Source organism: Choristoneura fumiferana, chromosome 23 (genome assembly GCF_025370935.1).
Source record: "Choristoneura fumiferana chromosome 23, NRCan_CFum_1, whole genome shotgun sequence".
Taxonomy (NCBI): Eukaryota; Metazoa; Arthropoda; class Insecta; order Lepidoptera; family Tortricidae; genus Choristoneura; species Choristoneura fumiferana.
Window position 1 is genome coordinate 4627795 of NC_133494.1, and position 105781 is coordinate 4733575.

General features: G+C 37.6%; 7 protein-coding genes across 9 annotated transcripts; 4 read left to right on the forward strand and 3 right to left on the reverse strand.

Annotated features, from left to right (window-relative positions):
* Positions 1-1980: 1980 nt before the first annotated feature.
* LOC141441031 (low density lipoprotein receptor adapter protein 1-like) lies at positions 1981-20091 on the forward strand. Its single transcript, XM_074105651.1, has 6 exons — positions 1981-2219; positions 12986-13168; positions 13618-13723; positions 15578-15737; positions 16621-16680; positions 18742-20091. Exons 1-6 carry the CDS (start codon positions 2171-2173, stop codon positions 18829-18831), a joined length of 648 nt encoding a protein of 215 aa, XP_073961752.1. The 5' UTR covers positions 1981-2170; the 3' UTR covers positions 18832-20091.
* On the reverse strand, positions 19290-41766 carry LOC141441033 (lysozyme-like). Of its 3 annotated transcripts, none has more exons than XM_074105654.1 (6): positions 32906-33239; positions 29928-30078; positions 23899-28423; positions 22884-23060; positions 21142-21215; positions 19290-20895 (listed from the first exon to the last, which is right to left on the reverse strand). In XM_074105654.1, the coding sequence occupies exons 3-6, from the start codon at positions 23960-23962 to the stop codon at positions 20755-20757; spliced, it is 456 nt and encodes a 151-aa protein (XP_073961755.1). In that variant the 5' UTR covers positions 23963-28423; positions 29928-30078; positions 32906-33239; the 3' UTR covers positions 19290-20754. The 3 variants fall into 3 exon arrangements, 2 of the variants coding, with proteins under 2 accessions (XP_073961755.1, XP_073961754.1); XR_012452770.1 differs by lacking the exons at positions 19290-20895; positions 21142-21215; positions 22884-23060 and adding exons at positions 35663-35736; positions 36893-37075; positions 41597-41766 and having other exon boundaries at positions 26592-28423; positions 32906-34393; XM_074105653.1 differs by lacking the exons at positions 21142-21215; positions 22884-23060; positions 23899-28423; positions 29928-30078; positions 32906-33239 and adding exons at positions 35663-35736; positions 36893-37075; positions 41597-41766.
* A 2543-nt stretch (positions 41767-44309) lies between these two features.
* On the reverse strand, positions 44310-56847 carry LOC141441032 (lysozyme-like). Its single transcript, XM_074105652.1, has 4 exons — positions 56686-56847; positions 49185-49379; positions 47524-47597; positions 44310-45280 (listed from the first exon to the last, which is right to left on the reverse strand). The coding sequence occupies exons 1-4, from the start codon at positions 56750-56752 to the stop codon at positions 45134-45136; spliced, it is 483 nt and encodes a 160-aa protein (XP_073961753.1). The 5' UTR covers positions 56753-56847; the 3' UTR covers positions 44310-45133.
* A 12127-nt stretch (positions 56848-68974) lies between these two features.
* Positions 68975-80594, forward strand: LOC141440794 (PAT complex subunit CCDC47). Its single transcript, XM_074105339.1, has 11 exons — positions 68975-69116; positions 70154-70317; positions 70725-70828; positions 72323-72427; positions 73587-73761; positions 74328-74461; positions 75728-75886; positions 76375-76565; positions 77173-77326; positions 78135-78269; positions 79396-80594. Exons 2-11 carry the CDS (start codon positions 70161-70163, stop codon positions 79498-79500), a joined length of 1419 nt encoding a protein of 472 aa, XP_073961440.1. The 5' UTR covers positions 68975-69116; positions 70154-70160; the 3' UTR covers positions 79501-80594.
* Positions 80595-82116: 1522 nt separating this feature from the next.
* Positions 82117-84025, reverse strand: LOC141440760 (uncharacterized). Its single transcript, XM_074105308.1, has one exon. It carries the CDS (start codon positions 83768-83770, stop codon positions 83309-83311), a length of 462 nt encoding a protein of 153 aa, XP_073961409.1. The 5' UTR covers positions 83771-84025; the 3' UTR covers positions 82117-83308.
* A 315-nt stretch (positions 84026-84340) lies between these two features.
* On the forward strand, positions 84341-90477 carry LOC141440964 (sperm flagellar protein 2-like). Its single transcript, XM_074105559.1, has 2 exons — positions 84341-87703; positions 87790-90477. Exons 1-2 carry the CDS (start codon positions 84408-84410, stop codon positions 89846-89848), a joined length of 5355 nt encoding a protein of 1784 aa, XP_073961660.1. The 5' UTR covers positions 84341-84407; the 3' UTR covers positions 89849-90477.
* Positions 90478-100013: 9536 nt separating this feature from the next.
* Positions 100014-104737, forward strand: LOC141441289 (beta-1,4-N-acetylgalactosaminyltransferase bre-4-like). Its single transcript, XM_074105965.1, has 6 exons — positions 100014-100143; positions 100819-100916; positions 101937-102120; positions 102828-102947; positions 103825-103935; positions 104484-104737. Exons 1-6 carry the CDS (start codon positions 100046-100048, stop codon positions 104650-104652), a joined length of 780 nt encoding a protein of 259 aa, XP_073962066.1. The 5' UTR covers positions 100014-100045; the 3' UTR covers positions 104653-104737.
* The last annotated feature ends 1044 nt before the right edge of the window (positions 104738-105781 follow it).

Here is a 105781-nt window from a genome sequence, read left to right on the forward strand (position 1 = left end):
GTAATTGCTTACTCGGATGCAAAATATGCACGACTTGCAAGAGAGAGGGGAGGGGGGTTCCTCGAGAAACCTGATTTGAGCGCGGGAGCTCCGAAATTGCATCAGACACGAATATGATAGATAATTGACAGGACTTGCGTCAGACAGCACGTGCTAAGTAAGAACATTTGTCTGTACTCTTTACGTACCGAGACTTTTTGACTCTACTGCATTCTAGTGGCTTCACCCTGGTAAATGGCACTACCTACCTATTCGATTAACTAAATAATGGAAGAGGCCCTATATAACTTTGTATCTTGCCGTCCTGCTGACGCTAATAATTATTTAATACGAGAGTGCGAGGGACGGTAACATACGAACTTCGAATTTCGCAGTAGTCCCACACACAGGCTAGAAACATTCAAATGTGATGGCGTGAAATTCGTTTTGTTCTCTTTTTCCTTATTATTTGAAAAATTTCGAGTGTAAGAATATGAGAAATACTTTGAGAAATACATATAAGTATACTTGTAATTATGTTTCCTGATAAAAAATATCGAAGTAGGTAATCAAACGAGTAAAAACATCACAGCGCGAGTGTCAAGGCAATGAGCTTGTAATGATCCGTTTCCTAATAAGATAATAACCTAACCATAAAAGTTCATTTTTAATACAAGCTTTTTTTGCTGACTGTACTTTTTGTTGACTTTATTTACATTGTCACCCAAACTACATTTGCACACCAAATTTCAAGTTGATGCTATTAACCGTTGAAGAGTTCCGTCTGCGGAGACGATCCTGGCTGGGCTAATAGGATGTCACTACTAGATTATTGTTTTGTCACGCGATTTACATAAGGATTCCAAATTTCAAGTCAATCTGACTACTGGAAGTTGGTCAAATTTAACTTGCAAGGTTTGAATACAGACAGACAGACAACGGGACAGGTGAAACTTAATAAAAGCTTGTAAAAAATACTAGATCAAGTAAGTACGTCCGCCGTCTCCAGTCTAAATATTGTTCCACTGCTGGGCAGAGGCCTACTCTTGGAATGGGAGGGTTTAAGCTTAAACTGTAGTTTCCACACCTTTAGTTTCCACAACTGTAGTTTCCAGACCTTGCGCGGATTGGGAACTCTAGGTACATGCACTATTGAATGGCTTCGTTAGTGTTGCGCAGTCTCATGATGTTTTTCTTCTCTTCTTCTCAGCTCACTGTAAATTTCTATTGTAATGATTTGACGTATTTTTTATATCAATTATATCTTATTTTAATGTTTATTCTGAATTAAGTAACTAAGTACTACAATTTGCCACAATACACGCGCAATTAACTTTTAAGTAGGTATTTAGTTTCTGTACACGAATACTTTACCCTGTATTTTACTTGGACGATTTAGATTAGACGCCAAGCTTTTAAACACGATACAATATTCACTGATCTTTTGTCACTGAATAACGGGCTACTAAATAGAGCTACATTTTATTTAATCCATACTAAATTATAAATGCGAAAGTGTGTGTTTGTATGTTTGTCCGTCTTTCACGTCGAAACGGAGCGACGGATCGTCGTGGTTTTTGTGCCATAGAGGTAGTTTATGGGCCAGAGAATGACATGGGCTACTTTTAATCCCGGAATCTTTAAATGCACACTTCCCGAGGGAACGGCGCGTGATAACCGAATTCCATGCGGGCGAAGCTGCGGGCAAAAGCTAGTAAATAAATAATTTCTCCATTTTAGTACAGCCTATCGAATTTCTCGAGCAGTAAGGTGCTCTAAGATTATTATTTTTTTAAGGATAGTTACGAACTCTTTTGTCATTCGGAGCAGGTCTAAAAGAAAAAATGTGTAGGTATGTCGTAAACGAACACATGTAGAGTCGTGGTTAAATTTATGTATTCATAATTATATATGTGTATAAGTAAAAGGTTTCTGACTTTGACTGTACAAGTGCAGGAAAAACAGTAAAATTACGCACAAAGTTTAAACGATAATGCCTGTAAAGAGGGCCACATCTCGCACCGTGCTCATATCGCGCGCAGTTGGCCAACCACACGCACCCTCCAGTAGCGAGCGCGGGAAATCTTAAAAAAAAGAAAATCATACATAGCCAGGACTTTTTACAAACTATTTTATCTGTGCAAATAGTTGATTCATAGATCAGTGGAAGCTGTGGAAGAGAGAAAAGAAAATGACGACTTTCCTGCGGAAAATGTGGAAAAATCACTCCAAACACAAAAGTGAGTAGCAGATTGCTTTGTTAAATATAGTACATTTTGCTTAATTTGTTAATTTTACTATAAGGTGTAGGTATAGCGAAGTCGTAAAAACTTCAATGTTAAATATTACTTATAGGTATTCACTACGTTTTCTTTACCTTATTAGGATTGTGGTGAAAACTCATAAAGACGACTAGATATATATACGTAAATACTACATTTGTGTGGGTGTTCAATATAAACCTAGATAAATAGTTACCAAGGTGAATTGCGTTATCTTACCCACCTCTTCGATTTCCAAACTTAAATATCTAGATATACACCTGTACTAGAGTAACATTACATTACTGTTCACAACTGACGGACTATGCACAACTTAAACCACAGGAGCTAGGGTCTTGAAATTGGACAGGTACCTACCTATATTCCTCGTGAATCACAAATGTGCATTAAGAATTAATCGCAAAAACAATTATCTCTTTTTTAATTAAAGTTTTAGTTTTAGTTATTTTAATTTATGTTATGGATGGATATTTTGTATTTTCTTAATAAATAATAATTTAATTTAATATTAAGTCATTGAAATTAACTCACTATCAGCGGCGTCTTTAGTCTTTAGCCCATGTAGCGCCCGTGTGCAATTATTACTTTAGCGCCATCTAGGAAGAGCGCGGTCAAAATGAAATAGGTACAAATGTAGTTAATCTAGGTAAAGAACTATTTTCCATATTTTTATCAAAAATGTAGACCCAGTGGGCATAAATTAGTACCTAAGACAGAATATAAAATATTTTTGTTTTTTTATTTTTAATTTTCTATTTTACCCCTAAAAAGTGTCTAATTTCATTTATTTACGTTGCACGTCTTTGGGTAACCGATTTACATACGCGCACTAATTTTGAAATCAACCAGTTCAGTAGTTTCGGAGCAATTTACTGTGACAGGCGGACAGACAGACACGTGAGTGATCCTATAAGGGTTCCGTTACTTCTTTTGGAGTACGAAACACGAAATACTATATAGGTAATCACTAGTTTTTAAAGACTTAGGGGCTGTTTCACCATCCATTGATTAGCGTTAATCGACGGTTAAATGTGATGCCGTCTACGTCTATTCGAACAAAACAAGACGGCATCACACTTAACCGCCAGTTAACACTAATCAATGGATGGTGAAACAGCCCCTTAATATTTTATTTCAGTTTTAAATTAAGCAAGCTCCCATTGCAGGACTGAGCTTGTTTTGCGTGGGACATTAAAATTTAATTTTGGGCTAATAATCGGGACGCTCCGCCAAAATTCAACGCAACGTTGTCTGGCAACGCTAATTAAATAGTACAGGAAAAATGGGATATTTTGGCGGCAAAATATGTAGGTACATCAATGATACTTTGTTTACAAGCAGCAGGTCTCACGAACTTTTACAGAACCCGCATATAGTTAGTAAGTTAACTTAATTTTTAGAGTAGGTACCCTTCTTGTGTAATATGCATTATATACCTACCTAATTGTTGGCAATAAACGCATTTTCTTTCATTCTTTCTTTATTTACAATGAAACGCTTAAATATGCAAATTTTACAAACTAGGCAAGTGTATACGTTAGGTCTCATTAACTAATCATACCCATACTTATAGGTTCAATATTTTGCGAGATATGAAGGATTATGTTGAAAAAAAAAACAAAATATTTCAAGTATAAGTATGGTCTCAATCGATTCAGCGCATAAAATTAAATTGAAAATGACACTTCACTCGCCTAGTTTGTAAAATTTGCATTTCTTAAACGTTGGCCTCTGCCCATACCCCCTGGGAGGGAGGGGTACGACGCCTAAACTTTGGTAGGACTCGGCAGATCCTCATTTCTAGTGCCAAGATTAAACAAATGTCACATTGATGTACATGTTTTGCCGCTAAACTGTCGTATTAAGTCCTACTTTGCCTACCTGTGCTACATTTTAAGAGTAAACGATTGAATGAGAGGTTTCCATCGACATTAAATTTTAAGAATTCACACCGACACCACGTCTTTCGCTTAGTAAAGAAAATCTACTTCTCCCGCGCCCGCCTTAAATGTACTTAACTTTTTTTAACGTCTTCATTAAGCGTTTCTCGTTTAGGACCAAGGCGTCCTCACATACACCCAACTCGCAATCTCCGGTTTCTCCTTAATTACTTAGGAATTAGGAGTTCTCGCTGCTAGCCATAGAAGGTAGCAGGAAAAACTTACCTAGGCGGTTTCTGAACGAAACTTGACTTTGTGTACTAACCGGGTATACATTGCGCGCTTACTTTGAAATTTTTACTCTATGTCCGGTATCAAACCAGCATTGAAAACGATTGACGTTAGATGTACGTTGATGTCTTTAAAGAGTGTAGTGTACTTACATTCTTTCTAGTAATTGTGTCGCTTCGAGCTTTCCTTAGAGGCTTTTACTGAAGATAAGGTAATAGGCATTTTTTAGAAAGTGTAGATGAACGGTATTCTTGGGATTGTAATGTTGACAAATTAATTCTTATTTGAGAAATTACAAATCTAGACAAGTAGGTACCTACACCTACAGCATTTTAGTACTTAATTTCATATTATAAACGTTCATTATGTAGAATTACATTATGTATAACATGAAACACTATAATTTCATTAAGTCTCTGTGATTAAGTATAACGTTCGATTAGTATAACAGTTGTTTTATATACTTTCATAAGAAATAACATGTTTATGTGCTAAATTCATATAATATAACATACATAACGTATACCGCTTATAATACGTAATAACTTCTTATATAACATTAATATGATATAATATTAAGTGGATGAGATTAGCTTTTAGTCAGGGGCTGACAAAGAGAGATTTTAAAAGTCAGAAATAGTTAAAGCTATCCAAGCTACAACACAATGCTAGTATGTAGTTTTTTCCAGTTCAAGTGATAGAGTTTAATAGTGTCTGTCATGGCCTCAGAGGGTTTCTTACCCAAGGTTAGGGCAGTAGATCTAGAAATTTATTTACTCGTATATAAATAATAAGTTTCAAGTAACCATTCATTTATTAAATAGAAAATTTACATTACCTAATAAACTAAAGATAAATCCTGACTAAATAAAACAAAAATGTCAAATTAAATAGAATAACAAATTAATCAAACCACAAATAATCAAAAGAAACCAAACAATGTAGTTTCAAGTTGCAAGAATTAAAATAAATAACAAAAGCCGGCCAAGAGCGTGTCGTACACCCCCAAGATAGGGTTCCGTAGCAATTATTATTTTAAAATTTATGACGGTGGAAGCATTCTACACTTCCACTGAACGTAGATATAGTTTAGATATAGGTAGTTAGTTTTTAGTATTGTAACTAAGGGACCCCATACATCCCTGTATTTCTTTTATTATTATTTTTCTTTAATTGTATAATATAGTTTTTAAGTATTTTATTTGTAATTATATTTTTAGGAAAAAATGACTTTCTGCCAAGTTTCTTGCGGCGCATTCTTCTTGGCAATGACGGTCTTTCCGAAAGCGCTGGTAGTTTAAAAAAAATGACGTGTAAAAGTGCCCATTGCGGCCTATTTACTGAATAAATCATTTGAATTTTGAATTTTGAATTTTTGAATTACAAAAAAAAACTGGTAATATTTTACTTAGGATTTCGTATTGTGTACGGAATCTTCTAAGTTAACGTATATTTTATACCTTAGGCTGCTATTTACTCATAAAGTACTACTAATTCTCAAGCAATCTTATCCGTTATAATTTTCCTTGTAAATTTGATATACTTACTAGCATCCAAAAATTTTTATTTTTCTTCCACCCAACAGTTTAGATTTTAGAGGGGGGGAGGGGACTCTCGACTTTAATGAAAATTTGCACTTTAAAGTTGAATATTTCGCAAACATATCACTGAATTAAAAAACCGTTCGAAGGCAACCCCCCAATGGTTTTAAAAGACCTATCCAACGATACCCCACAATATATAGGGTTAGTCTAGAAAAAAATCACCCCCCACTTTAAGTCTATGGGAGGCACCCTAAAAAATTTTTTTTTGTTTTTATTTTACCACTTTGTCGGCGTGACTATATATTCATGACAAATTACAGCATTGTAGTACTGACGTCTCTGAGCATAGCCTCGGACAGAAAACCAGACAGACGGACAGACATGGCGAAACTATAAGGGTTCCTAGTTGACGACGGAACCCTGAAAAGGTCAGTTTATCGGCAATCAATATGTACAAGCAGTCAAATAAACCGCCCCGCGCCATACCAGGCGCAAAGGTGCGCCTAATTATTAGGCGCATTAGCTGTGAATGTATTAGGGCCTAATACATTCACAGCTATGCCCCGTCGAACCGCGACGGACAACCTTTGCACCAGAACATCATTTAAATCTAGTAATTATCTGTTGCTCACAAATTTAATTGAGTCCCGCGGAAAATTAGCACTTTTCCGCGATAAAGGCCTATGTTAATTAGGAATACCTACCTAAGTGTAGTTTTCCATTCGATGTTTTTTTTTGAATCGCATTATAAGTTTCAGAGACCATCATAAACAGATACTTACTAGGTATAAACAAATAGATGATTAAAGTGTATACATACTGGTAAGTATGTGATCGGATAGCCAAGTGGTTAGAGAATCTGACTACGAAGCTTTAGGTCCCGGGTTCGATGTCCAGTCGGGATCTATATAAATATGTTTATCCGTTGCCTAGGCTTTGCTTAGGTATTTTGAGACTAGGTCAATATTGGTGTCTATTGACGTATGGTATTTAGTTATGTCACGAATCAACCAATTAATTCATGTACAGTCAAGGGCAAAAATAGGTATATGTACGATACCAAGACGTAAAATATCTATCCTCCTAACGCCCAAAGTCCTTCATAAAGGACTTATCAGTAATTTGACACAGAAGTGACATAAAGTTTCATGCCCATAAAACAAAAATTTGACTTGGGCGTTATAAGGCTATACACTTTTATGTCACTAACCATAAGGTCTATGTAGCTATACATATATTTGACACTATGACTGTATAAAGATATATTTATGCCCTCGACTGTACAGTCGAGTGTAAAAATATGCGCTTATACAACCCGTCAAAAATTTGTAGGTACCACATACTCTTATTCCGACGTAGTAAGACCGTGGTAACATATTTTTAAGTGGTTCGATTAGATACATATTCTTACACTTGACTGTACCTGCTAATCCTGCTATATACCTATTGTTACTACGAGATATTGTCAGTACCTATGTGCTAAAGACGTGCGAGTAGGTTATTCGCACATCGGCACCTACATCCGTTATCTATTTCTGCGAAGGTGATACATTATTGATTAAACTGCAATAAATGAGAGATTGTTAGCGGAGTATGTGATCTTATAGGTCGGCATTCCAGCTAAACGGTCGTATTTATCTAACAAAAACTTTTGCTGAACTTAATTCTAGATTTTTAGACAGTGCTGTCGTTGATTTTTAACCCCCGACGCAAAAAGAGGGGTGTTATATTATAAGTTTGATCGCTATGCGTGTCTGTCTGTCTGTCTGTGGCACCGTAGCTCTTAAACGGGTGGACCAATTTGAAAGCGGTTTTTTTATTTGAAAGCAGGTTTTCTAGCGATGGTTCTTAGACATGTTTTATCAAAATCGGTTCAGCCTTTTTCGAGATATTGATATGTTTTCCAACTTTTTGTTGGTTACTTATACTTATTCTTAGTCGATGTATTGTTTGTCTCGCGCTGACCTTCGCGATCGCATCCACCATCTCTTCTAGCCTTGTCTTAAACCGTGTGACAGAAAGAAGTGGTGAAAGCGATTGTGATTCTTCCATTGAAGTAGAGTCGTGCGGAATAGAACGCAAGTTTAAATCTACATTTCGTCACCGCTTACTTAGTATGCAACGTTTTATTTCTTTACTATTAAGTATACTAGTTTTCGCCCGCCACTTCGTCTGCAAAGAATTCGCTTATTACTATCCCACGGGAACTATGCAATTTTTTGAGATTAAACTATACTATATCTCCTAACCAGGGTCTCAAAACCAGTTACATCTAAATCAGTTCAGTGGTTTAAGCGTGAAGAGGGTTACCTCACAGACAAACAGACTGTTACTTTCTCATTTATAATATTAGTGAGGAGTGAGTCAGTCGCAGCCTACCTGATTGACGAAAATTGGACACAAAATGTAACCAAACAGAGGCCTTTGTACTTTTACCCTGAGGCTTATAAGACAGAATATTTCTCGTAATTTCTCCGGCGATCGTACCTACCCTCGTGAAAAGCCATGATGGCCTAGTGGTTTGACCTGACCTCTCAAACAGAAGATCCTAGCCTCAAATCTGGACTCGCACCTCCGAATTTCTCAAAATTCATGTCCGAAATGATCATATTTACCACGAGCTTGAAAGTGAAGGAGAACATTATTTTATGAGGAATCCTGCAAAAACCTCTGAAGCAATTCAATGGTGCGTGTGAAGTTCCCAATCCACATTGCAACAACACTTACTTTATGCCCGAACACGATCATTTTCAACGGCACCTAATCGATATCATCAAAGGGATCAACCGTCCATTATGTATTCATCATATTATTATTTTGCGTCAATCCGAAGGTCTCGGGTCCAACATTCGCACATGATATCAGTGGTTATTTCAGGCTATCGGCATTATCTAGGCCAGACTGTATATAGCGCAACGGGCCAGGGGTCACTACTCGTATTAGGCGCAATTGCTTCAAAAGATCAGACATGTGGATCGTTGACAATAAAAATAATATCAGAGATAATAAGCTGACGCGTTTTGCTTTGGAACTACGCATGTCTTGTTTAATTAGCGATTTATGGGCAGTTGGGAAGGAAATAACGATAGTGATTGGATGTGATAACAAGAAATATCATAAAGTACCTATATACTTACGACATGAGTTGTTCATCATCGTCAGCTTGTTAGCCCACAGAACTCATACAACCTGTCTCTGGTCCCTGGACGATTAAAATTAAATTTGTCATTGAAACTGGTAGAATAGATTTTTCATTGTTTTTTTTGTCTTTAAATTTTTTTGTTATGATGTCTTTTTTTGAGCGCGTCGAGTTATTTGCTGCAACTCGGTGAGTGGCGACTTTAATCTAATAAAACCGTTTAAAAAGTGTAATAAATCGAGGAAGTACCTACTATCATTAGGACTACGCACTCTACTTTATTTCATACTTATCAATAAGTAATTACAAGTCGGCGGCCTCAGGTCTGTTCACCCCGCAGTAATAAATGGCAATAGCCGTGTCTTGATGAAAGCGCAATTGCCAATCATTGGGAAAGCGGTAATGTGCTGAAATAACACCGGACCTATAGTCTCCTATACTGTCCTCTTAAGGCAAAAGGCAGTATCTGAAAAGAAAAAAACACTTTTAAGTAATAAAATCAGCATTTGCTGAGACCGGCACCCATTGTCAAGTAAATTATTTATGTGCCTAATTAATTCTGCGTATTTATGTTTACTTTTATGCTAATGGTTTTTTATTTATTTAACAATATAATCTGATGCAGAAGGTTTTAAACTACACAATGGTATAAATAACTGAAAAGTGTTATTTCAGATAGGTACCGCTTTTGGTCGAGGGCAGTCTACGAATAAAGGGCAGTGTAGATATACTTGTATACTAGCTATATTAACGTGAGAAAACTTACCTTAGTCCAAATTGTTACGAGTACTACATATATAAATATAATTTCCTGTTTATTTTTTTTATTTTTGAAGTATATGATTTGAATAAACGCCCTTGCCGTATGCTTTATAAAGTTTTTAATTGAGTTTGACATTTTTTGGCAAAATCACCTCTAAGCAAAGGGCCGCATAGAAAATATTTCATAGCTCGACCAGTGGGTGCCAGTGCCACACCAAGACACCAATCAGTGGCGTGGGTTGAACATGTTTATTTTTAGGTTAAACGGAGGGTGAGAGAAGCATGAGGTAGGTATACCTTCGGATGCAACTTTTGAAAGTTAGCGGAGACAAGCTTTACCATACTGACGTCATGTAAACAAAAACAGGTAAAGCTGTGGGATTAGAGTTGTTACGACGCCACGCGCCATTGATATGAATAACGTCAAAGTTTTGCAAACTTTCATACATTAGCAAACGATCGTATCTGCTCTATACAAATAAACAACCAACAAACAATGAAAACTGCTAATGGCCCGACCCTGATAAAACTTTGCATAGTATACCAATTAGTATTGTATTTTTGTTATTGATTCAATTTTAAATAATGAATGAATTAAATATAATGACCCGGATAACTCACGTCTTAAATCGAGTTTGCAGTGCGCGTGTTGCAGCAGCCGCTGAGTCGCGTTGCTCCGAAGACGAAGGGCTACGGATTAGCCCGAAACATGTCGAGCTAAACTCGATTTAAGACGTGAGTTATCCGGATCATTATATTTAATATGAGTGAGTCTCACGGTAGTTTCATGTTCAATGAATGAATTATTAGTAATGATTAATTTATCAGTTAAATAGCGTTTTTCTGTTAGTAAAATACTATTTATACCACTGCTGCCTTTACGAAATTAGATCGTCCTAAGGTAGGATCTGAGCTTGGAAAATGGCGCGTTGACTAGGTAAATTATCAGTTACGAGTACTTACAACGAAATGGCAACATCCGATTCTTAGGTATGCGTGTGTATAACCATGGGAAGCTTTTCGTTATGCAGTGTTCGTTCGTACAGCGATACATACTCGTAGTACCTAGAGCGTACATCGATATACATATACAGCGATATGTACAGAGATATAAAATATCGCTGTACTCTATAGCCGTATTACTTCACGCCTACTAAACCTAACGTGAGAAAAAAGTTGTTGTACCTAATATATGTACTAGTAGGTATACTTAATGAGCGGCAAAAAATGTGGCCCTCAAATGTATGGAGTAATAGGTAATTTTGTACTTAAAGTGGAGTAAAATTTGTGCCGCTGAGTATATAATTAATTGTAGGTCTGTACCTAACCTGCCTTCACAACGTAACCAGTCAAGCAGCCCCGACCTGGGAGAAAGATCAGTCTATTACTCTTATTAAAGATTTCTAGGCTTATAACAGTTACAACCACGCCCATCTAAGCCGGTTTGATCGCCACTCCATGTTTAGACTTGCATCAATCTAGGAGCCTAGCCTAAGGCTAAATACCTACTTATTGAACTAGGTAATGACGGGTGTTGCGAAACCGAAAATTCACTTGACTGCGGTTGGCTTTATCACAATAACGTTAGTGTTAAAGCAGCAACGCAAACCACGAAATCTAAGCAACTGCTTTTACTACTACTACTTAATGTACTTGATGTCCGATCCACGTGGGACTAAACGGAACTAAGTACTTATAGTCCAAGCCATTTCTTTTGGAGAGGAGGTGATGTGAATGCACCTACCTATGGCTGAATGTTTTTTCATTTTGGTATTCCTTCTGACCGTTTTTAGGGTTCAGTAGCCAAAATGGCAAAAACGGAACCCTTAAAGTTTCACCATGTCTGTCTGTCTGTCTGTCTGTCCGTCCGCGGCTTTGCTCAGGGACTATCAATTCAAGAAAGCTGTAATTTTGCACGAATATATACAACAAAAAAAAACTTTTAGAGTACCTCCCATAGACGTAAAGTGGGGGTGATTTTGTTTTTCTCGTCCAATCTTGTAGTGTGGGATATCGTTGGATACGACTTTTAAACAACTCTACTCTCTACAATCTAAACCGGTGTGTGGAAAATTAAAAAAAAAATCAGGATGGTAGTAAGTATATCCAACTTACAAGGAAAACTATACCTAACGGATAAGTTTTCTTGAGAATCATTAGTAGTTTAAGGTATAAAATATACCTAAACTTGGAATATTCCCTCCAAAATACGAAATCCTTAGAAAAATATTACTTAATTTTTTCGTAATGGCTACGGAACCCTATTTCGGGCGTGACCGACATGCTCTTCGCCGGTTTTAAATTATGTATGTGTAATATTTTTGAACAGGAAAATAAGAACACCCTTTTGTATGTAGAGCTCACCACAAAACGGAAGGAAAATAGATTGGTAATCTGATTAAAATATGTGAGTACTTACAGCTGAAAAGTATTTAAGTGTATTGTGTTAAATCGAATTAAAATTAAATTTTAAAACTAGTTTGCGCGTATTGGTACCATTTGATTTTTATTAATAAATTTTATTAAATGATTCCACAGGTACTCAAAACGAATCTTTTTTTGGAACCACTAGTGGTCCACTTTTGACGTCGTCAGCGCCGCTCTGGCTCCGTTTCCACCAAAGATGTACGAGAATGTGTTGCGAGGAATGTGTTTTTGATGAACCAATAGAAACGCTACATTTACCTATCCTCGCACAGCACAGTCTGGTGGAAACAGCTGAGCGGAGCGAGGATAGGTAAATTAAGTGTTTCTATTGCAGGGTTTTTTTAAGTGGGGTCCACGGACCCCTTAGGGGACCGTAGCATGACTGTGTCTGGGTCCGCAGAAGGTCAGTCATCCTCGCACATCTCCGGTGGAAACAGACAAGGGCAGGCCAGGAGGGGCAGCTGTCTCCCCCCTAGAGGTTCTAAAAAAATTGCCAAATGTAGAGCAACCAAACCAAAGTCATTACAATCGCCGTAGACGTAAGGCTCGTCGTAAAAAGCTTCATGTGCTCTCGACTTTACCGACAATTCATACTTTTCTCATTCTCCATATCAACTTGTCCGGCCCTTGGAAACGGAGCCTGCGAAATCCATCTTAATTATAAATTTGGTAATTTTTCAGAACTATGTGAAGAGTGGGCGCTAGCAGAGTGCGAGGGGGAGGGTTGGTGGCGGGAGGCGCGTGAAAATGGAGGGAAGAATGGCTCCGTTGATGTTAGATACGCTGGCATGACGCCTGTGGAGCGTGCCGCCTCCGCGCCCGCTACCGCGATTGCCGTCCGCTCCGCTCTACATTCTGCCAAGAGTAAGTTGACGGCAAATTGTAAGAATTGAATAGGAGCTGATACTTATGTAAGTATGGTTGGGTTCACCAACGAGATGGAATATGACCTGGTTAAAGCGGCGGATTCACGGTGGATGCTGGCCGCTTCCAATCGAATTATCTGGAGGTCTATGGGGGAGGCCTACTGTGTCCAACAGAGGACGTCCTACGGCTGGATATGATGATGGTGATGATGATGATCATCCTGTTTAGATTTGCATCTTTTACCCACAAACCTACAATACGGGCTGCTAAGGAATGGAATTCGCTTCCGTCTTTGTTTTCCGGGTGAATACAAGTTAGAGCTCTTCAGGGACCGAGATTATTGATTGTGACCATTGTGTGGAGGAAGAAAGCTGTAGAGAATAGAGCTAGTATTTAAATTTCGTATCTATTAGGTACATATACATATTGCATTTATCTGGTTCCAGCTTTGAACAAGAAGTTGCAGCGAGTAAATTTGGATATCAGCGCAAAGGGAATTGTGGTCACCGACGCCGATTCAAACGACAACGTACTCAGCATATCTATATACAAGTAAGTATAAACAAGTAATGGTGTTACGTTAATAAAAGCCATGGCAGCCTAGTGGTTTGACCTATGAATGACCTCTCAAGCAGAGCCGAGTATCATGGGTTCGGGCCTTGGCTAGCACCTTTGAGTTTTCCGAAATTTAAGTGCAAAATTACATTTGAAATTTACTATGAGCTTTACGGTGAAGGGAAACATCGAGAGAAAACCTGCACACACCTGCTATGATTCGATGTGTGAGAAGTTCCCAATGCACAGTGAGCCCACGTGAGAGCTACGACCTACGCCTTGTCGATCTGAGTGGAGGCCTATGCCCTGCATCGGGGCGTATACCTATAGGCCGACATGACATTATTTATTATTTACTGATAAAAAACTAGGAGAATGTAATTAGTGATGTTGTGACTGTCCGTGATTTATGACCATCTTTTATTAATAAATGCTAGCCAGAGACGCGATATCATTCAGTGGGCCCCATTGTCCAGACCCATTGTTAAGTAAGTATAGCTAGAGTCATTCAAGATGACGCGTGCCGTGGATCTTATTAGAATGTCATTAATGTCTAATTTTGACAAAATCACGCGTCTTTGTGAAATGCAGTATTTTATATGATTTAAATTCGGGTTTTGTTCGATATGTCGAAGCTCTATATTTCGGCACAGTTGCATGTCGTCTCGTGATCTTGGCGCATGCAATTGCCGAAATGTATACGTAGAGCTTCTCTAAAATCAAGGTACACGGAACAAAACCCGAATTTAAATCATAAAATTAGTAATGACCACGATAGTCTAAAACAGGGGTCTTCAAACTTTTTGACTCAAGGGCCGAACTGAGGAATGCAATGCGTGCCAAGCTTTGCTGGTCATGCATTACTTAAGTAGACGATTAAGTATGTTCATGAGGAAGAATCAGCGGGTCATATAAACTAATTACTAGTTACTTGTAGCTTATAAAATCCCTATTGCGGGCCGGATGGGCTCTCCCGCTTTCTTTCCGCGCGGATTAGAGGGGCTCGCGGCCGTGGCCCGACCCCTGGTCTAAAACATTGTGCATTTTATGTATCAGTAATTAGCATTTAGCTTGTGGCGATCAATGGACCACTTCCAGCGTCCGTTTAGCATATTTTCAGACAAAAAATTGATATTCATCTTTTATTCATGGACTGGTGGCTAAGGGCCTCGCTGTGCTATAAGACTGCTGTGGTGGCAGACGTTACGACGATTGTATCATTGTTAGAATATCGCATGTGACGCAGAAAGATCCATGATCAACACACCTATCTATATGGTTGAAGCGTCCAATAATCATGATACTCGTTGATGTTACGCAAGATATGTATCTAGATATATACGATATGCTAAAGTGAATCAAAAATCGGCTCTTTAAATCCCCTTGTGTTATTCCTAAAATTCGAGCAAAGCGTTTTCGCTCGTCCTTTATTATCCGACAGATAATTTCTGTGCTCAGTGTTCCCTGATCTACTCTGGTCTTCAAATTTCAGCATTATGAAGCAAGCGTGATTAATAAGTGCGCCTGTTCCAACGCAAATAAAGGTAATACGGTAGAGAACTGTAACTTCCATATTTCTGTCCATTGCATAACCTTAGACTCAGATCTGAAGTGTGCGCGTCGCCGACTGGGCTTAGAAATATTTCCGCCCGGATATATACATGAAAATACCGCCCGTTTTTGTACACGCCTATAAACTAAATAATTAATTCTATGGGCGTGTACACGAAAAACAGGGCCGGTATTTCCATGTCGATGTTATCCGGGCCGGGAAAGAGTGTCACCCGCGGGACTCGCGGGTGAGCAAAGAAATTCTTTCAGTTCATTAGTTTTGGTCTCCATTATTCCCAGGATCTCGTACTGCTCAGCGGACGCGTCCAACGCGCGAGTGCTGGCAGTGGTGGAGGGGCGCGGCAGCGAGCACGTCGCGCACGTGTTCCCGTGCTCGCGCAGCCGGCACGCGCGCGCGCTCGCGCTGTCGCTTGCGCATGCCTTCAATGATGCTTACCAGGTCAGGGCACATCGCAAAAGGACGATCATTCGAGCGTTTCAACAGTCTCATTTTTTGGACACTTTTCTGTAAAAATGGCCGACTCGAACAAATAGTCCAAAACGACATCAAAATCTACAGCCAATTTGTAAAAATGTGACCAGAAAAATGAGGCGGTTGAAACGTTCAAATAAAATAATCGGCCAAAAACGTTTTTTCTAGCCTTGCCTACCCGCGGCTTTGCAGGCTTAAATCTATGTCTAGCAGTTAAATTGGAATTCCAAGATTTTACTAATTCCCAAAAATTACATTGTGGTCTTTATTGACGTTGCATTAAGTATAAACAACAGTGTTATTCTTGATGTTCTACTACGTAGGTACCAAATTTCATCTAGCATCCAACCGTTTTAACGTGAAGGAGTAACAAGCATACACACACGCATTTCGCAATTATAATATTAGTAGATTACCACACCACCCGGGACGGGACTTATCACGCTAACACTTAACACGCTAAGACCGAAACGTCAATCAAGGTGATTATTATTCGTTGTTAGCGTGACAAGTCCCGGGCGTGATAATAATAATAAATAATTAGATAAGACTTATGAGTGAAAATTACGCAAGAATAAAGCATTAACGGACTTTTTGTTACCAAAATAGATGAAAAGCACATGTTTTGATGGATGGCTTCGAATTTATCCGTTCTGTTAATTATACCTACTTGTCAACATCAAATATTGGCTATTTGTAATATTTTTGTACTTTTAGTTAGAAATATTCCTTGTTCACTATAATAAGATTTTTGACACATCTTAACATGCACACTTGTTTCACGGGGCATCATATCCGTGGCATGCAAAGAAAATGTCACTAAAATTAATAAACAATGATATTGTTGCAGGCTTGGCAATCCAGCCAGGCGAGTTCGCTGCAATCCAGTGGAAGACGTTCATCACCCTGGGTAAGTACTTACAGATAATTGTTTTCACACAAAAAATAAAGGAGAAACAATGTAGTTACAACAAATTTGGCTGAGAAAGGTTAGGTTCTGAGATTCCACACTTAAGCCTCTAGCCAGCTCTAGAGCCCCTGATCGAGATAGAGCGAGATTGTCTGCACTACACTACACCGCTTCCGCGCCTGTCAAAAGGCGCCATCATATTTTTTTGGGGTGTACTGCCGTTTCGGCAAAATATTTATCGCAGTAGTTTCATTTCCCAAACGAATCTTTAGCATATTTACATTTCGCATTTTATTCATTTGGTCAAATTATAATTTGGCATAGTTTTACTTTGTCAAGTTTTATTACGACAAACGTTTATTAAGCAAACGTTTTCTTTTGGCTAATATTTTATTCCAAAATAAATGCTACCAAAAATACTTCGCACGAACCATCCTCAGAAACCAACTGCTACCAGAAAAGTAGGTTAGGTTAAAACTGCGTCCCCCACAGAAACGAACTGCTACCAGAAGAGTAGGTTATTATAAGCCATGCAATATTTTGGGAAGAGTACGTTATTTATGCCAAACGATACATTTGACTAAACAATACTTGGTAATATGAAACATGACTAAGTAATTATTTATGAAACAATAATTTGCCAAAAAAAAAGCTCAAGTGGCTCCCAATCCGCCTTCGCCGTAACTCTCACATTCTCCACCTTCTTTACGGCATTCTCTTTAACCCTGCAACTCCTCGCTACCTCAAAGAGCGATTGAGCTACGTAACTTCTATTCGATGCCCTCAGAACTTTCTCCTTACCGTGCCTCTTTCTAACTCCAAATTCTATGTCTATTCTTTTACTGTCCAGGCTATTCGGTTGTGGAATTCCTTACCGATTGACTTACGATGGGCAAAATCTCTGTCACTCTTTAAATCTATGCTTAATGAGCACTATCTGTCATCGTGTAATAATTAGCTTTATCCTAGTTTATTTATTTATGCATTTATTTATATGTGGCTGTTTACCTCATTGCCTATATTTATTTTAGACGTGTATAATATGAACGATTATTTGTATGTTTAGATGTGTTTTTGTTGCATTTTAATTTTCTGATCTACTGTAAATGCACCACCTGCTGTAAACTAGTCCTTCCTTCTTTCTGTAAAAGGGTTGCCTGGAAGAGATCGCTCTTAAGCGATAAGGCCGCCTATTGCTTACCTTGTTATTTTCTCTGTTTATCTGTATCGCTTACTATTTCTGATGTACAACAAAAAGTAATTGTATTGTATTGTATTGCTATTTACTGTAAAATTGCGATAAGTTGTTTTAACAAATGTTTTTTTGCCAAATGATAATTTGAGTAAAATATTTTGGGATGTGATACTTTGGGAATAGTTTTTTGCCCATACCTTACTAATCCTTTTTTTGGAAAATGGCGCTCCTTGCATGTGGCGCCTAGAACGACCGCTGCTCTTGCTCTATCTTCTAGTCGGCGCTGACTAAAGTACAGAAAAAGTCTTGTTTGTTATTATTAGGGAAGGAAAAAAAAGAAAGAAAATACATTTATTCACAACACAAGACAACAATAGTATTAAGTACAAATAGACAACACTACCAATGGAACAAGAACCGATAATATACATTGCGGAACGATTGTGCTAGGCGTTTCAACTTTGAGCAACTTGAACAGTGCTAGATTTCCCAAACGGTGCGCCGCACTGCCCGGGGCTCTGTGGTAAGTAGGTACAGTCGCGTTTATAAACCTGTGAGCAAAATTTTGATCAAAAATACCTGAACACGACTCTTTCACGGCATAGAAGCGTGTTCAGATATTTTTGAACAAATTTTTGCTCTCAAGTTTATGAACTCGACTGTACCCATGGTGCGACATGGGCTCCTGTTAATCCGGCAACGTTTTCGTAATCAATTTCGCTATGATTTCTGTGGCAAATGTATGGGATGTCAACATGACATTACGAATAGTAGCACAAAGGTTCCACCTGGTACTTACGTGATTCAGTTTTCTCGACACTGTACGAGATAAAACTTTAAATAAATAAGCTACGTATTTTTTTCAGGAGCGTTTTGCGCAGGAGTCCGACGAGGAGGAGGAAGAGGAAGCGGACAGCAAGTGGCACGCGCAGGCGCCGCTCGTCACTTTTGCTTGAACTTTAGACCAGTCGTTGCGGTGGAAGGATTTTGTTCAAGGAGGAGCATTACATCTGTATCTAGGGGGGTTCGTAAACCCTTACAATAATAAAGAAAGAAAGAAAACATTTATTCGTGACGACATGGGAAAAATATAATAAAAATGTGCATGCCACGAAATGGTGCCAAATCAGCAAACTGTAACGGTCTTGTGAACGGCGCTGATTTTCCTTATGGACCACATGGGCCATAAGTAGGTTTCTGGTCTGGTTTTAGGTTTTATTCTGTCTTAATCATGGTCCCTATTTTCTTTTAACCACCACCCTCGCTTTGCTCGTCGTCGTAACTAATTTTCCGGAGCTTTACAGTAAAAGTGACCAATTAAGTAACTAACAATAAAGTAAGTAACTCTGTGAACTAGGAAATATTTGGCCCCTTCTACTGGTACAAGGTACCTTTCAATTAAAATCAGACACAGTTATATCAACTTTTTATTTAGTACTCGTAGTCAAATTAATCTTTTTCTTAGGTAGATATAATAATATTCAACAAGCGAAAATGACTTTGGGAAGTAAGTAGGAAGTAAATAATATTGCTCAGTGTAACATCATGCAGACATCAAATTTTCATTTTTAGAACATTTAGTTTGATCTTTTTACTTATAATACGTAGGTATAAGATATTTATAGTACTTAATATAATAATAAATAATAATCCCAGCCTATATACGTCCCACTGCTGGGCACAGGCCTCCTCTCAGAATGAGAGGGCTTGGGCAGTAGTTCCCACGCGGGCCCAGTGCGGATTGGGAACTTCACACACACCATTGAATTGCTTCGCAGGTTTGTGCAGGTTTCCTCACGATGTTTTCCTTCACCGTAAAGCTCGTGGTAAATTTCAAATGTAATTTCGCACATGAATTCCGAAAAAATCAGAGGTGCGAGCCGGGGTTTGAACCCACGATCCTCTGCTTGAGAGGCCATAGGTCAAACCACTCGGCCACCACGGCTCTACTTAATGCATCTATTTTATGTAGGTGCCGATATAATAAATTATACGATATCGCAAATAATACTGGTTTCTAGAGATTGTAGGAGTACGAATATCAGTAAGATAAGCAACCCTTCCTGTAAGTGTTTATAAAGTAAGATATTTTTTTAGAAATTGTGTAAAAAATATAATTGGTACAATGTATATTTCTTTTTTGCTAGGCATACTTATATTGTACAAATATTTTGACTGATGTACACACAAAATAGTTATAAAATATATTAAGTTAAGTGCAGTTTTATTATTCTTATGTTCGAATCCTGAATTAAAACAATTATTATTATTTATTATACGTAAAGGTGCATAATGTTCGGACTGATAGTAAGCCTGACATTATTACGAAATGAATGAACGAGCATAATATTAAAAAGTTCTATTACAAAATTACCTACATTTAGACAAATTATTCGACTGTGCGAGTCTTACAAATATAAATATTTAGTGAGTGAAATAAACTTTTAGTATCAAAGTTAGTTAAAAATTCTACTATGAAACTTCAGTTAGTACACTTAACAAGTAATTTGTTACTATTCAAACGTTTATCGGTTGTCGTTAACCATAGATGTAATGTAAAATTAAGTAATAATTATAAAGAAGTAAAAAGGGAATTACTGATAATATTTTTTCTATAAAAGTGCGAAGTTTCATAAACAGCCAAGCCCAGGACGTGGATGTATGAACACTAGTAAGCTAATATCTGGCCTTTTGTGGCCTTCTACATCACACCGACGGCGGGCGCGGGGCGGGTCGTGTACGGGTGCTGCGGTATGATGTTGCTCATTATACAGACACGTCAATAGGCCCGCCGCACTCCCAACCCAACCCGCTTTCAACCCGATGTCGTCCTTTGAGTGTTTTGTGCTTAAAAGTGGAATAGTCAGGGGCGAATGTAATCAGAAGCGGCACTGGCTGAATAGCGCCAGCCGGCGGCGCCCGAGCCGCTCGAGCTGCAGCGGGGCGTGGCACGCGCCGCCGCCGTGGTGGTTGATCATCATGTAGTCGAAGCAGTTCGTTACGCCGTCGCCGTTGCAGTCCTGCCGAGTTAGAATTGCGTCACACCACAGCATGGATATTATACACTTACAGCTAATTGAGCTAATGTCAGTAAATGGTCAAATGCATACTGCGTCGAAATATCGAGAGATCATTAAAGCTCAACAACAATCGAAATCTATATCCTGTAACCAGTAATGTCTAATGTTTTTTACCATGACTCATTAGAAACTGTTAAGGTTAGGTAGGTACATCTAAAAATATAATTTTACATTAATTCGAGGTACCTTTCCAAACTTCGCCATATAACCTTCAACGATCTTAATGGAGCAGTAATAGTCTCTGGCGCAGTCCTCGAACGCTGCAAAAAACGATCGTACATGACATCATTCATTTCTAAGTATTTCAAATCGAAAATACAAAATGTAAAGAGGTTTTTCAAGTGACTGGTTCACATTAAGGTTATCCTTGTGTAGCAGTGGCGTGGCATAAACATTTTAGTTAGGGTTCAGGGAGAGAAAGAAACATGAGGTAGTAACATGGGCATCTTCGGATGCGATTGCAGTCGGTGTACAGCTGCATTAATATCTGCCACAGTGGAAAGTGCAAAAATATGCTGCCGGCCAAAAATAGGCTACACATAGAGTCGTGTCAGATACTTCTCATCACAAACGAATACGTAAAAAATTTTGGCAACCCGATGGAAATGGAGTTGTTACGGCGCCATGCCACCGTTGTTTAGTGCCTTCGTTATTTTCAAATTTTTTCACCCACCGGTTTAGGTTTTAGAGGGGGGGGAGGACGCTCGATTTTAATGAAAATTTGCACTTTAAAGTGGAATATATAGCAAATATATCACTGAATCGAAAAATTGTTTTAGCAAAACCCTATTGGTTTTAAAAGACCTATCTAACGGTACCCCACACTATAAGATTAGATGAGAAAAAAAAACCCCCACTTTACGTCTAGAAGGTACTCAAAAAAAATAGTTTTTGATTTTTTTATTGTACCGTTTTGTCGGCATAGTTAACATATATTATCGTGCAAAATTACAGCTTTCTAGCATTTATAGTGCCTGAGAAAAGCCGCGGACGGACGGACAGACAGGCAGACAGACATGGCGAAACTCTAAAGGTTCCCTTTTTGCCGTTTTGATTCCGGAACCCTAAAAATGGAACCGACTACAAAGCCCTTGAAAATATTTTTCTAGGTAGGTACTTACTTGCTCGAAGTCGATGCCTCAGCACGAGCCAGTAGGAGTGGAACTTTCTATCTCTCCTGCTGGGTCGTGCTGAGTCACCGACTTCGAGCTAGTAGGTATAAACCTACCTAGAAAAATATTTTCAAGGGCTTTGTAGTCGGTTCCATTTTTTGTTATTTTTTGGAGTCAGTTAGACTTTTTTGTTAAAATTTTTCTTTATTTCTCACTTTTTAGTGATTTGTAGCCAAAGTACATCTCACAACGATTCCATTAAGCCCAAACACGACTTAGTTACATTGTTTTATAATAGAGTACCGTTGCATACCTTCTGGCTTCAGCATCAGATCAGTTCGAAAGAATAATTAACTTGAAGCTTCTTCTTAGTCGCTTATCTAGGTATATTAATCATGATCGTTTATTGACGAGCGAGTATTACTTAGCTTTGACGAGTTCCATTGGTCATATACGGTCTTCTTCATCAGGTCCAGGTTACCAAATGATACTTTCTGAATGTAAATGCTTATCTGAATGATTAAAAATGCCAAAATTGCCATAGAATTTGAGGTTTGTCCTCGATTTCCCTAGGATCCCATCATGAAATCTTAACTTAATGACAATGGGATGGGACCACCTCAGAAGAATACTCTTTCGAATAAAAAAAGAATTTTGAAAATCTGTCCACAATTGACTGAGTAATCGGTGAACACACATAAAAAATACAAACATTGGAACATAGAACTTCCTCCTTTTTTGAAGTCGGTTAAAAATACGATGGCAAAACATTATTCACTATACATACATACCTACTACATCTGTACTGGCACTAACCTTCCTCCCGGTTGGGGTCATCCTCAGGCAGCGTGGGCTTGCCGGCGTCCACCCAGTACACCCGGGATATGTAGAAAGGACCGCAGTAGCCACCTGAACAGGCGTGGGACATGTCGCACCCAGCCACATGGCACAGGCAACGGAAACAGGCCTCGTTCAGGTTCGAGATGTACACTCCTGCATTTGAAAGAAGAACATACGGAAACAAAGACAAAGTGTCACGAAGTAGTCTCAAAAAAATACAGTCGACGCTGGTCTTCCGTCATTTGACGCGTTTGACTCCGTGATTTTGGTTGGTCTTTGAGTCGCATGTAGGCTATGAGTGAGAATCGCGAAAGCTTAAATCATACTATTCGAAAGTATATAACATCTGAGTAGTTACATACAGCGATCTGTGGTATTGCTACAAAACTACAGCTTAAATAAAATTGTCGACTGGTGAACACTATTAATCACGGCCGTAAATCGATTATTCTACTCATATTTCAAACTCAAAATTGTTTTTAGTTAAATTTTTTGTTTGATGTGATGTAGTGTTTAAAAATCCTATTTTTTGAGTATTTATAGTACTTCGAGTGACTTTTGACTATTTATAGTAGGTACTTTTGAGTACTTTCATATTTGGAGTATTTATTGACAACCTTGACATTATGTACTTATAAAAAAATCAGCCAAATTAGTAGAGTCAAGCGTGGTCATTGATTTTCATTTATTTAAATCGATTTCAATTGAATATGTCCGTGTCTATTGAATTAATCTTTGCACAATATTTATAACAAATTAACGGAGGTTGGACCTTTATACATAAATATTTTACAACCAGAAAAAGTAATGAGTAGGTATACCTAATGAGGATATAACCGCTCATGTTTCGCATAGCGTTAGTTGCATCTTACATCCAAATGTATATAATATAAAAAAAAAATCTCAGTCGCGCACCACTCAAAAATCACTAGCTTGCTAAACTGGAACCGGCCCTAAATATCACAAATAAACAGCAAAGAAAAGTACTTACCTAATGCAGTAGAAAATGATCCCAAAATCACTGAACACAAGTACCATAGTCTTAAAAACTTCATTATCCCGCGAAAAGCACTATAAAAGTCCAATCTTGTTAGTGCTACTAATTTTCACGAAGCAACGACGGTTCGTTCATTTTAGGAGAACGTGCGAGTACTTACTGACGCTTAACTGACTTCTTACGGACAAAAAACTAATTTAATATGTAATTTTGACGTAAAAAACGCAGTAAAAAATGTTGCTTGGGTTTCGCGGGTGTTTCTGATGAACACAAGGCCCGTCCGTACGTCACGTCACGATGTCTCTCGCTTGACACTAACTAGGAACTTGCGGTTGTTCTCGCATTGACCACTAAAAGTCGTTTCGCATTGCATAAGTAGTGCATCCTGGGTATGTAAATTAAGTTATTGTATCTAAATCAAATTTAATTTATTAGGGTTGGCAGTGGCATTTGCTTCAGAACTTCAACAGGCCTTTTTTCTGCCGTCAGAATGCAGCACTAGCACTAAACCCGTAACAGTTTTTTGAGTATCTTAAATGCCATAATAACATATTATATCAAGTATTTTTTTGGAAATATAGCTCTATCGTTACTATCCATCATCATGTTATTTTCTTACTAATAAGTATATCATGATTTCTTTAGGTACTAATACTCTTTGGTCATAATGACGTGATGGCGGTTTGCGCTAGTGTCGCCCCCTGCGCAGAGCTTTGCCTAATATGCCATATTCGCGGCATAAGCGTAGGCATACAATGTGTCTCTACCCTTAAAGGACCAAAATCCTAGTAGTGTTGTTTCTCAGGAATGTTCAAATATTGTAAATTATTTATTTAGTTATATGAAAGTGAAAAGCGAGTGTACCATTTCTTGCAAGGCCGGCAACACATCTGGAGTCCTGGTGATGCTGCGGATGTTTATATGTCTATGGGATGGGCGACGGTAATCACTTAACATCAAGTGAACCGTCTGCTCGTTTTGCTATTACATAAAAAAAAATCGTTTTACTTTGGACATAAGTTACAATTCCCTGTATAGGTAAATATTACGTTCTATTTACTTTGTCAGAGGGTAGAGGCGCATTATAATATGATCCACAATATACGAGTAAGATAACTACGCCTGTGCGACATAACTTCTTTCACGCAGAATCCATACTCTTCTTCCAACATTTACATGTGGTTTCAGTGATTGTTATGTTATTATACCTATGTGGAATTGGAGGGCGGATTTCTGCACGAAACACAAATGCATCGTACACACCTAGCTGTTTTGCACTTGTGGTTCCCGAGTGCAAGAAGTTGTGTTCATTGATCCCCCGCAAAATAATTTTGAATAATAAAAATTAGACAACAAGACGACATGACTGTTCAATAATTAGTTTAGATATTGTACACCTACTCAGTGTAAATAGGTACGTGATTTTGCGTTCCATTGTTGACATTGTTCCGAGAATCGAGCCAATGTTTTATTCATGTTATGCCAGACTTTACCATTATTAATCGACATCCGCAACAGAGGGGCTACTACGACACTCGAAAACCGAAGTTCGTATCACACCGTCCCTTTCCTTCGCGTATTAAATTACATAAGCGTCAGCGGGACGGCAACATACGAAGTTCGAGTTTTGCACTTCGTAGTATAGGGCCAGCTTTGGTTTACTTGGCTTATTTTAAAGAGGATATCATTTAATGGGAGTACTTGTACTATTATCTATTCTGTGCTTACAGTGGATAGAGAACCTGACTGCGAAGCTTCAGGTCCCGGGTTCGATCCTCGGTCGGGGTAGATATTTGTATGAATATCTAATACCAAATCTAATACGAATGCTCGAGTTTTGGATGTTTAATATGTATTTTAAAGTATGTTTCTATTTAAGTCTATGTTTATCCGTCGCCTAGTACCCATAACAAAAGCTTTGCTTACTTTGGGACTAGGTCACAGAATAGATACAAGTAATATAGTAGTACAAGTAACTAGGTTCCATTGGTGTCAAGTGAACCGTGATATTTATTTATTTATTGTGTATTTTTCTAACGAAATAGGATATAAACTATTAGGCCAAGCTCTCTCATTCTGAGGCTGTGCCCAGCAGTGGGACCTGAATAGGCCGTAGACGGAAGCAAAAGCCGTTTGACATCTACGGTGCCGCAGACAGACGGACTGACATGGCGCATGTCGTCAAACTTACATATAACACCCCGCTTTTTGTGTCCGGGGTTAAAATGGTGCAGATTGGTTCTTTCACGTTCCGACGTTGACGACGATGCTTGTGATTGTGATTTAGTAGTACAGTCGAGTTCATAAACTTGTAAGCAAAAATTTGATCAAAAATATCTGAACATGAAAGAAGAAGAAAGAAAGAAAATACATTTATTCGTGACATTGACTTACAGCACAGACAATTACAAAAACGACAGACAGATGAGGAAAACTGCCACGAAACGAACCCACCTTAGCATAATATGCCGGCTCGAGAGCCAGCGCTGGTCTTCCGGTGGGACCGTGAAGCCTTCGTTGCACGCTAGTCGTGTTCAAATATTTTAAAGCTCACAAGTTTATGAACTCGACTGTACCTAGGTAAGGTACTTACTATTGCAATGATGCTATAAGACAATTTACACTATAAAGTATTGCATACCACTTAAGTAGGTATTTATTACAGTACAGACTTATAACATCTTGGAAAAGATTAAAAGCAGCTTTTGATTTATTGCGTAAAATTACAGAACAGAACATTAGCTTTGACAGCAAAATAATCTTAAGTAATAGCGCTGTTATATATATAGCGTTGCGCAAGGATATTACAAGTAATTTAAATATTTGCCGTATTTACAGAAATGACGACAAAAAGTTTTTCGTCAACTTCCTGGAACAACTCGAAAAACTTCTTTAATATTTCTCTAACAAAGAGACTGGAGACTTTAATGTAGACTTGTTTAAAGACAACGAACGCAGGTGGAAGGACCTTGTGCAAGGTCCGCCCGGATTGCTACCACCATCTTGCTCGCTAATCCTGCCGTGAAGCAGCAGTGCTTGCATTGTTGTGTTTCGGCGTGGAGAGTAAGACAGCCGGTGAAATTACTGGCACGTGAGGTATCCCATCTTAGGCCTCTAGGTTGGCAACGCGTCTGCAATACCCCTGGTGTTGCAGATGTGGGCGGTGGTGATCTCTTACCATCAGGAGACCCACTTGCTCGTTTGCCATCCAGTCGTATAAAAAAAAAAAAAAAACGAACAAAGATCTAAATTTACAACTATGTTACAACGTATGTACAGTTGTCGTAATGCTCAATCATGTCTGGACAACTTTCTAACGAATCTTCCCGAGTCGTCTGTGGATGATATTAAGATTGATTTCAACGGATTATCAGATGGACATGCAGGGCTGTTCTGTAATGTAAATTGTGCAAACTGTGACAAATCTAATAATAAGAAACAAAGGATGGCTCTCAAATGGCGACTTTTAAATAGCAAAAACAATGATGACTTTCGGAAATATATTACTTATAGCAGGGTTTCGCAAAGTGGGGTACGCGAACCCCTAGGGGTTCGCCATTCGACGGCAGGGGGTTCGCGACAAGATTTACGTAATGGTGGCGTAATGACTGGCAGGCACTGGCGGCACACATGGTGGCGCGCGCGCGACTGATTTCGTCGTTCAACCAACAGTCAATTTTATTGTTTTCTTTGGGAGGTTAGAGGAGGGGGGGGGATTTAATTAGATAAGGGGTTCGCTGATACCTGGAAACTTTAACAGGGGTACATGGAGCCGAAAGTTTGAGAAACCCTGACTTATAGGAGTAAAATGGGACAGTTTAGGAGTAAATGGGGGTTTGGAAATATTTTACGATATCTTTAGAAAGAGTTTTCCAAAGCATAATGTGTATTAAAGCCAATAATAGTGATAATAAGTTAGCATGGATAACACGAGGAATAAAATATTAAGTCAAATGAAACGTTTCCTATTGAGCAGTGATTCGCCATCAATAATGAAACAGTTATCACTTACAAAAACAACTTCATTAATAATAATAATTTTCAGGAGTGTTATCAGATTTGCAAAAAAAAAAACTCAGTGCAAGTTGCTATTAATAAGTTTAAAAATTGTGGCAAAGAAATTTGGAAAGTAGTCAATAAACACCGGAATAAAAAAACTTTAAAAGGGCAAAAAAAATACTTCTCAAAGTAAACAATAAAATCATAGAGAATACGCAGGAAATTAAAGGCACCTAATTTTCCTTGAAATTCTGCCTTAGAAAGCAGTGGCAGGGAATCAACACAAAAAAGCCTTTTACTCTACGACTTTTACTATAGAATCATTTTAATTTAAATTGTTCCCGTGCTTAGTGTTAAATTTTTTTGAAATTTGATTGTTTTCATAAGCATAAAACTATAAAAGGGGTTACTTTCTCCGTTCAACAATAAGCCATTAGTTTATTTAAAGTACACACTTCTTCGCAGCATTCTGCAGTAACGCTTCTTGGGTTCCTTGAATGATAAATCTCATCCTCAGCACCTGAAACAGTCGGAGAAATCAGATATTTAATCTAATTTCGATGTGAGTGGTTTAGTCTACCTACGGAAACAAGATAATGCGCAAATTATGGCACAAACAAGGTTAATTATCTTGTTTTTATGATTAATCGCTGCAGCACGGTCACTTGGGGTCAATTGTTCCGTCGTGTCCCTTGTTGAACAATCTACTATAATATCAAATTGAAGTCACTAGGAGAGGGCGATTAAGTAGCAAAAGAGTAAGCAATCTTGACGAGTCTTTTTTATTGAAACACGCTTTTTAAAACACCCCTGTAATTTTTTTTATACAAATTTTTGACTTTAGTGTACTTAAGTAATCACTCTTTTGACGCAGTATAAATTGAGCATCGATCAATGCAGTTTCGCAAAACATTTACGAGGGTCTTCAATCAAACGAAACAGACCTCCTGCTGAAATACTTATTCTTATTCAGGAAGAATTTGAAAACACCTAGTCGTATAAAAATCGTACCTAAGTAAGTATTGCACTATCGATAGTTTGTATAAAATCGACCTCTTGATTTTATAAATCGATAGCCCTTGTGTCCAGAGTAATATTATAAACAATGTATCAGTTTGAAAAATTGAATTTATTTCACATTAACCAAAAATTGATCCGATTCGCCTCGATCTACCCTAAGTAAGTATTGCACTATCGATAGTTTAAAAAATGGTAATACAAGCTTTTTGCTGACTATTCTTGCATGACCATACTTATAGTCTATTTACTATATGTATATTTTCACTTCTCATGCTCTTAAAATATTACTTTAGTCTCTGCATATCGGGACTAAAGCTCTTTTTTATTCTCTAGGGATTCAATTTTTTTTTTAATTTACGTTGGAAACCCCTAAACAGCCAACAGTCCAATACGGTGTTTGTGAATGGAGGATTTTTACGCGTGGAAATAATCTCAAAATGACAACTGCAAAAATATTTAAAAAAAACTGGCCAAGAGCGTGTTGGACACGCCAAAAATAGGGTTCCGTAGCCATACGGAAAAATTAAGTAATATTTTTCTAAGGATTTCGTATTTTATACGGAATCTTCCAAGTTTAGGTATATTTTATACCTTAGGCTGCTATCTATATATATGTATAAAAGAAGAAACTGACTGACTGACTGACTTATAGATCAACGCACAGCCCAAACCGCTGGGGCTAGTAACTTGAAATTTGAACACTAAGAAAGGATTTTTCGAAATTCCCACGGGATAGGGAAATATCTACATTTTTTTCGCTTCTTTGTTCTTTTTTTTTTTTTTAAATGCAAAATTTCACTCGAACTATAGCCACTCTCGCTCTGCTCGGGTGGCTAAACATCTCGTGTCATTATGGCTTGTTTTAGTCCCTCGTTGAACAATCTACTATTATATCAAGTTGAAGTCACTAGGAGAAGGCGAATATTTTGCAAGCTAATACAACATACCCGTGAACATTGTTAAAGTTTAAAAAATTACGATAATTGTAAAAAAGCTTTACTTACCTGAAAAATCTGTATAATAATCTCTGCAAACGTACGCCAAGACTTGTACTAGCTTCCTACCGCAGAAACGCATTGCGGTGGGATTTCCTTCGACCCCCACCAGGGCCAGAACACAAATACACGCAATGAGAACAAGGAGCCTCATTTTGACCTAGAAATAAATTATTATTTGAGAGGTTCATTTGTGTTCAGATCAAATTTTCAGTTATAAAATTAGAAATATATCGTTTATTTTGTTTTTAAGTTGCTTAGGATTTATCACTGAAACTTGTGGTAAATACATTTTATTCTATTTTATCTTTTTTTCCACAATAACTTAAATTTTCTGCACAAAAGTCAGTTCGTGGTCAGGTTCGGATTATCCCTGATACTTTGTAGTATTTGTAAAAAATACAAGGTATAGAAAAACTGCTGTTTAAAACATGGATTGAATGTTCATAATATGATATACCATGCATGCAAACATAAAAAAAAATTACGACATTGATAAGACTATTTTTTTCTACATTTCCCGTTGTTCAAATACACCATCATTTTCGTAGCCACACTTATTAAGTTATTTTAAACAAAAAAAAGAGGTCAAACCTCCTGTAAATCCTTTTTTTTTAACTATAAGCAACTTTGAAAATAAGACTGCGTAATATAACGTATAATGTTTATCGCAAGTCATAATTATTTATCTATAATTAATGTAATAAAGTTCAGTTAATTTGCGTCAAAGATCGAGCGTCATTTTCGTTACGGTTGCGACTTGTAAGTATTGGGTAAATAAAATAATGTTTTACTGGTGCTGTGTCATTTGCAGTTAAGTTATTCATATTGATTTCATTTGCTTCAAACCTATAGGATATTTACTGCAGAGCCGCGAAAGTAGAGCTTTTCATTTCGTGGTCATCATTTTCGTGGGTCCTATGGGCCACGAAACTGATTAAAGAACGAAAAAGATGATTTTCCCTACAGGAATACAGAACATTTTTCATAGAATTTCTGCTTTTTACAGTGTAATCGTTATGCCGTTATTGATTTAATTGATTTAAACGAAGAATGGTTGACCGTCAACAACATTTGCTCTAGGTGTGGTTATAGGAATTATGACCAGTGCGTCGCCAATTTTGTTAACTGGCGAGAGGTTTCAATATTTTGCCCTGAATGTACGTGTGAAATGTATATATCTAAATATTAAAAGAAAACTTTGTCATTTAGAGGAGCATTTTTGTTGTGTTGTTTCGTTGTAACATAATTTCGTTCTGGTTTACCGTAGACCTGCACGGGGGGGAAGGTAATTGAAAACTGTTTTGGTTTGTGAGTTGAAGTTATTAATCTTACTTTAATTAAGTAATTTCTAGTAGTATTTAAAAGGTACAAAAATGACAATTTGAAGTCGTCATTTCGTGGGTCAAGTTTTAATTTTTTTTTATATAGATATCGATGTCTATTTCTGTTGATACCTGATTAATTAAATAATGCTTATTCGTTTTCTCATTATGATCGGATTTTCATTCAAATAGTACATTATAAGATTTTCAAATAAACAAAAATGTTCTTTTTCGTGTCTCGATGCTCATTTTCGTTACCGTTAAAATTGGATTTTTGCTTTTTTAACCAAAATAAACTTTATCGATCTCTTATATATAAAGCATCTTATCGGACATATCCTTATGTTCAAAAATAAAACAGAACATCAAAATGTGTGATTTTTAACCTGTAACATTATACACCAATCAAACCCAACCTAAAATAAATAACTCAGTGGAATTTTGGATGTGGTGGATCAGATGGTTCATTTTGTTGTTAATTTTTGCATTTCATTTTGCATCTTTCAATCAGAGTAAAAAATTAACCTGGAAGTGAGCTTGGTATGAAAGGAAAATGAAGCAATCACTTTTTGTCTTTTGAACGTTCATTCGAGTGAACTGTCTGATACTTATTATACACCGCACGTACATTCATACATAAACATAACATTGCAAGTTAAATAAAAGCCTGTAATAAGAAGTTGGATGAGCACATAACTGGTAGCCAGAGGGCCGATTTTTAGGGTTCCGTAGTCACCTTGTTGATTACTGCTTTCGTAATACACCATTTTATAAAATACGATAATTATTGTTTTCACTCCTGGCGTTGGAATATTGGAGGAACTTAAGTGAGTTTGACCGTTATTTCTAATGTGGGAAAATAAATTAAATAGTATAGGCACAGGCCACAGGCGCTTACCGGAGATAATAGTGTGCTACAAACTTACATTTACTTACTGACCGGTTAACAGGTTATTCCAATTATTGAAATATATTATAGCAAGCTTTTTTTTGAGGTTTTTAGAGAGCATGAATCACCTTTTAAAAATATTCACTGAACGTAAGTATGTAATGATAATGATTATTTAATTATATCTCAGCTGGAAGAAGAACTGAAGTTGACTAACAATATAATTTCGTATTTAATAATTAGGTAATAAACGGGCCTTTATCGGTTGAAAAGTTTATTCACCTCGTCGTAAATTACCTCGTAGATATTGCAAAGATAGGTAGGTAGTGCCACGAGAGTTGATGTCACGCACACAAGATCATGTCATGTCATTATGTTATGACAGCGAGATTTTGGCATTCACTCATTCATTTGATATTTTTTTCTTTTGTGCAATCAGATATACATGTAGCTGTGTGTGTAATCATTCACTTCAAACTCTCGTGGCACGACCTATATTAAAAGTTTTAATTACAGATGTGCAAGTTATGAAAAGTTTCCAAAAAGTTGAATAAGTTCTCAAAAATTTGGAAATTTTCCCAAGAATTATAGGAAATTTAAATTTAAGAAACGGAAAGTGTCAATCCTTGTACAAAATTGTGAGAAGTTTCCAAAATTTTCCCATGTCAAAAATTCCTTTAGCACATCAGTGTAGTTTTAATAAGTAGGTACATGAAAATCACAAAATATTAAGACAATAAAATTATTTATAGCTTAATAGAATTAAAATATACCTTCACAGTTAGTCTTGCTCTTTTTGATGATTCTCTCGAGGATTTAGTACAGTTGGTTTCGGAACCTCAGCTGCGAGTGTCTCCGGCAACTATTTGTGGCCAAGTGTCAAAAGCCAAACCAGTATGATATCGGATGATTTATCCGCCTGGGGTTCAAACTGATAATACTAGGACATAGTTTTAGCAATAGAACTTTTATCTTTTGAAAAAGGAATAAAGTGTAATTTTCTCTGTATCATTCAAATTAACAAAAAAATAAATTCAACTTTATCTATGAGCTATTAAGCTTTAAATTTCGATGTCAATTTGTGTTGTATGGTGGGTCACAGAAGGCTATCTTCCGTGTTGATAAACATGAACATTTAGTACATACTATATAGAGCTAGTACTATATAGTACTCAACCTAACATTTATATAAAGGTTTCTGTGTGCACCATAAGATCCTGACTTATTAACTTATTATTATTAATGCGAAAGTGAGTTTGTTTGTTACGGTACTTATCACGCCTAAAGTACTCAATCAAGTAGGGAGATAGTTTGAGTCCCGGGGAAGGAAATAGGATATTTTGTATCCTGGAAAAACGTATAGTTCCCGCGGGCGAGCAGAGGAGAATACTTCGTAGACGAAGTCGCGGGCAACAGCTAGTTAGGCATAAAATGAACTACCTACGAGTAAGAGTAGAAGTAAAAGTTATTTTTGTGCTTTGAATATTTTTATTTATAGACAAACATAATATTGGTAATTTATTGAATCAGGCATTACTTCGCGGAGGCTGTGGCGGAGCTCTAGGAGTATATCAATGAACTGAAACAATTACTTTGCTTAGTTATTTATTGAGGTCGCGGGTTAGCAAGTAGGTAGGTAATGGTTTCAGTTCATAATATTAGTATACAAATAAAAAAACTATGATAATTATGCACATTAAAAAAATCGATCAAGTGCGAGTCGGACTCGTACATGATGGGTTCCGTACCTTCGTACAATGTTCTAAAACAGTTAGGTAAGTACCTAACAAGTCTTTGTTAAAAATTCTGATACAACCTTTTTTTGCTGACTGTACTTTTTACCCCTATTTACCAAAGTACTCGTCAAGACGAAGCAAACGAGCCCAAACTCGATTTGGTCGTGTCGTTTTGCAAATGTTAAATAGAGCCCTGGCCCTCTACTACGAAGTGCAAAATTCGAACTTCGAATCCTGCCGTCCCGCTTCTGCTAATATTATTTACCTAATATACGATACGAATTTCGACTTTCGAATTTCGTAGTAGCCCCCTGGAAAGCCGCGTGCACTGATTATATAACAGCATTTACATAAGGGACTCCAAAGTTAGTATATGGTCTAACCCTGGTGGGCAGCGACGGCGGCGATACACTGGTTGAACACATTGACGTAGTCGAAGGGGAGGTCGCCGGCGCAGCCGTAGCCGCCCTTCTTGTGGATCGCCATGTGGTCGTAGCAGTTCACTTGGCCATCGCCGTTGCAATCCTGGAAACAATTATAACTTATTAAATAATTTATTGAATCCATATCAATGAACTGAAACAATCACTTTGCTCACCCGCGACCTTATGATAGCTACGTTTATACAAGAAATGTGTGTTCATGCAGTTCGTCCCTCCTTACTGTAAGAACACACACCAACCCATCTAATATAATAACCTCCTGTCAGACATCCAACTATGTTTGAATAGACGCCTGACAAAAAAAGATGAACAACGATGATGCAAAATGTACTAATGACTCCTATATTGTCGTCAACGTTGTATATTTACACCGCGTTTATATTGATTTCTGTTTACTTCGACAGATGGCGCAGTTTATTGGTATAAACTACCCGGTCATAAAGTTTTCGGCAAAATTAAAAAATATATTTCTTCCTCCAAATTCTATCATACTTAACTCCTTTACTATGACTGCCATTCGTCTTTGGAATTCTCTTCTTTCGGCGTTAAGGCAAGCGAAATCCGTTCCCATTTTTAAAGATTCCATTCCTAAAGGCTCACTATCTGTCACTTACTTAATCCCCAGTTTTTGATCCTTCTCTATTCTTTTTGTTTTTTGTTTATATTGTTTCTTTAACTTCCTTTTTAAATTCCTTTTCTCACTTGCGGCCTTTTGATATTTTGTATTAAGTATATATGTAGTTTATCTAGGTATTATATTTCATGTATTTGTTTATTTATATAATTTATATTATATTTTGTATTGTTTTTAATATTTATTGTCTATTAATTCTACGTCTCTCCTGTCTGTTATCTCTGCCACCTACATTAGTCTGTTCATATTTATTAATTTCTCAGAAATTGGTTGTCTGGAAGAGATCGCTTTTTAGCGATAAGACCGCCTATTGTCTACCTGAATTTTTCTATTTTTGTAATGTCTCTGTACTGCTTTTGATGATCAATAAAGAATATTTGTATTGTATTGTATTGTATATTTTGTTTATTCGACTGGATGGCAAACGAGCAAGTGGGTCTCCTGATGGTAAGAGATCACCACCGCCCATAGACACCTGCAACACCAGGGGGATTGCAGATGCGTTGCCAACCTAGAGGCCTAATATGGGATACCTCAAGTGCCAGTAATTTCACCGGCTGTCTTACTCACCACGCCGAAACACAACAGTGCAAGCACTGCTGTTTCACGGCAGGATTAGCGAGCAAGATGGTGGTAGCAATCCGGGTGGACCTTGCACAAGGTCCTACAACCTGAAAAAAATTTTTAGGTTCACAAAGTTTTTTTTTCAAGTCAAACCTGTCCGAATTTTCTCATGTAGCCCTGCACAGTCTGGGCAGCGCAGTATGGGTCCAACACACAACTTTGGAAAGCTGAAATAAAAAAAAAAAACAAATATTGGTGCCTAATAATAATAATGCGTCTAATTAAGTTTTGTAGATATTGTTAATAACAGCTAATTTGTAATTAGAAAAGTCAGATCAGCTGTGATAAGATACGTAAGAGTATTTTTTGTATTTCTGTTGGGATTTTGTATTTCTGCAATGTATTTCAGTGTTATTCAACGTGTGAGTTGCAACCCCTTGAGGGGTCTAGAGCCTCATAATAACGATAAAAATCAATTAACTTAGAGAAAAAAAATTATTCTAAAAAAAAACTCGAAATATGTGGAACTTGAACAGAAATCAACAAAACAAAAATATACATCAATGAAAATTGCCATACCTACATGTTTGATATTTGTGTTAATTAAAACAAAGTTGGACTTGGCCAGCCACATTCGGGCACATAATAAACTTAATAGTCAGACACGACATGGAAGACATCGCAGAAAATGGGTGAATGACGTCATAATTATACAGGTTTTCAGGGGTAAATTCGAAAAAAAGATTCGTAACCATTTCACTGTCACGTGGTGGTGTCCGGGGAAGTTATAAGAGTAAAGAAGAAGGCAGGAACAGGGCAGACAGTAATATTTATTTAAGATAATAATAAAAGGGCACCTGCGAACAAACAGACGCGGTCTTAAGTATCTAAAAGGTATGCTTTAACACTGTATCAACGATTATAAAAATACATAGTTAATCAACTTACGTTTCCGTGCCCAGTTCTTTATTTATATAATTCAATGGCACTGAAGTCCAGCAGTATTACGATCTATTGATCTTATGAAACTTCACAAATGCACTGTACAATTATAAAACCTTCCTTCGTATAGGAGTAGTAAATTATGAGCTTGTTATGGAGTTTTAAGAGATTTATAGGATCTAGGATAAAAGAAAGGTAAGTGTTCAGCTCGGAGGCTCTGAATAGAATGGCTATAGGTACTTATACTCTTTGGAATGGCTACTTGACGTAAATTGAACAGGTGTGGAATTTAGAAAAGGAAATTTGAATTTAAATGTTATTTTTTCGACTATGTGCTAAACCAGACAGTACAAAGAGTTAGGAAGAAACGAGCTGTATGACACCTCGTTACAGCACTACGCTGTCTTGCTGTCAAAATACTATACCCGTCATTAAACTTACCATCAGGATGGTCAGGCGCCAAGCCATTGATCGTGGGCGTACCGGCATCAGACCAGTAGGCCGAGGTGATGTGGAACAGGCCGCAGTGGTCTCCCTCGCACACCGTCTCCTGCCTGCACCCTGAGATGGCCTGGCATATGCATCCGAGGCAGACATCCGACAACGGCTGTCCGACTAGCTCAGCTGGAAAAAGTAGCGTAGTAAACGATAAAGCAATGCGTCAGGAAAATAAAATTCGTTTGCACAAAAAAAAATATAATTTACAATAACTTAATTTCCGTCGACAGTAAATTTATTTATAACTTTTTATATTTATACATATCACTTTGGACTGAATATTATCTTCCAGCTCAGTATTTAATTACAAACAAACATGTAACATAAAAAAAAACGAAAAAAAAACACAGGAACTTTATTAGCGGGCTTCCTCTTCCAAAGTCACCGCAGTGCCTTTAGAAGTTATAAAGAATTGGAAAATTAGCAATAGGTCAACGGAGGGAAAGCACTCGATCGTTTTACGCGATAAACGCAATGCGTTTGACGCACATCAATTTTGCATCAATACCACTACCATGAGTTTACAGTGACCGTACTCGATAGCGACGGCGTATGGAGATAATACATTGCAGAAATACAAAATCCCAACAGAAATACAAAAAAATACTCTTACGTATCTTATCACAGCTAATCTGACTTTTCTAATTACAAATTAAGGTCACCTGAGGTAAATGCGTCACTGTTTTTTTGTGTTTTTTTGATATTTTTTTAATCTCAAATTATGAAGTATGTATTAAGTATATTGAAATACTTTTGCGTTCTGTGCTTTATACAACTCTTTAACATTAAAATTTCTGAAGTTACTTTTTTGCTGCACGACAATTAAAAGATATACAAGCATTTTTTTAAAAAACGGGATTTTAGACGCTATTACCTCAATTTGGGAAAATGCATCTTTTTTAAATAATTATCTAACGTTTGGGATTTCGCCTCAAAACTTCATGGCACGTGTTCGCAATATAATAATCTAGAAGATATTATTAATACAAGAACCACAAAGCGCGAATAATCAGCTGAGACCAAAAATAGTATAATTAGGGAAAATGCGTCTTCATTTACAGACGCATTTATCCAAAGCTAAATACCAGAGGTTGCAAACATTTTTTAACCTACTTAAAAAAAAGAGGAGGTTCTCAGTTAGTCGGTTTTTGTAGCCGATTCAATTATTATTTTATATATATTTTTTTGCTTTTTAGTTCCTGTGTGTGTTTTTAAGGCAGTTTTATTTTTTTATTTAAAAATATTCTACGATTCGACCGATTGAACTAGAAAATTTTACGATTGAAGAGTGAGATGAAAAGTTTAATTAAGTGACATTATTTAGACGATAGTCAGTGAAACATTCTACAGGTAAAATAATATACTTACTTAACATGAAAAATGTGTTAAAATTGATAAAAACTACATTATTAAAAAAACGGTTATTGACCACTGACATTGGGGTAAATGCGTTGCATAGACGCAATAACCTCAAAGATACTGACGCATTTAGCAAAGTTTCATAAATAACTTGCAAAGATTTTAAATGGGAAATAATTCTAAAAATGTAGCATTTTTAATGAAAATTTAAATTCAGACATGTGAACCAACTTATACTGATCGTGTTTAATAAAAAATAAACAACAAAACCCTAAAAAAATGAGGATTTAAATGGATGTTGTTCACTAACTCAAACACTGCTAAACTCTGGTGTGGTACCAAATTTTAAAATTGCCGACATCTTGAAAACGATTCACCGAGACGCCCTCTATGTTACGGGTTATTTTCCAAGTAGTTCAAGTGTCTATTACTAGATGGCAGGAGCTGTTGTAAATTACGCTGTTTAAAAGATAACTCAAATAAACGCAATAACCCCATAGTCGCTTTTACCTCAGGTGACCTTAGCTGTTATTAACAATATCTACAAAACTTAATTAGACGCATTATTATTATTAGGCACCAATAATTGTTTTTTTTTTATTTCAGCTTTCCAAAGTTGTGTGTTGGACCCATACTGCGCTGCCCAGACTGTGCAGGGCTACATGAGAAATTCGGACAGGTTTGACTTGAAAAAAAAACTTTGTGAACCTAAAAATTTTTTTGCAGGTGGTAGGACCTTGTGCAAGGTCCACCCGGATTGCTACCACCATCTTGCTCGCTAATCCTGCCGTGAAACAGCAGTGCTTGCACTGTTGTGTTTCGGCGTGGTGAGTAAGACAGCCGGTGAAATTACTAGCACTTGAGGTATCCCATATTAGGCCTCTAGGTTGGCAACGGTGGAATTTTGTTGAGCTCATTGTATACTATGGTAGCGATGAAAAAGATTGTTAACAGATAAAATTACTTTAATTGTGCCGAAGATATTAGGGTGTTTCAATTGACCCACATAGTGTTTTAATTGTCAGTCATGTGTGGTCAATTGAACCACTCTGCCCCGATATCTTTATTACGTTATGGTCAAGTAACTATGGGTGATAGACCTTTCAAGTTCATCTTATTTAGGAACCAGATAACTAAGCTTAAAATAATTTAGGTCTACATCTTTCTAACCATAAAAATAAAAAATACAGGCGATTAAAGCCAAATCGTTTCAGTTGTCCCGGTCTACCCTACGTCTATGGGAGGTATCGTAAAAAAATTTTTTTTTATTTTTAATTGTAAGTACCATTTTGTCGGCATAGTTTATTTATATAATCCGTGCAAAATTACAGCTTTTTAGCATTGATAGTCCCTGAGCAAAGCCGCGGACGGACAGACAGACAGACAGATAGACAGACATGGCGAAACTATAAGCCATTTTGGCTCCGGAACCCTAAAAATAGGAGCTGGCATTATACAATGCAGTCAAACAGGTCAACTTAGACAGATCGGTAACCGGATCGCCTCAAATGTCATGCATTGTAAATTTATGTAAGAAGATAGTCCAATGTCAGTATTCACTAATAAAAATAAACATGCGGATGTTGTCCATAGTTGGGAAATACCTACGTACGAAATGTCAGAGCAGCTTTATTTGCAAACGACGGGTTAGTTATTTTTTTGATAAGATTTTCTTGAGAACACGTCGTCTACATAACACAATCGAAATCATAATCGCTCTCACTACTTCTTTCCGTCAAGAAGGGGGGTAAAAAGAGATGGTGAATGTTATTGTCAAACGACGGCGCGTTAGACAATAAGGCCAACAATTACATAATAAAGTGTGAGCACAAGTCTTTTGTACCACAGAATAGATAATAGTACAAGTACTTGTACAAGCTAATAGTATTAGTGAATTTCCATACAAAATCGCTAATATTTACTTGTCAGCACCACTATCATGCATCGTAACCCAGGCCCTGGTCTCTGGATTCTGGATTTTCACAATCTGTAGGAATGGAACTTTCCCGTCCGTTCAACCCTTCACGTATCCTAAGTACTTACTACAAGGTAGACCCTAACTGGTAAAAAAATACGAGTATTTTCATGGTTTTTCGTAGTCCGTTCAATTTTTACCCGACTGCGAAGAAGGAGGGTTATGTGTTTGACGCGGATGTAGGTATGTATGTATATATGCATGTCTATTGCTATGTCCTCTCGTAACTACTCAACGGCTGAACCGATTTTGATAAATGATACGTCATTGGATTCGTCTTAATGACGCGAGTGACACTGGGTACGAAATGATGGTTATGAAATTCTTAAAAATTAAAAATGGCGGATTTCAAAAAATGTTTTTTATTCAAACCTATAGAGTGGGGAATCAAATGAAAGCTAATAATTAGCCCATTCTAAATATATACGGGTTATAATCGTTTTATTATTCCAATAAAACAATAAATTTAATAATCAAAAACCCGACTGCCTTAAAAAATACTAAAAAGAAGAAAACAAGTCTAGTGGGCTAGAACTTTGTTAAGTAGCTAACTTGAAGTTCAACAGTCGGGACCCATTTAAATCGTGACGCTCAAAAATGCTTACTTACTGGGTCCTGACTGTTGAACTTTAAGTTAGCTACTTAACAAAGTTCTAGCCCACTAGACTTGTTTTCTTCTTTTTAGTATTTTTTAAGGAAGTCGGGTTTTTGCTTTTTTTGTTAAGTATAAAAAAAACACGCTTTTTAGTGTACATAATCTAAGATACAATAGTTTAATATCAACTGCTCGTCAAGTTTTACGAAAGATTTAATTGCTTTTTCCGATGCAGAGACGTTGATTACTGAGGAGTCCTGGTGCTTCACCGCCCGTTTTACCATATGCATTACGAGGAGCATAAATTGCTTAGTAGCAACTGTGTTAAAGTAATTAAAATTCAACCCGTGACATACTTTTTATTGAGTAGTAACTCCGATGGTCAACTGTGGTCTTCATCATCAGTTTCACTTCACCAAATGATGATTTTTCAAGAGCAAATGCAGAAGTTACTATTAAATAAGTATATCCAATTTACTATAGGTGTCCCTACAATATTTGAAGATTTGGTGCTTATGGGACCTAATTGAAGACATTCCAAGACGAGCGCAAAATAATTTTTCAAATCGGTTCGTAAGTAAATGACGGAGTTCTGAGGTAACACCTCTCCGCCACTCCTTTTTTGAAGTCGGTTAAAAATAAGCTAATTTCCACTGGCCATTTGTAACTAGTCATTGGTACTTGTAGGTATAAAATATTAGAAAAAAAATGTACTTACATACATCGCCACTACACATAGTGACAATAAGTAATATGGCACTTAATTTGATCAAGACTGGCACCATTGCAGTGAAAAAAAAAAAACAATAATTAAACAATAATAATAAGACAATATTAATTTGAACGTTGGATATCACCGAGTAGTGGTGGTAGACTGATATCGATGGAGGTATTTATGCTGTGAAAATACCTGTTTTGTGGAAATCTAGATACTATATTGTAGAGGCTGGAGGTTTCCATTCTTTTAGGGGTCTGTATCGCAAAAAAAACATAGGTGAATGTTAATGTGATGTGCAATATGGATCTTAGAAGCTCAAGGCCGACCGTTTCTCCATACAAACATACCTATTACTACTATTTTTACTATTATTTTTATTTTTGCATGATAAATTTTATGGAGCATAAAGCTCTCCAACCGCTACACCGTATCATGACAGGAACGGAATGTCAAGCGCATATATTGCACGCAACGGCGACGGTTGGTTAGGATACGCGCTAGTAGGCATAGTCACATACTTTTCAATACAAACATCGACTTTATAACCAACTAGACACTTAATGCAGGGCGAACACTTTCGAGCTCTAAGTCAAACTTGTACGTCTTAACGTATAAGGCAACGACCGCGATAGCCACTTCAGAAGGGCTACTACGAAACTCGAAACACGAAGTTCGTGTCATGCGGTCCCTCTGACACTTATACTATTTAATACGAGACGGAGAGGGACCGCACGACATGAACTTCGAGTGTCTAGTTTCGTAGTAGCCCTACAGTACCGAGCAGTTCTGTTACCGTGTTTATATAAGGTAACGGCGCCTATTACCGGGGGTATCGAAATCGACGGCCATCACCGCGGCAATTTAAAATACGCATTTTATAACCAAACCGATAGATTTCTTAAAAAAATATATTTTACAAGATAAAAGCTTATTTAGTCGACTCACGTATCTATTAGCGCTAGTGTATGTGAATGAATCAAACATCTCGCAATTCGTGATTTTCCGAAACGGCACCGACGGAAGAGGATTTGCCATACTAACGCGTGACACCACATACAAGCAGACTCGAATCTTATTTAGTTTTTTACAAAATATTTATGGCAATTGAACTAATGTTAAGGTTTTTAAATGGCTTTTTATAGTTTTTTGTACAAGTTCTGAATACTTTTTCTACATTTTTCGGCCTGGAAATACGATTAAAATGGAAAATAAAATACAGCGGTGATAGGCGCCATTTTTAACTGTTGATTGTAATACCGTGGTATATCACGGTAATAGTTAAAGTGGTAGTTTTGGTTCTTCAAGCTTTATTTTTGGTATAAATTATCGTTTATATAATTTGTTACAGTTATTCCAATCTTGATCTATTCACGCTTTTAAAAAACTATTTCCGTGGTATGAAAAGTATTAACAAACTCTTAATTTTTAGCAAAAACTTCAATACTGAATTTGTAGTTTCTATAGAAACCGTTATTTTGCCAAGTTATTTAAATATTGCGATGAAATTTTATATTTACTTACCAGTTATGTAATTTTGGTTATATGCCAAGGATGTAATAAGTATATGTGATTTGTAATTCAAACACAACTCTATCCTGTAGTTTTTATAGGTCGGAATTAGATTTTGCAATACTCCAAATTAAGCCAATTAACGATGGTATGATCGCTTAACCCTCGGTAATAGAATGTTTGGGAATCTATTACCGACCCATTCAATTGTCTTTGGGTCGGTAATAGGTTCTTAAAGAAGTCCCTATTACCGAGTGACATTTTATTTTTCTGTTAAAATAAGTCACATTTAGGGTACCGTAAGTGCAGATTTTTTTGATAAAGTTGTGACTTTTACTCAGCATGCATACATCAAACTATAACTGGTGGCATGAGCATAATAAAATACAATGGGCTGGATACACTATTCGAATCATACTTTAGTTTTTTATTTAAATTTTCTCTAAAAATATTTGATGTACAATATAAAATATTATACAGAACCAAAGCCATTACCCTTTTTTAATCCCTCGGTATTAAGTTCCAAAACATGTGTCGGGTTCCTTTTACCGATGGTAGAAAATTGCCGTTTTTTTATACCCTCGCTAATAGAAGCTCAATTCGCGGTAATGGAATCACAGCCTGTCCATTACCACGGTAATAGAAGATTTGGGTATTTTGATTTCAATAATTATTTTATCAAATACTAATAACTAAAACGAGCCCAAAAAGTTAAGACACTGAAAGTTAAATAAACGCTCTTAAATAAAAATATTCTCGTTTGTTAAGGAGCTTCGATACCCTTAATTTTTGGGACTCATTTGAAAACTTCCTTAAGTACCACGGTAATAGGCGCCGTTACCTTATGTACTCTGTGCCTGTGTACATCTCTGCCACAGTCTCTGCGTAGCATATATTTTTGCCTGCCACGTTGCTGTTACGATCATGGTAAGATGGTATGTGTAATGGGTAGAGAGAGACCTTTATGCTCCATAAAATGTATCATGCAAATATAAAAAAATGAGATTTACAAAAACCAAAAATGGCCAAAATTCAGTTATCAATTATTAGCATAGTGTTTATTGGAGAAGTCGATGTAACTGCGGACGAAGTTACGGTCCGTAAGCGGTAGACCGAAATCCAAGAAAATATACTTATAAGTACTGATTACATATTTGCAATATGTTAAAAGATAACATTGTTATGGTTCAATAAAAAAACGAAATAAATACTTATATTGATGATTTATTATTATAAAAAGTCTTGAGCACTCACATGATAAAAATTGGCCAACTTAATGTATAAAATCCTACTAAGGAGTAGTACATATTTATTGTCGAAATGTATGAAAAAAAACATCTATAATAGATAGTTTTGAAATTTTATGTAGCTAATTAATGTCATTTGGCACTTACTTGATCTATTGTTTTAAATATTACAACTAGTTTATTTAGGTATCGGATAATGAACTTTTTGGAGTCCACTATTATCAAATCAATAAATACCAGTAAATTAAAAAATAAAAGTTATTGATCAGTAAGATCAGGTTATAATTATCAGCGATAGCGCATTTATTTATTTTTGAATAGTTACAAGCAAGATTACTTTAGCATCCATGACAAGAACTAGCGCGCTATATTCAAAGATAATGTTGGAAATTTTGGGTTATTTCATCTCAAACCCAAAAGTAGGTCGTACAGTCACGATATTTAATTTGGGACCCACTCAAGATCGAATATTTGTCATTTTGTATGACAATTCAAAGGATTTTTTGACGAAATGGTTCTCAAATTAACGATCGTGACCTTATACCTATAACTACCTACTACTAATTCTCATGCGAAACAAAAGTGCCCCAAACTTAACTTAGTAATTTTCGGTGACAGTTTTGTTATCTTTATACATAGTAACTAAACTGATACGAGACACTTTTTCTGTAACAATCGGTAATGCTGATGATTCTAAAATGAAAATTACGCAAAATTTACATATGTTTGGCATTTTTTTAAATTTTATTTAAGTACATATAGGACTCCATGTTCGCATGGTTTAGCCTTGATGTGCTGCGACGGCGGCGATGCACTGATTGAACACATTGACGTAGTCGAAGGGAAGGTCGCCGGCGCAGCCGTAGCCGCCCTTCTTGTGGATCGCCATGTGGTCGTAGCAGTTCACTTGGCCATCGCCGTTGCAGTCCTGGAAATATAAAAATAATAAGTAATATTTTATAAATATAATAATAATAAGTAATATTGAGTCTTAAAGGCGGTAAACAAGGAATTACGAACGAGAGTCTATTAGACGCCCGAAGTCGAAGACTGAGGGCTTCAATGAGTCGGTGTTCGTAATTCTAGTACCGCCCGTGCGACATACAATGTTTTTCATCACATTTGCGAGTAAAATTGTATATTTGTAAAAGAAAAACTAATATTTTTTCAAAAATTGCCGATACTGCTGATTGCGTTCTTGGCAGCGCCAGCTCCGCGCCGCCCTCCCCCTCCGCAGCATGTGTATGGCGTGCGTGTGCAGCGCGCGCAAGGAGCAGCAGCGCGCCATTCAGTAACAAACTCATTTACCGACCTTGGGCTTCATGGCATGAAAATTAGTACGGGCGATACTAGAATTACGAACATCGACTCATTAAAGCCCTCAGTCTTCGACTTCGGGCTTCTAATAGACTCTCGTTCGTAATTCCTTATTTACCGCCCTTAAGACACAATGTACTATTTTATTTCGGACAAATAAGAAATTCATAATCGTTCATTTAATAACTAAAGTTAGCTTAGTTTTAACAGCTGCTAAAAGTTAAATTTATCTCACTGCGGTCATCATCACGTCATGATAGGGGAGCTATATCTGAATTAGGTGTTAAGAAAGTTGCATCACATTTAAGTAGGTGCTTACTAGTTATGTGTTGGTGTTCAATAAAGAATTATTGTATTGTAACTACGTAGTAGTAGCGTGCAGTGATTATTTTCGTCAGGCACTCGGTGAGAATCGAGTTGTTATAGCGGCACCAAACTGCTATGTGGTTATAAAAACCTAAAAGTCGGCGTTACTAGGAATTATTAGATCGAGATGTTGCAATGGGTTTGGGCGAATTATTTGGAATTATTAGATCGAGTTTTTGCGTTTGACCACTCAAGCCTCGATTTATTCATAATTAATAGGATTATATTATATTCCATTTTTGAGAAATACACGGTCGAAAGCAGTTGTGGCTATGAGCGTTTTGTCTATAAGACAAACACTAAATGTTAGATTTCATTTATACAGATAAATTAATCAAATTAATCGTAACTTATATACAGTTTAGTCAGTTTAACTTAAACGTGTATTTTTCTAACACAAACACCTAAATTATAATCAGTTAAATATATTCGGAAAGCAATATCAATTTGATGGCCTTAGAATATTAACATTATGACAAGGTTGGCACATAGCTAGTTATTTGCTTCGATGATGTAAGAAGAACGCCGCTAAATATTGAATGCAAGCGACGATGTCACGATGTGATATTAATTCAATTTACAACAACACCGACCCATGACCGACCAGTAAAAAATAATTAAGCATTGTCTATATTTCACGGTGTAAAAAACAAGGAAACTCGCTACATGGAAGATTCGTGTGTTTATAATCGGAGACCTTTCAATTTGAATTTTAGTAAACAAGGTGGACTAACTTATGTTGGAGTTTAGCTTGGCCTAGTTCATAATGAACATGGTATCTTAGTCTCCTCAAATCGAATACAAACTAGAATAGTACCTATTACTATTGTTATAGTTGCTAGGATCAGTTAGATTTGCTGGCGAGTTGACCTAACATTTAAAAGATAAACACTTATACAACTAACCTGAACAGAGATAATCACGTTTCGATAACTTTTATTAAATCAATTTACAGGTTTCTCTCTATGCCGAGCTACAAACACAGGCTACAAACGATCAAGATCATAATTATAATAAATGGTAAACTTTGTTTATTTGTTGTACATAGGAGTAATGTTATAGAAATCTACTCTACGTTTTCTCCCGGGAATGTACAAAATTTCTTTGGGACACGAGTCGTCAAATCATAAAAATATAATAAACGATTTCTAATTATTACGTATCAAGTAGGTAATCTGGGAGTTAAAGCAGTTATAGCATGTTATCTAAGGTGTTTCAAAAATTAAATTCTTCCTAAATATACCTGTTGGCTTTGAGACTCTGGGCCCAGGGCCATGGCGCACATCTACTCTTAAATGATTTGAAAAAGCACAAGGTTGACACAACTTGAGACCAAAGGGCCCCGCAGTCTTTTTAAAAAAAATAGTATAGCTATCCAAGGAGGAAATGCTGCCAGTCTTTTGACCATAATTTTAGTTGTAATTCAGTTATTTCTTTTCTGGCTCTCTATTTAATATTTTTATGTATTAAAAAAATACTAAATATTACCTGGCCAAATCTCCTCATGTAGCCCTGGACAGTCTGGGCAGCGCAGTATGGATCCACCACGCAGGTACGGTATGCTGAAAAAAAAATAGTTCTAATCAATCCTTTATAGTTACTAATAATATTATTAATGCGAAAATTACTTTGAGTATTTGTAGTTATGGATGTCTGTCTGTCTGATACCTCTTTACATTTTTTTTATTATGAGAGGGAGGAAAACGAGCAAGGGGTTAATCTGATGGGAAATTATCACCGCTGCCCATGAGTACCAACTACTCAAGGAGAGTCAGTAGACATAGACGCGGGAAAAAGGCAAACAAAACAAACTAGCATTGTGTAAGTACCGCGGAACCGACTTTACACGATAACAAATCGAAATAATAAAAAGTTATTGAAAATGTGCTAATTTTTTAATCATCTTTACTTCCTACTTCCGATAAATTAATATGTATTAAAAAAACTATTTTAATGAACCGCGTCCTTGCTAAATATTTCGTTATGTGATCTTTACTGAGATAACAGGTTACTAACATTTTTTCTAAATCTAGTCTAGTAAATCTAGTTTTGTAGAATACCTATGACTAAGCAAACAAAAATCTTATGGTAGAGCGGGTAGAGTCAATTTAAGATGTTCCCTATGACACACAAATAATATAATTCGTATAAAATATTGTCGATAGCGTTTTTGTGAAAGTTTAATTATGTAAACTGTTACAGGAATCATCATAAAATTACTATTGTATACAACGTTTCGCTAGTCTCGGGATAAAGGTCGAAATTGCGAGTTCCTTCTCAGGATGGTTCTAATATTGTAAATCATTTCTTCAGATGACAATAAAAAAATATTCAATTTCCATGTGTTAACTACTTTGGTACCTATTTCTAGATATCTTGTACCAAGTCTTTTATCTTTAATACAGAAAAGTTGTGTAATTTTAAAATTCATTGATTGAGATTCGGTATTGGACGACATTTTTATCTACGTTATATATTATATAATATTATTATCTATTAGCAAAGTACGTGTTTAGACATGTTGCCGTGAACATCTCGCCGTGTCATAAATTTGAATGGATTTTTAATTAATTACTTAATGACATTAGTAACTACTTAGCCAGAAAAAACGATCATTTTTAAAACAATTAGTTGTAATAAAAGCGAATCATAATTTTTCGTAGAACCTCTTCACGGTAAAAAGTTTAGTAACTTTCTTGGTAGGATGATTCCGCTAAAGGATATTCTATAAAAATCCATCCCTTACACTTTCATCCTTAGATCCCAGCTCTGGAATTTATAGGCAGGAGATACTCGTACCAAATGTTGAGACGATGACACACATTTATGCAAGATGACTTCCAACATATTATTTTTATCAATAGGTACAAATTGATTATATTGGTTTGTCAGTTACAAAGTGACCAAGTCGAAACTGATTGATTATTTCAGGCTTGATTGTGATGAACAATTAAGTCACGGTTTATATTGTTTATAGCCCAATTGTAGAAACATTGGGCCGACGTTGGTGTCATGGTGTTTACCCCCCTCCCTTGCACAGACGGGCAACCCGGGCCAAACCTGGGTAGGTATTGTCTCTTTACTCTTTTCATGCCAAAAGCTCACCCGTGCCGTGGAGTTTCGCTTACTTTACAATTACATAAGCTTACCGTCGGGATGGTCAGGTCCGTAACCCTGGAGAGTGGGCTTGCCGGCATCAGACCAGTAGGCCCAGGTGATGCGGAACAGGCCGCAGGTGTCTCCCTCGCACGTCAGACCTGCCTTGCAGCCGGAGATGGCCTGGCAGATGCAACCAAGACAGACTTCTGTCACTGGCTGTGCGGATTTATCACCGACTAGCTCCGCTGGAAAAAAGTAGTTAGAATTATTGAGTCTTCGTCGTTTTGCTAAGTGCAAGGAACACATTTATTCTTAGGAGCCAGATATTGTTGGTGCACGAAGCCATCAGAATGGATTTTTCTGTCTATCTGGCTCCGATATTGACGGGGAAGAAGGCAAGAATCAATGAAGAGAAAAAAAAATAGTTTTAGGTTTTGAGTATAGAAGCTGCATCGGATAATCTTACCAGGATCGATTATCAAATGTTGGCTTTGAGCCAAACTAGGTTTTAAAGCAATCACGCGGATGAATCTGTTAATTATACCGATTTGATAAAAGTCTTTTTAAAGTCCATAACAATCAATATTCCTTGAAAATGCTAACAGGCGCTGCCTTCATCCACCAAAGCGAACTGACTCCTCAACATATTCGTAAGTACTCAATTCATTTGTAACTTTTAAAAGCACGCAAGTATATATGGATATTTTCCTGTTTATTGACAATTTTATAGTGCGTCAGTGAACTTCGCCGAATCCCAAATTTTGTTTTGCAGAAGTCGTTAAGGATTCCTGACATGATGCAGTGACATTAAATTTATGTAAATGCATTAAAAGCCGCTGCAGTAAATCTTTCTGAGGTCAAGGCACTTGCACAACCCTGTCCCTCAATATTCCCTCTATTTTAATGTTGAATGGTTATGTAGAGCTCGCTGATATTATGTAGTTATACTGGTTTCAAATAATCGGTGTAAATTTATTTGGCAGTGTTTCTGAACCTGTGATCTGCGGATCCCGGCCGAACTGGTTCCGTGGTCCTGTTTCTAGGGGTCCGCACACAAAACCGAAATTTAAAATTTGTAGGGGTCCGTGGGTTGTGGTAATTAGGCGCTACGGTTCATCCTTGGAAAAGGTTGGGAAGTTCTGATATTCATAGAGAAAAACAAACTTACGATTTCTAAAAATGACTTCTTCCTAAGAATAATTCTGAATATTGCCTGCAGAGATTTGAATATTTTTATAAATTAAGAGTTCATAATTTATTTCTATGTGTAAAGAATATATTACCACAACACCATGCGGTTCTAGCTATACTGTATCGCAAATATTGTGTTCTAAATGTGTTGTTTCATTGCTGAATGATAATGCAAACAAAACAAATCGTATCTACACTATTACCTACTATAGTTACTAAGGCAGATAAATACTGTTCCTGGTTAGTTTTCATTATTTCTAATCTACTGCAATTATGTCATGAATATTTTCTAGGAATGGATTTCCCGATAGCAAATTTTCTGGGAATTTTCGTTGCCATTATGACATTATAAGTTCCGGCTTGTTACTACTACGAGCGATTATGGCCATTAAGTCGGTAAACTACCAGCTAATTTGAACACTATTGTTCTTCATAATGAATCATAGATTAGCCATGAGATAGTTAAATTATTAGCATAAATGGTTGCACTATGGGCAACGAAAATGAGAACCAGATTGCTAGTAATCTATTTTTTTTCTTTATGAATAAAGTTTTTTATTTTAGGTAGAGTTACCTGAATAGAGATAGAGTTGTATCGGATATTTATTGTATTCACGCTCTGTTGTATCAGATATTGGTGCTGGTGCATGTACCAGCAAACTATATCGAAGCTGCTGAAGGACACTGGTTTTTTAAGTGTTTTTGCATATTCGAAATTCTTTGAGAATCTTGCTGTTTCGTTTGTATTTATTGTTTGAACCTACTGTTTGTGTTGTATTAAGGGCTTCAATGATCGCAGAGATGGGGCTCTCCGTTATTAAGCAAATAGCGATATTTTAAAAGAAATTTTCGTAAAGCCTCGGTTAGGCTTGCAAGAAAAATTCTGCAAATTGTATTAGGTACATTGCGAGGTCGTAAAAGGAACGAGTTCGAAGTGGTTAATCGAGCGCAGCGATGTAATGCTACTTGCACGATTTTTTCTGCAGGTCTAACCTGGGGTTAACTCTCGAAAAAGTTGCTCCAGTGAATAAACAGCTGATTATCTTGAGATCAACTTGTAGAACTACCTACATATTGGAATTTATTGTGAATAATGCATCATTCCTTTTACAGATACATACATCATTTTAAGAGAATTTATGATTTATTTTTACAATCCACGCTTCTCTGAAAGGGCATGTGTGTTCAACTGCTCATCCATTTATAAAATGTCTTTAATATTCATTACTATCATAAATGGTTTACATGCGGATGTATTTCTTTGAAATATTTTATTTTTTGTTTAAGACAAAGTTCTGTTGCAAAACAAGGATGAGGGAGAGCTTTACTCAGGAAAATTTACCAGTCTCGTTAGTTGAAGTCCACATTATGTCCCCCTTGTAATATGATCAGAAGTCAGGTAATATGTAATAATAAGTAAGTCTTAATATTGACCTTGAGCCGTACTCGGACTATACCTACTAACGACTCGTATGACATCTAATTCATAACAAAATCTCTCTAGTAGTTTCAGTACTATAGCGGAATACAAAAATATAAATATGTATTAATACCGGGTGTGGCCTGTAATACGAGCAAATAAACATTAGTTCAGCGACTTTTAAAAATAATGGAGTCTTTAGATTTTCCTTTTTTCATACAAATTTAATACTGCTATCAATGTACGCCATCCTAGAACTCAATGAGGGCTATCGTTTTTTGTCTCACTAGATGGCGCACTGTTGCTTGATATTTTTATGGTACGGTTTTAAGATGTATTAAATATGATTTCAATCTAAAATTTGTTTTCACGCCCGTAATAACAGGCTTTGAAAGCCACACTTAAAAACCTCATGCAACAGTGGCGCCATCTAGTAAGACAAAAAACGATAGCCCTCATTGATTATGAAAAGCTCTCCCCCTTGTACACAATTCAGTTTCCTCCTCTGTACCTATACAATGAACTGAACACAATAAATTGATTTTACTTCATTTAAGGACCTCAGTAAAATAACGCCAGATTCAATAAATTACACACACGGACTATATAAGTCAAATAATAAAAGCAAACATTAAATTTAACATGCAACAGTTAATTACTTCGGTCTTCGACCCTAAACCGAAAAGGATACTAAAACGTTGAGAAAATAAACAGTAAATCTACCGTTGAGTATCCAAGGAGTTCTTAAGCATGCAGTCAAACGAGTCGCCTGATGCTAGACCGGTCGCCAGCTGGACCGTGTTGAGGGTTAATAACGAGATGACGATAACCAAAGACTTATTTTAGTGTCTGAGCACACTATGCCCAAGATTCGCGACCGAAATTACACGGCTAATATTCACGTCTCACATTCGGCTGTTATGACATACCATTTATAAAGTTCGGCGGAAATTCGGTGTGATTACGCCGGCAACGCTGCTTAAAGCATTTCAAAGTAATCGTAAAGTAACATATTCAGCCGCGAAATTTCGGTTTTCGCTCGACCGAAGTTCGGTTGCACGTAAAGTAAGTAAGTACTTCAAAGAAACCGAATCGCGTACCAGGGAACCTTTGTGCTTTTAATGTCATATTAGCATCACATCACATAATCTGCCACAAAAATCATAGTGCCATAAATTATGAAAAGGTTCTACTCTGGTATCAGTTTTCTACAGTACGGTGGGGCAATAAATGCTACTAATTAGGATGACCTTTGGAAGGCCGTTAGGACTTCTGTGTGGGAGACGCTTTAGTTTATTTATATTGCAAACTTTCCTCATATGTGTTTAACGTAAGTGAATTCATGTCAAGTGTCAACATTTACACCAATCGTGACCGGAGGTCAAGTGTGAACTCGCGAGTTACGCAAGATAAGCATTGCACTGTAAACAACTACCTACCTATACTGTTACGACTATGATTGAAAATACAATTAAAAGGCACGTAGGTAAAGGATAAAAATAAATGAGGGTGAGTTTACAGGTTACATTTTACATGAAAAATGCTTTTTTCACTTCTCATGGTCGTTAAGTTCATGCTGGATCTAGACGACATAAAATGACTTTTTATGCTCTAGTGCATAAAGTAAAATCTTCGTCAAAGACCAAGGTAATCAGGTGTCAACCTTCCTCGCCATCGAAGTGAAAAGTAGAGTGTAGAACTCGAGCATTAAACCCATTTTCCCCTCGTCGTGTCTATCCACCCTCGCCGTACCGGCTCGGGTGGCTATATGAACATCTCGGGTAAAATGTTTTATGCTCTTGTTGTACAATCTACTATTTAAACTTGGCAACAATATTTTATAAAAAAAATCTCTATTATCCGTTTTTACTCTGATGTTGTGCAATATGCAGCCAATTTTAAAATGATATCTATCTACCCTTGAAGTATTAAACTGGACACAGAAAAAAAACCACAAAGATGCTCGGCTAGTAGGTACCTACTTACTATCGCAATTTTTTTTTAAAGGATTGCAGAACTGGTTTGACTGGCTACAGGAGCTCTTGTTGTATCCGATAAAAGTAAATCGAGAGTGTAGCACGAAGGAAATCTTATATGTATAGTATGTACAGTCGAATAAACTGAATAATGTACTAGGTTGAAAACCTTGGGGCTACATCCCATAAGGAAATCAAACTGAAATTGATTATTAAAAGGTTTCACCCGTACATGAATCAGGTTGTTCGACTGTACACAGAAGAACTTAAATCATTTAGGTAGGCGCTGTTGTTTACTTCACAATTAGTGATCCGAAAAGTGTACAGTCACTTGCATTAATATCTGCCACAGCGAAGTGGAAAAATATAAGGCACGTCTTACCAGCCCCAGAAATATGTAGAGCGGTATTAGATATTTATGCACTCTTTGTCAGATGTCAGTGTCAGATATTAGCGCTGGTGGCTGTAGTAATGTTAAGGAAATTTTCGATAAACAATTATTACCGTTATAGTGAAAAATCTTTATTATGGCAAATTTCAGAAAGCCGCCCGTATAATAATGCAATTATCCCGTAATAACTGTCTTGCAATTAAGTCGTTTAATCATCAAACAATATCCAATAATCATTAACGCCATCACAACGCCGTCGATATGGCGGTAATTTCATTTCACATAAACTTGATTATTGCCCCATTAGAGGAAGAAGTCTTTGTTTTATTTATTACCTTCATTATTTTCTTGACACTTTAATTTATTAAGTAGTTCGTTTTGGCTTATTGACGTCGTATGGCGACCCGTACAAGTTTTTCTTGTCCCCAAAACTACACTTTTTCATCATCATCATCATCATCATATCAGCCGTAGGACGTCCACTGTTGGACATAGGCTTCCTCCATAGACCTCCTATTACTTCGGTTGGAAGTGGCCATCCATCATCCACCATGAACCCTTTTTATTTAATACTCGTAATAATTCGCAACCCTGTCATGGTTACTGACCCCAAGCCTTAAGGCCGCCACACTTCGACATTTTTGAGAGTTTAGTGAGGAGAATAGCCTGTTGCAACTGTTAAAAAAATTGAATGTGTTCATGGAAAAGTGTCGAAATTTAAACCCTGCTACTTGCCGTTGATATAAGGGATAATTTGACAAGAAGTACTCACAATTTGCATAAAATATTTCTAAAGATATTTCTTTATAATGTCAGGCTATATAGTATCCTAATAGCATATTACCATACTATTATGCGGAAGAGCCGTGTTTTATACACGCACATGTAATAAATTAATCGTCATGGACGACTTGTTGTCATCGTTCTCGCAAATAAATACCTCACGTAAACCTAGATATAAATAAACAACATGTTTAATATAAAAAATAAGTTTGGAAAGATACTCATCAAATTATTGGGTAGGTACAGTCAATGGCAATGATACGACTATACGACAAGACAAAGCAGTTAAAATATTTAACGTAACTCCACTCATATATGTAAGCCATTAGAGCGTATCATATTATGTTTCATGCTCTTTCCTATCCAACCAAAATCTGCCGGACCTACCGAACTCGTTGTTTGCTAAATTGTTTTCCCAGAGAATAACCGGCCCAAAACTCCCCAAAACTTTAACATTTATTTACACGCATAAAACAATTTTTGAGTAAGTAATACTTTTATCTGATTCTATCAAACAAACTGTAGCGTAGTCTGAAAATTAGCGAACGGATGAAAGATGAATTATAATTCTTCACGCATTTTTTTCACCTTTGTAGCCATTTTCGTCAAATGTAACTCTCATCTCATCTAAAAAGTGGCACCCTTAACTTTTATGATTTCACTCTACCTCAATAGATACGATAAAAATTAGAGCCCGCAGTAGAAAAATCTCTACATGTTAATAATCAGATTAAAAACTTATGCTTTGTTTGATAGTTAAATTAAAATTCTAAGTAAGTAGAGGCTAAATTAAGAATTTCGAGTACGACATAAAACGCATAATAAAATTTTCTCAAGGGCTCTACGTGTCTACAATATGCATAATTTCAACTGCAAGATACGGTGACTCTCGCAGTTATACCTATAGACATATAGCAATAACAACGATATCGATATTTTCTCTCCTCTTGAATTTATATATAAGGAAGTAGGTATTAGTCGTTTCCGAGATTAGCGGTCATTGAAAACAATATATTCAATTAAATTACTTATATTGCCCCACTTAGAGACCTCTGATAATATTTTAATAATTTACTTTTGCCTCCGAAATATTGAAAACGGGACTCGTCCATTTGCATTATAATTTATTAGTTGTTGTTTTTGAATGCGGCTTATAATCCGATTTTAATTAGAGACGGCTATTTTTGTATAATTAATTATGATATGTAAAAAATACATAAACTTAAGTTAAAAATCGTATTATGTCGGATATATTAGTATTTATCTTGCTGTCTTATTTAGCTTTAGTAAAGTTCAGTAAGCTAGTTGAGAAAAGCAAGATAAATCAAAACTTTTCCGAAAAAACAATAATCACTGGGGACCCAAGAGCTGGTACGTATTTATCCCAGCGGATCGCACTTGCGGTCCAAAGGTGTAATGCGGCCAGCATCATGGGAACTCTGCCACAGGCAGATCTTTTGGACGGGGTGTTCTTTTTATAATTTTTATTTTTATAGTAACATATAGATATATTTAGTTAAGGTTTCTTAGGTAAGTTTTCTTTGTATTCTTATTATTATTATTATTTTATTCAATTTAATCTATATTTAATAATAAATAAACGAGTCATCCCTTAAATAATCACTATATCTGTACCATTTTGTTTCTTTTACAATAAATCCTAGTTTAGTCGAAGATTGATCTTCGTAGAGTAGTTGCTTGGGATGGGACCGGTCAAATTACGCATGACAATATGTCAAACAACTTAATTACTTAATCACTAATAAAAAATATAAACAAAAAATACTAACAGACATCAGCAGCACACACGGCAACAAAAAACAATATGGCACTGAACTTGATCACGGCTGACGCCATTGCGGCGGAAATTAAAAAAAAATATATTAAAAAAAAACTTTGAATTGCTAAGCGTCGGCTGTTCCCGCGATACAGTGGTGGACTGGCATTGATCGTGGCCTTTACATGGCTTATATGGATAGCCGAACGGATCTGATTCACTATGTTCTGTGGAAATTGGTCAAAAATTTGTTACTTACATACCAACACAACAGCATTATGAATTCATGAATTACGCTTTGTCGTTTTCTTTGAATGTTTTTTTTTTGTTAATACTTACTGTACTCTGAAACTTCATTCATTTCAGATTTCTGCATTTGTTCTTTTATTAACTACATCATCAAGCAACATCTGCAATTTTGCAGAGAAAAATACTAACTGCGGCAAGGATAATACAAACCAAAACTATTTCTGGTGAATATCACCTAAGGCGGCCAGTGCTGTATTCCAACTGCAACGTAAAGTAGCAAACGTCCGTACATTTTTCTTCGCATTTCAATTGTAGTGGGCACAATTGCAACACGCGCACTGCGCGCCGCCGCTCTGCTCGCGCGACTACCCGACGAAACTGACACCGGCACACAACTACCCGCGTTTTCATCATCATTTTCATTACAACTGTCAAATGTAAACATGCAAACTCGCGATTTAAGACGTGAGTTATCCGGGTCAATATATAAATAAATAAATAAATAAATAAATAAATAAATAAATATCATGGGACACTTGACACCAATTGACCTAGTCCCAAACTAAGCAAAGCTTGTACTATGGGCACTAGGCAACGGATAAACAAACGTATATAGATAAATACATACTTAAATACATATTAAACATCCAAGACCCGAGAACAAACATTCGTATTATTCATACAAATATCTGCCCCGGCCGGGATTCGAACCCGGGACCTTAAGCTTCGTAGTCAGGTTCTCTAACCACTCGGCCATCCGGTCGTCGGTCGTATATTTAATATGAGTGAGTCCCACGGTAACTAGTTTCATGTTCAGTAACCAGTTTTTTGATATTTTGTATAAGTAGCTTAGAAATAATCGAGTCATCATCATCATCATCATCCCAGCCTATATACGTCCCACTGCTGGGCACAGGCCTCCTCTCAGAACAAGAGGGCTTGGGCCATAGCTTAGAAATAATCGAGTGAGATCACTTATTGTTTCCACCCTGTATGTATATAAACTGAAAAATTTAAAGCCGAGTTTAGACTTACAGGAAAAATCGTGCAAGCTGCATTACAATGCAAGGCCTTAAAGCCAACGAATTTGTAGTAGTCAATCGAGCGCCGCAATGTAATGCAACTTGCACGATTTTTGTTGCAAGTATAAACTCGGCTTAGGAATGTAGCTCCAACCGTTTGGCTGTAAAAACCTGTGTGACAGACGGGCATAATGGACGGACGGCCTCATGAGTGACAACCATAGAGTTCTGTTTTGACCTTTCGGTTACTGAACTCAACAATTCAAATTTAGATGTAAATGATGGGAATAAGTTTGGAATCGGAAAATCCCGAGGCAGTTTGTAGAGTTCAGCTCTATAGTTTGCCTTAATCATTTTACTATGATTGACATGCGTTCACTGTAAACGTTTTGGGTTTCTCCCTTTACCATACATAATACTTACTATGTTATACTTAATGATAATGCACCCAAATAGACTTGCTATTCGGCGCAGCCCTAAAGCCGGGTCTCCACTGAGCGAGCCGTCTCGCAAGGCCAGCTCATGAGGAATAATTTTGTTCTACACAGGGCTCAAAATCGCACAGAAAATGGCAACCGCTCGAGGCGGCTCACTCAGTGGAGACCCGGCTTTAGACTGTACTTCTATCGAGGCGGAAAGTGGTGATTGAAGATGGTCCATTCTGCAAGTCCCTATTCCACTTTTATGGGGGCGTAAAATGCACCCTTAGCGACTTTGCTTGTAGGAGTACTTAATATAGGAATATAATATAGGAATGCTGAACCGAGGTTTTTTTTATATAAGACATCAGCAGAACTAACTGGAGATTCACCCGGTGGAAAGCAATCACCGCAGTCCATGTAACACTCATACACACTCTATAGCCGGGAATACACATGCCTGTAAAACATATCAGTAGCTTGCATATTACTTAGTTAGTTAATGGCATGGAGAAGTAACCGGCACACAGTGAATACATTTGCAAGTTAAACTTGTATGCAATTGGCGTCTTTCGTTTCGCAGCCGTTAGTGTATACACAATACAATAGCTGGCACGTACAAGGAGCTGTTATGCAAGGTGCCAGCTAGAGGCATGCGTATTCCCAGCTTATGTTCTCCACTGCTAGCTTTTGTAAAGTAAAATAATCGGGACAATACGTCGTGGGTATTGTACAGCTGGATGCAGCAGAATATTCAGTGCTGTCAGCCGTGCGCGTTGACGCATTGATTCTGAATGGTGGCCTAAGTACTTATTTCTCTGCACCGCCTAGCCCTCCTTAGTCGCATCAATTCTTGGCCTTAGGATTTTGCTGAGACGTCATTGCAAACGGGTTTGTAGCCTACTGTCTGTCGGTAATGAACTGACAAATTGCACTTCGTTGCTGGGGCTGGGACTTATATAATACCTATAAGTTTTATAATATACGAACATAAAAGCTCACAATGTACAGTAAGTGTTACCAAGGGAATGTGTAATGGTACATAATGTAGGCATTAAACGTCCGTAATTATCATTTGACACTGGTCTATTATTAGAGAACTGGCTGCGTTCTGCGTCTAGAAACCGGTCGGTCCAGACTAAAGTGCAGTAAATTTTTAATATTAAGGCCTAGGTTGTCTTAAGAGCGTAATTAGGTACTAGGGTTGCAGCGGAGGCCTTATCAGCGGAGATGGAGGTGAGACTGGAAGTAGAAGAAGTATTAATTCATAATTTATTTAGTAAACAAACATCGCGCGTTGTATATAACGTAAATAAATCACTCTCTCAAAAGCTGATTTTTTTTATCTCTTCAATAGGTAGGTAGGTAGGTCCGTCTACTGCGGCGGCCATATTATAGCGGTGGCAGCTGTCGCTCGCCGAATGCGGCCGACTACCGTGTTCTTTACACTTTTGCGGTCGCCGCACGCAGCATGCGGCGAACGACTCAGTGTAATTGCCGATTTACTGCACAACAGTTACAACTAACTACATTATTACACTAATTACTTAAATATGTAAATAGGTACCTACTTAAAAGTATGGTCCGCTTAGATCATCCGAATGAGTTACAAATGAACTTCCAGGAAACATTGATAATGCCTTTCTTATGCAAATTGTAACGTTTACAAATATATTCAAATAGATTAGTTTGGTCTACTAGGCTGTGATCTACGAATAAAGACTTGTTATTTATTCGTAGGCTGTGATAGTTTTCCACTCTATAATTCATTATATACTACTAAGTATCATTATTTTTTCCAAATTTTAAGTACCTGCCAACAGGTTGTCCTTCGCCTCTAACGTAAATTAGTTAGCACTTTGCAAACCGAGCCATTAATAACAGATAAATTAATAAAACTACAATAATAATAAGTTATTACAGATATAGCATGCACGGACGGAAAACAAAAGTCAGGAGCCTATTAATATGTAGGTACCTAGTTATGTATTATTATTTAATATTATATGTATAAGTAGGATCATTGCTGCTGTTTAAATTTCTTAGAGTCAAAGTGAAGAGCAGAGTGTATGACTTGTTTACAAAACACATTTTATCCTCAACTAAGGGAGCGTTCTAGTAATTACCGCAGAATAAGTAATAGTACAAGGTATTAGGTACGTAACACAATTTGGGGGAAGCGGTGTCATGTAAAACGTTATGATGCGTTACAGTCTGGTTCAAACAACGCGTTACGTCACAGTTTTTTGTTGTAACAAGTACATACTATAACGTGCTCAAAAGTGGGAAATTCGCATCATCAGTTGTTGTTCTTGGCCTATAAATGCTCTCATGCTGAGTTGCCAGTGTGACTATGCCTGAAAATGCCAACTTAATTCGGAAAACGGCTAAAGAAAGGCTAAATAAATAAAATGGTAATGGTCATTGGGTGTTACGTAACGCTTAGGAAGGAGGACAGTACAGAATTTTTTTAAGGCGCTTTACATGGCGGGAGGGCCCCCCTCCAATCTTCTCTTCGAATCTTCCAAGTTTAGGTATATTTTATACCTTAGGCTGCTATTTACCAGCTCTTAAACTACTAATAATTCTCAAGCAATCTTAGCCCCTATAATTTTACTTGTAAATTTGATATATTTCTGTTTTTTTTTAATTTTTCCACCCAACAGTTTAGATTTTAGAGGGGGGGACGACGACGCTCAATTTCAATGAAAATTTGCACTTTAAAGTTGAATATTTCGCAAACAGATCACTGAATAGAAAAATTGTCTTAGCAACCCCCCAATGGTTTTAAAAGAACTATCCAACGATACCTCACGATATAGGGTTAGTCGAGAAAAAAAAATCACCCCCACTACGTCTATCTATGGTACCTACCCTAAATTATTTTTTTTTTACTTTTTTTTATTGTACCATGCACTTTGTCGGCGTGACTCATATGTATATTCATGTCAAATTACAGCTTTCTAGTAACGATCTCTGAGCTTACCCGCGAGCAGACAGACAGACAGACAGACGGACAGACATGGCGAAACTATAAGGTTTCCTAGTTGACTACGGAACCCTAAAAAACTACCTACCTAAAATAAATATGTGCGTCTGCATCCGGAAAAAATAAAGTGCAATTAATCGAAATTTAATTGACGTTAATTAGCTTCTTTAATTCGTAGAAACAACTCAACACATCACTGAGGTCAGGTTAATCATATTTATACCTACCACTAACCTTTGCCCGTGGCTCTGCTCGTGTACTATAATCATTTAACCAGCACTGGAGTCAAATTGTAATTCCGGGATTTTTCTAAATTTACATTGTATGTTGAGACGTCCAATCGACACTTCAAATTTCATCCAAAACCATCAAACTATTAGCGTGAAGGAGTAATAAACACGCATATACTCGTACGTACATGCACACATACCTATATACCGGCAGTCGGGTAAAGTAAAGTAAGGTAAGGTAAAGCAGGGTAAAGCAATCCGGTGGGAATTGCGTATACTTCGTTTATTTAGCATTAGAAAAAGGGTAAACAATCTTGATGAGTCTTTTTATTGAAAAACGTTTTAAAAAAACAGTTTATATTACTATATGATACCAAAATAACATAAATGATCATATAACCTTACTAATTGTTATATATTTGCTGTGACTTATTTTAAAAGCTTTTACTTCACACACGTCCTAACACAGGCACTGTAAGCCTAAAGGGAGGTCCCGGAAACTGTCATTTATAAACCTACTTGTAAAAGGAAATAAAATACTTATTTGATTTTATTTTATTTTATTACTTCATGTTTTTTTTTTCAATAAAAAGACACGTCAAGATCGCTTACCTTCTTTCTAACTGCAAAAAACGAAGTAGGTATAGTTAGGCGCCACCCCACTTACCTATTTCCCGATGCAATAGGTGCTTACACCTAAATTTCTACTTAAATATATGCCTACCTATCTGAACAGTAAATAATAAACGCCTCTTCATATTGGTGCAAGGGAATCATCACAAATAAATCAATAGCCATAAGTATCGATATATCATGGTCTGTTGAACGTGCAAATCGTGATGTGATGGTTATCTTGGAGGATGCGGTTTATTTCTTGTTTAGAACAAAGTAAATTCCCCATCACATCCGGACCGTGTGTACCTTACCTAATTTATTTCGAAGATTTTTCTTTTTCTTTTTCAGATGTAAAGTTGTGTATTGGCTTTGTGTGCAATGTCGGCAGCCTATGCTCGCTTGGAGAACTGAAAGAATCACGAATTATTTGTCGAACCAAGGGCAACACACACAGAGAGCGGGCGCGGGTCGGGTCGTGTCCGCCGCGGGAGCCGCGCGGTTCGTTGTATTCACACAGAGAGCGGGTCGGACCCGCGACGGGCCCGCAGCGGTTATCAATGTTGCCAGTTTAGTGACTTTGTCCCTAGAAGTGACGGCTTTTGCTTAAATCTTAGCGACCAAAAAAAAAGTTTTGACAAATTAAAATGGTTTATCTGGCGACTTTTCGAGTACAAATTAAAACAGTTCTAGAACTAATAATAAGAATAATAATAATTTTATTTAGTAAGAAAGTTACACTATCTACGTAAACTTATAAGGGATACGACATTTTTGTCAACTCGACACAGAATTATACAGTGCCGCGAGATATATGTGGTTAACAAAAAAGTAAAACCGACTCCAAAAAAATAAAAAAAAATAACAATAAATGAAACCGACTACAAAACCCTTCAAAATATTTTCCTAGGTGTACCTACTAGCTCGAATTCGGTGCCTCAGCACGAGCCAGCATAAATAATTGAAATAAAAAAAACCCTAGCTCTACACGAGTTATGCGATAGGCAGAGAAGTATAAGTAGGCACGATTCTTATGCCAAAACGTCACTTTTGTAGGGTAGTGAGGCTTCTGTACTTGAACTATTACTTATTTTGTGGTTCCGTAGCCGAAATGGCAAAAACGGAACCCATATAGTTTCGCCATGTCTGTCTGTCTGTCTGTCCGTCCGCGGCTTTGCTCAGGGACTATCTATGCTGGAAAGCTGTAATTTTGCACGGATATATAATGAAAACTATCCCGACAAAATGATACGTACAATGAAAAATTTAAAAAAAAACGTGTTTTTATGTACAATAAAGAGTTTTACAATACAATACAATACAATACATTTTATGGGTACCTCCCATAGACGTAAAGTAGAGATTTTTTTGTATTTAAGTATGTAAGCCGGTGGGTGGAAAATTTAAAAAAAAATCCGGATGGTAAGTATATCAAACTTACAATCCTGCCTGATGTCATTATACGACATGTTGCTGTGTGTGTAATCATTCACTTCAATTCTTGTGGCACTACCTATACTAACATGTTTTAGGGGGATTTCCAATTAATTATAGCAATTTTCGGGGTTTTTAACTTAAGTTTAAGGGATAAATATTTTTGAGAGTTGGTAACTCTGCGCTCGGCCCGCGCGCTGTTTGTGACGACGGGCGACGGGCGCGGGCCCGCGCACGACCCGCGCCCGCGCCCGCGTTCTGTGTGAAGGCGTCCATATACCGCCATGCAAATACGCCCGTCGCGGGCCCGCGCACGACCCGCGCCCGCTCTCTGTGTGTGTTGCCCTTAAATTCCAAATCAAACGAACAGTATAATTATGTTTATACAAATTGCTATAGGTAAAACAGCGAAAAAAAATCAAATAAAACGTTGTTTACTATAGTGTTTACTTATAATCCCAGCCTATATAGTTCCCACGCGGGCCCAGTGCGGATTGGGAACTTCACCACACCATTGAATTGCTTCGCAGGTTTGTGCAGGTTTCCTCACGATGTTTTCCTTCACCGTAACTGGTGGTAAATTTCAAATGTAATTTCGCACATGAATTCAGAAAAACTCAGAGGTGCGAGCCGGGGTTTGAACCCATGATCCTCTGCTTGAGAGGCCATAGGTCAAACCACTCGGCCACCACGGCTTCGGACAATCACGGCTTTGGAAATTGAAAAAAAAAACGGAATTTTCTATTGTGGAGTCCCTTTTTTGTAGGAGGCACCGGGGCTGTAGCCCCGGATGCCCTCCCCTAAATCCGGCCCTGGGTAAACACTAGTTTCTACTATATGCGGCAGTTTACTTTGTATTTGAGTCTTTCGTCTGACGTAGGTACTACGTAACATTTTACTGCTCAACCAACATCAATCTGGATCACAATAAATGGCTGGAAAAAAGTAAAGCCTAAGAAACGATTGACAACCGTCAGATACTTACAATATAAATAAATGTGCAAATCCGCATACCATTTAGGACAAGACAATAACAATGCGCTCATAGGCTTGCCTTGGGATACCAACTAATGATGCGTCATCAAGGTGCACGAGGTGACATTTTCATATCATGCGTATATGACTGGAGTTGAGTGGGCGTTAGGTAGACCCGTATATGCTAAGTTAAACGACGCGCCACTTTCAACTTAACAGCCACATTTTTGACATCAAATTCTTCGGTATAGAAACAATTTGTTTTTCACTTCTCATGCTCGTAAAGTTCGAGTTTATAAAGTAAAATCTTCGTCTAAGACCAAGGTAATAGTATCAACAGCCACAAACGAAAAAGTTTCTACATATTTTTTTAATCATTTTTAATTTATATAAAAATAAAAATCAATTAAAATTACAGAAATGCATGAAAAATAAAAGGTACGTAGTAAGTGAAAAATTGTTTCCACTGTTGCTATTTCATTTCCTCGCAATCGAAGTGAAGAGCAGTATAAAACGCGAGCATCAAACACATTTTACCTTCGACGTCTCTATCGACACTCGCCGTGGCTATATAACCATCTCGGGTAAAATGGCTCGTTATATGCTCTTGTTGTACAATCTACTATTTTCGAAATGTTTAGTCCCCCTTTCATCTGGTTCCTACTTTTTGTTCTGGGAACCTATCGTGCTGTATCTTGCCGTGTAGGAGTCAAGCGTACAATAGGGATGTAGGGTTGTTATTTGTTTTAAAGCAACAAAAAATCTAATCATGCAGTTAAGCGAAAATTAATCTGGTTTTCAGGGCTGAAATAAAGCGTTTTTTTACTGGAGTCGTGCCTTCGAATTATTTTTTAATGGTGTCAACATCCCTATTCTCTTTCAACTACTGAGCATGTGTGCAACTGATGCGATGCTATCTAGATCTAGATCGATGCCAAGGGTTTTATATAGTTACCTATACATTATACAGGAATTACATGATCTAATTCCTCCATCTCCCTCCTTTTTGCCAACGGACTTCCAGGCGGTGGGGAGCGTCTTCACCCTATGTAGTTAGCGTCCCATTGGCCCGCACGAAGCTGTTTGCTTCATCTTTCATAATGCGAATTGCTTAGGAATGAAATTCGCTCCCGTCGTCTGTATTTCCGCATAAATACAATCTGCAATACCCCTGGTATTGCAGATGTTTATGGGCGGTGGTAATCTCTTACCATCAGGAGACCCACTTGCTCGTTTGCCATCCAGTAGAATAAAAAAAAAACTAGGGCTCTTCAAAGCTAGAGTGAATAGGCTGTTACTGAACCAGTGAGATGTTCTAGATACACCTTTGGCGCCATCTGCACTTAACATCAGGTGAGATAAGGGGTCAATCGCGGTCAGTTTCATGTAAAAAAAAACATGTACCACATACAGAGACCAGATAACAGTAAAATTTAACAAAGCGGCCATGTTGCCATGTTTAATCACTAGGGAGCGTACCTACCTTTGGTGCCAATGACAGACGCAGGTATGACGTCAAGCTAAATACAGTGTTTTTGGGTTTTATCCAGACCTCTTTAGTTTACTGATATTATTTATTATAATCAATGTCAGATAGAACGCAGTCAATTCAATTCAAATTTAGGAAAAGTGGCTCCATCAATTTCTTGATGATTCTGCCAGTGTCGACAGTCAATTTTTATGTATGGTTTTGGGATTTAGAATTGCTAGAAGTTTTACGCAAAGAACTATTTTTAAAATCATTGCCATCCAAAAAAAAAATGATTTACTACCTACATGAAGAATGGTTTTGACCTTCAACAATATTTTGCTCCATGTGCGGTTATGAGGATTATGACCAAGTACAACGCCAATTTGTAATTTGCGAGAGATTCGAGAGTTATATTGCCCTGAGTGTACACGTGAAATTAATTTATGTAAATAAAAACGAATATTTTTTGTTACAATTAGATTACTAACCCAGTAAAATATTTTATTCGCATGGTATTTTAAATTTACATCACCACATTTTTTTTTATTAAAGTTATTAACATCATTGCAGTGTAAGTTTGTTTTAAAAACATCTTATATTATGTGACTTTATGTCATAATGACGTCACCCGCACCAAAGTTACGCTCCACTATATATAAATAAACATTTTAAATTTATGAAGGTAGTGGCGCCCTCATGTGTTTTCTACTCTTCATCGTTGCATTCTACTGATAATTTTAATATGTCAGAATACCACAAACGGGACTTATCGTGCTAAAACACACGAGTAATATTTACCTCGACGTTTCAACCACATTACGAGTGGCCGTGGTCACGAGTACCTAGACTGAAGTATAGGGTGTCAAGTTTGCCTAGCAGCGCGAGTCCTTCGCACTACCCGCACTTGATCATTTTTATTAGGGTTCTGGAGCCAAAATGGCAAAAACGGAACCCTATAATTCCGTCAACTCTGTGTCTGTCTGTCTGTCTGTCCGTATGTCACAGGCATTTTACTCGAAAACTACAAGATGTATATCAATGAAATTTGGAGTACTCTTGTAAAAACTACAAGATGTATATCAATGAAATTTGGAGTACAGATATGTCTTGTAAAAGCCGCTATTTATATGCCAAAATATGAAAATAGGTAACGCTTAATAAATACTTTCAACGAAAATTGGTTTCAACATGATCGGGTATACCGTTTTTGAGTTATTGCCGAAAAACTGCGCTTCTCAACAAAAGGACGTAAGTGCCGTGAAGAAACTTGTTTTTTTTGTAATAGCTACGGAACCCTATTTTGGCGTTGGGCGACACGCTCTTGGCCGGTTTGTCACTCCATCACTTTGCTGCTAGGCTAGGCAGACTTGACACCCTACACTGTCTACTCGTGAGGACCACGCCACTGTAATGTGGATGAAACGTCGAGGTAAATTTACTCGTGTGTTTTAGCGTGATAAGTCCGGTTTGTGGTATTTTGACTATAAGTGAAAATCACGAAAGCTTAAAACATTAAATTGTATTATGCTTCTATGAAATCTAGACACGCGGTAGCGTGTCAAGCCAAGTTCAAGCTAATGGAACTGGCGAGCAGCACCGTGTGAAATTTTACCCGAATATTATTATTATTCCGTGCCCTACCCTTAGGTCGTGTTTTCTTCACAGCTAATTTACAGCACATCTATTTCTTATCTTAAAATGATCTGGCTGCAAAAAAATAAGTAGGTAGCATGACGTGCTAGTGTAAGAATTTTTTTACGGGAAGGTACTTTACGAATTGACTGCGAGACGTAGATAACATCAGTTTGAATAAATAAAGTTCACGGCCGATTACTCGGTGGACGGCCTCGTAATCCTCAGCTCGGTCGATGACGGTAGAATTATGCATAATGCATTATTCAGAAAATCCTCTATTGTACGGTTAATTTTTTGAATACAATGTTCAAAACTACTTAATTAATTAGGTATCTTCTTGTATTGAAAACATATATTGAAAAATTAGCTTAATCTTTATTCGACTTCTACCAAGTAGACACTACTTTGCTATACAATTTTATCCTCTTGAATTTAGTGACGATTTCAATGAAAATAGTGTTATAGAGTAGGTAAGTTCCCTTATAATGGACCACCATATCTTTTTTACTCAATAAAACTCAAATTATTTAAATTAATAAAAAAAAAATAACTAAAATCAGTCGATAATTTTTAATCTTGAACGTTTCTCGATATTTCGAACACAAATGGACTAAAAATACCTACATGTACGTTTATTAGCGTTATTTATTATGTTTTTATTATAGAAGTTCACACAATTTTAAACAGTTACGTTGTTTCATTAAAAAACAATAAACATTAACCACAACAAACTCGTTGGCTTTACGGCCACGCAATGTAATGCAACTTGCACGATTTTTTCTTGCAAGTCTAAACTCGGCTTAAGGTCCATATGGAAGTGACAGTTTCTTATCGTACCGTTTCTGTCACTCTTGTATGAAATAATATTAGCGTCAGCGGGACGGCAAGATACGAACTTCGAATTTTGCACTTCGTAGTACAGGCGCTACACGTGTGTTGAAAAAAACGTTTGAATACACATAATGAGGGCTATCGTTTTTTGTCTCACTAGATGGCGCACTGTTGCGTGAGGTTTTTAAGTGTGGCTTTCAGTCTGTTATTACGGGCGTGAAAACAAAGTTTAGATTAAAATCATATTTAATACACCTTAAATCCGTACCATAAAAATATTGAGCATGCCACAGTGTTGCAAAGTCCCCGTTTTGTTCTCTAGTGGCGAATTCATACGCGATAGCCCTCTTTGAGAAACACTTGTTTTTTTTGGGTCTCAAACAGACTCATTGACGTTTGAATAACGCCAACTTCATGAGAGTGTGACACTTGACACGCACTTGACCGAATTTGTGCTTTGCCTAACTTCACTCGAATGTTGAAACCGTGAAGAATTGGTATAGATTTTTATAATTACGACTAGCTTAATTAAATAAATGAAGTGGACTTATATGAAAATAAGAGTATAAACTTACGGGTAATGTATTTATGTTTAATTTGCTTTCGTAACAGTTGCAGTTTACGCCTATAATATTCAAAAATGCGTAGTCAGGTTACAATGTCCCTGCTCTAGTTCTAATTTTTTTATTTTTATAAGGATAGGGACTTTATTATTGCCTCAATTGCTATTCACATTTCACTGCAGCACTCAAAGCGGTTTTCTTTAGAATTTACGATGTGAAGTTAGATATAGAAATTCTTTACGATTTTGGTATGAATTTCTTGAAGCTATATTTATCAAGAACATAAACACCATTATCTATTTCGTGCTTTATAACTCTTTAACACCGAGTAGGTATCTATTTTCGCGACTCACTGCAAATTCCTAACATTAAGGTTATGATAAGAGATCTTTGAGATACGGTTCATTTTCGTAGTTCTGTACTTGTAAATCCTGCTATTTTAAATGTAACTAAATTATATTTGGATGACATTTAGTATGTAGACAGTACAATCTCAGGAATAGCATAACAACTACTAGATCTTATTTTTATTCCTCATGCAATGTAAATGAAGATCATAATGTAATTGTTGGTTTAGTAAAATTGAAAATTTCACTACTAGACCTAATGGTTCACTTGGGTGAAGCCGCAGGTAAAGTGTAGTGTTACAATATTGTCGCTAATTAAAAAAGTCTTGTATCTCAAAGCAATCTGTCAATAAAATTAACCTTTGAAAAATATTTATACTACTCAAAAGAATATAAGGGCTACTTGAATTTCACCGGTAAAATGAAATCAAAAATATGTTTGCGTTTTTAATTCAATACATTTGATTCGATCAAATGTACTTGTACTGTGTTATGTTGTATTTGATAAGACCATTTTTAGACAAGGAATGTTATAAAAAAATATATTTATTACTATTTTCATTTCACCCATAAAATTCATGTGGGCCTTTTTTTTAAGAGTATATAAAGTTCACTCAGGATAATTATTGGTTTTGAGAGACAACCTTTTTAAAAGTAGTGACAATATTTTATTGAAATATTAATTAACACACTATTTGTTTCAGGGTCAGGATGCGAGTGGTGTTGTTTGTAGCACTGTTGTGCTTCGGAGTGCTGGCTGCTCAAGCATACGAAGACTCCAATTTGGAGGATGATGACTTTGCCGAGTTTGAACAGTTTGATGCTGATGATGATCTCCCAGGAGGAGACCAAGGTTTTCAAGATAAGGGTTAGTAACTGGGATTAGAATTAGCTTAACTAATTCAAAGAGGAAACGCAGCCAGCATCTTCGGGACCTGGCCTAAGGGGGCTACTCTGAGTATGTAATTTGTTTTAGTTTTAGGTTTTATTTTAGTTTTATTTTTTGTAATTATTTTAAGTTTAGGATAGTTTTAATTTTTGTTTGTCATGCAAAGAATTTGGATAATAACAAATAATGTTTAAATGATGTGTGACGGTTTTCCCTCGTTAGAGACAATCCACTCGGAGTAGCTCCCTAGTCATATACCACTGACATGACATCGGCTTCTCTAAAATTTGCCTCGGGCATTGTTGGTTACGAAGCATTGACCATTGTTGGTTATGTGACATGTTTTTGTGTACACATTGTTTCTAATGATGCAATTTCATTTTTAGATTTTGGTGAAGTAGAAAAAGAACCCGTACAAAAAGCGAAGCCACCTTCCAACGCGCAAGAGTTTGAAGCCGATGTGGAGACTGAGGATGAGATCATTGTTGAGGTAAATATAGCATTTCTACACAGAAAATGTTAGTAAGGAAAACAGTCATATATTGCTCTCATAAGGCAAAAGGCAAGAAAAAAAATATCTCAAATATAATATAATATGTATCTCAAAAAGATGGGTCAAAATTCAGCAATTTTTTGGTAATACTGTTCCAGCATTTGAAGGACCACTGACTACTGAAAGTATAAAAGTAATGTAAAAAAGAAGAAGAAAAGGAAAGAAACAAAACACAATGAGAATTGACTTAGTTTACTTGTTATAAATATAAAAGATAATTATGCAAAAGTTATAATGCTAAGCGATAAGGCAATAAGGCCACCTATTGCTACCTCAGAAAGTCTCTGGGTATATACCTGTTTTCTGTAATTGCTTGCTATGTGTTGGTGTGCAATAAAGAGTTATTGTATTGTACTGTATTGTATTGCTATAAATTAACCATAGTACTAATAAGTGCATAATGTGCTGTCTCTGGAAGACTTACAATTACAAAGAAATAACTAAATACGCCTAGCCACTGCTTCAGTAAGCAAATTATCTATTAAGTAAGAAATGTTCAGAATACTAATTGGTTATAGTGACTTAATGGTATACACCGTGTCTTTGGCGATTTCCATTAACTTTGGCAGATGGCTCAGTTTATTGTTAGAAACTACATATAGAAACACTTGTTTTATCCTTCTTTTGCTAATACAAGTATGTGTGTGTGTAAACTCTTTATTGTACAAAAGAAAAGAAACAAAGTATAATTTTATTGACAAACTTTGAGGATAAAGTATGTCGAAAATACAAACTGAGACATGGATGCACAGAAAAACCACATTAACAAATTTGGAGTTGAAATAAAAAATACTCCAAATAACCAATTATAATTTGATTGCTTAGTAGCGACATCTCGTCTGGGTCAGCGGTTAGTTCCGAAAGGGTGTTACGTCTCTCGATGAGAGTGAAACATAGATGTCGCTAGTGCTGCTGCTTAAGTAGCGTAGTAGAAAAAAAGCAACCTGAGATATGTGTGCATAGGAGAAATTCGTGTCTGTACCTACTCCTGTCCAGTGGTAGTGTAGGGGTATGGCATGCAGCACGGAATGCTGAGGACTTGGGTTCGATTCCCAGCGCTGGTCTCTTTTTTTGATTTTTCTGTGCATCCATGTCTCAGTTTTTATTTTCGATGGTTTTATGGGATGACCGTAAAAGTAACAAATTTGGAGTTGAAATAAAAAATACAAAAATACTCCAAATAACCAATCATAATACAAGTATGTGTTAATTAAAAACAGTTACCTATGGACTTAAAAACAGTCAGAAATTAAGAACTGTTACACTGTTTTATTATATGTTGTTGGATAATAACCATAAACTTATCAATGAACATAATTATCTGGATAATTTCCAACCCTGCTAGCTTCAGCTGCTTATGTGTAATAAAATTCCCTTGCAACCAATGAGTCTATAATATATTAAATGTTTTTTTTTATATATTTTTTTCAGGATGAAGATAATGAGTTTGAGCACTTTCAAGACCCAGAGGAGTTTGAAGGGTTCCAAGACAGTGTTCCCAGGAATACTGAGCAGCCAAAAATTACTATTTCTAAGGTAAATAAATGGTCAATTACTTGCTATCTAGCAACATATCTGTGTATCTACGTAGATATTAGAAGACACCTATGGGGGATTTACTAAGGGATTAAATTCCAAAACCTTAAGCGGGCACCAAGCTTCTCTTATATGCACTTGTGGATATGAGAAATGGGGGAATCACTCCCACCCAAGTAATAAAATTGTGCAAATTATAGGTTGCTATATGACATGTTTATGTAATTGTTACCATGTCCAAGTTTAAGTTTAAGCCTCATATCAGTTCTGTGCATAAAGGTGCGACCAAACCGCTGCTTAAAAAACTGTGACGGCACGGAATCGCAGTGACGCTCCGTATGCGCACAGTTTTTATCGCATGCTCTCCACACCGCTGCTTAAAATACGGAATCGCAGTGACACATCGTATGCGCACCGTTTTTTTTTGCATGCTTTCCACACCGCTGCTTAAAATATGCAAACGGTGCGGAATCGCAGCGACGTGCCGTAAACGTCACGACTTTTGTTCGGTAAAGACCTGAAGTTTACGACACGTCACTGCGATTCCGTATTTTAAGAAGCGGTGTGGAGAGCATGCGTTAAAAACGGTGCGCATACGGCACGTCACTGCGATTCCGTATTTTAAGCAGCGGTGTGGAGAGCATGCGATAAAAACGGTAAGAATACGGTGCGTCACTGCGATTCCGTGCCATCACCATTTTTTAAGCAGCGGTTTGGTCGCACCTTTACTACATACATCAAGTCATTTACTTAAGTTTTTCACCTGTAGTTCGTTTTTTTTTTTTAGTACACTAGTACATAATAGAATCTAGAACTAATACAGTCATGGAATCATTTTCTAAGTGCACACCATTTGAATTCGATTGGCTCTTGGTCGGTCAGGCAATCGGAGTAATAGGGAGTATTTTGACGCACTTCGGTTCGATTACTCGCTCTCAAGAAATCATACTACATGTACTAAAACATAAAAGAGATGGATATAGTTTATTCTAATACAGTGCCAGGAACTATTTCATTTTAGTAAGTACATGTAGTACACTACACAAGCATAGTACGCGATAGCGAAACGGGTAAAAGCTAGTAAATGAATAATAAAACCTAACCAGTCACCTTAATACCGTTATGGTCCTTCGAACCAGACTTAATTTATTTCCTCTAGGTTCCTATAATGGTGCGCCCGCGCTGGGACGCGTACTGGCTGGAAGGCATCCTCTGCTGCCTGCTCGCTGCGTACGCGCTCGCTTACGCTATCGGCCGCGCTAAGAACACCGCTATTGCCACCAACTTCCTCAAACTGCACAAGCCGCTGTTGGATGATAATTTTACTCTAGTCGGTGAGTAGATACTGTTAATGTAACAGATGGTGTACTGGTCATTGTAGAATGTCTGTCTAACGTTCGCGATATTCACCCAGTGCCTAACTATGCCTTGACAAGTTCGAACGTGATACTCGTGTAGAACCTTGTCGCAGGGGAGCCTCTGCTGCCATTATCAAGATTTTTTTGATAAGTGCAGCTAATGCTGACTGAAACAGGGTTCTACCGAGTGATACGTACGAACTCGTCAAGGTACGAAAGCTTTCTTTAAATGTATTAGTCAAATATCTACTTATGTATTTTAAATACAAGCTGAAGATAGTTATAGTGTTAATGGTGGGCAGACGAAGGTTACAAAAAATACAAACAGGTAGAGGTTGGTTTGCGATATATGTATACGTAAGAGGTAATAGACAACCACAAAGTTACTTTTGCAATCGTAATATTAGTTTAGTTAGGCACCGCCGGCGAGTAGCAAGAAGCGAGTGTTTTTTAGAAAATTTGCCGAGCGACTAATATTTCATACCAAAACCATTTGCTTCTTGTTCGCTGGCGGTGGGACAAATTTTAATGTGGTATTCCAGGTGAGACAGGTAGCGACGTGGTGAGTGTGGGGGAGGAGCGAGGCTGGCGGCGCGAGGCCGAACACTGTTTCACCATGTGGTGCAGCGGCCGCGTCTGCTGCGAGGGCATGCTGCTCACACTCAAGCTTATCAAGGTACGTGCGAGCGGGACAGCGGTACTCAAAATTACCTATTTATCTAGTTTCTACCTTATTTCTCTAGCCTCCGATCCTACCCTACTCTCCTACCTACCCTACCCTACCATAGTAGTAGGCAGCCGTACTAAACTAAATCGGTTTTTTATGGGTCAGAAAGAGTGGCAATGATTTAGTGGGCCCCAGCATTGATTGTCAACAGTATTAAAAGTCAAAATGGTTAAATGTTTCAACATAAACCAGAGGCCGTATTGCCTAACGCTTCTGACGCAAATGACAGATTTCGCATACAACAAACTGTCATTTGATTGCGATGGCGAGCGTCAGAAATGTTAGGCAATACGGCCTCAGTTTTTTTTTTACTCCAGACCGCACAATCGGTCCGTATGTGTATGTATTAAAGGTTGATTTGTTTTAGTGAGTACAATTTATTGTATTTCATTTTTAACTAATCCTTATAGTGTGTTATCCTTGTATAATGGACAGAGAGCAGTGGAAGTATCGGGGAAGGCCTTTGCTCAATACTGGGACAGAATACTTAGTACTTACTATCAGGGCCCAGTGACCCAAAGTGGGTCTTGACCTCCAACACCAGATTACACCACTCTTTACGATCTTGAGTCAGTTCTTGCCAGCGTTCGACCCGGAGATCCAAAAGAGACTTTCAGGCCCTCGTCCCTCCAGCGGCACCTGGGAGAGAATAAGATAACAGTCCTATCCTAATGAACTAAAAGAATTTCTTTGTCACCCGCGACCTTATGATAGCTAAGCTTATGCAAGATATGCGTGTTCATGCAGTTCCTCCACCTCCACACGAATCCTATCCTACTATATAATATTATAAATGCGAAAGTTTCTGAGTGTTGTGTATGTTTGTTACTTCTTACCGCTAAAACAGCTGGACGGATTTGGATGAAATTTGGCAAAAAGTCAGTTTAAAATCTGGATTAAAACATAGGATAATTTTTATCCCGATATTCCCACGCAACCGACTACTAAGACTAAGTCCAGAGTCATGAAATTTGTTTTGTAGGTAGGTGGACGTCTGGAATAACACATAGGCTACTATTTATCCTGATATTCCCACGGGATAGGGATAAAATTTTGAAATTTCAACCGCTGAGTTTAGAGTCTTGAAATTTTGGACAGCTGTTCTTAACAACCTCAATGAAGACCACGATATAAATTTTGGGAATCCCCAAGGGAATTTTGTAAAATCACGGAATTTCAATTGCGGGTGCACTCTAGTATTATTGTATGTTATAGCGCCAGGACTTAGTGCACGTGATACTGGGGTCGGTGCGACGGACGCCGGACTCGCTGTTGGCGCGCGTAGAGCTCGGCAAAGACGACAGCGACCCCTTCGTGCTGTGCGTCGCGCAGAAGAAGATCGCTACCAAACTGGCTAAGGAGATGCAGGACCTGGTGAGTACTGCATGGGACACAAATTTAACCCCTTGTAATTGTGCCCTTAATAATTTAGTAATCTGCAATAGCCAATTTTATACGAAAACGTTCACGAAATACTACAATTGTAACGCAAACCTGACGCAGCTTTAATCTCATGTCAAGATTTGCCGACAAATCTACAAATAAAGGTCGACTCGACTAGGAAAAATAAATCTTGTTTCACAGCATAAGTGTCATTAATTTAGATAGTAATAATAGATTGTCACTAGACATATGTCACGTTGGTGAAATAGGGGCAAGGCGACCGCGACTTTTCGTCGTTCGACTCCACCTGTTGGATGTCAGGTTCGGATTTTAATTGTATGTACGTTCCAGTGGCAGAACATTTTATAAAGCTATTCACTTGTCCGACACGGATTTTCTATAGAAACCGACATCCGATATGAAACGGAATCGACACCCGACAAATGAGAACGGGCTCTAACACCTGGCTGTTTCCGCAGAGCGTGTTCTGCCCGGAGCGGCGGCCGGGCGACAAGCACGGGCTGCCGGCGGCGCTGTCCGTCCTGTCGGAGTGCGGCGAGGCCACGGCGGCCATCTTGGACGCGCGCGTCACCGCCGCCTTGCACCAGTACCACGAATACATACAGTACATACACATATCGGACAAGTATGCCGGGCCCAAGCAGATGGAGTGAGTATACAATACATTTATAGCTGTACTAGCTTTTGCCCGTGATTTTGTTTGCCTAAACGAAAAACTGTTTTTTGACCAGGGACACGAGATTCTATGAGACTTGAGTCTTTTAGAACGCCTACATGAAGGTGTATTCGAAAATTTAGGTTATTAAAAAAAAACCTTTATTTTTTCGTTTTTAGGCTTACTTATCTTATTGTTAAGGTCTCTACCCACTACACCGTATCATGGCATGACCGTAATAGGAACATAGGTACATGACACGCGACGGCGACGGTTGGTTAAGGAACGTGCTAGTCTCACTAATATTATAAATGCGAAAGTTTGTAAGTCTGTTTGTTTGTTTATTGGTTTGTCCATCACGTCTAAACCACCGAACCGATTTAGATGAAATTCGGTATACAGATAGTTTGAGTCCCGATAGTTTTCCCCCGGAAAATTGTATAATTCCCACGGGATAGCGACAAACGAATTCTGCGCGGACGGAGTCGCGGGTAACGGCTACTGGTCTCATACTTTTCGATACAAAGAATATATAATTGCGTGACACGTTGCTAATACGGCCATGGTATGATACGGTGTAATGGGTACCTTTGTTGTGCAGGGAGACGGCGGGCACGAAGCCCCCGGACACTGAGCGGGTGGTGCTGGTGTCGCTGGCGCTGGGCCCCGACGGCGGCGGCGCCGAGGTGCGCCCGCTGCTGCTGCTGGTCTTCTACTTACTGGAGAAGATCAAGCGCACCCGCCTCAGCAAGGAGGTACATATAACCAATGGCCGCAATTTACCTCAAAATCATGTCGAACGATATACGTAACATAGATATGACCACAATTGGTTTAAAAAAGAGAATATAAATAATTGAAAAATAGTTAGATAATTTTATTGTTGTAGTAAATAATCGTATTTTTTTCTATATTACATATTTTCAGTGAATTCCTTTTATAGTTCACTGTCCACTTATGTAGGGAAAATGACCTCTTTACATCTGCAGATGTAAAAGTCGCGTATTCCTAGTGATACTTCACCATTATTAGGAACATTATCACCATCACTCAAATTTCTATACATTTTTATACAAAATTATTAATCGAAATTTAATAAAAGTCTTATCCATCTTATGCTTTCGTCATCATATTGCATGCATCATCCGCCCTTTACATATAACAAATAACAAGAATGAATCAATCAACTCAGCCCACATTGCTGAGTAAAAGCCTTGTCGTTTTCACGAAACTTTGCCCGGTTCTGTCCCAGTCACATCCACAGTAGATCCGACTGCCAGATGTCATCCATAATGATTTTCCAGTGGCTAGGCGAGACGAGGCGAAAAGAAGATGAGCGAGAAGTTCCTATTATGATACCAAAAGCATGTAAATGATAATTATATCCTTGGTAATTGATATATATTTACTGTGACTTATTTTTCAATAAAAATACACGTCAAGATCGCCTACCTTCTTTCTAATGCTAAAAAAGTCGAAATATAGAGTGAGCCAAATTTTGTGCCTCTGAGTATATATATTGTTTGAGTTTCGTCGGTGTTTATTGTGTGAATGCTTGTCCAGGCGCTCAGCAAGTGTGAGAAGCGTCGTCAGAAAGTGGCGGAGGCGTGGCTGCGCGGCGCGCACGCGGCCCGCCAGGAACAGGCCGCCGCGAGACGCGAGGAGAAACGCAAGCAGGAGAAAGAACGCATACTCGCCGTAAGTAGCGTTATAAAACCTTTTCCCAAACGTGCTATGTTATCTTTATGTTGTGTTCCTTAAAACAAGCTTCAAAATACGCTGTTGCAGGCCTTGGCCTGCAACTAGTATTGCCAGGTGTTCGGTGTCAGGTATTCTACCGAACCGTTCGGTATTTTAGCACTGTTTTCGGTGTTTGGTATAACAAAAATTACCGAAGTATGAGCGGTTCGGTAGGTATTTTGTTTCTGATAATTTTTTCTCCCTAAGAAACGGTTCAACTGTCAGATTTTACGCAATTGACAATCGATGTTGCCACTTCGTGCGCGTTGGAAGCGTTTTATTTTTGCTCACTGTTCGGTATTATTCGAAAAAGACATTGCGTTAGAAGCGTTTTTTTTTTGCTCACTGTTCGGTATTTATTCGAAAAAGACCTGGCAACTCTGCCTGCAACACGAACAGTCTTTTGTTTCAATGCACACGACCACAATACACGACCTGAAATTAAGAACTGAATTTCTATGGTTCATTTATTAGTTACTGAATAAATTCACAGGACTATGAATATTCTATATCTAAATATTGCTGACGTGTTTTACGTCAAATTACAATTTAATTTACATAATAAAGTGTTATGTAAATTAAATTGCTGATTAAATGGGCTACAGTTCGTGTACAATAGCCCTAAAAGCGTCATCTCGAACTCCAGAAAACAAAAAAAAATTAAAAGTTTTTGCGGGAAAATTGACAAGTGTCACTGTCTTTTTTTTGATTGACTGTACTTAAGCTTTAAGCGTTCCCTTTAGCCATTTTGCAAGTAAGTGCCATTGTCATTTCAATCGTTTCGTTTAGAAACGTAATCTGTGATTTTTTATTTTATTTTAGCAGTCCGTTATATTTATATCTACATGTATTATAGCAATTTGATTTTTTTTTGATTATTTTAACGTTTTAAAAATCCATGTTAGAATGAAATAAACACTTATATTCATGGAAATTAAAATCACTCGGACACAAAATGCAAATTCACTCAAAAACTCAGATTTTCCCGGGTTTGAACCAACGATCCTCTGCTTCAAACCGCTAGGTTACCGCGGCTTTTTTACCTTCAAACCTGAAGTAAATCTTCACAATATTTATATTTCAGGAGGACGACCCAGAGAAACAGCGTCGGTGGGAACTGAAAGAACAGAAGCGCCAACAGAAGCGCAAAACTCCCAAAATGAAACAGTTGAAAGTAAAGGCGCTGTAAAAACTTGTACAGTTCAACTAGTTTCCTAATATCGTTCGGAACTCGAAACAAAAGATCGGTTTTCTTTTTCTTTCTCATTGGAATCTTCAGGAAAACCGAAGAAAATTGACGAGTTCCGAAGGACGTTAACATTCTGGTTGTACTGAAATAGCGTGCTACCGGAATATCTTCATACAAACTTGATTTGCCACTGGATTTTTTTTTTATTCTACTGACACGATAATAAACAGCAAAACCCAGTTCCTAATCATTCCTGACGCGTCCTTATACTTAACTGAGCAATAAGAGTTTCTGTGACAAACTAGTTGGTTCTATTATACCTGGCGCAGGATGTCGCTGCACGCGGGGCAATAAAAAGTGCGAGCACAATGGAGCATATCGCGCACTCAATCGCACTTATCGGTCTTATGGCAATGCGTAGTGAAGTACAACGAGTGTATCGATATGTTACCGGTAAATGTTTACAAGAATAAAATTATAAAATTAACAAACTAGACAAGAAAGTGATTGATACATTAGACAAAAAAAACTTTGTTTTTAACATTCTTTTGCTAAATAGGTGTAAATTAAATACATTTTATAACTTACAGACTTTAAAAAACACTGTTTTACTGCGCGTAATAAAGTATTTTAAATATTTTTATTCTTGATATCTTTTAAACTGTATGAGTGAGCCCACTCTACGGTCTTGCAAAAATTAACTTCATTTGAGGGTTGTTGTTCGAAATGTTCCTTTAAAGTTAACGAAAAAAAACACGTATAATTTAATTATATTGTTATGATTACGTAACCAAGTCATATTATGGTCATGCTTAAGTTTAATGTAATATCGTCTACACTTTTGATAAGTTAGTTTCCTAAGTATAATTTGTTTGAACAGTTAATAAACTCCTTCCTTTTTTTGAAGTTTGTTAAAAATATGTAAATGGCAAAACAGTATTTGGGTTAACATATTGCGAAGTGCTCGCCGAGTATAAATGATGTGATGTGTCAAATGAATGCAATATTATTTACAGTACATACATTTTGTTATTTATTTACGTCTAAGTGTTACATACTCAGTGAGCTCGATTAAATGAATTTAAGTTACATTATTTCAGTGTTTGTTTTACCTTTCTAAAATATATACACACTGGTGGCATTATTACATGCAAATACATACATGTAACACCATGCGGTTTGAGCGCGCCGACTCTTTCTCACGCGCTACTTTGAAGGGACGGCACGCTAAAACTGCGGGGTTAGTATCAGATGGTCGTAAACGCAACTGGTCTACAGCATCAACTCATCGTAAAATCATTTGGACGAAATAGCAAGTACCCTAAAAAATAACTCGTCTATGAAGTAACTCGACAGAAAATCACTTTGTCTACTGTCTTATGATCAATTCGACGTATATGTGAGTGGTCGAAATAGGTTGATCGCCTAAACAAATGATCTACATAGTAGGTCGCCCGCTAAGCAACTCGTCGTGTGTGCGAATCGAGTAACATAATGGCGCCTTTGGAAAAGCAAAAAAATATAAGTGAAAGTTGATTATATACGTTCATGTAGTAATTTCTACACACGATTCATTTAAATCGGTTCGATAAATCCGAACTTTTTTCAAGCTGAAAAACAGATTAGTTTATTAAAAACGGATTAGTTATGGACCTTGAAAAACGTCATAAATTAAGGACCTTTACGCTATTTACTGCTACTTGTAATACTACTAGCATACTGTTTTACTGCTAATAATTAATTATCTTTTAAGCAGTAAGAGTTGGGCCACTAGTAGTGTCTTAGATAAATTAACTTCATTAGACCTGTAGATTGTTCCGTTAAAGTTAACGGAAATCAAAAATAACACAATGTATATAATATGGTTTTGGTGGAAGGTCTACAAGTGTGATAATTGTGTTGTGTTTTATTTGTAAGTACAGATATTTTAAACAGACTATTATTTCTGTCGACTTGCTTCCAAGACGAGTTACTTTTTAGCCAAGTTGCAATTTCGTCCAGATGATTTTAGGACGAGTTGATGCTGTGACCAGCTGCGTTTACGACAATCTGATACTAACCCACCAGCACTGCCTCGCCTCGATTTGTTAGTACTCTTCATATGGATTTGTATGGGTATGCGCTCACTACATCAACTCAGCGTCACCGGATCGCCTCACTCGCGAGGTTGCCACGCGTGGACGGCGAGTGGACCACTCGGTGATAACCTGCTGCTCGCCGCCATACTGACTACTAGGAAATTCGTAGACCACCTGTCGACAATGAGTCGACACCTCTAAATCCAGCCCTGTCATAAAATTATTAAAATAAATCATTAGCGACGATTTCCATACAAATGATTAAGGGGCTGTTTTTACCACCCATTGATTAATGTTATTTGACAGATAAATGTGATGTCTCCGTCTATTCCAACAAAACAAACAGAGACGGCATCAACATTTAACCATTGAATAAATTTAATCAATGAATGGTAAAACAGGGGGCCAAAGTTACACTGTTAGTATGATAGATCATGTAAGAGTAAGGCAGTAAACTCGTAATAGTGTACATACTCTATGTAATGTAACGATAGTGAAAATGGGTAAAAACATCATAATGATCAACCAGGAATTATTTAAAGCAATATTTATTTGAAATACGAAAAAAATAACAAAATTTGTTAACAAAGTTAACTATTTCTAAGTCACAAAAGCAAACCGTGGTAAGATTTAATAATGCTAGAAAATATTAAAAAATTAATCTATGCCTAAGTGCTACTTATTTTTAAAATATTTTGTAACTAAATGAGATCTACACAGTCATTTAATAACTTGCACAGAAAAGAAAACCATTTAAGTTGATATTATCATCACTACAAGATTTACAAGTTAAAAATGTAATGGCAGAATTCCATAAAAATACAAACAAAATCACACAAAAATATTTCAGTTTTATATTATTCACTGGCTCATTACTTTACTTTTGCAACAAGGCAAACACTGGACTTACTGCAAGTATATAAGTGTATATTTACTTACCTAGTTACCAATAGAGTCATTATTATATCACTTTTACTTTCTAACAAAAGTCAGAATTACATTTTATGACTTATGACTGAGATTACTAAGGATGGGACCACATCAGAACTAAGAGCTACACAATATAAATTTATTAAATCAAATCTGTCCCTGCTGATTTTATATTACTACAAAAGAACATAAATAAATAAAATATGTTTACTTTACAACATAAGCGTAACAAAAATAAACACCTTGTTAAAATCAAACACAAAAATACAGATTATTTTTAAGTGTCTGCATGCAAGTGAAAAGTGCATCTGTGACTTAGAAAGAACAAATAAAATTTTGTTCTACTCTAACTCTCACAGGCAGTACTTTTTAAGGTAACCATTGTGTTAAGACAAACTATGACAAACACCCAAATTTAACAAATTTGAATAACTTTATCAAATAATTATCTAAAGTGGATACAAAATAAATTTTATTTTGTATTCCTAAAATTTGTACCCATTCCAATAATTTGAGCAAATTTAGTTAAATGCTTAGGAGAGAGAACTTGAACAGACTTTCTTAATAATTAACTCACTGAGGCATACTAAATTAAATTACACCAAGGAAATGCTAGGAACATCAACATACAACACACTACTAGTCCATGCCATCATTCATATGAATACACCGACAATACCAACATCCATACTTAGATCACTTCATACTAAATACTATTAGCTACCCGCGGTCACTCCAGCTTAGTTTATGCTATAAATAAGTGGTGTCACCACACTACTATACAGTTGGGACATTCATTGTCATTCATCAACTTGCAGCTTCTGAATGCGAGTGGAGACTCCATCCATATCAGGGGTGTCAGAGCTGGATTGAGGTTCTATGGAGAGGTTAAGGTTCTCGAGCGACTGGCAGCGCTTGGCTGTGCTTTTGACGTCGAACAAGTCCTTTCCGCATCCGCTCGTAGATGGCTCCAGCAAGGTATTCAAGTAGTCGCGCCCGCTCTCCGCCATATCGCTAGCGATCGCGTCAGAATTCTCGCTCTTGGTTCTATGCCGCATCGGTAACACGTACGGACACAGCCTGTTCTTATTCGTCACCCGCTTCATGCAGTAGCCCACGGTGACGTTGGAGACGTAACGCGTGTTAAGTCGCATCATGCCGTAATTAGATTTGGCCTCGTGCAGGTAGTCCCGCCGCGCCTCCGTTATCGCGCTCAACATGCCCAAATCGTGCAGCGCTTTGTCCAAATTATCCAGATTCATGTGGCGGCGAGGTTTCAGCAACCAACGACGCAGCGATTGATTACCAAGGCTGTTGATGACAAGGTTACTTGTATCTCGTGATTCGAGTTCAACACTCTAACATACACTTTTGTCAAACTCGTTGCATTTCATGCTGACTTTTAAATCCGTATCAATGTTATGGAATATACAGCGAAAATCTTGCGAAAATAAACATCACAAAAAAGTCATAATAAATAACGAGTAAATGACAATTAGTACACAATGTTGCAAGCGTCAGTTTCGTTGTTTTTTTTTATTTATTTTATCACTACTTATTTAGTGTTACCACTGAAAAAAAAACATTTTCGCATTTCCGACTCATTTTGAAATTTAGGGAAATTAAACTGAACGTACTTCAGAAAGCGCCAATTACTGAATTCATAATTTGTATTAAGATAGAGAAAAACCTTACGGCACATAGATGTCGATGAATTTAACCGAAAAAAGGTTTATTAATTAGACAGATCATTTTAATGTCAGCTTAGTTGACATCAAAGAGTATTAGTACCAAATTAGTACCTATAGGTTGACATAAAAAAACCTAGTCATATCGCTGTCAAACAAAATACAAGGTAATTGATTTATACATTCATGTTTCTATTATACAATTAAAAAAATGGCTGAGATACTCAAGGAGTGGCTGACGGAGAGACTGCAAAAGCCAATTACATGGGACGCCGATAGCTTCGGTCGAATAATGCGGAATGGACATATTGTAGCCAGCGTTCTCCTCAGTTACTACGTCATCAACGAAGAAAAATATTTTTTAATTAGAATCAGTGATAGCATAGAAGACGTCAAAAGCAACTGGAAATATTTAAAGGAATGGCTTCGTGAACTAGAAATCAATATGACCGACACTGATTTAGATGGCGTGATGGATGGCAAGGGCACAGTCTTGTTGAGGCTCTTCTATCAATTATTCCTTCACTTAGACAAAAAGGATCGTATCGATTTTATCAAGCGGGAACGAAAGAACGTTTCCAGTTTGGTATCTAAAATGGGACAAAGATTTCAAGTTCAGAAGATTGACGAAGAGGAAGATCCTGCCGTGGTGCATTTGTCGAAACCTTTGCTCAATGAACAGCATTTTATCGAATGGCAGAGGAAGAAAACGGAGCAAGTGAAAGACACGTACGATTACATACGACATAAGTATTCGAAGATCCTACAAAAAATTGAAGAAACAAAGACACCGATGCAATACAAAGCTCCAAAATCTAAAAAAATGCCTGACAAGGACAAAAAGGATATGGAAATTTTTTCACAGAGATATCCTTGCAAATCTAAAAACTATACTTATCAAGAACTTCTTGACTTGGATTTGAACGTCGCTGAGAGAAGGAGAACCCTCATAGGCTCTGAATGGGCTCAAAATTACATGGATAACCTTTATACCAAAATTAATAAGAAGTCTGATTCTGAAGAATTTCAAAAACAAATGCGAAATGTGCTTAGTGGCTCACTTTGGGACATGTCAGTAAATGAAGAAGAAACCAAACTGGATACTGATCTTGCTAAAAAAGTCATGAAACTGTCCCAATTCGAGAAACAGATGTGTACTCAAATTATGGAAACTAAGCAACAAGCGCGAAATTTGTTCAGAAACAGAGTTCATGCTCAAAAAGAGTTTGCAGAACAACGGGAGCAACAATTTAACCAGTATCTGGATAATGTTAAGGAACAAATCCAATTAGAAGTTGTTGAACTAGATTTTGAGAAACAAAGGCAAATAATGCTACACAAGAAACTTTACGCAGAAAAGATGAAAAGGAAACGGCAGCATTATTACGAAATATGTTACGAAACTATGCTGTCAATCGTAGACTATGCAACAAGGTACGCATATTATAAAAGATTAATTGGAGATGAAATTCCTGAGCACTACATACACGAGTGGAAATCATTGTATTTTAAAAAACAACCTATTTTTGAAATTTTGACACCAACGGAAGATCTTCTTAAAGAACCTGGATTTGAGGAGGAAGTATGTCTAGAAGAGGAAGAAATAATAAGACTTGAGTTGGACAGACAAGAAGCAATGAATGACAGTGAATTCCTAGAATATCACACATACACTGGTCCTTGGGCTTTAGAGGGATTGATACCCAATTTTGAGCCAGAGTCTGAGGAACGCAAATATGAATATATTGGAATGCGCGTGTTAGGCCACGTTGTTTACACTTTATTAGAAATAAAGTACCCTTACCCCCCGCCAAGGCCTCCTGCCGATTTGCCAGATTTTTCAGCGAAGGCTCTGCTACGGAATCTTCCTGATAAGTCGATCACTTCTGCTATGCAAATACTTCTGAATTTACAGAAAATTCACGTTGTTAGACTCGAAGCAGCAATAAATTTTTGCCTGAAACAATTCAAGACAGAAATGGTTGGCTGCACTGAAATAGAACTCTCATTTGATAAATTTATTGCAGCCGCTCAAGAGGAGCCAGATAGAGAGCTTATTAGGTTAATAAAAACTGAAGACGAAAGTACTAGTAAAAGTAGTGATGCCAATGTTGCTCCTGTTACTGGCCCCTTGGCAGCCAATACTAAACAAACACAAACTCCAAAGACAATCCCAGAGGAGGATATAAAACTGTCACCGGCGGCTGATCTAGGAAAATATGCCTATGAAATTTTAAGTATTGGAGATTCTTTATCTGACTATTTACTGGCAGCAATGATAGTGGAATACATCAAAGATCAGGATGATATCAAAGGATTTGTGATAGTAAATTACCCAAATTCTTACCGTGAAGCACAAATACTTGAAGAAACATTTTCTGGCCGGCCACCACCGAACGAAGAAAATCTAGATGATAGAGATGAAATTTACTTAGAGGAAAGCATTGCCAAACATAGAAAAAAGGAAAAAGATCCACATAAAGAGATCCGGATATCTAAATTGGTTATCGATCCTCATAAAAAAAAAATTCAAAAGCCTTTTGAGAGTTACTTTACTTGTTACATACAATTAAAAGAAACAGAAGATATATTGCAAGAGTTGGTAATTTGGGACTTAAACGAAGAAAATTCTGAACTCATTGATAGATTTTACGCTATTCTAGGAATTAATTACAGTATGTATTACGAAGTTATCGAAAAAGAGTTCTTAGCGCAAATTTGCAAATATATCATTGGTGATTATTTAATGCCACTTAAGTCATCGGATACCTTGTTTGGTGAAAACGTTTTAAGTGCTCTTGATTTTCCATCTTCCGATGACAAAAGAATGAAAACAAAGATCGTAAAATCGGATGTCTCCAATGCCAAATCAAGGGAAAGATTAGGACAGGGATCTAAAATGAGTAAACTTTCAATCACTTTAGAAACGGTTAAAGCTGTTTCTTCTACAGATATGATGGTAGATGACACTTTAATTGAATGTGAACCACCTGTTGAAGAAGATGATAAATCTTTTGATAGTTATGAGGAAGCAAAGGTTTTAGCCGGTGAGGAGGACTGGGATTATGCAGAAATACCCATCATCGACTTCGTTGGTGTAGCACTAGCCACTTGTTGGGAGCAATTGGAGAAAATATATATTAATGATATGAAGCAGCTATTATTTGCAATACGCCTCCAGTTAAATTGTTTGGTACCCTATGCTCGATTCATAAAAGATAAAATGGAACAAATTATTACTCTGCCTTCGCACAAACAAGATTTAGTAAGTAAATTTCAGAGGGACTACAATGAGTTCGAAAATGATTGGAGAGACGTTAATATAACTAAAAATGAATGGCATTGTAGAGTAAAAGAGTTGCAGAATAAGCTTTATCATATTTGCGATGAAAGGAAATTACACGCGGAACGACAAAGGCAATCACTTATAATGGAAAATTGGGCAATGGAAGAACTGACTTCCATGGTTAATACATACATTTCATGCATGCAGGCTGAATTAAACAGGTAACCTTATAATATGTTTTAGAAGTAACTTTAACACTTGCACATATTGTATTAAGCTTTTGCTCTATAATGTTTTTATTTTGTAGGTCAGTTTTAACCTTTCAAGCATTTCACGACTTTTACTATGCTCAGTTGAAGCGTCTACCACCGAATGATAGATTGTCATGTAAAGATTTGACAAAAATATACAGAGATACAGATGAAACTTCGGGCAGTAAGAAAGGAGGAGAAGATAAAGTTTTCAGGCAATTAAAATCAGCATTCTTAGAGCTGCAACTAAAAGACATTGAAATAGACTATAGCAACAACCCATTTAATTTAATCATAGAAAACAACGTAAAATTTGCTTTAAAACTAATTAAAGAGACTAACGATTCCTATCGCACGCTTATTAGTCGCGAGTATACCGAGTATGCTAAACTGGCTCCTTTAGCTAAGAAAAAGGAAGACAACGCTTCGGAAGAATCGATATCTTCAGAGGAGGTTTTCAAGCAAAATGCTCTAAAATGTATTGAAGAATGGACAATGGGTATTAACGGGGAGATGTTTAGAGCCTGTCAGCGTATACTCGCCCTTCAGTATAAGTGCTACCGTGACATGAAGTTATTTAATGATTACATTTACAGAACGTTTATGGAAGTGCAAAATGACATAAATAATTATTATTTGAATGAAATCAAGTCTGTTGATCGATTATGCAAGTATATTCAATTAGCGGTTGAGAATGGACGCAAAATCACAGAAAGTCTTATCCTAGAGCATGATTCATTCATAATAGATCCTAATCTACTTCAGTTCCCGCCACCTGCACCGCCCTCTGGCTTACTCAAAGTTGACGATTACGTGACTGATGTGGAATTCAAAGTTAGTCAATTAGCACGTCTGAGGACACAGTTCAAAATCGTTGCTCCAACTGGAATCACTTTACAACAGTCATTTATTTACCTTTTACAAGATTTTATTTTTTTCGGTAAAGAAACATGTGAAGGCTCCCTCGTGCCAGAAGCTTGGAAGCGAGTGAATCCTGAATTAGTGTCCAAATTGGTGTTCCTCTTATTCGGTGAAACTGCGTACATTGATTGGAGGGATTTCTTGATCTACTGTTTGAATATCAGATATCCAACAGTTGACGAGCTCCTCCAAGTTCGCCACGATTTCCGCTGCATCGACCAAAACTCGACAGAGCTTATCAGTAGAGACGACTTCATTAAAGAGGAACTTTGGTTCGAGCAGGATTTTGACATAGAAGACCCATGTGCACAACTGAGAAAAAATCTTATTAAGCACTTTTTGTTTGAGCTGTATGAAACATCAGAGAACATGATGAATTATTCCGCGTTTCTTTTAGCTTTCTGCAAAAATCCCGATCCCATAGAGGGATTTACTTCAGCACTATCTATGGCAATCGGCAAAAAAACTTGTTCATCTATCGACGAATGCCAAGAAGTGGTTTGCAAAATGATGAAAGAAAAAAAGTATCGCGACGACTGTCTCGCCTGCGCGCTTAAGTGCACCCAGCAGTTCCTAGATAAGGTCATCAACAGCGTAGTCGATACATGCGAAGGAACAACCGTTATAGAATTAGAATACATTCCTCCAGTTGAGGAGAAGAAACCAGGTAAAGGAAAAGGTAAAGAAAAGCCACCAGCGAAGTCCAAAAAGGTCGGTGAGACTGATTCTGAATCGCAGAGCGCTCGTTTGGTAAAACAAAAGAGTTTGTTACTTGCTAGCAAAAGTAAGACGACACAATCGGCGGCTGATGTGAAGACTACGTTTATTTGTCAGCCTTGTGCGGCCGACGAGGTGGAACAAAAGCCAGACGAGAAAGAAGCAGTAGAGGAGGAGCACAAGAGCGACTCACCACGGGAGGACCCTAATCTGGCGTATGCCGTGAGCCAACAGGTTATCTGGAAGGTTCTAAGAATCTGCTTACCTTGGCAGTTCCAGCTGCTGCCAGAAGAGAGAGTCACACCTTACGTAGAACAAGTCGAGGAAGTCATGAAGCGACTGGCGTTGGAGACGGACAGTGGTGACATATACGTATGCCATTTTGTGACGGAACCCAACGTTTGTAAGCTATTGCACAAGGTTAAAAAATTCACAGCACTTAATTTGGCTGAAGAGGTACAAAAAATTATTCCATAACTTTTACATTATTAATAAAGTAAACTGAGTTCTTGGCAGAGAACTGATCTGTTGGTAATACTGAAATTTATTTGATTGTAAGTTATTGGTACCATTTTAGTTTGTAACACCCTTTTATGTTGGTGGTACCTACCTAATATCGGTGCTACATAAATACCAATGCCAAAGTACACACTACTATACCACGCGCCAATAAATCTGCCTAAAAGTTCATTACTTAACTCAGTTTTGACGCATTTTTGAGATAATTTTTTTATGCGACGTCTTTACGTTACTTCCGGATTGTGTTCGAATCGCTTAGCGGTATAGTGCCTATTCAATTATTGGAATTATACCTTTATATTTTTTGTGGTACTAGTCGTGGCAATGAACTTTTAGGCAAAGTTAGGCGGCGAAAGGTATATAAGTACTAAAATTGGGTGAGTATACACAGAAACCCAGTCGAGTTAATCGTGTATTAATGTTTATTGTGTCTGATTAACATACTATAGACCTCCCTTAGTTATGTATACATTGGGAAATTATGGATTTGGACTACCTATTGAATTTGAAAGATATACCTAGTTACATGCCACCTATACATTTAATGTTCTAATTATTTCCAATTTACATTCGTGTTTTTGCGTTTAGTGGGTAGATTTTTATGAATTAAATGGCTACCAACACGTGAATGGCGTTTATTATTACCTATATATTGCATGTAACACTTGAAGAAGTGGCTAAGGTTCTCCTCACATCTATCAATAGGTCGATAGACGCGTGGGGAGACCCTAAAGTCACAACGATTATGTTGATTGTTTGAAAAACGAGTTGAGTGAAATGTTTTATTTAGCTTCTCACACTTTATAAGTATTATAATATCAGAGTCGTTTAAATTACCTATACTGTAGGGGTTCGACATTCATATTCGCTTGGTCCTCAAAAAATGTGGACATTCGTGGCACTAGGTAGGTAAAGTAACTGTAAACCGCCAAGTCATAGGAGCTCCGTTATGCGGTACTCCGTCGACGGTTCTTGATGGACGAAGAGGAATTTTACGACGTGAACAACAGTTCAAGAATCAGAAATTAAACGAATCCGATTTTTTTACGATAGCGTTTAATTTCCTAATGGTAGGGTTTATATAGGTTTTATAGATCACGTTGCATAATAAAATATTGGCGTTTACATCGTAAGCGAAGCGCAATCAATAACTCAAACGATTCATACCTTTACAATGTCATTAATACCTGAAATAGAATAAGATTATCAAAGCCATAAATAACTGATCCAAATAACCTCGACGTGATCATTTGGGCGATTCCCCCAATTCATTGCGCGAGTGCGAAGACCTCTGGTTCCTAAGTCTCAATAAATTACGGTGATTAGCCGAATTGCTCGAATCTGAAATTCAGAACTGTTATTATTAAACTGTGCAAATAACCAACTTAACCTGACATCTGAGTGTTAAAGATTCTAAAGTACAGGCTTACAGGTTAAAATGGTCCATTTTAACTGCTATCATTTCCACTTGAAACAAATATACCGTTATTTGCAAATGTTATCTTTGTCGATGGGTTTTGTTTACAATTTGTTGAATGGAAACGTTATTCTGTAAGATGTTTATTCCTAACCATTAGGGTGGCACGGAATCTATACTTACGTATAGTAGGATACAGTTATTGGCAACTTAAGGATTTGAAATGTATTGAAATCCAAATAAATGAAATAGATATAATATTATTGCACAGAACAGAAAACAACTAGTATTTTCTGTTCGTGGGAATATCGAGATAAAAAGTAGCATATGTGTTATTCCGATGTAAATGAGCCATATTTTTGTAATTTAAAGTTTAAATCCATTCAATTTTTTTGCGTGAAAGACTAACAAACTTCTGCACATAATATGCAAACTTTCGCGGTTTATAATTAGTGAGGTCCAGGGCCTCCGTTCAATCGCACGGGTTCACGGCACGCCATGCGAATCTGATACCTACCTTTTCAAACATTGTCGTTATTTTTGAGTTCATTGACTCGCTACAGATAAAAATTATTACCTAACTTTAAAAAGCTTCCGACGAGGTTGAAAAGATAGCCCGAGGCTTGAGAGACGGGCTCGTAGTCTTCCCTCTCTATTTGTTTACCATTGGACAGATAACATCCGCATTTGAGAACACATTTAAGGGTTTAGTCAGACGCCCAGCTGGCATTGTCGCGAGGCTGGTGATTAATTTCTTTTCTTTTCTCATGCTCGTAAAGTTCGTGTTTTAGGTAGGTATGCTGGATCTAGGCGACATAAAATAACTATTATTTCTCTAGTGCATAAAGTAAAATCTTCGTCTAAGACAAGACCAAGGTAATCAGGTGTCAACAGCAAAAAAATTCTGCATATTTTTTAAAATAATTTTTAATTTATAAAAAACTATCAATTAAATCAATCAAAATAAAACAACAAAACTAAAGGAATATAATTATATAATAATTCATGAAAAAAAAGTTACATGGAAAGTGAATAATTTTATACACTGTTGCTATTTCATTTCCTCGCAATCTAAGTGAAAAGCAGAAGTGAAAAGCAGTGTAAAACTCGAGAATTAAACGCATTTTCCCCTCGACGTGTCTATCCGTTCTCGCCGTTGTTGCTCGGATGGCTACATGAACGTCTTGGGTATTAAAAAGGAAGCATAAAATTAGCATTAAAAAGAAAGAATGCATGGAATTAAAATAAAATCGGAGTTGAAAATGAAACCGGCAATTTGTTCTAGAAATGCTCGACCTGAGTACAATGGTTAAAATGTTCATACATTTTCTACGTCTTCTACGTCTCACTTCAAAATGCAGACCGTAGCACGCAACGTAGCTAGTGCTACGCGGCTACGACTGCTACGAACTACGAGAACAATATTATACTTTTATGGCACGCAGCTGCACCCCGCCAGCTGCTACGTGGAATGAAAGCAAAATTAATATAGCGATCGATCGATACGAGACAACCAATAAATGCTTCTAAAACCAGCTCCTATTTGTTCCCTTTTGCCACAAAGTTCCGTGTTAAATGAAATAAAATAATGTCTCTTTGCGAAGTCATCATCTCGTGCCTTCAAACGTCCCACTGCACAGGCTTCCTGCGTGCTGCAGCACGAGCAGCCTGGAGCTGTTGTCTCCACGCGCGGGCTACACGCTTATTACTCGGTAGCAGACTGCCATACACACATGACCGTACTTAATCTACAAAAGTTACATTTACCCTCATTAGCCACAGGATCCCAACATTATTAATATTATATGCGAACATAATTACTTTTATTAATTCATCCTAGGGTTTATATTAATATTCGCGATGCAATCAGTACGCGTCGGAGATTGCATTCCCAGCGCGCCAATCTGAATTTCTGCGTGGTCTAGCACTGATTATAATTAATATTATAGCCTTTTATTTTGCATATTTGGCAATAGATTTGGTATCGACTAGCTGCTGCTCCCGACTTCGCGCGGATTCCGCTTTACGCCATGCTGCCAGAACAATGCATGATAAAAAGTATCTCTTCTAAGCAAAATGTATGCAGGATGGAATTTCAGGTGGTTAGGTTATACTTACATAGATAGACAGACAGACATAAAAAATAAGTTTTTCTGTCATTTTTTCTTATTCGTTGTGATATAAGAGCTGAATACCCAATTTCAAATTTCTAGAACAAATTGTATCTAAATCCGTGCGCTTTTGCGTGATAGAGTAACAAAAACATAAATATCCAAACTTTCACTTTGGTCTAATATTAGTATATGGTAGGATTACGGCAAATTGCATTCATAAATCTGAGTACAGCCAGCAATGTAGGTAGTTTGCATATTATTATTAATTTAAAAAAAAACTATTCAAGCATATTAATTTCATTAAACGTCGTAGAGTGTGATTGCCTTTAATGGGCTCCCGATATTGCGACGCAAGTTGCATGCAAGCATGCAACATGATCACGAGTAGACTGAAAAATTAACGAGCGCGTGAGACCATGAGTCTATATCCCGTAATAAATATCATCATCATCAGCTGGAAGAAGTCCACTCTTGAACAAAGTCCTCCCCATCGAAAATACAACCAGAAAAAGAAACCAGCGCTGGGAATCGAACCCAAAAAAAAAGTAACAAAACACCAAACACACAACAAAACAACACGTAACAAAATTTGGAGTTGAAATAAAAAATACAAAAAGACTCCAAAAACCAATCTTAAAGTGTCCCCCTTAGAACGCCACGATGAACGACAACTCGGGACTTGCATTATACACCGGTTGCCCATAAACTCTGGCGAGAAAATACATAACAAAACATACATACAGGGCCGTTTTTCACCTATTAGAGGCCCTGGGCACAACATGCTGCATTCTATAAGCCTGATTTTCAGGCGAGAGTGGAGTTGCTATCGGTTATAGTTTTTTTTTATTTGACTGGATGGAAAACGAACAAGTGGGTCTCCTGATGGTAAGAGATTACCACAGCCCATAGACACCTGGCAACACCAGTGGGATTGCAGATGCGTTGTCAACCTAGACTACCGATAACTCAAGTGCCAATTTTTGGCTGTCTTACTTTCCACGCCGAGGCCAAGAGTGCAAGCACTGCTATTTATGGCAGGATTAGCGAGGTGTAGCGGTTTGAAGTTTGGTAATGGAGTAGGGAGTAGGGGCTCCAATCCATCGCGGGGCCCTGGGCACGTGCCCAGTGTGCCCAGTGGGGAAGAAGGGCCTGCATGCATACATATCGCGTAGCAAAATATCTTGAGTGTAAATAACCGTGAATCATTAAAAATTGATTAATTCTAAAGCACCACCATCCCATCTTGCTCGCTAATCCTGCCGTGAAGCAACAGTGCTTGCACTGTTGTGTTTCGGCGTGTAGAGTAGGCTGTCTTACTCTACACGCCGAAACACACGCCGCTGGTGAAATTACTGGCACTTGAGGTATCCCATCTTAGCCTCTAGATTGGCAACGCTTCTGCGATACCCCTGGTGTTGCAGATGTTTATGGGCGGTGGTGATCTCTTACCATCAGGGGAGTTGAGTTAGCTATTTCTTCCGATACTACTCCTCGGAGTTAGTATACACAAACTTTGCCTACGACAACAGCCCTGAGAGCGAATGCACATAAGTACATTATCAATATCACATATTGTTCGTTTTCTGCAAACTCTACATTAGTTCCGAAAGAGATGCCAAAACAATGCTTGCATTGTTGTTAATTCCCTCGCGCCCACAACATCCTTCCATTTATTACCAAAAGCAAGCAGAAAGAATCCTCCTTTCATAAATTACATATTCTTTAGAACCCACAGACGTATCATTAAAAGTATTAGTAGAATAAATAAAATGGGTGTTATACAAATTAAAAGAAATTTGGCAGTATTGGACAAGCCAGCGAAATTAAGTAAGTACGAATACGAAATAGAGATTGACAAGATAACTTAATTATTATTATTTTTAACCACCGACGCAAAAAGAGGGGTGTTATAAGTTTGACCGCTATGTGTCTGTCTGTCTGTGGCACCGTAGCTCCTAAACGGGTGAACCAATATGAATGTGTTTTTTTATTTGAAAGCCGATTTTCTAGCGATGGTTCTTGGACATGTTTCATCAAAATACGTTCAGCCGTTTTTGAGATATTGAACTTTGAAGTGACAAAGTTGGGGGTAGTCCAACTTTTTGTTGGTTAGGTTATACTTATTTACCCTATAATTGTGTCTTACTGTTGGACCCAATTGCATAACAAATTACACGCAAATAGTATTAGTGAATTTGAATACAAAATCGCTAATACTATTAGCTAAGTTGTTAAGGTGAGTCGGGGCAAGCGCGCCGCAGGGGGTAAGCGCGGCTACCATTAAAATATCAAAAAGTATGATATTGCACTACTGATGACATACAACACATCTTACAGGTCTTAGGACAGGTCTTAGGTGCGTGGACCTACTCGTAAGATGTCGTTATTAGTGCTTATGATACTTTACGATCTTTTAATGGTAGGCGCGTTTAGGGGAGAGGGGGGTAACTGCGAACACCTAAGGAAAAGTTGAAATAAAACAAAAGTAAATAAAGTTATTAAAAGTAATTATTAATCAGCCTTTAGTTAAAGAAATCAACTATATGTTTTTATAATCAACAGTCATATTTTTTTAAATATATTCAAGTTATAATAAAGAAAAAAAAACTTCGGGTGGGCGCTATTACCCCACAAAACGTAGAGTAATTACGGATACTGAGTGGGGTAATTTCGGACACTCTATAGTATGAGTGTATAGTTATAGCTAGCGCAAAAACACATAAAAACCCCTTCGAAGTACTTTCCCCATTCATATACTTCTGGCCCATGGCCCTTAGGGCCCATAATTTACATTTATAGCACATTATTTTTCGTTACAAATTAGACAACAATAATACTCTTAACCTAGACATTGTCAAAGGGTTACTTAATAACGGTGAAATTTAGGGCACCGTCGATCCGCAAGCACCCTCCACGATTGTCTGGACGTCCCTCCCCCCCGCGAGCGACGCAGCCCATGGCTCCTCTTGATCCTAGTTCTGGTACTCCTGTACTACGTGTACTATTGCCGAATCGGGAACACCTACTTTGCCCTAAGCAATCTAGAGAAAGCGGATGAAATGGTTCGGAGTGAAGATACTACGGTTGTTGTCAAGAAAGAAAGAACTGTACCAACACCTAAAACTCCTTCAAGTAAGTATCATCCCTGTCCAGTCCCTGAGGTCTCTTGAATACTAGTACTTATTCAATTTATGAATATATGAACGGCTGTATTAATTCGGATATTTTCACATTGAACAGACGAATTTTAACGATAACGATGAAAGAAAGAAAGAAAGAAAGAAAGAAGACATTTATTCACTAACACAGAAGACACACATATACAGCAAAATTAACACAAATAAAAAATAAAAATACAGAAAAACACATGAAAATATTAAATACAATATACGATGCAGATCCAATTGGTACTTGCAAGCGCTCACATGACGTAGGTATACCTACAAACTGCATCCTACTTCGCACCAACCTCCAGTCTAAATTATAACAAAAAATTGAACCGACTACAAAAAACCATGAAAAGAATTTACTACCAGTCTGAAGTGGGTGCCTCAGCACGAGCCAGCAGGAGTGTGGAGTGGACCTAAATAGTCGCCTACCTCACCTACGCACTACATATTGGGTTTCAATCACTCCTGCTGGATCGTGCTGAGACACCGACTTCAGACTGGTACAAAATTATTTTCATGGTTTTTTGCAGTCGGTTAAATTTTTTGTTATATATTTTTTTTAAATCTTTTTAGTCATTATTGTGGAGTCCTGGTGCTTCACCACCCATTCCATTTCACCATATCCATTACGAGGAGCATAAATTGCTTAGCAACTGTGTTAAAGTAATTGAAATTCAACCCGTGAAATACTTGTTATTGAGTAATAACTCCGATGGTCAACTGTGGTCTTCATCATCGGTTCCACTTCACCAAATGATGATTTTCAAAAGCAAATGCACAAATTACTACGTAATATATCAAAATTACCATAGGTGTCCCTACAACATTTGAAGAGTTCCCTCGATTTCCTTAGGATTCAATCTTCAGATCCTGATTTGGTGCTTATGGAATCTATTTGAAAGCATTGAAAGCACGAACGCAAAAAAAACATTTTCAAATCGGTTTATAAATGACGAAGTTCTAAGGTAACAAAATACAACCATATGGATAACCTCCTCCTTTTTTGAAGTCGGTTAAAAAGGGGGCCGATGTAGCGACCTCCTAAGCGCCATCTAGTAAGGAACTAGTAAGCAAACTCCAAGATCCTGCATCGCGCTATCGAAGTTTCTCAACTCGGATGCATAAATAAATACAATTTCCGACACTCTTGCTTTGGACATCGGTTCCCAGTATTTGCCAGGATATAGAGATCTCAGAATTGTAGGCTCTCCTCACGTTAGTAATAAAAGTGTCAATGGGCATTAATGTCTTGTCTTGAGCACTCAGACGTTTACCTTATTGAAAGTTTCTCTTTACAGCTGAACTGCCTTGTGGGGCGAACGGGTGTGATATTCAAGCAATTTCTAAGCCACCACCAAAAGTACTCAGAGGTAAGATTCAATCTGGAGAAGTTACTAGGTATATCACCTGTAATTATATTTAATATATATCTTGCATACGTATTTGGGATAGGTTTTTGATATCTGTACCAACATATATTTTAAGAAAAACTGACTGACTTGACTGATATACCAAGGGGTCATCTATTCCTCCCCTAAAAACGACCCGAACTTCATCTGTCACTACCAACATTGCTACCAACCAACATACTACATAGGTAATGAAACTCTCCAACACTCTCTTTCGTTAACATATGTGAAATAGTTTCAGATTTCTATAGAGATTCGGATACTAAGCAGCCATGCTACATAGATATGGATGGACGTGGTAAGTAATTATATAGACATAGACGAGCAAAAATACCGCATCATTTTGTGTGGAAAAATAGCTGTTGCCAGCAGAAGCAGCAGAAGTCTATCACTGCAATTGAGTAATTATAAATAACCTTATACTGTAAAATTTAAAACCGTATCTACCCCTCCTTTTTTATATGCCAAAAGTGACCCTTTGTAGGTAGGTACGTGAGTGGGTTCAATTATCAACTATTTTTCGCTGCAATGTGAACAATAAAGCGCAAACACACAGTGAACGGCAGTGGGTCGGGAGTGGGTCGGGTCGGGAGAGTGGTGGGCCAATGTGCGGGTTTTCACAGAGGCCAAATATCGCTAGATGGCGTTAGTATCGTGACGTCCGTTTGACGTTTGCTCGTTATTGGTTAAATAAGTAAATGAGCCAATCGCAAGCAAACGTCAAACGAACCTCAAGATACAAACGCCTTCTATCGATATTTCGCCTCATTGAAAACCCTCATTTACGTGGCTGTATATGAACATCACTCCGTATCACCCGCGCACGACCCGCCCGCGCTCGGCATCGGTGTCTACAGAACCCTATCTATACTCACCGGCTTGCCCTCTGACGCCACGCCACTGATATATAGTCACGTAATTTTAATAGGCCCGCCGCTCTCCGACCCGCTGCCGTCGTGTGTGTTTTGCGCTAAGGAGAAGTAGCTATTTACAACTCTGTATTTCCCCGACCCGATGCAACTTGCTTGCCTAGCATGCTTGCGGCATTTCTCTGCTGCACGGCTATGCTTAGACTCTGGTCGTAAAAGATTCGGCCCTGGATCACCAGAGACGCCAACTAAATTTACCCGACATCTCGTGAACGCAAGTGCGTTAGAAGCCTTAAGATGTGTCCACGAATGTCGGGTAAAATCGTTGGCTCCTTCTTCGCCGGGATTCCAAGCTGGTCGGATTCCAAACACGTCGGATTCGTGGTAATCAAATTATTAAATTGAGTATATAGCAACCTACCTATTCTAACTTAAGGCATGCTACCGTTAGGTACGACGACAAGCGAAGCGAGGAGGAGTGTTAGGTAGAACTGCGAACCAAAAGCACGCGAGCAAAGCGAGCGAGAAACGAGTTTTTTTAAATATATTATACTTTTTAAGAATAAAAAAAAAAAACTCAAATTAAATTGTCTATGTAATAAGTTTGGAGTCCGACGAACTTGGAATCCGACGAGTTTGGAATCCGACGAACTTGGAGTCCGACGAACTTAGAATCCGACCAGCTTGGAATCCAACGATTTTGGAATCCGAAAAACTTGGAATCCGGCGAAGAAGGAACCAATCGGTAAAATTACATATTTGTGACACTTTGTGGTAATGTTATAATTTTGAATGACAAAGGTTTTGAAATGCGTTAGCATTTGTGTGGTATCTGTGACAATTTAGTTTATGTGACAATGTTGATTCACTTGGAATTGGAGGATGACGGGTATCTGCATAAAATAAATGTAATACGTCGCACTGACGTAGCTGTCTTGCATGTATAGTAGTGGAATAGCGCGGTAAAAGGTCGTTAATTGATATGCATTTGCAAAGTAACGCCAGAGTTCTGTTAATCAAAATAGTTGACGGTGCGGTGCCTTAGTTCTAATGGACTAAGTTCTCAATGCGTAGTGTACGGGTAGGCAGTTAATATTAGGTACTTTACAGGTACGCCCTTGTGTCTCTTTGTTACCAGGCAGGCTGGAATGGAACAACACTGAAACAAAAGTGAAGATGACGCGCGATCATTATCCGACCGTCAGATTGGGAGGCCATCACATTCCTTCCGATTGCCAATCACGTCATAAGGTTGCCATCATTGTGCCTTATAGGTATGTAGCAGGACCGCAACTAGCATTGAATTTTAACCCCAGTTTAGACCTGCAAGAAAAATCGTGCAATTTGCAATACATTGAGAGGCCGTAAAGCGAACGAGTAAGAAGTGGTCGATCGAGCGCCGCTATGTAATGCAACTAGCACGATTTTTCTGGTGGGTAAAGCAAGAGGTCAGTCGCTCGAAGCGTCAGATGGCAAGAGGCGTTACTTTTCAGTTTTAAGTGCAAAATAAAATTTTGATGGCGCACTATAAGTACTTACCTTAATCAAGGGTCCTTACCTCGATCATATTTTTCAATCATAATAAGTTATGAAGTTTAGTAAGAAGTGGTTATTCGGAGACATATTTGAAAAAATTACAAAATTATACGCTTGAACTCAGGATTTAACACGCACGACCGACTAGTTAATATAGTATCGATCATTTCGGAAGATCCTTTTAATAGTGTTACATAGGAAGTTGTTATTCATGAGTTTAACCGCTTAATTTTGTATATTTTTGTATTTTTTTAAATCATAAATCATTTAATTTTGTTAATCCATCATATGATTAACGTTTTTATGAAGTATTAGAAAAAGTTATTACATCCATGGAAGTAATTATGTGCGCAAAAACGAAAAATGCCAAAGTGGGCCCCTGAGTTAGTTAGATTATTTTTTCTGTTTTTCAGAGATAACGAAAAAACTCTTAATGTTTTCCTATTCAACATCCATCCATTCCTAATGAGACAGAAGATTGAATATCGGATATTTGTTATTGAACAAACTGGTAAGTAAACGAATTCTTTATTTTCTTACCCTTCGTAATTGTAAGTGTAGTTGCAGCTGTTGTAGTAAATACCTATTTAGTTAGTGACAAGTAACATGTAACCTTCATGACAACTTCCTTAGGAAAATAATAAAATGGTGTAGGTAGAGTAGACGTACTCTCCATTTCATCTTATTTCAAATCGGGGACGACGCACGGATTAGTGACCTTAAGCCGAGTTTAGACTTGCAAGAAAAATCGTACAAGTTGCATTACATTGCGACGCTTGATTTACCACTTACAAATTGGTTAGCTTTACGGCCTCGCAATGTAAGAGTAATGCAACTTGCACGATTTTCCTTGCAAGTCTAAACTCGGCTCTACAATTTTAGATTACCATATAAACAAAAGTACACCACAGAGTTTCCATTCTGGCCTGGTCATGTTGACATTCCATATCGGCAAAAGAATCATCGTAAAATAGATTATGTGAGACAGTGTACAGATTCTACCTCGCCATGATACACGATTCAGTGACCTTGACTGTAAAGTTTAAATTGAAAATACAAACTGAAATATAGATGCACAGAAAAACTAGAAAAATAAGACTGCTTAAGTGGCTAAATAAGAAACAAACAAGCTGAGATATGTGGTGCATAGGGGAAATTCGTGTCTGTACCGTTGACCAGCAGTGGTGTGCTATACCACGCGGTACGGAATACCGAGGACCTGAGTTCGATTCCCAGTGCTGGTCTTATTTTTCTGGTTTTTCTGTGCATCTATATTTCAGTTTGTATTTTCAATTTAGGTTTTACGGGATTACCGTAAAAGTAAAAATTTGGAATTGAAATAAAAAATACAAAAAGATCCCAAAAAACCAATCTTAATGTAAAGTTTAAAGTAAGTAGAGTAACGCATTAACCTTCTACTGAACTCGTGGAAGCTATACACCGGCCAAAGCCCTTCTTTTCGTCCCTTATTTACACTTATACCTAACCTAGAAATTATTAAGCAGAAACTACTAACTTATATCGCTTCCAGGGCCAGATGGCCTGAACAAAGGCAGCCTGCTAAACGCGGGCTACCTCCAAGCCCTTCGCTTCGGCAGCTGGCATTGCTTGATCTTCCATGATGTCGACCTGCTGCCTATGGACGAGCGCATCCTCTATACCTGCCCCACCTACCCACGGCACATGAGCACCTATGTACAAGGGCAGGCGAACCAGTATGTATCTAGGTACTTATATCTATAAACTAACGTAGAGTCAAATAGAGTACATTCAAGCGTTTCAACCGCCCATTTTCCTGGTCCATTTTTTACGAATTTGCTGTGGAATTTGATGTCGTTTTCGATTATTTGTTAGAGTTCCTTTATTTCTACCAGGTAACTGAAAACTGTATCAGAATCTTCGGCCATTTTACAGATAAGTGTCCACAAAGATGAGACTGTTGAAACCCTCGAATGATGACCCAATATGCGAACCTGTAGCAAGCGTCCATGCAGCGACACTGCGAAAATGACCAACGGTTTAATAGCTGTTGAAATGTCTGTCCTACTTAACCAAACACAACCCAGAGTGCTGCGATGCGGAGGAGGATAGTTCGTCTAATTTTTTCGATGATTGATTACTCTACTGGTATGTCCTTATTAATATGTATGAACATGTCAAGTTACAAAAATTAAAATGAATAAATAAAAAGATAAATACTTACTCAGTCAATCAAATAAACCACCCGCCTCATACCAGGACCAAAGGCACTATGCCCGTATTGCCCCGTTGAACCGCGATAAACAACTTTTGCACCAGAAACGACCCAGAGCGGTCAGCTCTCTCAATAAGGCGGCGCCCCACTTCTTTAAAAAGAGCCCCAACAACCGGTCGTCTCCGCCGCCAGTGGGAATTGTTAAATCGGGCAATTCCTTATTTTTAGATCAAAATACAAACTGTTCGGTGGCGTCGTAGCCATGACGGACAGGCACTTTTTGCAAGTCAATGGGTACTCTAACACCTTCTGGGGATGCCGTGGAGCTGATTCGGACATATACTGGAGGTTTGTGTCTTAGATATTTAACAGAGCACTCAAATTAATTGTTTTGGGTTAGTTTGACTAAACCTTTGCCATACTTATCAATTTGTTATCTTATCACTGACAACATGTACCTTAAATAATGTAAGCAACCCGGTGGATCGGGTTGTTTAGACGCCACGCCACACGTATTTCATACAGGTCATTTGGGAGACGTGAGCATGGCATGACATAGAGCTGGTTCCCACTTAGTCTTGTCGGATGTCAGGCCCGGATTTTAATCGGATGTTCCGTTTGGACATTTTATATAAAGCTATTCACACTTGACCGACACGATTTTCTATAGAAATGACTAACATTTGACACGAAATGGACCTGGCACCCGACAAGCGGGAACGGGCTCTTCCCTACCATGGATTAGCTCGACAGTTTCGGGCTAATCCGTAGCCCTTCGTCTTCGGAGCAACGCGTCAGCTGCTGCAACACGCGCACTGCGCGCCGCCGCTCTGCTCGCGGCGACTACCCGACACTAACTCGTTTCATCACCACTGTCAAATGTAGGGTAGCACACAACACTAACAACATCGCTCTGTAAAGGACGTTCACACACAATGACGCAGCACGAGTATTTAACACCGTTTTCCAACCTGTTGTCACAAGCAAAAAGTTGGCTCTGCAATTAAAAGTGTGGGAATTTTACTTATAATATGATTTTGAATGATCCATTATCAATTACTAAGGTCGTCTCCCAAATCACCATGTATAAAGCTGTCGTTCGAATTCTAACTCAAAATACTCAATCAAATCATTTATAAGCGTTGATACTCGTATAAAAATTTAGGATCTAAGAGATTTTTCGTTTTTGAGGTGAGACCATTTTATGTTTAAATATTTTTTACAGAATAAGATTGATGGGTTTTCGGGTAGTGAGATATAACAAGAAAATAGCTGTTTACATCAAGTTGCCATATCAACCTAAAAGGCGTAGTGACGCAGACTTCGATAATAACGGGTGAGGAATCTCGTCATATTCGCATAGTAAAACAGAAGGGTTCTAGTGTGCTGATCAGGATCAATAAGCCTAATCATTAACTCAACCTACGCCCCACTGCAGGACACAGGTCTCCTCTCAGAATGAAAGGGCTTGAGCCGCAGTTCCCACGCGAAGCTATTGTGGTTTAAGAACTTCATACACACCATTGAATCGCAGGCATGTGCAGGCTCCTCACGATGTTTTAATTCACCGTCAATCAAACCTACACGACTTCTATCACGGTTTTACTCATTTAGCTTTTTAACAGCTGCTTCACACGCTTACCTAAATCATCTAATCTATCTATACCTTTAAACGGGCAATTCTTGTATATATATAAATATATTTCGGGATCTCCGAAACGGCTTCAACGATTTCGATGAAATTTGGTATGTAGGGGTTTTCGGGGATGACAAATCGATCTAGCTTGGTCGTATCTCTGAGAAAACTATTATTATCGAGTTCACGGTTTATTGTACAGGCCATGTTGCTCTAAATAAATGGTTTTATTGTTATTTAATTTTCAGACATGAACTAGCTTACCCCGCGTCACGGCAACGCCAGCAGCAGTTCCGTATGGACGGGATCTCCACCATCCGTTACAAAGTAATGGACATACAACAGCGCATTCTATACACACACGTGGTGGTGGACTTGGGTCCTACGCCAAACTATACAACAGCGAGGATTTTGTAACAGAATATTGAAGTCATCACAATCTAGAGGACTGTGATAAGATAACGTTACTCAGTATCCCACGAAAGACTGTCGCAAGCATCAACTGGCCTCTCGAGAATTCTATCGTTATCCATGCTATCTACTTATACTAATATAATAAATACGAAACAGCAGGGCTACTACAAAACTCGAAACTCGAAGTTCGTATCGTACCGTCCCTCTCGCTCTCGTATTAAACAGTATAAATGTCAGAGGGACCGCACGACACGAACTTCGAGTTTCGAGTTTCCTAGTGGCCCTGCAGCGCCGACCCTGGGGTGGCAAGTGGAGCGGTCGCTCCAGGTGCTTGATGGCAAGGGGCGCCATTTTCCAGTTAATACCAGTGCAAAATAAAATTATGATTGCGTCTTTAGTTATAAGTTAAAGGGTCATACTGAAAACCAGCGCTGCGGGTTGCGGTGCAACACGCTGAGTAAGTACAGTCAAGGGCAAAAGATATCGACACGGCCAAAGTTGCAAAAATATGTATACACGGCCTTAATGTTAAGTACATAAGTCGTTATACATATTTTTGCAAACTTTGGCTGTGTCGATATCTTTGCCCTTGACTGTACCTATGGCCCTTTTAGCTTCTTTCGGCACAGTGTTTCATTTCTTTTCCTATTTAGTAAGTACCTACCTACAAGATTATGTAAAGTTTTCTTCTTTTTAGTTGTAATTTATGTTTCTTGTTGTGCCGAATTTTAGCATAATTAATTCTTTCTTTCTTTAGAGAGGCACAGAAGCGGTGTAGACATCTCGCTCTACCTCGATCAAGAGCCAGCGCTGATACGAAAGTAACTCATTTAAATCATGACCCGGGCACAGAATATTATAATAGTACTACCCGGGTGGAACCTTTGTGCTATCTTTTTTATTTATTTATTCACTGGATGGAAACGAGCAAGTGGTGCTCCTGATGGTAAGAGATCAACCGCCGCCCATAAACATCTGCAACACCAGGGGTATTGCAGATGCGTTGCCAACCTAGAAATGAAGATGGGATAAATGAAATGAAATGAAAATATTCTTATTTGTTAATAGTGGTTTGAAATCAAGGTCTTAGAGTTATACAGTCATAAGATTCGCCACATTATGCCAACAGACT

Bases quoted from the DNA above. Each gene is read 5' to 3' on its own strand.
- LOC141441033 (XM_074105653.1), bottom strand. From the start codon at position 41,663: ATGGTGCCAGTCTTGATCAAATTAAGTGCCATATTACTTATTGTCACT. The intron at 35,737-36,892 runs GTAAGTTTAATG...TTTTTATTTCAG, and splicing joins GGCGCCTGACCATCCTGATG to CTTTCCAAAGTTGTGTGTTG. The intron at 20,896-35,662 runs GTTTGACTTGAA...CTAACTCGGCAG, and splicing joins ACATGAGAAAATTCGGACAG to GACTGCAACGGCGACGGCGT.
- LOC141441289 (XM_074105965.1), top strand. From the start codon at position 100,046: ATGACGCGCGATCATTATCCGACCGTCAGATTGGGAGGCCATCACATT. The intron at 100,917-101,936 runs GTAAGTAAACGA...TATCGCTTCCAG, and splicing joins ATTTGTTATTGAACAAACTG to GGCCAGATGGCCTGAACAAA. The intron at 102,948-103,824 runs GTTTGTGTCTTA...TATTTTTTACAG, and splicing joins GATTCGGACATATACTGGAG to AATAAGATTGATGGGTTTTC.
- LOC141441032 (XM_074105652.1), bottom strand. From the start codon at position 56,752: ATGGCGTCAGCCGTGATCAAGTTCAGTGCCATATTGTTTTTTGTTGCC. The intron at 49,380-56,685 runs GTTAGTATTTTT...ACTTTTTTCCAG, and splicing joins CGTGTGTGCTGCTGATGTCT to CGGAGCTAGTCGGTGATAAA. The intron at 47,598-49,184 runs GTAAGCTTATGT...TTTTTTTTTCAG, and splicing joins CGGACCTGACCATCCCGACG to CATACCGTACCTGCGTGGTG.
- LOC141440760 (XM_074105308.1), bottom strand. From the start codon at position 83,770: ATGAATCTGGATAATTTGGACAAAGCGCTGCACGATTTGGGCATGTTG.
- LOC141440794 (XM_074105339.1), top strand. From the start codon at position 70,161: ATGCGAGTGGTGTTGTTTGTAGCACTGTTGTGCTTCGGAGTGCTGGCT. The intron at 70,829-72,322 runs GTAAATATAGCA...TATTTTTTTCAG, and splicing joins AGGATGAGATCATTGTTGAG to GATGAAGATAATGAGTTTGA. The intron at 72,428-73,586 runs GTAAATAAATGG...TATTTCCTCTAG, and splicing joins CAAAAATTACTATTTCTAAG to GTTCCTATAATGGTGCGCCC.
- LOC141441031 (XM_074105651.1), top strand. From the start codon at position 2,171: ATGACGACTTTCCTGCGGAAAATGTGGAAAAATCACTCCAAACACAAA. The intron at 2,220-12,985 runs GTGAGTAGCAGA...GTAATTTTTCAG, and splicing joins AAATCACTCCAAACACAAAA to AACTATGTGAAGAGTGGGCG. The intron at 16,681-18,741 runs GTAAGTACTTAC...TATTTTTTTCAG, and splicing joins GAAGACGTTCATCACCCTGG to GAGCGTTTTGCGCAGGAGTC.
- LOC141440964 (XM_074105559.1), top strand. From the start codon at position 84,408: ATGGCTGAGATACTCAAGGAGTGGCTGACGGAGAGACTGCAAAAGCCA. The intron at 87,704-87,789 runs GTAACCTTATAA...TTTATTTTGTAG, and splicing joins ATGCAGGCTGAATTAAACAG to GTCAGTTTTAACCTTTCAAG.